Raw genomic sequence first — 121,896 nt, forward strand, 5'->3', positions numbered from 1 at the left:
TTAACCAGGGACTCCCAGAGGAACTTTTCTATCCTCACACTTTTTGCCATCTGCCTCACAGTCACATGAGCAATGTATTCTTCCCATTAACCAAAATCCCTCTTTGTGCTCATAGTCTTTATGAGGACCAGATGTTCTTGGGTCTCACTAGACCTAAGCCATACAGATACAGCTGGCAGTAATCTAATTAGGCATAAACAGGTCTCATCTCCCTTTAAACAGCCATTCATCTTATGACCAACTGGTATGTTCAGACACCTTAAAATTTTCAACTGGCTAGTTAACTTGCTTTAGTGTCAAGAAGGTGGTGTATATAGGTTTATATAAAGTTTACATAAAGTCCCTCCCTTCTGTAGATGTCTGGCCTTTAGGATACATGCCAAGACCACAAACATACTCCATAGACTCAGAGGCCTACTCTTTTCTCTGTTAAAACAACACACATGTACATCAGTTCCTCTAAATTCAACTCGGTGATCTAGGATTTAGATTACCTTGTTACAGTTTTATCTCAGCATTCTCTTACTATGAATGCTACAAACATACGGACTTACTTTCAGAAAGTTTATCTGTTGATTCAGTTTGGGTGGGAATTGTCTTTTTTTTCCATTACTCTGCTTCTTTCCTTTCCTTTGAGTCCTCCTTTCATTCTGCAGGCACTTACACCACAAACACACTTCTCTCCAGTCCACATGATGCCGTTTCCAACTGCCACGTTTCTGACATGGAGCTGACACCACCTGAACTGAAGGATGTAGGAGTGCTCCTTTGGTCAGGACAAGCTGCACTTCATCCTCTGAACATGCAGATAGGGATGGGGCATTGCTATGTATTGTAGTAGGCCTAGACAAACACAGACATGAGCTCTATGAACCAGAGCTAAGGAAAAAAATAAGTTGTTCTTTCAGAGCTCTGTGTTTCATACAGAGCAACACACTAAACGCTCCCAGTAGTGTGCTGGATCAGAGATATGACGTACCTTATCATTACTGCTGCATTTCTGGGTGCCAACTGTGGCATTGAATTATTTCTGCTACTTTAGGGTGACCTGGAGAGTGCACCCTTTCACTGAGCAGGGCAGTCCTTGCCACAGGTTATTCCAAAGCTGACTTGACATAACCCACTTGTGTTTCAAGAGGTCCCTGAACTCCACCAGAAGCCTTAGCTACTGCAGATTGCAGTCTTTCAGGTGAGGCAGGCTGTCAAGAATGCATAAAACATACACTGCAACCCTTCCACGTGGTTATCTTAACTGAAATACTTTCTTTGAAGCACTGTCTTTATTTAAAACATTAATTATATCACTTCAGCTGCACTGAGAATGTTAGAGATCCTGAGTGAGAAGCAGGTGCCCAGTCAACTCCCTGTCACAAATGAGCTTGTTTCAAGAGTATGCCAACTGCCTAAGCTCCCAGGACAAGCTCTGGAAATCCACCAGCAACCAGCTACGGGGAGCAATTCTCTAAATTGGAAGGATATGGATTTGATGGGTGGACTGTTCGGTGGATAGCTAACTCGTTGGATGGTCGCATCTAGAGGGTAGTGGTCAATGGCTCGATGTCCAGATGGAGAACAGGGATAAACTGGTGTCCTTCAGGGGTCCGTTCTGGGGCCAGTGCTGTTCAATATCTTCATCAATGACATAGCAGGATCGAGTGCACCCTCAGCAAGTTTGCAGATGACACCAAACTGAGCAGTGCAGTGGACACACCTGAGGGATGGGATGCCATCCAGAGGGACCTGGACAAGCTGGGGAATTGGGCCTGTATGAACCTCAAGAGGTTCAACAAGGCCAAATGCAAGGTCCTGCACCTGGGTCAGGGCAATCCCTGGTATCAGTACAGGCTGGGGTATGAAGGGATTGAGTCCAGCCCTGCCGAGAAGAACATGGGGGTACTGATAGATGAAAAGCTGGACATGAGCCAGCAATGTGCTCTCACAGCCCAGAAGGCCAACTGTATCCTGGGCTGCATCAAAAGAAGCGTGACCAGCAGGTCTAGGGAAGTGATTCTCCCCCTCTACTCTGCTCTGGTGAAACCCCACCTGGAGTACTGCATCCAGCTCTGCGGTCCTCAGCACATGAAGGATATGGACCTGTTGGAGCAGGTCCAGAGGAGGGCTACAAAGATGATCAGAGGGATGGAACACCTCCCCTATGAGGAAAGGCTGAGAGAGTTGGGGTTGCTCAGCCTGAAGAAGAAAAGGTTCTAAGGAAACCTTATTGCAGCAGTATTTCAGTACTTAAAGGGGGCTTCTGAGATGGGGACAGATGTTTTAGCAGGGCCTGTAGCAATAGGACAAAGGGTATTGGTTATAAACTAAAAGAGGGTAGATTCAAACTAGATGTAAGGAAGAAATTTTTTACAATGGGGGTGGTGAAACACTGGAACAGGTTGTCCAGAGAGGTGGTAGATGCCCTATCCCTGGAAACATTCAAGGTCAGGTTGGACAGGGCCCTGAGCAACCTGATCTAGTTGAAGATGTCCCTGCCAGCTGCAGGGGGGATGGACTAGATGACCTTTAATGGTCCCTTCCATCCCAAAGCATTCTGTGATTCTGATTCTATGATGGTCCAGCCAGATATCCTCCACGAACAGTTAGATCAAGAGCCACAAGGAGCTTCTAAGAAACGTCTACATTATTCTAACCTTACGGTGTTCTGCTCAATTTTTACGCTGTGGAGGATCAGAGCATGTGCTTCCCAAGATGACAGAAAACATTGCTTAAATTTCAGAGCATTTGTGGACCAAGAGTGGCAGATAACTCCTCTATTGCATTAGCCTAATGAGCTGAGTTCAGCTGATTGCAGAACTCAGGGTGTCTTACCGTTCCCTCCTGACGTCTCCATCTTTTGAATGAACTCAGCAAAACTCTTGGCACATGGCACAAACCATAGATATCTGCAAACCAAACCATCTGTCAGCAGATACAATCCTTGGTTTCCTTTGAGGGACTGATTTTCCAAAATTTTCCAATGATGTACCTTATTCCTTTATTGAGTGAACAGTACCTAGAAACCAGACAGGCAGTAGATTGAATTTATCTCACTTCTTTGAAAATAACACACCTTTGTTTCCTATTGCATCCCATCTCTCCTAGCCATTTATTCTGTTGTTTTTACTGTTCTAGTATTATTTATATTTGAAAAGTACAGAGAGAGGCGTAAAAGCAGAACACCAAAGCCTATTAAACCCACATCCGACAGGTGTAAACACCTGGATGAAATTAAAGGAACTGAAGAATTAGGACCGGAGTGCTCAAGCCCTGAATAAAACAGGAACCAGAGCTGGCTAGACAATGTTCCAGCACTACATTTTTCCACTGGGAAATGGCTCTCATTGAAATGTTCCACTGGAATGAATTTGTTCAGAGAGAGATCAGCTTGGAAGCTGACTCTTTCCTTACCCTTAATCCCAGAAGTCTTCCTCACCATATGACAGGGAGCCGAAAGCACCCACAGACCAGCCTTCAGCTTTTCCGTACGTTGGCTTCACCAGTGCCACCTCTCAAAGTGGTCTGGGATCCCAGGCTTCACAGTAGATCAACCTTGGCTCTGACAGCTTCTTGGCAGATGGCTGTAGGCCTGGGAGTCCTTAAGATAGGAGCCTCTCCACATAGCTAGCTCCTTTGCCTTTTTTTCCCCCAAAGATCATAGGATGGCTGCAGGCCTTCAAAAAAAAGACAGATAATCTTATCCACAATGCAGGTGCAGTTTCAAAACCTCTGAATTTTTATCAAAACATAAAATTTCATGACTGCTCGACTCCAGCAGAGAAAAACCCCAAGCCCCTCACTCTGTCGCAGACCTGGAAGTGTCAAAATTCCAGTGGATGAGGACACAGAAAATACCGTCTCCTGTGGAAGCACCATAACTGGGGAAACTTCTTACCTGTTGCAAGTCGTATTTTGACCATGGCAATAAGAGAGATGAAAAGTCTGAGCATGGGGTGTAGGACACGGGAAATTTGCCTGCTCATGACTTGATAGCTGCTGATTGCCAGCAGTGACCTTTCAGCCTACACAAATCCTCTCTGGTTGGGCAGTGTGAGTGCCAGTTCTGCTCATCCTTTTAGGAGGATGTGGTGTGAAAGCAGGACACAAAAAACCCAAAACAATCACCTTTCTGTAGGTGAGGCTGAGGAGTGACCCTGAACTCGAAAAATGCTTGTGAAGTGAGAAAGGCTTCTATTGTGTTAATTCAAACATTTGCAGGTAATTGCAGGCAATCTGAATTCCATTTCAAGGTTAGAGGAGTTTGCATAAATGATTCTCGTTTAAGAGAGATCCAAATAAACATCATTTAGAGAACTTAACAAGCCTGTTTGTTAATTGTTAACTGATGAACTGAATCCTGCCTAAGGTCATGTTTTGAAATAAGATACAGAAAAGCAGTAAAGCAGATTTAACAGCCCTAGGAAAGAAAAAAAAAACTCCTAAAAAATCAAAACAAAAAGGAAAAAAGAGGTGGAAGTCTCTTAGGTCTGTGTTAGTGCTGGATGAGGACAAGTGGAATACAAGAAAGTTTTTATAGTATGTTTTCCTTTCCTGTTAAAGTACTCACCTACTAATTAGCTCATGTGATGGGCTATTATCATCATGTATGCCCGCATCCCAAAATTATACCTGGCAAAGAATTCTTCCTTCTCTTGTAACATTTGGAAAGTTGCATAAACGTTGACTAATATGAATCCGGTATTGCAAGGGAGTCCTTGGTAATTAGAGGGGCTTGGACAAGGAAAAGTTCTTGCCTTGAATGGGTGTTTGGGAAGAGGAAAACACTCCCAAGCAAGCAGGAAATCCAAGCAATGATTCTGCTCAAGAGCCCCAAATATTCTTCTCTCTCCCTGGCACTGACTTGGTTAACAGAGACAACCGAGATTATGCTTCCCCTGCAGGACACAGAACAGATTATTCCACAATAAGAAATTGTACCAGCTGAGGACCTTGTGGAGAGAGATAAAACAAGAGGCCATCAGAGCTGAGATCTTAAAACCAAAAACCTAAGTCTCTGGCTGAGTTGATTCTAGTCCTCCCAAGGGGAGCCAAACACAAGACTTTTTCTAAAAGACCTCTGCAGTGATTGTTACCACTCCAAGTCAGGAGTGGAGGACTGAAACTGTGGTCCCATTCTGGATGTTAATAGAAAGGAAACAGAGAAGTGGACTCATGCTAATGTTACAGAGGAGGGATACATGCATTTTATTCTTTATTTTTGTATGGATTCAGTTTCTGGCTTTACCAAATACATTTTACCTTCCCCTGATAAAAACTGGTTTGTATCTGTGTGCACAAGAGGCCCCAGGGAGGATGCGCTTATTTATTTCAAGTTGCTGCGTGAGGGCTCAGCCTGATTTAGAACACACTTGGGAGGCAGCCTAAATATTTTGATTCTGACCATTTTTGCTGTCACTAACCACCTGAAAGCTTATAATTACAATGACAGACATCTGTCCAAATCAGATGCTATTTCTTTTTAGCAAGTTATCCTGTCATCACAGGGAATACATCTAAATCAAATAAAATCATCCCTGCACAGTTCTGCATCAGTAGGGACAAGACCCAACATCATCTTCCTATCCCATCCCTGTGGATCGCTGCAGTAGGAAAGAGGATCAGTGCATTGCTTTTGCATCTTTCCCAGTCTTGCTAGAGCCTTGCCTTCTCTCCGAGTCCAAGAGAACTGTAATCATGGATCATTCTTGCCTAGGAAGAGGAAAAAAATTTTTTGCAGCTAACCTAGTAGCAAGCTCTGTCTGGATCAGAGTTTCAATTTTCAGGATATTTTGGCATAAAGACATCTGTCTGACTCCCTGACAAACTGAGTCCAAAATGGGAAGACAACGCAATGCAGCGTAGACACCTAAGATGGCTGTCTATATGAGCTAACATGGGAACCAGAAGTAGGGCTGACTGCCAGCTTACATCTCTGCTTGGAAATGTAATGCTCTATGTAATACTCACTTGAGCTGGTGTTGCTAACTCAGTGTCTCTGTGCTGTACTCCCTTGCTCAGTATGAACATGGAAAAGGAGAAACAACCTTCTTTCAAATGCTGTATTACCAGAGAGAGTGTTCAAATGGCGTTCCCACCCTCCAGCTGGTCTTTGAGTCAAAACCTCTATGGAGGAGGATAGCATGTCCTTGAAGACGATATTCCCCCAGGGCATCAGCTGAAATCCTGACTTTCCTGCCCTTAGAAAGCCCTCTCTTAAGGTATCATCTCACAGGTCGGAAGCACTGGCAGACGGTGATGAATAAATCACACCCTATAATCTCTTGAATTCAAGTCTCGCTCCTACCTCCTAATAAATGAAAACATTATGTTTCCTTTAATAAGAAATGCATGAAAGTGTGCCATTCATAAAAAGATTCAATTAAACATATGAAGCATATCCTGCTGTGACCCACATTTCAGTAACAATGTGATCTTCTTTCTTGTGTAGCAGTGGGACTTGTTCAGGCAACTTTTTGTTTTGATTTTTTTTTTTTTTTTTTTTTAAAAAAAAACACACAAGTCGCCTCCTTCAGAAAACCTGGTCAAATCTTCAGGACTAATTCTACACATGCAAAATAATTCTCCAGTGCAAAAGTAGTAAATACAACTATTTATTTGAATAGAGGCTGCCAAATCATGTTTTTTCTCCTTGAATCAGAAAAAAAGAGTCCCTTTTCTTCCTCTTATTGGAAAATATAGAGGAGTTTTGCTTTAGGCCGATTAGATCAGAAGGAATAACGAGGAAATTGTTCACAAGAGAAAGATCCTGCTTCCCCAGGCTTTTGTCTTCTAAATGCTTGTATTCAGGTCTGAATGTAAAAAAATAAAATGTTATTTTAAGAGTTGTTTAAAATACTTCTGCAAAATCATCTTTTGCCATCTTTGATTTCAACAGTCTGAGACAGAAAAATGAGCAAATGAAGGAAACATTCACCACAACAAGGGAGTCCAATATCACTAACTAGAGAGAACAGACCACAAACATACTACCTCATCTTCAAATTAATCTCTTGCACAGTTGAAATCACAAAAGTAGTTATTTCACTGTCATGGAAAAGCTTTATGTTAAGCAAATAGATTTCACTGAAAATACTCAAAGCAATTACTGAACAGTTATCTTTCTAATACTTTTTCTGAAGAACAGGATCATTTAATTAGGGTATTAGATTGAGTTCTGGCTCACTGAAGTCAATGGGAGTCTGCTACTCACTCCACAGGTGCCAGGATTTAATCTTCAGATTTCAAAAGGACTTCCCATCTGCTTAAACTTAAGCAAATACTTAGGTATGCTGCTGCATTGGGTCATAAACCTCCAGTTTATTTACAAAGTTCTGGAGAAAATATGGGAGGAAAAAAGTATAAATGGATTTCTAGAAATAGGAAATTGCTTTCCTGTTTAACTTCCCATTCAATGCTAGTGTCCTGCTTTGAGTTGTGCAGAGAAGCAGTAAGTGTTGTCTTTTTGGTTGGTTCTTACCATCTCCAATCAGCGAAAGATTTACCCCATTTCTGTGGAAGATACCACATTCCTAACTGACACACACCTACTACAAGAGCAGAGCATGCCCAGACAGAAAGCCAACAGCTCCTAATAAACTCTGGATAAATGAAGATGCTGCAACACCTCTCCTCTGCAATTCAAAATATCATAAGCAGCTCTGACTTACTCTGCTCTCCCACCATGGCTTCCCACAGAAAAAAGCCTAATGCCAGGTCACAGTTATTACCTGCTCATCACACAGTTGCCTTCAGGTACTGCAGGTATATGTTTAAGACCTCTCCCAGAGCTGCAGAATGAAAATCACATTGCCAGCAGCGATGACACACTAGGACAATACAACTTTGTTTACGTAAAGGCGAAGCTCAGCTGCGCAGGATACTGAAATTTCCTGAAGGACAGTCCAAAAATTCTCACAGAAGCTAAGACAAGTCTTACCACATCCCAATCTGTACGCAAAGCACACTTCTTTAACCTTGCCCTTTTCTTTTTCTACCACAAGAATACAGCTGTGGATTGTTTTGAAACAAAACCCACACAAAATGGTACAAATAACAGCACGCACATTTGTCCTCCAGGGGAAAAGCTGAGAGACTAAACAACACGTAACAGACATTAGCTGCATCACTTTTTACAGACTGCAACATGCTTAGAGGCTGACAGTTGCAAAAGCCATGGAGGCAAGCAGCCCCCTGCTCCACGAACAGGCTCTTCAGCCCACATTAAAATTATCGACTTGGAACCGGCATGCATTGTCCATAATCAGGATTTAATACCGAAAATGCTCAGAAGTCAACATAACTGAGCATTATTACAGGAAGCCATATCACTTTTATATGTATGGAATTCCATTCCGCACGGCAATTACCTCACATCAGATATGTCCCAAAAGAAAAGCTCAAGGATACCCATATTTAAACCTCAACCTGATTATAGCATACAGGTGATCAGAGTACCTTCCAGGACCTTTCTGTCAGAGCCAAGGCATTCATTCACAGGGAGCTGAGTGATTGCTTGCACTGTCCGGACTAGGGTACAGCACAGCATGGTTGCCAGGTTTCAGTGAAATCACTCGTTTTACCATACCTCTTTGGCATGTTCCTTCAGCAAGAACCAAAGACTTTTAGCCTCGCACTGCAAATTCAACACAAATAAACTTCACTTGGGGAAAACAGTTTTTAAGCAGAACAAGGCCTTAATACCTGTGGCCATATGATTACTTAATATGCCTACTACAAATGTAAACATTTACAAAACCGAAGCACAGCTATTATGAAATATCTGTCAGCATAAAGCTAGGTACTAACAGCGTTAAAGTGTATAAGAAAAATGCATCCATTTATAAGAAAATCAAATCAACACCTTTGGAAAATATGTCATGATGTTATTAAAAATGCATTAAATAGTTTTTAAAACTCTAACAAAAGTCATTGAAGTGCCACTTCAGTGTACATAGCCTAAAACCCAACAATCACAGAAGGTGAATGATAATTCAGTCACAAATCATTCTTATAATGCCTTATTTTTGACATTGGGTGTAAGCAAATCTCAGCATTATCTCATAAGTTTTGTTCAGTGTTACTGTGAATTAAATGAAAAAAGGTTACTACAAAAGGCTAAGGCAAGGACCTATTACACATCTCAATTGAACTAAGACACATGAGAATGCTTGCTGGAGTTTATTTTTAAAAATGAGCATTTATAAACATAACAAGTGAGGTCTTGGGAAAAATATAGTTTATTGTCCTCAAAGTTCTGGGAGAACCTGCTCAAGGCAGACAGCGTTCCCCAGCATCAGCCCATGGCTAACAGTCTCCAAGAACAGGACACCAAAGAAATCATCTGCTGTTTATGGGAGCTCAGTGCAACACTAGGCACGCTGAGCAGGTTGAGGATTGCTCCCAGCAGAAGAACAAGTCCTGCCACATGGACACCCACCCCTGGTGCACAGTGGGGGTCCTGGAATGGAGAGAGATATAGTTTGCATGAGAATGGAAAGCCAACCTGAGAGACTGTCGAGCCTGCCCCAGGCAGTTAAAATGACCATAGCCAAACACTGTGAAATTTGCTTTAATGAATTTCTCTATCCAAAACTAGTCTGTTTACATTTTCACAGAATGGGAGGAATAATAGGGTTTATTTTTGTTTACTTCTCTGGTAAGCTAACATTCACATTAAACTGTATGAACACAAGCATTCAGTATTTGGGGCCTTTTATACCATTTTGATTGTCTTTTTTAAAAACTTACAGGCACTCACTATCAGCCAGTTACACTATGCATGTATGTATAATTGCCACTCTGCTCTTTCTTATTCAGTATTTTAAGGTCATCTACAGCATTAATCCTGTTTCATATTTTATTAAACTCTTCCACCAAAAATGTTATGTAGATCTCCTAAACCCCTTCTGGCTCCAGCTGTAATTCTCTCCCACCATGGATTTAGTCTGTTGCTCATCATTACGGCACCAAGTACACTTGGTTTAATAAAAATAGGAATGAATTAGTCTTTAGTTAGCAATTGTACCAAAGGGCAAGGTAATGAATAGCTAAACAGACATTGGTATATAACTATTCATGTAAAATTAATAGTGTGGGCTACCTGCTTGAAATCCTTATTAAACCTTTACGTGTTTTATCCTAATATCAACAGAACAAGGCAGAGTAGCCAAATAAGCTTTTGTAAGAGTGATTTCTACAACAGGCTTAATGCAGTCCCTTAGCATTTCAAGATAAAGCCACAACTCAAGCTTCAGAAACGTAAGCAATCGTATTTGACTTCTTTAGGTCAGAGCTTTACCTTCTGTCCAGATGAAGGATATTAGTACTGCAGTCTGAGACAATACGGTCCTTGGTCACGTACACAGCACTGTGCAACAGTTTGAAGACAGTGATAAGCAGAGGCTGTCCCCAACACATACACCAGTGCCAGAGGAGGCAGGCTGAATAAAGAGCTTACTACTCAACCTGCCATCCACATTGCTCTCTTTTAAACTCAAAGACACTACCTTTGACTCAGGAACTATATCTTTGCTTTATTCTTCTATCCTGCCTTATATTGCCACTACTGTCACTATCAGAGACAAGATACAGGACTAAATGGATCTGGCCCAGATATGCCATTCTTATTCAAAATGAAGTTTCACTGGCAAACTCATAATTTAGAAGAAACCATGAGCTTTACATACACTACTTTTCTATATAATTGTTAGCACGAGTCAACAGCAGGTCTCACCAGGTGTCTAGGCGTCTGCATCTTTACGCAGTAGCTCTGTCTCTAAGGCCCTCTACGGCTAAATCAAGAGTAATCATTTTGCCAATTCAGATTTGTTAGTCTTGTATTGGGATTTTTTACTGAGTCACATATTGTCTGTCCTCCCAGTGCTGACATGAAAACAGAAGGTCAATGTAAACACTGCATCATGAATTCTGGTTAATTAAGAGATAAGATTATTGCCTCACTATTCCTAGTTGAGGTCAAGGACGTAACAGTAAATGATCCCACACTGGAAAGACTAAGTATTCGTGATCAAGGAAGCACAACGTCACTTTAAAAGTCTGCGTTAGACAGACAGCAGCAAACCAAACCAGGAATAATACCCCTCAAACATCCAAGGCATTTATCCCCAGAAAGAAGAGCTGTGAACTTATTTGCATTCATATTACAAATAGCACAGCAACAGGTGATGCAAGTCTTCAAAAATGTGTTTGTACTGGATTAGAAATAGGAAGCCAGGCTTCTGGTAAAAAAAAGAAAGAGTGAGAAGTCATCACCGCTTATGACTGAAGGAAGATACCAAAGTTGGAGTAACTCCATGAAAATCACATCTTGAAGCTGGTACGTCTCCAAGTTAGGAATAATAGGGTGGAAAGACTCTGGCAAGAGCTTGCCAGCACAGAGTAGTCTGATGTTGAGCTATAAGCCTGTCTCTCCAGCTTTGTCTCAGAATCCAAGAGCAGCAATTCACTGAACTTTTTGAGGACTTTGAGCCCCCCCACCTCTAATAGCAAAAATATGTCTACAGTACCTTCAGAAAGAAAATTTACTGTTTAGATAACTACCCAGTTGCCGAGAGAGAACAGAATTACAACTGTTATTCATTTTTCACTAAGTGTTTCTGGTCTTTCAGCTAAAAGCTTGACCTTAAGTCTTACTTATTACCTCTCGTATGTTATTAAGCCTTCTCAGCATTGTGGGAAAAAGTTGAATTGGGTGCCCAGTCTTCACAGAAATTCTGATGACAACAAAAAGCCCCATACATGCTAGCACGTCTAAAGACCCGAGACTTGTCCAAGTCTATGAAGACCACAACCGGAGGAGTGTTTCCTGCAAAATTGATACGAAACCTGTTATTGTACAGTGCTGAGTTTTGGAAATAAGTGTTGCACAGCAGGAACGTAAGAATACAAGGATCAGATTACTTACATAAACATTTCACGAACGAACAGAGAAATGCCATGCCTGCTTTTTGTGAGATTATCCACATTACAGAAACTGAGGTAATCTTCCTAATCTAGTCAAATGCTATTATGTTCCCTAATTATGCCATTGTATATATTGATGGTTTGTTCATACCTTGAATAACGTATGTTGTTCTGGTCCCATCACCTCAAAAAGAATATGTTAGAACTGGGAAAGATTCAGACAACAGCAGCAAGGCTTGTCAAGGTACACAATGGCTCCTCTATATGGAAGAGGACTTTTCAGCCTGGGAAAGATGACATGGGGGGATATGGCTGAAGTCTATGAAATCTTGAATGACAAAGAAAGCAGAGATAGGGATTGACTGTTCCCTGTTTCTTCCAAGGTGAAGTAGAGTCCATCCTATGAAGTTGCCATGAGACTGGTACAAAACAAATTTAAGGAGGGTGGTTCTCAATGCAGCGAGTAGACCAGACCTATGGAACTCCTTGCCACTGTGCATGCAGATTCAAAAGCAAACAGGCGCTTGCAAAGATACATTGTAGATCACAAAGCAGACTAGGCATAAGCATGCTGAGGAAATTCTCTGAGGTGGGTATAGTCACAGCCTGAAAAGGACTAGGGTGGAAATAGCACATATGTTTGATCTGTTCTCACTCACCAGGCATCTGTCTGTGTATGTCCACTCCCTAGAGATAAAGTTCTGGGCTTTGTGGACAATTTCTATAAACTGTCATGAATGTTCTTACATCCCACTGGGCTTAGAACATTGTTCTAAGTTCTACTTGTCTTGCTGAACCATCTCAAATCTTTTCTGTAGAGCTATTTTTCTTATGAATCTGAAGAACACACAAAAATTTCAAGATCTGACTTGTGTTTCCCTATTTGAAGTCACTCTGTACTTCAGATTTCTCAAAGTGTATATTATAGGTATTTGAGAACATAGTGTGAGTTTTCTGTGTAGAACTGCCAGTTTTGTACATTCCAAAGATTATTGTAACACTTAAATATTTGAGTTGAAAGAGTTCGGTAAAGATAGAGAAAGTGAGATTTTAAAAAGTCTACCTAAATGACGCAGTCCTATTATCATCTAACACAATGTTTAGATAATTTAAAAATCTGAATTTTAAAAAAAACTGCCATGTAAATTCATATTTAGATACATACTACATATTTGCTAGGAATATTGAGTAACTGCTGAGTTACTTTTAGCAAGAAAAACTCAATAGAAGAGTATCTAAAATACAGGCTATAAACCCAGTCTTCCTTTCTTCTTCTTTCTTTCAGCTGCTGTTTTATTTCCTGACCAGCCAGACTTGTCAGATATTCTCTCAGTATTCCACATCATACCCATACATTTATTTTATATGCACATTTTTCCCTCTTGTGTTCAGTCAACAAGAATTAAACACATTTTATCAAAAACGAAAAAGCTTTAAACACACAAGAAGCCAATAAAATCCTCCTCTTAGTCTGTCTCTTTGGTTCTCAGCAATTTCACCTTCCAAAACTATTTTTTGTAATTAATCCAGCACAAATTACAATGTTCCTCTTTTGTGTATGTGTGTGAATCCACACATACGTTTATGAAAATTAAAAGCAGTCCTACCATCAGAACAGAGTAGAAAAAAATGTTTCAGAAACCTACAGATTCTTTTGCAAATAATTGTGGTCTCTGAATGAAAGCTTCTTTTTTCACCCCTATCTAGGTGTTAGTGGTTTCCATGACAACTTTCTGTCAGTTTTCTATTTCCAGTATGTTTTTGAATCAAAGCTTACATATGTTATTATTCAAAGATTAGCTTTAGTTTTTGCAGAACCCTAAAGCCTTCTTAACAAAGACCGTTATGCCAATAACATTGGAGAAGTGTTTAGAGTCAACTTTGACACAAATGTCATATCCCTTTTGATAAAAGCATAAAAAAAATAAATAGCAATGACTACTTTTGTAAACATACATTTGTTATCTTGCAGCCTTAGCAGCTTATTAAAAACATAGCATGCTATCATTCAAGCATATCAAGGGGAGAAATGCTTTGAAGGCAATCATACAAGAAAGAGAAGAGATGTCTCTGACAGCAACCTGAGCCATAGCAATCAAAACTAAAACTGCTGCAGTTTCTCTGGTTTGCAATCAAAAGCCCATAGATCCTTTAAGTTTCACAAGGTCTCCCCTCCAGCCATAAAATCAACTTTGATTCTCCCAAGCTCATAACGGGCTGGGTCATGGAAGTAGTTCAGTTTTCAAATCAAAGGAGAAAAAAAAAAATACACAGAAAAGTGCCTCTGTACAAAATAATGCTTGGATGCATCTCTTATCATGACAGACATGTCATTCTACAGTGGGACATCCCAGAAAATTAAGCCACGTGAGGCTGGGGCTTGGGGGGAGGTGGGGGGGTTGGCTTTGTTTTTTTGTGGCTTGTTTTCTTTTTTGTTGGTTTGTTGGGTTTTTTGGGTTTTTTTTTTTTTTTTTGAAGCAGAACATTTGATGTGATGTGTAATTCAGATTGGCTTGAATAAAAACATGACCTTGTAAACATTTAAAGTTGGCAAGCAGGCTGCGGTGAGCATTCAGGCAGCGCAGCTGGGTGCCTGAAAAGGGAGAACCCAACAAGCAGTGACTGCACATGTATAAATCCTGTGAAGATGGTGAAGAAAAAAAAAAAAAAAAAAAAAAAAAAAAAAAAACAATGCTGGCAATTTTCTACCCTGCTTAAAACAGGGAAAACCTTGTACTGACCCCAAGCAAGGGGATCAGTAACATTTAGTGATTCAAACTTGAAAGGGTAAAATACTTTCTCTTATGTTTGGTGCTAGACTTCTCTCAAGAAGCATCTGGACACATGAACTGGAGGAAGGAATGAAAGAACATTTGGGAAAGCCTCAGATAGTGCCCAACTGTGCACATCTGTGACTACACACACAGTTATGTAGTGCCTCATATAGCCAAACCTCTTTTTGAAACTGAACATGAGGATCAAGCAATACAAAGCCAGACCAGAGTTTCAAGTTTTCTAAAACTGAAAACAACAAGAGTTTCAAAACCCTTCTAACACCGCACTGCCAGGGGGCAATCCTGTTTGGTTGATGTGTATAAGATTACGTGCACAATTAGAGGTACACAGTTACCGCAAAGACCTCTTGTCACACAATGACAGCACAGCTCCTCCAGTCAGAAGCATCCAAACAGGTCTTAGGGGCATTCAAAGTGTGTTTTAACACTATTCAGTTCTTTAACTCCTCTACACTGGGAAATGAATAGGAAGACTGCATTGGCTAACTAAGCCAGTGTCTTAATACATCAGAGCTAAGTCAGTTCTTAGGGTCAAGATCTGAGGAGGGATTTTATTACCTGACTGGAGCTGCGCTTTTAAGATGTTTCCAGGAAAAGTCCCTAACTTTGAGTGCAGTACCACAAGGACGCAGTGCTTGCAGGAATTTCCCCATTCAGTCAGAAGACAGAACACAACTGTAGCAGCTCCGAGGGTATTTCCCGTTACCTTTGTCATAGATGTTTTTCCATCCTTATCAGATAGGCTATCCATTATGTTCTGCCTCTTCTGTTGCCCTTGTATCCAAGCCAAGTATTACACACTTCTTTCCAAAACCTCAGAACACCTCTGTGCTATTATTTGTATTTAGGAGGCTAAGCAGAGACTAAGCTACTCATTTTTAGTGTCTAAGGAGTGAGTCAGACCATTTGACTTTATAAGTCAAGGTAGTTATCCTGTTAAGCAGAAAGAACTCAACAATCTATCCTTGAGCGCTACAAGGGGGAAGGCAATTGAACTGAACTCACTCACTGAACCATCATTTCTCCTCCTTGCAATATCTAACTACAATTGCAGATAACAGGCAGGTGGTGACAAATTGCATCATTTGATTCCCTTCTCCTCTTAGGTGAGTCTGTTCATAGGTGAGCATTGCAATGAGGTTTTGTGGCTTCCTCTGGATGTCACCAAATTCTGCTCCTTCTCCCTTGGAGAAATTCACTGTCCAGAGAACAGCAAGAAAGGAAGACCCTCATCTTCTGCAGAGCTTCCTCTCAGTAAGATCCTGGCTATGAATATTTAAAATATTTCTGAAGCAAAGAAAAGGTCGCTGTTATAATCCATTGCTGATTTTGGTATCCTTATACTGATTTTAAATGCCATGCAGTGAACTACTAATTGGGTATTGAGTTCCCCTCTGCACTGTACGCACCATGGGAATTCTGTTCCTTTCTGTAACAGGAAAAACAATTTCTTTTAAAAGTCTGTTTCAGCTCATTATCCAATATGACACATATATTGCATTATATGAGGTCCTCAAAGAGGCAAGGTGTCTTGATCTGGACAAGCAAATGATTAAAGACAGTTGCAATGACAGGCTGTAATCCTACTAGCATAACACTAGGAAAAGATGCTACTCAGCTAGATTTTCACATGCATAGCAACTCTCTTTTCTCATTATTCTCCCCATTCTCACCTATGGATGGGCCTGTAGTAGGAGATGGACTTCAATTTGTAAGAATTTTTCATTTTCTCCACTGTATACAACGTCTATGCCAAGGTGTCATCTCTTGGCCCCTCTATTTATTCATACTGATAAAACTATAAAACACCCCTCCCAAAAGCATCTCTATTTTTTATAAGCAGCCAAAAAGGAAGTTAAAAAAAAGAAAACCATCAAGCCTTTCCCAGCCTGTCTCTTAAGAAACAAGAGACTGACCTCCCAAGAAGGCAAGGAATCAACTTCCAGCATCTTGAAACACATAGCTCCTGCACCAAAGCTGCAGGACTGTTAAAAGGACAGAAAGCTCTAAAACACTAAGGACATTATTTTCATAGAGTCAGTAAACCTCAACAAAGTGGTGCTGCAGATGAACTTATCTGGGTACTTGTAAACCAAAACAAGAGATTATTTTGTACCTCTTGGGAAACGGTTTGCAATTCCTGCTGAGCCGCTCTTAAAGACCTCTCTGGAAAAAACAGGCAGTGAAGAAATGTCCAGTGATACCTGAAAAGAAAATAATCTATCTAGTCACTACAACAATGCAGTAATAAAATGAAGGTAAATGGGTTTTACAACAATTCCTGCATTCATGCTCAGTAATATTGTCCAAAGTTATTTTCTATGCCTGTTTTTTTGTGGGCCTTACTGCTTACCAAAACTAAACCTAAAATAGTATCAGTTTTGTTGTTTTTTCTTGGACTCTGCAACATTATCTCTCTAATGCGGGAAGCTGAACTTTCACATAATAGTGCAATTCCCAGTTGTCACTGTTTTTCTAACAGCAGAAAGACATCTCTATGCCCTTTTAAAGTCAGCCCAAATGGTCTAGAGCAGACTTCCCAATAGAGGTTGCTTCAGCATTCTCCCAAGTGATTTTTCATTTTCCTTTTGCAGAGGATTTTATTACTAACACCTGGTGCAAAACCACCTACCTTAACTGAAAATCAAATATCCTTCACATCTATTCCAGTCAAGGCTGTTGCTCTACATTGTTTACATTGTCCCCTTCTGATTCCCATTTCACTTCCCCTATTACTAACGTAAATTTCTCCATTTGGTTACACAGCCCCCTGATGTTAGTATTCAGGCATTTCCACTGCTTCACACCAGCTACAACCACACCAAAGAGGACTATGAGGGCCAGTCAGCAAATACCTCCTTCTGCCTGACCAGTATAGGAAGAGCCCATTCCAGAGCATTTATGTGATCTGGTTTAGTAAAGCTATGGAAAAGTTTTTTACTACACCTTATTCACGGAGGAAAAAAAAAAAAGTCTCTTTTTCAAAACTACCAGAGCACAAAAATGTGAGATTGATGAAATTGGTTTCTTCCATTTTTTCATTAGTCAGCTCAGAAGAACAAACAGTCCCAATTCTTCCAATGACAGCAAGTGCTGCCATGGTGCTTTCCTTCACCATGGCAGTAAAATAAATCTTATATATTTAGAAATCTTCGATGAAAAGAAGGCAGCATTGGGTGAAATGTGAAGGTGCAGGTTCATATTTCAAACGCTAATGGTGGGACATTGCCACATCGGAATTCACTACAAAAATAACTTCAACAAAATATTCTGAGAAGCATTTGTACTCCTTCGGTGCACAGCCAGAGTGGTAGTTCAGTCCCACATACAGAAGCAGAAATTATTTGGGGGAGAAGAGATGCATAATCAAAAGACAAGGAAAAAGGGAAATTCTTTCCAAAGACATCTCTCATCCCTGACACCCAGTTGCCACATGACCTGGGCTAAATCACAGCTTCCCTGCATAACAAAGATTTGGTTTTAAACAGATTTGAGAAAACCATTTTTCTCAAACAGAAGGTTGTAAGTAGGTCAGTCAAATATTTTCTGTTAAAATACTTTTTCAACTGAAGTTTGGGCTTTCTAATAAATGATGGGGAGGAATGGGAAAGAGAGAAGTGTAGGCTTTCTACAGAAAATATCTATTTCATCTCAAATTTGAAGTCTCTTTTGATAAGAAGTTGTAGGAACTTAATGTTGTACACTCTGTTTGAACTGGGATCCTCGAACAGATTATATCTAACTATCCAACAATTTTTCAATTTTTATAACGAGATTTATCCAGACAAAGCATCACTTTGTAGATTGGGAACACAAGACAACTGATCTACAATTTCCAACAATTTCTTTCAGCAGCGTTTTTGAATCAAATTATTTGGTGCACAGGCAAAACTTTTCAGTCTTTTCTGAAAAGTAATTTTTTCACTATACTTTCTGTAAAAGACAATGACTTTCTATTAAGAAAAAGAAAAAGTTTTTGCAGGTTAGCTTGTCCCACAGATGCTCAGCCGAAATACGTGCATTACTGGTAGTAAAACAGATTAGGATTTTTAAAGGTAGAAGAAACGTTCTGTAGGTAGTCTGCCTTAGTCCCAGCTCAGCCTACGTTAATAATGTGCTTTTAACTAATTTAATTCTCCCTGTACTTGAGTTTAAGGGCCCAGGCTACTTACCTACACAAAGTTGCCATCAGGATGAACATTCATAATTTCAAGTATTTGGTATTATGCTTCTGAGATCACTGTAAAGATGGACAGAAGGACAGTAAGAGATCTCACACATAAAAAGTAAGGCTACAAGAGTTTTTTGGGTTCTGTTTTGTTGTTGTTTGGAGAGGGTGGTTTGTGGCTTTTTTTAATAGCTCATCCGTATATAGTAAGTAATTAAGATATTTCAGAGGCGATATTTTCAACATTGGCTAACAGATTCCACAGAGGTATTTGAGCCTCAAGACTTGTGTTACAATGTAATATATAAGAAATGTTTACTCCCTACTTTTCAACAAAACCACTACATTTGATAAAGGTGGACCAAATACCTTCATGTCCCAAAATATGAACTAAGCCTGAATACGTAAGTATGCAATTCTTGTATATACTAAAGACAACCAATTTGGATAATAAAAAAATAACTTTGGTTGTAGTATGTTACCTTTTTGCAGAACCATGCTGAAAGTTCATACAGAGAAAATATTTTCCCTACCTAGGCTTGCTTTGGTTTCAGAAGCTTCCTGTAGATATATATTGAAGTTTGCAGAATTAACATATGGAAGATCTCAGACCATATTACCACATATTCTAAATATAATCAGTAATTATGCATGATATCATCTGAAACTAATTCAGTCCCCTTCACAGCAAGCCTACATTTTGAGCTCACATCACACTGGCCATATGCGTTCCAATCCATTCGTATCTCCTACCTCCTTCTCCAAAGGCATACAGGTGCCTCAGTGTCACCTTCCATGCTTCCCCTTCTGCACAGGGCACGCTGTCCAAGTCCATCTGTCAAGCTACTTTCTCTGTCAATATTTGCTTTCCATACTGCCTGTAGGAATGAAAGCAGTTAAAATACAATGTCGAATCCACAAGAGACACATACACTTCCCTGAGTTGACCATATGATATGTCTTCTACTACCCTTGTTACCTTCCTATCTGTAACACACAATTCTTTTTTTTTTTTTTTATGTTATTTTACATCATACAGTGGGCTTATTTGGGCCAGAATCCACAGACTGAATACTTGGCTTGCTTCTGACCACATGCACAGATTACCTAGCACAAAACTGACTTAATGATTATGGCACCATTCTTAGTTATTTCCTTTGCTACTAATTCTGCTGGTATTAATAGCAGTTGATGAGTACTTGACACTTTTAAAAAGCAATCATCTTCTTTATTAAGTAAATAAACATTGAGTGAGGAGCATTGAGAGACGCATTTATTGTAAACCTTGGCCTTCCACTGGATGCTTTCATTTGTCAAGCCAAATGAATTGCAAGTATTATCCCACTGTTAATATCTACACTACTAAATGCCAGCATCAACAGATTCCATTAACAAACTGTGTTTGTGTTCCCCCCGTCCCCTATCAAATATGCCAGTGCTTTAAAAATGTCCTCAAGTAATTGGAATTATTCATTCAAAATAGAAGCACTATAAACTTCCCTCCATGTCGCAGATAATTAGTTCTGGGCATCTCATCCATTATGCCTTCGGGCATTTTCTGCAGATGCCACCTAGAATTCCAGAAAATGTGCTTTTCAGTCAAGAATCACAGCAAGCAGTCATGCTAGGAGCCGTAACAAGCTTGCTGACAGCTCCACAACTCTTACTTATCCAAAGCAGTCCTATGTTTTTTTCAGCAGCGTTTTTTCCTCTAAATGCATTTCTCTTCCCACAAATAAACGCTGTAGAGAATATAGCCTTAACAAACAAAAGCCATGCCCCATTTAACAACGTGTAAGAAATGCTACCCCATCTCTTAAGCTTTTCCCTCTCATTCTCAACAAATATTCTGCTGATACAAACCAACAGTAGTTTTATCCCAGCAGATGAATATCCCACCATCATTTTTTAGTTTTCTACCTCTTCCTGTTGAGGCAGGTAATAATAAATGGAGTGGAAGAGCAGCTTTTTGCCACTCATGCATGGAAGGATAGTAAGTTTTAAAGTTTTTTGGCACAACCAGACAAGGCTGAGCTTGACTTAAATTCCACGTTAACCAGTCCAAGTTAACTCTCTTATGATAGTGGCTATACAAAGTACTTAATTTTATGACATCACAATAATGTCTGAAAGCAAACTGTAGTGATACTTATGGCTTCTGTGATGTTGCATTCTGAAAATGCTCAGGTTAAAAACAACAACACATTTTCACTATTATATATAAAGTAACATGTTTAGAGATGCCAACAAAGGTTAGGGCTCCATCCTGTTAGGTGCCCTATATACACACCAAGAGACAGACTTTGTCTCACCCAAATTACACTCGGAAGTTAAATAAGAGAAAGTTTTTGAGAAAGAACACATAATCTTGATTTTATAGGTGAGAAAAGGGACATATGTGATCACCAATTAAGATTAGCAGCTTTAAACATGGATGATCAGGCCCAATAATCTGTATCTCAGCTCTAATACAGTCAATGGAAACAGCAGTTACCACTTGGGAAAATCCACCACCTTTTATCCACATGAAAATGGATCTAGGTGCCTCTCAAAGAAACTAAGTGACTTTCTCAGTGTGTCAGATTGTGTCTGTCTGATTTCTCAAATTGTGTCTGTGACTTGAACCAGGGATGTGACTGGAACTAGGGATGTGACTGGAACTTGACACAGATTGTGTCTGTGACTTGAACCAGGGATGTTGGCCAGATTTTGTGCTTGTGACACAAACACAACGTCATTTCTGCTCCCTGGAGTATGTTTATTAAGTCTATTTGTGCTCAGGCAAAAGCTCTTTAGTCTTCTACTAACAGTAGAACTAACAGTTCTTCAAACTCTACTGCCTCGCTGTTCACAACTTCTATTCAGCATGAGTGGATGGAAAAGGTATGGATTTAGGTTTTAAAGTGTTGTCAGAAAACAAATCCATATTTTGTTGCTCTAGTCCCTTCTAGAACACATTGGAAGCAACTTAATCTGTCTGCCACCCCTAAATCCTATCCTGGAGACTGCTGCAGTAGCCAGGAATGCTTACAAGAGGTCTTCTATCAAGACACTGTTTTTGTTAGACAGTGACTCATTACGATGAATGATACATGTATCATTATGATGCATTTCAAGTCTGATAAAAAAATTCATTATTTCAAATTATTAAAATCCGTAAAAGTTAGCACACATGCAACACATGTTGAGGAACAGCATTTGGCAGCTATGTTTAAGCCAAGGTGTTAACATCAAAGCATCGTACTACTATGAATGCAAATAACTGTAATTATTAAGTATTATTTTGTTAAGAATGAAAAGTGTGATTTGTAGAATACACATCTGTACAAGTTACACTGTAAGCTGAAACTGGCTTCAGTCATCAACAAGACTGTGAAGGCTCATGTCAACCCTAGTTGTCCTGATTGCTGAAAGCACAGGCAGACACAAAAGGTAGCCTTGTTACCCTTGCTAGGCCCTGGCGGAACAGATATTTGGCCAGTGGTTATTTTTCTGCTTCTTGTTGCTAGCTTTCTTCTCAAGAAGACAACAAACAGTCAGAATGATAATGGCTTGACTGCCTAAAAATGGCAAATTTGTGGAAAGGAATAGGAAAGCAAGATTTTAAAAAGAAAAAAAAAAAAAAAAAAGGCAGAGGTACGTGGGTTACCAAAGTGGTCGTGGTCATCTGTAATATCAATGCCATCAGATGTGGGAACATAGCTCCACATCTGGAGAGAATCCAGTTACCACAAATGTGAAAACATTTCAAAATGTTTGAAGATTGACAATACATTTGATAGAGCAGAATATGGCCAAGAGTCAGGAAGCATAGGAAGAAGGGAACGGTCATACATTTGCAGAATTCATTTCATGCAAAGGACTTACTGTTAGTTCACATCCCAAGAAAGCAGCAGAGAACATGAGACACAGTAGAATAGACACTGGGAACTGTTGAAAACGTTAATGAATTTACCTCAAATGAGCAGAAGTGACAGTGAAGATTGAAAATCTCCCTTTCACAACTTGCACATTAACAGACAAAGTCAATCACAGGTATGATGCCATGACTACTTATAGCAATACCTAAGAGAGTACTGGCCCGCCTCAGGAATAGACTTGTTAATAGAAAACCGGTGAAACATTCTTCTACCAGTCTGTGTGTGGACCCTAATTCCTCAAAAACAAGACAAATCGCTTCCCTGCCTCCCCCCAAAAAACCCAAACAGACAAACAAAAAAAACTACACACACACGTCAGTGTTAAAAAAACAAATTTCAGAGAAGTCTGGACTGAAAAAAAACCTTAGGAATAGAAATACAGACCAGGCAGAAGATACCACACTAAAGAGAAATCAAAATCAGATCCATAAAGACAGAGGTAATCCTTTACTACTAAGGAATTTTACAGAGTCTAAATATTGCCAGTCTCTAAAACAATTGAAATTATTAATGAAAAAGTAAAGAAGCCACAGAAAGCAAATTAGGAGACGCCTAAAATGATTGTCTAGATCAGTTATCTCTAATATGTCATTTCTTATGTTATGGGTAAGCATACTGGAGAGTAGAGTATTCTTATGGAAGACAATCAAGACTATTTTAGTAATAATGTTTATGGTGATATACAATTAGTCATGAAGTCAAGGATACACACAATATAAAGGCATAGAACACAGCACACTGTCTATGGAACAAAATGTCAGATGGAAAGATTGTTAAGATTTAGGACTTGCTTTAAAGACTCATCTTGGCAACCCTGAATACAATTGGCAAGAGGGAAACACAGAAGGAAGCCCACTATTGTACTAGTTTATTAGAGACTTTTAGCACTAATGCTTGATACGTCTCAGAAGAGGCTTACAAGAATAACAAGAGGAAAGGAAAAAGGTCCAGTTTATTGCAGCTGAAAGATTTTTCAGTAAAAGGCAGAAAGAGGAATAACAGAACGGGATGGTGTTACCGCCAATGAGTTGAAAAGGAGCTGACAAACATTTGAGCCAAAGTGGCAAAAATTTAGGGAGAGCTTGAGGAATAGTTGTTTAAATTTGATATTAAGCTTGGAAGGAAATTCTGCAGCTTGTGGAGGGACAGGGAGCTTGGCACAATCAAACTGGGATCAGTTTCCACAATTACTGAACCCACAAAAGTCTCCTGTACAGCTCTGTAATAGTACTCCCCTGCCTCAGCTTACCCCTACAGCTGTCCAGGCATACAACACTCATTGGAAATCTTGGCAGAGTGCTTTTTTGTGAGCCACAGAAAAGAACTTAGAACAGACCTAGAAGTTCCCTTTTTATATTTATTTATTTATTTATGTTGGTTTGGATTCAGGTTTAGTAAGAAGAGTAATAGGCAGAAAGCAAGTTTCAAGGAAACAGCCTGAACTGTGGAGTAAATACGGCACAGCTTCCAAAGAAACTATCAACAACCTTTCAGTTTCATATATTTGGATGAATTTCACTGAGAGCTGGAGCAGAAAGGCATTCTTCAAAAGCCTTTACCCAAATCTCTCCAAATTTGGTCAAAAGGGATCTTCAATCAAACCATGTTTAAAAAAAAAGGGGGAAAAAAGAAAAAAAGAAACAAACTCAATTACCACCACACATTTCAAAGTTAGATATCTAAGCTGCATGCTTAGTTTCTCATTTTTCAGCACAGTAGTATTTACACTAATAAAGCCAGAATCAACAGTTGTTGTGGTGGGTTGTTTTTCTTCTCTTCCTTCCTCCCATAGAAAAAGGGACTGGTCAAGGCTACACTGGCCAAAGTCTGAAATACATTGTAAATCAATTCTCCAAAGGCAGGAAGAAAGGGATGAGGGGCACTGGAGAAGACGAAGCAGTAATTTCAAAATAAAACCAACAAGATGACACTGAAGCGCAGCCAGAACGGCCACATGCCATTGTAAACGGAGACTGTGCAAACAGCTCCATCCCTGGAGTCACAAGCAGATGTTCGTGTCAGAGGAGCGCTCTGCATGGACAGGTCACAGGAGGCCATGCTGCTCCCCTGGGGGAGACCAGTCGATGGTGTAGATCTAAGCACAGCAGGATCATGTCACCATGGAACAAGGATTCGGAATACAGCTATGTAGTCTTCTCTAGCAAGTTTTATTTCTGGCTGACAGAGCTGGCCTTTAGGGTCTCCAAAGACGCAAGTCCCAGGCTTCTTTGATTTGCAAAACTGTAAACGCTTGCTCTAATATCATCTTGCTTAAAAAATAAGCATGTTTCTATCCTTGGTCTATCTTCTATCTTTCAAAATAATCTTGACAACATATACTGACTGATAGAGTTGAAAGCATCATAAATGTTTTTTTTACAATCAAGTTATTTTCGCAGTCAGGACAAACAACTACTCAGACCTGACCTCAGAGATCTCTCAAGTTTTTTAAAGGATCTCCGTTCACTTCAGCTGTGAAGAATAGCTCTGCCCTGGCTATCAGGGCCAACTGCAATTGCTTACAGCTGTAACAACTCTAGTGTGCAAGCAGTGTGATGGCAAACCACTAATTCCAGGCCAAGGCTGTGGCCTGAAAGCTGGGCATAGAGAGGACCTTGCAGGAGTCTCATTAGTCTGAAGAAAGTACTAAAAACTTAACTAGGCCCAGCTGGAGCCAAAGAAAAGAAAGTACTAATCACAACCCACCATCCTGTTGCTGCTGCTTCTTCCCCCGTCTCCAAATCATGGGCAAACTCTTCAAACTCTCTACAGACAACAGCACTCCTGTCCAGAGCCTGTGACCAGGGTATCCCCAAGGAGTCTGCATGGTCAGCTTTGCTGAAACTCAGAAACAACTTCTGTTTAAAACTGTGGATGATGGTAGAAGTGAAAAGAAAAATCATCTCTACCAAAAGCTCCTTTATCTCGTAGCTCTTCTGCTATTCAGCAAACACTGGCATTGCTGCTTCTCAGAGTTGCAGTCCTTTGCAGCCAGGACTACTGTGGGAAGCAATAGGTAAGAGGATTATTTCTGAGGCTGCTAATAATAAAAATAAAATAAAAACAACAACAACAACAAAAAAACAACCTACAAAAAAAACCCAAAAACCAAAAAACAGATCAAATGCTCTAATGAACTGAAGAGCAAAGCATACACAGAGGAGACCATAAAGTGAATGACTGAATGTCCAGCAAGTGCTTTGATTTTCCACTTTTCAAAGCTGAGCACACAGAGCATGAGCAGTTTAAAAATTCACCCTGATCCAGGTTTTCTGGATCTACCTAAATCAGACACAGTTTTTTGAAGGAAGTCATCAGAACATTAAACATTATTGCCTCCCCCTTGTTTCTGAATGTTAAAACCATTGTTGTGGTTTAACCCAGTGGGCAACTAAACACCACACAGCTGTTCGCTCACTCCCTCCACTGCAGTGGGATGGGAGAGAGAATCAGGAGGGGAAGTAAGATTTGTGGATTGAGATAAAGACAGTTTAATAGGACAGAAAATGAAATGAAAATAACAATAATGATGACAAAAGAATATACGAAAATAAGTGACGCACAATGCAATTGCTCACCACCCGCTGACTGATGCCCAGCCAGTTCCCAAGCAGCAGCCCCTCAGCCAGCTTTCCCCTAGTTTATATACTGAGCATGACATCATATGGTATGGAATAACCTTTTGGCCAGTTTGAGTCAGCTGTCCTGGCTGTGCCCCTCCCAGCTTCTTGTGAATCTCCAGCCTTCTCAGTCACCAGAGCATGAGAAGCTGAAAAGTCCCTGACTTAGTGCAAGCACTACTTAGCAACAACTAAAACATCAGTGTGTTACCAACATTATTCTCATGCTAAATCCAAAACAAGGCACTATACCAACTACTAGGAAGAAAATTAACTCTATCCCAGCTAAAACCAGAACAACCGTCTACATTAACAGATTTATGTGCAACACAGGGTTTTCTTTTTTAGGTGCAAAACCACCTTGCTTTTACAGGGGTGTGCCATATAGAGCAGTTATGCTTTTCAGCACCGGCGCTCATACTGAAGGGACTGGTCATGTATGAAGTGGCGCAAATTACTAGAAGATCTGAAAAAACACCTCAGACAGGTGTTTTTGTACAGGATGGTAGGTATATTTTCCTCCATGATATCTTGCAGCTATTGCAGCTGTAGGATTCTTCCAGACAATCATTTTACTAACACATCAAACTCCTTCAGTTTACTCCTGAACACTAGGACAGTGAAAACAACCGTCTGAATCAACCAGCCCACTCACATCCCACCAACACAGAGGACTTAACTCTGTCTTCAAGTAACAAATCATTTTTTCCGTAACTTAAATGCCATACTTGCATTGTTTACAGTAAATCAGTTTTAATATTTACCTATTTGGCATTTCCCCTGTCATTACATTACCCCTAGATTCTCTTATCTACACTGACAGTCTGCCACAGCTCTTTTCTTCTGTAGCTACTATTATTATTTCATTTGCACTATGGCAGCACTGAAGAGCTGCTGTAATAGGATCACATTATGCCAGGCCCAGTACAAAGAACAATAAAAACAGTCTCTGTCCCAAAGATCTTCCAGGTTCAAGTAACTTGCCCAGTCTTTTCTTTGGCTTAATTTCTGTCATTAATGAATCTCATTTACTTTATCCTTTTCAGATACTCACATTTTTGTCTGTCTTCTGCTATAGTTTTACTTTTCTCAAGAAGCATACCTTAGTGAATTGACCCTATATAGTCCCTGTGTTCCCTTTCTGCAAACCTCTTAGAAATACATAAAATTAAGTTGTCTAAACCATGTGGCTGAAGCAGATGAGACCGGAGGTCCCTTTAGCTCAGTAATCTGTAACAGCAATCAAAGTGAGTGCCTCAGAAGGATGGAAACCCTTCACCAAATAAACCCTGATTGCAGCTTCACTGAGCAAGTATTTCCAACATATTAAGCATCTAATAGCAACCTTCCAAACCTGTGCACCCATCTTACTGTAGTTGTTCTTTCTTGATACATAATATATTATATAATGCAATACTTCATCAAATGTCTTTCCAAGAACAGAAATACTCCTTTTTTCTTTGCATTCAACTAATCTTACACATACAAAAGATTGAAATCAAGTAACGATAGCATGAACACTCTTAACTCAGTCCACTATAATATTATTTGAATATTATCTTCCAGTCTGTACACATACTGTCTCCCTAATCAGTCAGAGATCCAATCAGGTATTCAACTAAAACTTTTACTGCTCTTTTACATATATTTCCCCAAGTTTCTCCTCTGGACAGCTAAAATTTATCTTGCCTCATCATTTTCAAATCTAACTGCTAATAGTTTTCATCTTTCCCCAGATATTGTCCTTAATTTTGTACTTCTCAGTGAATGCCAATTGATACTATATTTTGCATACTTTCACAGTATCCTCAAGAAGGAACAGAGGATCCAAATCTGTATTTTTTTTTTTTCAAATTTTAATTGATGTAAAAGAAAAGCAGTAGCTACCATTATTAAGTATTCATGCAACACAAATAGAAAATGAAATAATGGACTTTTCTGCATAACTCAAACACAAAGCTGCACATAAGAATTAGTTTCAGCATAGTCTTAAATGCATGCCACTGCTTTGGTACAGTTTCTTTTCACTGTTTCACATTCCTCATTATATTAAAAAAACTTCTTTCCTCTCTTCCTGCAGTCTACAAGTGATGTGCAGTCACTACTATATATTGTCTGCACCTAAAAGTGTTTAGAAATCTACTCTAGACCACTTTCAAAAACTTTAAGAGCTATCATCTATTCTGGAGAAGCTGTGATGCTTTGAGGTGTCTACATGCACCAGGTTCATTCCCATCAGGAATTTGAGACTGTGGGCTTCTGATGTCAGTACGCATTCTGCTACACGTACAATAAAATCAGCCTCACATCCTTCTAGAGGACAGCATACAGACTGGAATTAGCTTACATGGCTTAATGGGGTCAGTATGAAGTCCCAGCAGGAAAGATCCCATAATATCAGGAGGAAGAACAGATTATAGATTCAATCCAGAAAACATCTGAATATTACCAATTACTGTAAGGTAAATAAAATTTTCTTCTTTTTCCACTGACTACCTGCACAGATTCTACTCTTGATGAACAATTGATCAATCCTCTGTATGTTCCAGAACAGGCAGGAGGGGTGACACCTGAACAGAGACTGCTGGATAACACCACCCCTAAAACCACTATCAGGAAGCCCATGCCTGGGTACAGTTACTGTTAAATGTGAACATCAAGCTTCCTAGGTCACTCTAAAGGATTTTGGTCCGTCTGAAGCATTATATTCTCCACACAGAAAACGTGTCATAAAAAAATGCGTCATAGAAAAGAGTCTGGCCAATTCCTAACATGGCAGGATTTTTTTTCCCAGATACACAATAACAGTTTCTGATTGAATTTTTGAAGTACTTGGGCAACCTCTTTGTAAATATTTAATTGCTACCATCTACCCCTACCCCAGCATAGCTTGAAAAAATTCATCACATAATGTAAGAGTTTCTCTTCCTGCATTACTAAGAGGTTAAGGAAAGAAAACTAGGATTTCTTACCTTTACCCTGTGTTTTTTCTGTATGACGAGTTGCACGGCCATAGTAAGAAACTCTGGCAGAAGGCTAAGAATGCAGTAGGTTATTTTGCATAGTCCACTGCCTAGTGGACTTCAGTGAAGATGTTAAAAAGAAAAAAAAAAAAGCACATGTTGTTTCAGGAGGGGCAAAGAACTCTTTACTGTCAAGGTCTGCAGAGAAGACTAATCCTGACGTGCTCAGGTAGAAAGAAAAAGTTGGCTTTGTAAGTAAACTGCATTGAACCTCTGAAACAGAACAGGTCTCTTATTGGACCTTCAGTCAAGCAAAAACTAATTTGTTATAAGAATAGATCAAGGGACCAGGTACGGGGTTTTCTCATTGTTCTGAAAGACAATACCTAGTAAGGTATGTGAAGCCATCAATTAATTTGCCGTTGCCAGCAGAGCAAAATACCAGGACTATCTGTCTCATTATAGAGCAATCCCAGCCTTACTTCCTTAGGATTCTCAGAATTAAATACATACAACAGCCATGATGTCCAAAAGAAAAGGAAGCCATCTCCCACACAACGCATGGGGTCATAACTCCTCTAATTCAAGTGCTTCTGTTCCAGGGAATCCTCTTTGTTCAAGAGGCCCTTGATGACTAAGTCTTAAAGACTGTCTGAAGAATTCCTACTAATGAAAAGAAACCTGCATCGGTACTGAAATGTCTTGAGAAAGAATGAAGTAAGAGATCCTGACAAAGCAGGAGGTTGTCTTCTCACCTCTTGTTTATTAGTTAATTACATTATTATGGTATTATCCACCTGTATGACTAATTAATCCATGAGGAAGGGAGAAAAAAAAACTTTGTATACCAGCCGTGGGCTTCAGGGTTCTAAGATACTTATGCACAAACAAGCTTTCCAAGTGGTTCAGAGATCCTGAATTAGAGACGTCAGATGACTTTTCTGTCTAAAGTCCTGAGTCACTAAAGAAGGTTAACTGATTGTATCAATACAGTAAAGCATACATCTCACATCTTTCAGATCCATAAACTGTAACAAGAATGAAATGTAGGGAATATGGCTAAAGTCATCATTCAAAATTTAAAACCATAAATAGTGTAAAACACTAGAGATCAAGTACATGCCTCCAGTCCCTTTACTTCTTTGAAAGCATCAGGAATAAAAGACAAACCTCTGAACTTTAAAAGCACCTCCATCAGCAGGTCCAAACATAGATGATGACTAGCCTCCTCCTGTGAAAAGAATCTTAAAAACAAAGAAAAGAAAAAAAAAAAAAAAAAAAGAGAGAAAACAGCCAAAGGGATTACAAGGATACTAAGCTGTGTAGATTTATCTGACCTAATACATTTATGAAAGCAAAGATCAATAGATATGACAGAACTTCATGATGAAGTCTTCCTCAGGTCTCAAGGACAGTAGAACAGAAAAACAGTGCAAAATGTTCCTAGTGTCATCAGCAAACCTACTACCTGTGAGAAGCCTCATCCAAAGCATGGGGTGCCTTTTCCGGTTCTACCATGTTAAATCTGTGAATCTTAGTGGCTGGTGACAGAATAGCGTCATACTAAAATATGCTTCTTGTCACAAGTTTTCTGTTGTTTTGGTTTGGTTTTCTAAGGAATTATGACACAGAAGCCCTGCAGAATTTGCCTGAGAGCATGTTATGATGTTGAAAGCATCACATACACCACTGATGAAGACAATCTCAGACAGATGTCCTCAACTGTTACATGGATCGCTCAGAGGATTTCAGCAAGCTTAAATCATGATGGCATCCATACAAGTCATTGCATATGTTGGAGTGCTAGCTACATTTAGCATAACCTAGAGACATACAAGGCAGAGATATGACTTCTTTGAAACTGTAGCTAGTTTAGCAATCTTTAATGAGTTGCATAGCTAGATTTTCTAATAAAAATGACATCACATAATCTGTCATTACCGTTTAAAGAAATGCAGAATAAACACTTCTATACAAAATGCTTCAAGGATGTCTTTCCCCCACAAAACGTGTTAAGGGTGGATCTTCTACTCGATTCCCTCAAGCACTGCAGTCAGGCACAGGAGTGAAAAAAACATGTTAAAAAGCTTTTGCAGGAGCTTGATATCTTCCGTCTGCTTTTTTTGGACATAGCCAAGGTCTATACAGGTGTATGCCAGATGGGCATGGTTACACTGCTTGTGTTGACAAGTACAATATTTCCAAAATTTTTCCTGTTTTTCTTGGACAACCTTCTAGAGAATGCCTAAGACTTCTGCCATGTACTTCATTAAATCCTGGAAAATTTTAAACTTGTCTGTAGAAGCCAGGAGAAGATGAGAATATTGCAGCTGGAACTGGATGTTGTTCTGCTGAAGTTTGAGGTTTTTCCTCCATTCTGTCAGATTGCTGGTGTTGGAGCGACCGAGTTGTATGAGAAGATTTAATGCACCCTTTGAAACTGAAGAGCTGTTCTTTGAAAAGAGTGGGCAATGCTGGCTTTGTGGGCTAACAGTAAGCAGCGTAGCTGAGGAGTGAGAGGAGATGGCAGCTCAGCCAGGACCATTAACACTGTGAACTGCATGGGGGAATACACAATAGGTGGGGCAAGTTCCCGTGGAGTCCTTGCTGGGCCCTTTTCTGGAAGTTGAGCTGCAGGGAGAGAAGAATCTGGCAAAAGGAAAGCAGAAAGGTGTAGCCACAAGCAGAAGAGGAGGAATTCTTTTTGTGATGTGTTGGGACCATCAGCCTGAAGTCAGTTCTTCAGGAACTTACAACCAACATAGTACTATTCAAAAGCCCTTGTGTCCCAGTTCTGCACCGCCTTGCTGGTTTTTTTCTAGGCATCTCCTGACACTTAAATGAAGTGCAAGATATTAATTCAATATTCCTTATCCTTCTTGGTCTATGTTTGGTGACAGATTTCCTGAGTAACATCCAATCCAGCCTTCACAGCTGGCTGAGCTTCCCAAACATCTAGCACTGTTTGGGAGTTTTTTTCTCTATCATATTCTGTAATAAAGTTGTGGTTTCCCCTTTGCCAGCCTATCTACAGCTTCTACAAACATTTATTTCTTAAAAGAGGCCACACCTTGGCAAAGGATCATGTCCTGTCCATTGCCTCTGAAAAAAAGCAGTCATTTATGCTTTTCTAAGTTTCTCCAGAAATGTTAACTTGGATAGGCCACCACAAATCCAGTCATGAATTAATATATATTGTTTCAGCATTAAGGCAACTATTGGAGTTCAAAGTACTTTAGTTATATAAAAATAGACATAGAGGCAGACAATTTAAATAACAAATATAACCCCAGAGCACTGGCATTAAGATTGATTTACTGTAGAGGAAAGCACCATATGAAGGTAGGCACCACATGTGCTGTCTTGGACATCAACACAGGGAACCTAAAAAAGAGCTTATTCCTTTCAGCAAGAAACAAGCCTATACTTGTAATGAACCTTCTGTCTCTTCCCATACATGGGTGAAAACAATCCATGTCTATAATATATGATTCTTTACATCCCAAACTGGCATTGATGCAGATGTAAGAGGAGCCTCATTTACCTGTACTTATCAGTCATAACTAAAGAAACTGAGGCCTCATTGACACAAAGACTAACCTGCAAACTGAGGTTATTAAAGAAATTTCCCTTCAGAACACACTAAATTTTCTAGTAAAGTTTTATCCTTTTGTCTCTCAGACAAAGCACTGAGAGCGTTCACAGATGAGTGGCATTGTGTGCTACATGTGAAATGTATTTTTTTTTTTAAACCATGGAGAAAAAGCTTCTACTTACACATTTAATCTTCAGTTCCTAGAATATCAGAGATGTATGGAATAAAATTTAGTTCTCATTAGAGTTTTGTGTGTATTTTTTTAAAATATGCCAAGAATCACTGTAAATTTAGATAACTATGTGTTCACTGACTTTAAAATCCCGTATATTAGATATTACTATCCATAAAGGAGTATCCACCATGTTTATCCTTATTGAGCCTTTCTTCTAGGGTCCTGGAGAGTAGCAGTATTTTTCCCCCATTCTGAATAGTACCCCTGGAGAGATTCTTGGTTCCTTGGTCTCTTTTGCATAATTTGGCAATTATTCAATTGCTTAAGTGTTCAAGTAGACACTCTTTCTCTACACAGGGTCCAATGTTTTCCATCCTCATCTCTTAATAGCTTCTGCAAACCTAAGGGGTTGTTGACTGCTGCTGAATCCTTGTATTTCCTAGAAATTTATTGTAGTATTTCAAAGCATTTAGATCTCCTTCTGCACTTTTAGAAGACCTACAACTTTCAAATACATTTATTAAAATGGGACACTGAAGATTCAGTGATTCAATTTAAACTGCAGATTTCCCAAAACCAAATCTTAAACTGCCAAATACAACCCCGCCTTAGCCAGCTGCTGACGTTTTCATGAGGATATGGCTGCCAAGATACGTAAATTGAGTCACTTTTTTCTTTCTTTGTCTTCTAGAGTCCAGATTCCAATTTCTCATTAAATTTATTTGTAGAGCTTTTTTTTTTTTTTTTTACCTCCTCCAAAAATGATGACCAACTCCCTGTTTTTTGGATGGTTTTCTTGTGTTTACTTGTTCCTGACTGAACTGTCACATCAAAGAGCTAGATAATCTACATGCAATTATTGTAGTATATTGTTGCAATATATTCTAGTATATTGTTATCAAAGCACATAATGACTTTGTGTGCACATCTACAAGTTTTCTCACAATAAAGTCAATAATGATGCTATTTACCGGAGAGAAGCATTCAAGTTTGATGCTAACACCTACAACTGATCAATTGTTCAAGCTGATAATTAAGAACAGCATCAGACCTTTGTGCTATTTTTCTTGGCACTTCACACTATTAACAACATTCCTCAATAGATAGTGGTGGGAGCTTCTGAATAAAACCTGTGAGTGTATGACTGGCTTTCCTCTCCCTTCCATTTGATGGCCTCTTTGATGCTTGTACAGGGATTTTTACAGAGGAAATCTGGGCAATTTATGATCTTCCAGGCTGAGACTAACTTCACCTTCATAACTTTCATTGATAATGTCTTTTGCAGATTCTTCTCAGGAAAGTTGCATAACATTGCACCAGTATTTGCCATAGTCTTCTTCGGTATGTAGGTGTGGTGGGTTGACCCTGGCTGGATGCCAGGTGCCCGCCAAAGCCGCTCTATCACTCCCCTCCTCAAGTGGACAGGGGAGAGAAAATATAACAAGAAGTTCATGGCTTGAGATAAGGACAGGGAGAGATCATTCACCAATTACCATCACAGGCAAGACAAATTAAACCAATTTCCCCAAGTTGAGTCTATTACCAATCAAACCAGAGTAGGGTAATGAGAAAATAAAAACTAAATCTTCAAACACCTTCCTCCTACCCATCCCTTCTTCCTGAGCTTAACTTTACTCCTGAATTCTCTACCTCCCCCCCCACAGCGGCACAGGGTGATGGGGAATGGGGGTTGTGGTCAGTTCATCACACATTGTCTCTGCCACTCCTTCCTCCTCACACTCTTCCTCTGCTCCAGCGTGGGGTCCCTCCCATGGGAGGCAGTTCTCCATGAACTTCTCCAACGCAAATCCTTCTCATGGGCTGCAGTTCTTCACGAACTGCCCCAGTGTGGGTTCCTTCCATGGGGTGTAGTCCTTCAGGAACAGACTGCTCCAACATGGGTCCCTCACGGGGTCACAAGTCCTGCCAGCAAACCTGCTCCAGCATGGGCTCCTCTCTCCATGGGTCCATAGGTCCTGCTAGGAGCCTGATCCAGTGCAGGCTTCCCACAGGGTCACAGTCTCCTTCAGGCATCCACCTGCTCCAGCATGGGGTCCTCCATGGGCTGCAGGTGGATATCTGCTCCACTGTGGACCTCCATGGGATGCAGGGGGACAGCCTGCCTCACCACGGTCTTCACCACAGGCTGCAGAGGAAATCTCTGCTACAGCGGCTAGAGCACCTCCTCCCCCTCCTTCACTGACCTTGGTGTCTGCAGAGTTGTTTCATTCATATATTCTCACTCCTCTCTCCATCTGCAACTGATGTTGTGTAGAAACTTTTTCCCCTTCTTAAATATGTTATCACAGAGGCATTACCACCGTCCTGATGGGCTTGGCCTTGGCCAGCAGCGGGTCCATCTTGGAGCTGGCTGGCATTGGCTCTATTGGACACAGGGGAAGCTTCTAGCAACTTCTCACAGAAGTCACCCCTATAGCTGCCCCACTACCAAACCTTGCCATGCAAACCCAATACAGTAGGTGGTAATGTCTATTTATCCACTGACTTTTCCTGCTCCCTTGCTTCATTTAAGTCAGTAATTTTATCACTTACCTTGCCTTCATATACTTCTATCCCTCTTTATAATTACGTGGTCTTCAGCTGCAGTTTTCTTGCATTTTTAGCTGTTTTTTTTTTCTTTTCATGATATTAGACTCTACCACTTCCTTTGTCAGTGCCTTGGAGAAACAGTACACGTGTAGCACCAGCTGAATGCCTTGCTTCTCGTTGCTTGTCGCTCTTTCTCTGCATCTAAACCTTTTCTTGCTTACTTTTGGCAAATATTCTAACTCATGCAGACTTTGCAGGGAGGATTTTTCTGGAGGTATTTCAGCAGCTTCTTGTCACTATCTTGACCAGCAGCTTCAGGTTCAGTGCTGTTTTATTCATGTACTTCCTCCTAGCTCATCTTTCACAGTTAATTGTTATAACAGTACAAACTCATGTTATTGGAATGGCACAACACACTAGAAGCCCAACAAGTGACTTTGCTTCGCAGCAACAGCGTATAAGAACAAACTCAGGTGTAGTTGGACAGTTCTGCTCTTTATGCCCTCAGGCAGGGTAGACACCTGGAAGGCTTAGACAGCTCACACAAGGGAAGGTACCTGCGCTCCAGATCATTCCCTTAGAATCCATTTGACTAACTCAAAGAAAGCTCAACTTCTACCACTCCCTTTTGTAGTTTCCACCTCCTCTCCACAAGAAAGGCATTTTTTTCGCCTCCCCTCTCTTATCCACATTAAGATCCATACGCAATCAACATCAAGATTTTTCCTTTCTGTTAAGGGAAGAGATTTTTCTAACACTGTCTTTATTGAAGTTGACTGGGTAGAACTACTCTTACCTCTTCCACAGGTCATTTCCAAAGCAATGCTAACCAATATATTGATATACTATATACGTTGACCTTAGACAATATCCACTTGTAAAATTTTAAGATATCTGCATATAATGTGGTTGCACTTTTTAATTAACAAAATAGGTAAGCTATCAATTTTTTATCTTTATGGACATATTCATTTTACACCTTGTAACTCTCATGACAAATTAACACGTCTGGTATTTTTCTGGTTGTCTCAGGTAGAATACCCAACTTGAGATGACAGAGAACTTTTCGAGGTTTTGCATCTTCAGGTAGTTTGTACAACGTTCAAGTGTGACTTAGTGCCCCTTCCTCCTTTTCCAAAAGCTCTTTTCAGAAGCACATAACATTTTCAGAGCACAAAAGTGACATGGGAAGCTAAGCCCTGTTTTCAGAAGTGTCTGGAGCATTCAGAGGCTGCTAAAAGACAACAGCTTTTATTCAACTAAATAGCTTAGGCATACTTACAATGCTCATGTTTTAAATGCCTCATGCCAGGCAAGGGTTTTATCTGTGTCAAATTGTAATTGCCTGTTGCTTTATGAATGTCATCATAATTATAACTTTCACTCTGCATTTTAACCTCCACAGTGGATTGATATACCCAGTTTCTGTTGAAAACTGATCAATGTCTGACAACATCTGTCAATTCTGACACCATCGTTGTGCTAGGATTTCACATGCTTGGAAGAGAGATAACTATATCATATGAGAATCACTCAGGCCAACATTTAACAAGTCTCCTTCACTGGACCTACAGGCAATTAAAGTACTGTTGATTTGAATAACTTTCTACTGAGAAATTGGGTAAGGCTGGGTCAGGGAGAGGTGGGACATTGTCAGAGGTGAGAAAAAGCCTATATTCAAGAAATGACTGCTTTCCTGAGGACCAAGACAGACCACCAGCAAAGCCCACATGACAGGCCAGCTGCCAGGCACAAGAATGCTGAACCAAGCCTCTGGGCTCAGGAGGGATGAGGTCAGGCAGAGGCAGAGCATTCAGGTCCATTGGTTGTTTTCCAAAGGGCTATTAGGATCTCTAGAGGTTTCCAGGCTGCAGTTAAAAAATTCATTTTGCTAATCTACTGTCTTGCTCTCCAGCCGTATCTTCTCCTAAGGATTTATCTGGTCAGCTCCCATAAGTCAGGTATTTTTCTGTGGTGAAAAGATGGGAAGGTCATCGCACTTACTCCAGAACGTGTAGTTTTCAGACTCTGGAGCCCACAGCCCAAGAAAAGGACCAGACACATGGAGTATCTCTGCCGCTGAATCATGCTGTGCCTATTCAAACTGCTGGGGGAAGAGAAGGGGAGAGGGAGTGGAAGGTAGGTTCATTTTCAGCAGTTTGGTATAGTGACTAAACAGCTTCTGTAAACAGGGCCAGGTTAGAATAACTCCCAAACTCTACATAAGAGATACCTGCACTCCTCTTTGCTCTTAGGTGGCCCAGGAGAGAGAAATCAAAGAAATTAAGTGATTTATAAAAAATTAAGGTTTATCAGGGTCTTTGTGACTTAGCCTGGACCATCTAGGTTGACCTGTGTTCTGTTCTAATGTTGTGGTTCTACGTTCTGCTCTAATGTTGTGGTCACGTTTTTGATTCTTGGGCTGCCTGGATTTTTTTATTCTTGCTTATTACATGATCACACTATTGCTTATTGATGACCAAATGTTTTCCAGGTATCACTACACAGCAAAATTCTCAGTGCAGTTTGTCAGCTCCATTGCTGGTACAGTCTAACCCCAGCAAGCCAAGTGGTAGAGGGTCCCTCAAAGACTGCCTACTTTACACCTTTTTACAAAGACATCTGGCAGTTTGGCATTATCACTGCTCCTGCCTCATGCTTTGATTTAGAATTTTAGGGTGAATATTTATACTGATTCAGAAAGAGCAGAAATACTGGGTTTTTTTACCCAGAAGCGCACAACCTCATCTATCACTGTGATACTGGCTTCTATCCATTACTCATTCTGCATTCACATTTTACCGTCTGCCCACTGCTAACCTGGACTTGCTATGTTTAATCTGTACATCACCACCACTCTCTCACTTAAAAATCTAAAGGATTTGCTTGAATTCACTTAATTAGGAACTACACCATTCAGGAAGCTGTACCAAAAATAACTTGATTTATGAGTTGGCAGCTTAAGTAGCCCCTTAGCAGTGCTTAACAACTACTGCTGACGTCAGATGTCTCTGTTGATTCAGGACCATCCAGGTTTGAAGTGAGTCAGGTAGCTCCAGCTCACATGCGTCAGAGCTGGCAGTTTACATCTGGAGGAATAAATCGGAACACAGTTTTATGGGCAAAATCGAGTTGAGACACCTAGCAAAAATTTACTGTCAAATCACTCTCTGGAAAAAAATCCACCCCACATTCATAGTTCTATTAGCATTTTCACCTTAAATGCCAAGCAAATATGGCAAAGCAAGTATCTTATCTCTGTATACGGTTTACCTACTTTCCCTGTTGATATACTGAATTGTGGGAGAGATGGAATATATTGTCTCTACTTCATTGTTTTAAACACAGCTTAGTCAGCTGGTAGCTGTCTTCAGGACAGCCGCTGCAGTGTGCTTTAAGGTGCAAGAAAGTCAGGAACAACTTCTGCTTCCTCAGTTTCAGATCACACTCACTTAACGTGATCCTTTGTTATGATGGAAAACAAAAGGGACAGGTGAAAGTTCCCAGGTGACTCAAAGACCACAGGATCAAATCCCGCTTTCACTCTGGTGATCCCACGACCATAAGGCAGTCAGGGTAACGTTTACTAAAAGTACATCCGGAAAAGTCAAGCACTGTAATCCCATGTTCACACATTTTTCTTCTGCACACCCTCCCCAACACATGTTACTATTTTCCACTTTGAACTGAAGGCTTTGATTGTTGCAGGTACAGATCAAAACCTGAAATCAAAGTCTTACCACCCTCTTTGCAGAGGATGCAGCCTAGATGACAAGAGCTCACCAACAGTCCTCCGCTACCCTTTTCACATTTACCCTTGTGCTGCAGATACAGCTGAATGAGAAACTTGACCTACAACTGAATGAGAAATTCCAAATAACCAATGGACCACCCACCATATATGTACTCCTACCTGGGTTTTGAGCACTGGGTGTGAGCTGACTGTAAGACAGAAAGACACCTTTTTGCATACACAGCTCTCAGAGTGCTGAGCTTTCAGTACTCTCTGGTCTGGGAGCAGGGTCCGAAGCAGGGTCCCTGGAGAAGTGGGGTTGCTGACATGGGAAAGGAATGGGCACCTATGGAAAAGGTTCATACCTGCAGAGGCTCGAGGCTGGGGGAGAAAACTTGCCACCACCACCCCTCTAAGCAGTGGGGGGAAGAAGGCAGCAATAGCAAGTGCATTGTAACAGTTCACTCAGAAATAAGCAGAGATCCCAATAGCTCCAGCACAACCCTGGAGGAATGTGTCACTTTAAATGAATCAGATGCTCTTGAAAAGTCTAAAAAAAAAAAAAAAAAACTGGAAGGAAACATTTATAGGCAAGATATATCCTATACAATGTCTGAAGGCAGAAATAGACTTAACTAAATTTGGGGGTGGGGACTGTTATCCTTGTAAAAGCAGAAATAATATCACCCCCATGCCCGATGGGCAATAAAACACATTATACGGCAAGGCACTGAGAGGCTAGAGTGACTTGGGAGATCAGGGGATAAAAGCAATGAATGAAAAGGTCAATATGTATGAACAGATGCATCTGAGCCTTCTAAGGATTTTATAATCTGTTAACCAAACTGAGATTCTGGAAGAATGGATACTAGAGAAAACAGGGGCAGAGAAATAGAGAGGAATAGAAGAGAGAAGATAGGATATATTGACTAAGTCTCCTTATAAATAAAAAAATTTGGAGAGAGAGGAAGGGGGAGTTGTACAGCTTTAAACTCACATGGTGGTAGGCATCAGTTCTGTGCTTCTTGTAGCTAGTCCAACAATAAACACATCTGAGCGAGAACTAGCCCCTGTGACTGGGACATGCACGTGTGCTTCGCTAAAGGAGATGTCATGTTGATCACAGATAATTCATCTGATGTGGCATTTGCTTGGGTAACCATGCAATTTTCTGTGAATAGCAAACTAAGCAACTGCAAAATCCATAGTTCATTGCTCTCTTCTTCCCTGTGGCTGAATCAACTTTTGTATTTTTTTTTTTTAATGCAGTATTTAACTATTTGATCCATTCATATTTCTTCCTCTTTTTTCATTTGGTCTCCCGTTTCTGAATTTGTACCATATATGAGTGCTCATTGCAATTCATTCAGACATTCTGCATTCATATGGATGCAGAAAAGAGACACATTTATAGGCAACGTAGATCCAACAGCATGCCGGAGACAGAGATGGCCTTAAGTCTCGTCAAGGAATGCAGAGGCCATCTTTCAGAAAAGGCGGCCATTAGTGGGCTTCCATCCTATAATTCATCAAGGAGTGCATCATAGACAGAGTCATCCCTGCTCCAGTCTAATCAGTTCTCCAATCTCAGTCCCCTGTTTTGAGCATGAAACTCATCTCCCTGTCTGATACCTTGTGTCTCACGTATTGGCCATGCTGCATTGCGTGTGCTCTCCCCACTTCCCATTTTGGGATTCTCTCTGCTAGACATGGGTTGTCAGCTGTCCTTCAGGGAGTAGATGGGTTGGAGATTTATGATGGGTTGTTGTTTTGGTTTGTTTTCTTTTTTTTTTTTTTTTTTTTTTTCTCTCCTATGAACATTCTGTAATTCAGTCAGTGATTCAAATTAAGACAAAAAAATCATCATTGTTGGCTAGACAAATTTAAGGATTCATAACAGTGTGGTGCTATCTTTCAATTTATTTTCTTGTTATAACATACTCTTGATTATGGTTTCAAGTGCATAATCACTAAACATACAGTGTGGTATACAGATTAACACCACGGAAGGACTGATGAAGTTTTCCTGACTTGAATGTCACTTTGTTTCTTATTTAAATATATACATACAGACACCTCCGTAGCATTTAAAGGATATTATCTATGACCACACACATACAGAGTTGCTTGAATTTAATGTTTTTAAAAGCCTGCTTCCCAGGTGGCTTTATTTTCTCTCTCTCAAGAAACAAGGCACACATGCATACAAAATTGTCTCACAAAATTTATAGATAAAAAATACTTTACTAAGTAATTAGGTAATGTGCTCTCTGCTTATGCAAAAAATAAAGGTATGCACACGCCAAAGATTTTCAAGATTTTCCTATAGGAATACATTGCATCTGGGAAGCAGCAGGCAACAGAACAGAACAGACATCTGTCTGTTTTTTTCCAGTGCAGCAGTCATACATTTGGCTAAATTACTTTGACCCTCAAAATGAAAGTTCTGTTTCTTTACAATAATTCACTGAATTCTAACTTGTTATAAGGGAAGGACTGAATGTAATTGTGTTCATAAAACTAAACTATGATCTACACACACTATTTGGAATACATTTATAAGTGCAAGAATCTTAAGAGTGACCCACTGCTTTGAACCTTACCTGTGCATCAGGCACCATGCAGGCTCATCATGTTCAGGACTTGGAAGTTCCTTTTGATGCAAGAAAAGAAGCTCCACACATTGAGCCACATGAAACGGGAGCCCACTTCTTTGCCACCAAGTTGCGTGATGGATATAGTCTTATGCTATGGAGCTATACCACAAAGGAAGCCCATTCTATCCCACTGGTGCAGCATGCTGCATCTTACCTGCCATTCCCAGATCTCACACGTCAAGTACTGCAAGTTGGCACACTAATTGGGGGTGCACTGGCATGAGACTGGGAAAAAATAGTAAGGTGCCATTGCTTTAGTGAAAGAACAGGGTATAGATGCACAAGTCCTACACATGAAACATGACACTGTAGGTCTACGTGACGTTCAGAAGTGATGTCTCTGGGCAATTTGCCTCAAAGATGCTTTAGTGAGAAAACACTGATCAGGACCATTAATTGTGGAGCTGTTAAAAACAATGGTCAGTGATCACACCAAGCAATTCTGAACAAAGCTGCATTTAAAACCTTACACAAAAGCTACATAACCACGCGAACAGAATGCTGGCAGACTAGCCAGTATTTCATACACAGCAAAACTTGTGCTGAAATTCCACTCGCAGTGAAGTAACTTCACAGACTTCTACTCACCTTAGACCCTGTATGCCCTAAGAAGCATTTTAAAGTGTTTTCCCTGTGTTGCAGCAATGCCAAACCCTGATGGTGATTATTCTAGAAGGCCATCCATCCTGTGTAAAATCCCTATTGAATTCAAGCTGGTCAGAGCTAGACAAAGTCAGATCTCTCAAAGTTCCTCTGTTCTTATCTGCAAGAGCAAAGCCATTATTTGTAGAGGGGAGAAAAAATTTAGTTTGAAAACACAAATAGTTTGTGTGCCAATACGAGTTCGGAATTTTGCAGCAACACTGATGCAATGAAAAGCAAACTTGTGCTTTGGACAGGACAGATCCTCAACCGTAGATAGGCCTCCGCAGGCAAGAAAGCTTCCTGTCTCTCTTTAGAACTCGATTTTTTTGCTCTCATTTCCTCATTTCCACTGACTGGATGCCTTGACAACACAACAAAACTTTATTTCAATTTGAAAGTTTAGCTTGTCATATAGCAATAACCAGATCACTGCCCCTAACACACATGCATAAAAAAAACAGGAAAAAAAAATTACTTAGAAGGAAAGTCCCGTTTGTGCTTCTGTTGTTTGGCACCAATTATTCATCACGTGAATTACTTCTGGAAAGCCTTTAAACTCATAAACCAGAAAATCCATCAGTATCAGTGAAATTATTCCACAGGTATCAATTAGTTGTCTTGAGATACAAGTCAAACTAGTGATTTCCTTCCACAGCAAAGCCCAGAAACTTTTTGTCATGACATTCATGAAACATACCCTACACTTATAATGGAATGAGAGAGAGGAAAACAAAGCAGACAACATAAAATTAGGCCATCAAGTTCTTACCCTCCTGTTTCTACAACCTTAAAGACACTCTCTGCTAATCCTAACCCTCAGAGAAACTAGGGACTTTTGGGTGAACAGAGAACCAGCAACATTTAGTGCTAGCTAAGGTCAGCACTTAGTGTGGTATCCTGCTCCCAATGGCACAGCCAACTACAGAGCACCTGTGACATGTAAGGAGCCCAAGAAGAGGTTTTCCCATTCCCTGCCCTCTGTGTGGGAGTCATGCAGTTTATTCATGGGTAAATTCAGTGGAGACAGAAGAGGACCGTGGTGGCATGTAAGCAGCTTATTTACTGCAATCAGATGATGATCCTGAAATTATGGAGCTCCAACTGTGCGTCTTTCCTGGGAAACAGTAATTTCATCTAGATAATCCACTTATATGGGTTTTGACCAAACCCTCCCCTTCGTGATGCGCTTTTTGGTTTTTTATATCCTAAGTTATTCCTAGCTGTGCTTGGAAGGGGCACCCTGCTACTCCTGTATTTACTCATGGTCTCCCCACAGCCCTTCTTTTGCTAGGCTCAACAGAGTTTTAGGTGGGCTTCAAAAGTACCCTCCAAATCAGCCTGAAGATAGGGTTCCTCCTGCTCTTCAAAGCCTGCAGAATTACATTTTATTGAAAACTTCAAAAGATCTCATTAGCTGGAGAATAACAGCTGCTACAACTGTTTTAAACATGGAACGATCACCTTTCTGGTACACTAGTAATCCCTTCTTAAAAAAAAAAAAAAAAATCTAAGAGTTGAATTCAAGTTAACTACAATAATTTCTGTTGCTATTAGGCAATTCCACGCAAACTGAAGCTCATTATGTATTGCTTATTTTAGCATTTGAGAAAACGTAGACCTTGCTGGTTAACTGTTATTTTTCACTGCATATAGATGTGTGCACAAGAAAGGAATGAGACACCTAAGGCTCTACTTAGATTCATGCCAGCAGATCCCAGCTTCTGTTGGGACTTCTCTCTAGAAGCAATTGAGATGTATGAGTAGGGAAATGCATGAACATAAAAGCTCTGCCTGGGCAAAATTTATTAAAGGTCTGGGATCCTAAGTTGGCCACACATTATTGCTGTATCCATTAATATTCTATTTGCAATACATAGTATCAAATGATTCACAGCTGTTCTAATAACTGGCTTATGAGCCTATATAACAAACTATTTATGTTTTTATAAACATCTAGAATATACTAGATAGCCACCCTTAACTGTTTTATAAATGAAAGTTTAATAACAACTGTGACCTTTATTTTTTACATACAAATACTAAAACTGTGACAAATGCAGATGTCTTTACATCAGGCAAAATCTACAGAGCCTGTGATCCTGAATAAAATTGAAGACAGAACTCCAGGGTTTGGGCTTCTCTTTCCCAAATGCTAAGAATGAACTTTTTCCCCATGTTGTCTGAAACAAGCAGATTTTTCCTGCCTTCAAACAACGCCCCCAAGTCTGAGGGCTCAGAGGGAAAGAGATGGATTAAATGTTGACTGAAACACTTTATGGCCTTCAGGAGGAAATACAAATGCGAGGTGATGGCCTAAGGTTCCAGAGGCCTGTAACCAGTATACAATGAAACTGAAACATTGCAAATAGTCTCCTACTCTTTGACAGATATTGCAATGATGTTTTGCATTTTTCTGTTTTCAACACTCACATACTTGTCCTTTGTACATTCCTCATATTAAGCTCATGCTTATATCTGTTGTTTGCAACAAGTCTCTAAGGCAACCACGGGGTTGGGCAAATAGTTTCACTTTGTACAAGATAATAGGTAATTCAAAACATCTTTTTTTAAAGCAAACTTAAGTCATCTACACATCAAATATTGCAGTTGATTAAGAGTCCAAGAAAAACGAATCAATGTGTCCAACTAGACAATAACAACTTGATCCCAAAGTGCTGTAGCTCCCATTAATTTATAGGGTCAGGGCTGAACTTCAGGGGCGTGTAAAATACAGCCTGCCGCCAAACATCCACCCGTTGTAACCACAGGGTGAGGAAAAGACTGATTAACTGCAGGTTTTATTGCCAGAGAGTACACTTATCACGTATCACACAAGGCGAAATTCACTTCTGTCCAAAGAGTCTTACTAGCATCTACATAAACAGCAGGTGCACCTCATGCAGGCTCCAAGAGGGTCTGATCCAGAGCTCCAGCCAGCGGAGAGACCACTCAAAAAAAAAAAAAAAAAAAAAAAAAAAAAACAAACAAACAAACCACATGATAGTAAGCAACTATCATCTCCACTGGTCTAAAGTGAAGCTCTGTTTTTCCCTCAATACAAGTCAGAAAGCAAGGGCTTGATCCCGATAAGACATGAGCACTTGTGATTCCCTGAGCTTGACAGGATGAGACTAATTCATCAACATGCAAAATGAATCTGTCTGCTGTCCTTTCAGATGCATGGAAACAGAGTTAACAACACTGAAAACTAATCTTTCTGAGCACTGGTTTGTCATGAGAAAAGCAGCTCTTCTCCAAAATTTCCAGTTACTCTGCAATTCCCAAAAGATCAGAGGAGAATTAGGCTAAAGCTCTCAGGACCTTAAAAAATCAACCCTTAAAGGGTTTATGTATTTGGGACCCTGGAGACAGAGAGCGTAGAAACAAGCAATTTTGATCTGGATCAAACTCTGGTGGTTGAAAGCAAGAGTGTGCTATCAGGGCTGAGCTGTGGCCAGCAGGCATCTCCTCACTCCGCACCCTGAGGTCAGCAGAGGGGAGCTGCAGGCAGTGCTGATCGCACCACACAGCCCAGAGCATCTACCAGGTGATACCAGTGCTGTGGCAGGACCACCAGCCACCCACGGGGTTTCCAAAGTCTTAGCAGAGCTTTCTACTTACCACTTCCATTGCTCCCCAAACTGCAATGAACACATTGCTTTATGGTATGGCTTGTCCACTGTATAGTCATAATGCCTCCAGCCAATATTGCTGCTGTGAGCTCCTGTGTAGAAGATTATTTGAAGAAAAAGGATAGTTTATAAAAAAAAAGTTTAAATTGATTGACATGTTTTGCTTGGAAAAAGGGGATGTTTGTTCTGCCTCACACACTGTAGTCCTAGGTACTTGCCCTAAGTGCTGCTGGCAGTTTTTCCCTTGTAATATACACTTGCATCAGCGGCTGGAGTACAATCACACAACACGTTGCTACTCTGGAAGTGAACAGCTTAAAACAGTGCCTCTTCGAAGCTTTGCACATGTTCTTGGACAGCTTAGGACTTGATCCCGCAAGCACCTCACTCACCAAACAAGACCCCCATTGAAACTGGCTTACATCCTAGACTAAGAAGGATTGGGCCCTTGACATTTTCTTCCATTTCATCGTTTTCCTGCCTTCTGTGTATTCAGGTGTTAGTAATTTCTAACTCAGCTGGTGCCTATGCTTAATACTAAGACAGTGATCCCAGAAACATCTGAGAAATAGGATAACAGCGGCTTTGCAAGCCAGTTGCAACAATGTCAGTAAATCCTATAGACCCCATAAAAGATACTATTGTCTCTGAATTCCAATACTCTGAAATCAAAATACGCATGATGCCCAAAGTCTTTGCAGAGTAAAGAAAGGTCACTTGGCTTACCACTGATAACATTGAGCAACCAGTCAGCATACATCTCACCACTGATGTTTGTCTGTCTCATGGGGGAAGCCCAGAATCTGTTGAAAACTTTGGTCCATCATGTGGCAAACATATGTCCCACTCTGTCTCCTCCTCCCATGAGAGAGGTATCAAGGGTGCAACATGACTCTTCTAGAAGTCCTTTTTTTGAACTTCACAGTACCTGGAAGTCCAAGAGCAGAGGCAGGTTCTAGGTTACACAGCAGAAACATCTCAAACTGTTACAATTTACTACAAGGTAACTTAGGCCTTCTGCAGTGAGAAGTCAGCACAGATCCCACTGCAAGTCACAGCACGAGGGGAACCTTGCACAGATAAATGCAGATGGGAGGCACGACATTCTAGATGTATTATCTGATCTAGCAGTGCAGATTGCTTAATTCCACAGAGTTGCTCAGCATATCAGCCTACTCATCTGATACCAGTTCTTCACAGGACACCAAGAACACCATCCAAGTCTGATGGACTGAGTTTCACAAGTCACCAAGAACATTAAGTTTCTGAAATATTTGGACAGTGTCCAACGAGAGTAGACAGTATCAGGGGCTGCATACCAAAACTTGCTGAATAACTGTACTTTAGCTGAGTTAAACAAAAGACCAAAGTATTTTCATAAAAGTATTCAAGAGCTTCAGCAGTGAACAAGCTTTCCAGTTGGTACCCCATAACGTCCTGGATGACATTATGGTCACAAAAGCCAACTCCATTTTAGACATCAGCAGTGCTGATGTGCCACATTCAGTGGCATCGTCTAGCGCCACAAGGACCATCAGATTGTCCTTATACTATTTTATTAACGAGACACTTTGGAAAAGAACAACCAAACTAAGTTCAAGCTCTACTACTTATAAATCCTGAAGTCTGATAAGCAGATGGACTAGTAAGGTTAGAAAAGACCAGATCATTGCAGTCACATCTGATGGTACTACTTTAGATAATGGCTGTAATGGGAATAAACCATTCTCAGCTGATTTTTGTTGTTGTTGCCATTTTGAAGAAAAAAAAATTGTGCAATTCCCTTACAAAACAGAACAAGCATTAGCTTATTGTAGATTCCCAAGAATGTTTCTAAACCATGGGTTCAGCAGGGTGGTTCCTATTGCTCAGGTCTGGGCAAATTCAGAGAAGGAGCTGTAACAGGTGAGAAAAGTGTTGTCTTCTCAACTTAGACACCACCTGAGACACAAACAGGCTGAGAACACAAATTCAACAGAGGTGAGGCTTATTTAGTTTCATACTGTAATATGCTGTTAATTACCTACTATGTAGGTGCAGATAGACATGTATGTTGCAATTATTTTGCTCTCTGGTCTCAGCTGTGTCATTGTAAAAGTATATGCATTTCCTTCAAGCTCAGAGTTAAAAAACAGTCCTGAGGATACGTGACATGAAGTTTCCCCTTTACATATTTCTTCAGTCATATATACACATATATAAATTTATATACATACAAATATATATATAATCAGTCTTCTCCTGTGGAATATCTCTCTGAAATGAAGCAAAAGGAGGATAACCTCTTTAAAAAGCAGAGGGAAAGGAATCGGACTCCTCCAGAGCACAGAAGAAAGAAGGCAGTTGAGTACAACTGGCTACAACTTCCCACATGAAGGAGAACCGGTAATGTTTCCAGATCAGCTCTGGCATGACCTTGATGGGCTTCTCAAACATCCCACATTAAACCTATTGCCTTTGGAAAGAGACTAGTATACAGAGAGCAGACAGAAGAGAAAGAAAGGATGAGTGGCCTTTCCTCACTTAGGAAGTGATAAGTAAAATACATTAGTCTGTGCCCTCCTGAAAACCAATACCTGACAGCATAGAGGCAATGCTTTCAGTACTGCCCTCAAGTTATTCAATGAGGGAAGCATCTCATTCATCAGACTAATAAGAGCTCTGTCCCTAGAAGAGTGCTTCCTCAGCTTCAACTGTCTTCTTTCTTTTTAACATTAGATGTTATCAGGGGCGTATTTTGGGTGACAAAACTCACGTGTCTCATGAAATTCTAGACATCGTAGGGTGACCCACCTGATTTGCAGCTATTGCTACAGAGGGGGCAAGGTCTCCCATAGGATCTGCATCATCTCTGCCAGCTGTGTGCAAATATCCTATAGTTTAGAAAGCATGCCAAATGCCTATATTTAGGTAGGTGATTGCTCCCTAGATGACTGCTGTAGCCACAAGTTGGAGTCATTCTTCATTGTAGCATTTTTTTTTTTACAAGTATTTTCTTTAGACACTGTAGCAGCACAAACAGGAATATAAGACCCTTTCTTCCAGTAGAGAACTAGTGTACAAACTGCTGGTTAGCCTGGCAGGTGGTACATAGGAGAATGTAATGATTTGGTTGAGGTTCTCTGCTGATCTTGCATGAGTCTGGGAGGAATCTGATTGCTTGACATGTTATTTCAAGCCTTACAGCACAATTTTTGGGTGCAGTTTAGTAACTAACCAGATTGACTGCTTGTGACAGATGGTTCCTTTTCTGAGACAGAAGGGATGTCCTGTGACTAAGGTTATGACAACCTTTGCACAATGAATAAAGTTGGATGGATTTACATCCACCCTACCAGTCCCTAGTACATACAGTATCTCATCTCTGCTCCCGTCTCTTTTTTTGGAGCACCTGAAGTTTAGAAAAAAACAAAAGCCAAAAGAATTCATAAGAAGTTTGAGGATGAAACAAACAGCAGCAGATGAGAGACTCTCCAGCTTCCATCTTGTTGTCAAGAGTGCTAGGATAAAACTCAATAAAGGTCACAGATCCTGAACAGCAGCACAGGGAGATACGTGCGCTCCAAAGGATATCAGTATTCGGAAGACTACAATACCACTGCAGCTGGGGATTCTGCACACCTACCAGGACTTCTACTTGAATAACAATTTTTCTTGAAAAGCCTCTTTTGTGCATCTGTAAAATGGAATCATTGGCATGTCCTGTTAGAATGAAACAGAGGTACCATTGTCATAGAGCTGCTTTAAAAAAAATTCCTAGACTGAAAGAAAAACAACTGGAGTCACAGTTGGATCAAAAGCAACTGAAGCTTTTGGGCTTGCATCCATTAGCTGGAGGTGAATTGAAATAAACTCCCCATTCCACAGAGCTTTGGCAATCTCCTGGGAACTATACTCACCTCCAAAGCTATAAATAAATAAATAAAAGCCCAGACCTCCCGCACCATCCTATTTGACATAATAGTCCACACTTGGGTGGTCCAATTTGTAAACCAGCCTCTCTCTTATGACAGTAGAAAACACTAAATCATGCTTGTGAAAACTGAATATAGTTCCCAAAAAGACAGGAAAAAGAAACAGAATATAAGCAAGAGTAAAAGCAAGTTCAGTGCTCAAGAAGGAGGGAGCTGAATGAAAGAAGCCATTTAAAATTAAACTTGCTTTGGGCACTCCATACCCCAGTGCATTTTCATTCATTTTGGCACCTTCCCCACCCCACCCCCCATTTTTTTAAATGTCCAAGCCTACTAATAGTATTGGCTGGGACAGTCTCCTGCCCCCTACTACAGAACTTCAATGACTCCAGATTTGCCAAGTCTCAAACACCTGGCATCCTCTGGAAAAGAAAGATAAATTTCATGAGACCCCTTCTTTTGCTGACACACACTTTCCAGAAAAATGGCTGTTGCTGAGGGGAAGTGCCAAAAGCTGCAGTGATCCTGTTCTTTTACCTTACCCTCAGGCTGCAGGTAGTGCTTTCACATTTCCCCATCGTCATTACTTAAACAAGGGCTTGTAATTCTCCCTAGAATAACCTACACCTGCAATATGACAGCACAAAGTCAAAGCATCCCCAAGACACATACAGAACAAACATTCACACCTGAAAAGCTTGCCTATGATTGCATGCAATTCTTGTTGGAAACTATACCACAACACCCTGTTCCCAAAGCCTAGAACATAACCAGAGAGTCCTAAACACTCAGTTCTCCACTGATGTCTCACCTGTAACTGGGAATACATTAAAAAAAAATCATGCATCATTTTAGGAACAAAAATGGTAACATCCTTCTTTTTGTTCCAGTTCAGCTTTGTAATTAGAACTCATTTAATATCATAGGGCTATAGGCTCACCTCCCACTACCAGAGCGTACAGCTAAAAATTGTTTGTAACATTATAAAACAAAACTAAATCTCAGTGCATTGCACAAGAGGGATTAAGTTTATTCAGATAAAATAGGAGCAACAGATTTAATGTTTAGAGCTTGACTTTGCAAATTAAGTGGGATTTATAACAGCAGCCCTCGGGGTTACATACAACTTCTCTCTTATATGAACTCATGTGACTAAATACCATGAGACTGCCAATTACACATTTTCACCTGTACCACTGATCTGAAGGCAACCTTGTCTATTGATCATTATTATTAATATCTTATTATCTACCAGAGAGATAATGCTGATGGATCTCACTTCCATTTCCCCTTCTACATGTGCACTTCCTTGCCTTTCACGCTCCTACAAACCTCTGAAGGTCCTTGTGTTCAACAGATGCCAACCTTTTCAAAGGCCTCGTTTCAGATCAGGTCTACGAGAAAGCCTCTCCTCCACACAAATACACAAAAATACCTGGTTACAAGCATATCAGCTGCAATTAATAAAGTTACATCATTCAACAGCTTACATAAAAAGTCACCAATGAAGCTGCACAGAATTTGATTGCTGGAACTCCTGTTCACATAAATTTTACTGGAAAGACCAGGGTTTTCCCTTCATGCTCTTTGAGTTGGGATTCATCTGCCCTCAAAAAAAAAAAAAAAAAAAAAAAAAAAAAAGAGAACACCAAACCAAAATCAAACTTTTGGTACTCCACCAGAAAAAAATACACACTTCCTGTCCAAGACATCACACCATGCCATCTCCTCAATTTAAAAACATTAATCTTGCTCCTTCTCCTAGAACAGTGGCTTTACACTTTGGCACTGAAAATAGAGAAATCAGGGAAAACATGGACTCTAACCAGTAAGCGTTATACCTAGGATGGGGTTGAGCAGTCTGACACACAATTGCATCTTGTAGGTCTACTAAAGCAACTAAGCAGACAGATGAAGAAAGGAAAACTTAAGTAAATGAGGTTTTCATGCAAGAGGCTTCACAATAAATTAGGCTGCCATTGACTACCATTTCTGAAAACACCATGTTACACTGTTACCTTTAATCTTATCATACTTAGGAACAGACCTGTCCTAACAGCACCAGCAGTACATTAAGATGTTTACACTAAACTACAGTATTAAAATAAAAAAACACCTTTCACAAAACCCCAAACCCCTAATAAATAAATGAGGAATATAAAAGTCAAACATGCATGATTTGCTTTTCCTTTGTAGCACAGCTGACCCTCCTGCAGTGTGCAGGTTTAACTATAATTGTTTAATTTTGCATTGATTTCCCTAAAAATGTATCTATATTATGACATACATAGCATACTGTTATCAACCAAAATGCTGAAGAGACACTGATAAGCACAGTATATGTATTCTGTATATATAATACATATGTTTAGTATTATATGTAAATAAATGAAGAATATATAGAATATCCTGTTCTCTAGTCTATCAACTATCTTATGCTGCAAAATAAAGCTTAAGAGACACATAGGCAGCTTTATTTTTTAGCAGTTTCAAGGATTTATGGCTGTTTTGGAAATCCCAGTAGCATACTAAAGCACACCTGACATTCAATTTCAATAATGTATGATGTCATTTCATTGGGGGATGATGAAACACATCCACCTGAAAACACTCTCCTCAGTTTAGCTCTTGACTTCAAAGGCATTGAAGTGACATCTAACTAGAGCCAATCTCATATTTTATCTGTTTCATGTAATAACCTGTACATAGGTCTTCATATTTGGTCTACAATAAAATGACCAGTTACAGAGCTTGATTTTTATCATAAGGTCAGGTGCACAAAAATATGAATCAGCTGTATGAATTGTATGTAGGCATGGTTATTGTGACTACATGTTCAAAACCCACTTACCCTTACTGCAGAAATTTCCTCAGACTAAACAAGGGAGAGAAGCAGCTGAAAGGGGACAATAATAATTTTTGTTGAATCCTCAGTCTTTTAAACATATGCATTGGACAAGATACCATATTTGAAGGAGAGGGTATAGGGAAATAAATTGCAGGGCAAGTTAAGTTGTTTGATGATATTCTGTAAGGAATTTCCATTAAGGACATGCAGTCTAACAGACACTGTGTACCAACCCTCTGATCGGGTAGATATGCCACGAATACAACTACACCATCTGGCGTGCAGACAAGGTAAGCAGAAGAACATGTTACTAATTAGGTTCAGCTAAGCACCAAACTCTTAGTTACAGTGAAGACTGAAGCTATATTTTGGAAACCAGTGAATCTTAAAGGGGGGGGGGGGGGGGGACGGGGCGGGGCGGGGCGGGGGGGGGATTGTACCCAACAGAACTTAGCGTCCAACACCAACAAAGACACCAGACCTCTGGTAACAGCTGAGATCTCAGAAGCGGTTCTTAGCACCACTGACCCATCAGAACAAGAATCAGAAAGCAGTAGCCAGCACAGCCGATCAGCTAGGCTGATTTTGGTACTCAGACTAATTCACATAAAGACAGGAAACGAAGCCTAGGGCCTCATGATCTGCAGCCTGGGCACTAAGCATTTGGATTACCTTTTAACAACCTAGACCCAAAGAAAAGTTGTGTGCTCTGCTTGCATATATGCTTTCAGCGCAATCAAGATGACAAGCATCATTCAGAGGGAGTGACAGACATTTATCACAGAACTAACAGCGTGTTAAATGTAGTTTCTGTACTAGCTCTTTTGCAACCTGCTTTCAAACCTTATTTGACCTTGTGGTTTGGTCTTATACTACAGGCGGATGCAATTTCTAATGCCTCATATTTTATTGCTACATTACAACCAAGAGCAGTCTGCTCATCATTGCTAAATGTACTCTTACTCATGCTTTAGAGCCTGCTGTCTTTCATTCACACACACATACACACCCTTCAGACTAAGACTAGTTAATCTATCACTATCTCAGCACTGGAAAACAAAGCCTGCAATGAAGAAAACTTTAAAAGTTTTTCCTTTCACGTAATCATCTCAAAGGCAGCTGCCTGATAAAACAGTATTAACACAGTGAATACTTTGTTAATTTAGAAATACTAGTACAGTTAACTCAAGCATCAGTCCTAGACACACTGTACTCTCTGCTGCTAAAACAGGACTTTCTGATAACTTGTGTTTACTGAAAGACTCGCTTAATGCATCAGCCCCTGTATTTCTCATGGAACCTTGCTAATAACAGTGAACAGGTCCAGAAGACTGGAGTCATTTGGGGTCATTTATCTAACAGTATTAAACAGACCAGGAATGTAGCAAAACGACCAATCAAGTCAGAATCCAAAAGTTCATATAAGGGTAACTAAGAGTCCCCTGACTAGTAGGGCAAACAAGAGGTGGATTGAGGCATTAATAGGAAAATAGGTTGCCATTTTAATATGGTTTGTGGGCGCTTTTTACCTGAGTGATGACCGAGAGACTTCTTCAGGCTCTGGCCCTTTTCTGTTTCCCCCCTTAACTCTGAAACAGTCCTTTTTTTTTTTGAAAAATTTACAGCATCTGGACTCACAGACGTCAAATACGATATAGTTTAATACCTTTGAACTATAAGCTGCCTTTATACTGAGAAAACAAGAGTCTGTCTGCACAAAAGTTTTACCAGTACAACACACCAATAGAAGTTAAACTCACCTACCAATGTAAGCACAAAGGCTTATTTATCCCAGTCACTTTTCGGTCTGGCCTGATGTCCTTTCTCACATACACCTAGCTGAAGAAAACCCCCGGTGTCACTGCAGAGAAGTGACTACAAGGAATTCATGTCTTACATCAGTGTAAGATTTTGGGCAAATTCACTCTTCCAGATCCAGATGCACTAGCAAAAGAGGACCATCTTTAGAGATTAGCATTCCAGCAATTTATCACAAAACATTCAGGTGACTACACATTAATTCTCTTCAGGTAGGATTAGGTTAACCTGAACAGTTAAGACAATTGATTTCATGCAACACAGAAGATATATTTTATACCTCTGTCTTTGAATAACACAGAACTTTCTCTAGTCACTCCTTGATAAAAGTGGTTTGAAACAGTAAGTAAAAACTACCCTCTTCTTTGTGGGAGACTTAGACTAAATGGGTTTTCCTTCGTCAAAACATTTTAGAAACTTAGGGGGAAAAAAGCTGTGTATGCTAATCAGTAAAAATATAAATTATCAGATGTAGACCATCTGAACAATATCAAAGTGCTGGGTCTCGATTTATTTTTGAGATAGATTTCTGAAGACAATTGTGCATCAATGAACAAGTTTCTCACACAAAAATCCACTATATCACACTTCTGTTGTATTTCAACACATGCAAGTGTGGCTCCTTTTTGGTAACACTTTTTAAAAGAAGCTGGAACCCTTTCTGATTTTTATAGTGTAAGACTTGTGCTGGAATGGAACAAGAGCAAAATAATTTTGGATGCTTGAAAGCACATTTTTATATCCACTGTTAATCAGCAGAATTAATGTTTCAAGCAGCTTTGGATATAAAGAAGGTTGTAAGAAGCATATTCCTTCACTCTTCCCTTCCCCTAATTTTTACTTTGCGATGTTGATCTCGGGACCAAATCTTCACACTTCTGCTCAGTCATGATTTGGACAGAAGTCCTATCAACTTTGGCAAACGCGCCATGCTTAGGTGACGTGCCCCTATGATTGCCAAAAAGGAAAGCATTAAGCAACCATTGGTAGTAAGTTCACTAAACCAAGCAGGAACAGCACTCAGCTCTTCTGCCTCCAAATCCTTCGGTGTCACTGGTGTCTTGGGAAGTCGCAGCACAGCTGGGCCAAAGAGAAAGGGAGACTGAGGGAGCGTTGAGGACTGCAGCAGCAGTGAAACACATGGAAGAATTAGTAGTAGTGATGTGAGTTACGACATCCTGTGAAGAAGAAAGTGCTGGACACTAATGGAGGGTGCATATTAATTATTTTTACTCTATTCCCCTTCCCCACCCCCCAGATTTGTCCTGAAAAGCCTCCACATAGGGATGATGCTTTAGCACTGGAAATCTAATGAAGGCCAGCTTGGAAGGTCAGAATAGAAGTAAACTGGCAATGTCAGGCTGCCTTTTATGCTTTTTACCTGCAAACCATTTGTTCCTTTCCTGTGGGTGCCCCTTTTCTGTGAAAAAACAGCACAGCTTCTTTTGTGGCAAGATAGCAAAAAAGCCCCCAAACCGAAGCCCACTGTTCTTCAAAGGGGAAAAGAGGAAGAAAGCGCACGCAGGAAGAGAAGGACATGTTGATTTTGGGATTTTTACTTTTAAAATATACAGTCACTCAAAACACACATCATCTGTACAACTGACAACTAAAACTTTGTTGATTGTTATAAAGGAAACTGATGAAGTGCAGATGGCAGCTTGTGTATTATGCTGGCTGCTTCATAAACTGTCATTATTGTGGGTGCAAAATGGATCACCTCATCCATCTGGAATAAAAATGGGGTTATCACTCAGCAATTTTGTTCTCTATAGGACTGCAAAATATCTTGCCCATCTCTACTTTTTAGCATGGCAGGGCTTTAACAGTGAAGTACAAAAGAATGCAGAGCCCAGATTATCTTTTATTTACAGAAGTGATAAATTAACCACTGGAAAGATAAAACCTGCCCAAGCAATCATTTCTCCTCATTGACCTCATGCTTAGGCACTGCTTGGAATGAAATCAGCTTTGGAAAAAGTCATCCATAATCAAAAACAAATGGTGACAATGCACAAAAAAGATACACCAATAACTTACTTGTAGCTTCAAGACAGTTTCCTAAGCTCCATGAAAGCCTGAACCTTTCCTAAACAGGCAGCTAGTATCTAGTGACATACTCGCCACCACTTGCCAGACTACTGTCGTGTACATCACATATCAACCAGTGGATTTGTTTGTTAAAAGAAAAAAAAATAATAGGAATACTGTCCTCCTTTTAGCTGTGCAAACTACAACAAAATAGATGTCACTATAAAGTCCACAGTACATGAAACAAAACACAGAGTTAAGGACCATGGAAACACACATAATTACGACTCAAATCACCACTTACATGACATGACATTAGGCTTTGTGATACACGTGCAAGTAATGACTTAGTTACTCAGCGCTTGCTTGTGTACTTACATTCAGGGATAAACAATAAATAGCTACCTGATTCATAAAACTAGTGTTTTAAAACCTAAAGATTATTTAGTGATGCCACTACTGTTGGCAGCAGGGAGGGGAACCACTCAGAGAGTAAATGCACCTTATGCTTGGGCAAGGATGCTGACCAGTTAGTTTGTAGAAACAGAAAAAACAACTTGCATCATGGATTCCAACCAAAAGACAATCTGATTTCTTCTGTAACTTCTGATAAGCACCTTGCTAACACAAATAAGAACTCAAAACCACCTGGATCATTAGAAAACAACTTCCTTTGCACAAACAGATGTGGCGAAGAAAAAAAAAATTAGCTTTAAATCACTGGAAAAAAATCCCCAAAAGTATCCAAATCCAATTTTCGACTGTGACTCATTTACCGCTTTCCCATTATTATTTCTAGTTTCATTCAGTTAATCATCCATTGCCTTTCACATCATGGCAGAACAAGTACAGAAATCCTATACTTCTGCTTTGCCAGTATTTTGTACCCATTTTGGATGATTACTGAGTTGAACAGCAGCATTGAATTTGGCTCAACAAATTCTTACATAGCTGAGATGTTTGCCAAAAAAAACGCAAACTCATGTTTACTCACCATCAAATAAAGAACTGGGTCTGCAGAAACAGAGAAAAGAGGTTCTGTAAGAAACTGCCATCCTACCACCTTCTCCTTGTAAGTCCTTGCCATAGCAATAGTGAGATTTAAGTCTAGGTCAAGGGATCACCTTTGCATCAGACTTATCTGCTATTAATCTACTTCCGTATTTTTAGCCTTCACTGTTGCGACTAGAAACTGGAAAGTATGACCCAAGCGTACACAGTGTACTGATCTCTACCTGAGACTGCAAAGAGCCTAAGACTATAACCATGAGTATAGCACACCAGAAACTTGGCCGTTACATTACTGGAATCCCTAGAAAGCTACAGAGAGGGTGATGAGAAGCTGGTCACTTTCCAGACAACTGCTGAACGAAGGAGAGGGCTGCAAGCGAGATTTGGTATGCGGTAAGGTTCAGGTTCTACAATTCCTGGGCTGGATGTGAAGCACAGCCCATCTGCTGCTGTGTTCTTCCACATCTGGCCATGCAAGATGGTTTCTGAGACGCCAGCTTAAAATTTCAGGCTTTAAGCATGAGCAAGAAAAGACACTGTATGTCAACAGCTCTGTTTACTGCATTATGTGGCCCCACTCTTGGATAGATGCAAAGTAATGCCCGGTCTTACTGGGAAGAGAACTACGTTGCAACATCTTTCATTTACTAGAGGATAAAGGTTATGTAGGTGATTACTGCAGAACAGCAGATGCATAGCAAAGTTTTGGGGCATCAAAAGCCATTAGAGACCTCACATCGTTAAAGAAATACAACAGAAAGCAAACCGACTAACACTGCTTTTCAGAAAAAGGGTTTTCTTCAGAGAAGTTCTATAAATACCAGCAGAGAGGAAGGGTTGGTACATCTTGCTGCCATCATTTCAATGCTGCTGTTGGACAATTCTGAGGGCAACTGCAGCTCCGAGTTTAGGAAGTTTGCTTTAATCCTACCTTGCACGTGGCTACTCATTTTACGGACAAAATTTCCATTTTCCCTCTGAAAGGGCTACTCAGACACAAAAGAAACTATGATCCTAATTCCAGCAGCATTTTTATCTAATTTCCTAAACTGAATACTAATCTGAAAGGTTTTGCAATTGTCAGGAACTTAAAATTGGGGTTTGTTTTGTTTTTTTAATATCCATGCTGAAGTTGCCAGATTTTTTACTCAGGGGAGGAGGGAAAAGAAGAAAAAACCTGATCTGATTACCTAAATAAATGTTTGACATGCAGCTTACTTAGACAATAAATCCAGAATTCCATAAACATGCTTCCTGTTGTGCTCCGTTAGGAAAATAAATCAGGTAATCAAAACTGCAATCTCAGGCATCACTGGCAAAGAAAAGGTAATTAGAGAAGAAAGCGACCAAGCACCATAATTACCCAGCCACATTTTACAGAATTTGATAATCTTATCAGTACTTGGATAATAAAACAAAACTTCTCTTTAAAGTATTTTCACTTTTATTAGTCAGTTTTATTAAAAGAGAAGGCAGTTTCTCCTCTGCAATATCTGAGAGATATAGACCAACCAGTAAGACAGTTAGGAGAGCTGTTAAAACAATAATATATAATTCCATCCTATATCAGCAAAGGCAACAAATTGCACGTAAGGAAACTGGTTTAGAAAAGCAACTAAACACCTTAAGTAAGATCACTACCAAGTGATATATTTATGCACAGTCATAGTGTGGTAGATTACTGCCACCTTTTGGTTACAGATTGCTATGAAATTAAATTTGTACGGAGCGCACATACAATGGAAATGCATACTGTGATGTGGGGGATCCTAGCGTCTTGGAGAACAGTGGGCTGGGAGAGGAACATCATTTATACTTTCTGTAAACTGCATGCTGTGTGGCTGCAGGTCTTGACATCTACTTAACCATCTTCCATCTTAAAATATCTTCATGTCTTCTTCTATTGCTGAAATCAGCTCCCACTGGAATGCATGTAATGGTTACTAAATAATGAAATACCTTCTAAGATTAAAATTAACAAATATATTAGCCAAGAAAAAAAAAAAAAAAAAAAAAAGAAGAGAGGACTCCAAGGAGATAAATACATCAGAAACTACAATGTGTGGTTTGTACAGCTTGTAGTAGGTTACCCAGATGAGGCATTAGCCAAGATAAAGCTTTTGTTTTGCACTTCTCTGCAGTAATTCATTTCTGAACAACAATATAAAGGAACTACGCAGTTTATTTTAAGAGAGAGGCCACCTTTCACCCTAAAACCAGCTCTTGGAAATTTTTACAGCATACATTCAACTTTTATCCTCATCTGTTCATTTTAAAAGCTATTACTAACTAGTCAATGAGAAGTAAAACATGCAAAAAAATTACTGCCACCGTAGATTTGACCTACACAGCATATGTTATGACTTGAGAGTCTATGCATGTAATGAGTGAGCAAGTAAATCCAGACTGTTTCACCCATGAAGAATGTGAATATTCCCAGACTCTGAGATCTGACTGTAACATAAATTCTCAGCCTTCAAATCAATGGCAAACCCTCAACAACTGTAGAGGAAACAGTGACAATGAAACTAACGGATGAGCACAAGATTATTTAAAAAAAAAAAAAATCTTCTCCTTCTCCTATTATTCTCCTTTTAAAAAAGACTATACAATCCAATCAAATGTTGTTTGAATGAGGCAGCACATGTATCTGGTCAGTGAGGACATGAAATTCATAGATGACTGCACAGCACAATGAAAAGGCAGCAACACCACACGATGGCTCTTTGAGTATGGAGGCAGAGCAAAATTTTTAATAAGTAATTACACATGAACTTGCTCACTGTCAGCAGAACATCTCTTGACATCCTTTTATGTTTCCCCACCTCCCCACTTGTTTAAAAAGAAAGAATCCAGCTGCAGGCAACTGCTAATTAAATACTTTGGCTTTCAGCTACAGTTGCTGCATGCACGCATCTGCTGTGCAATAAACACTGTTTTAAGTGTAATTGACATATTTTCCATGCTCTAGGAGAGAATATTTATGACATGAAGAAAGAAAAAAAGCAAGCAGGGTCCAAGCCCCTGCCTCATATTCACTAGAAAGTAAAAGCTGCAAAGCGTTTAAAGTTAAAACTGTTTAAAATGCCTTTATTGCTCAAGGGCAGTCTTTAATCTCACATTCCAATGCTTTGCTCCCAAAACAACACATTTACTATTTTTTGGGCTTGAAATTATGTAAATTCAAACATATTTCAGTGCCTAGACACATTTAAGTGGCTCATGTTGAGGATTTTGGCTTAAATGAATCATAAGCAACATCATGTTCCATTCCTCCTGATTTCACAATCTGGGTTTCAGACAAAGAATTGGAACCGAGGTAGACAAGGCAAGTATCCGTAATGAAGTCCTTCTAAAGTCAACAACGCGCTGGTCAGACTCCATACGCCTGTACAAATCTCTAAGCTACGTGAGCTTAGACATAACATGGATGGAACAAGTCAAAAAAGACAACTCAGGAATGACATTCAGACAAAGGAGATCTCCGAGTTTGGGCAGAGGCATTAAATGTCTAGTACTATACAGAATTAGCTTTTGACTGTCAAGTTGTTGTGTGTTACTAGTATTCAAGTATTTCATAAGTCCCTTTAGAACTTCTGGTGAAACATCCTTCACACCTTTTGCTGGATATTGTTGAAAGCACCTGTTCTCACCAGCAAGTATTACAGAAGGAGGAACACTTCCACTTAGATTCACCTGTCTCCCCAATACAATAAACATTCTCCTTAAATACAATGCAACTATACACTTTAAAGTAGAACAAACAAAACAAAAGACAGGGAAAAAACCCAAACAAACCATCACTGACTCTACATTTTCTTTCTTCCCTTTGTCAGTCAGAAGGGCTACTGACTATCTAAAATCAGAGGCAGTTCTTCAGAGTAAATGTATGCAGGGATCTTATATCCTCCACTGAGACTACCAACACAGGCAAAGTACTAAGATGAAAGGATATTAAAATTTGACAAAACCCTTGAACAGCATCCAGTAGACAGTACTCAAATCTTCTGTAAGCAAGCCAACCCAAGGGTATGCTGATCAGCAATTATCTCTCATCTGGGACAAAGTAAACAGATTTATCATATTACTTATTATTTGTTGCTCTGCTACCAAGGAGGATTCACACAAGTGAAAAGGGCCATTTTTAGAATTAGTAAAAACAAATAATGTAGCATAAACCACAGCATATTAATCTTCACAAACAACTGCAAGAGTTGAATTTACCCGTAACTGGCTGTCAACAAACAGCCCACTTTTAGTATGCAATCAACACAATTTTATTCTCTTTACACTTAGAACTACATTTCTTTATTCTGCTCTAAGTTACATTGTGACATCAAACACATCTTGATTTTAACTCTTCTCCAGAAAAGAATTAGAGACGGAAGTGCAAGTATGCATGTGGGAGAGAAGGGGAAATAAATACAAGAAACTTCATGTACAGCTGACAGCAAAATGGCACTGGACCAGAACAACAGGCTAGACCAGAACATTGCTTTTCTTTTTGCCTTAAAATATTGGAAAACAGAAAAGAAAAAAAATTAAACTTGGAACCTTAGAAGACATATCTAGATCACAGTTCCTTCCAGCCTAGAACCGAGCACAGTATTACTAACTCTCAATCTTCAACAGCTACCAAACTCACAAGCAGCATCTCCTTCTTCCCCTCTTGTTCCAAGTCTGGATGAAAGACGACATCCGCTACTGGTACGAGTTACTCCATTAGCGCCAACAGGACTGCTCGGCACAGCGAGCCTTGTGGATATCAACAGATAACTCCCAATTCTGCTATCACCCCTGAAAATGACAGCAAGATGCTATATACTGGAACCGGTACATATTTTTAAATCATTTAAGAAATTACAGAGAAAAGTACTTTAAGATGAGGTGGCTAGACAACTTTTCAAAAATTAGGGCACGCAAGAATTATGGGTATGTGTGGAACTTTACTTTGGTCCACCTCTGTACTTTTACTACTGTGTGCTATAATACAGCGTAAATGGATTAGCATGGAAAGCACTGGACAGAAAACAAAAGCAAGTTGGTTAGATTTTAAGGATTACAAAGCATTAAGAGGCAGACAGCTGTACTCCAACTATATATTTCATTAAAATGAAGAAAATACAAAGCAGTGATTACAGAGGATTTTGATAAAACTACATCAAAACCCACACATACATACTCTGTAGATTACGGTACACAGTACTATATACTGTAGTATAAAAAATAAGACATCTGGATATATAGTCTGGGGAGAATTTTTCACTCTAAGGACAGCTGCTGCAATACAGTAAGAAAGGAAATTCTCAGTATTGCCATTTCCAGTCAAAATCCAAAAATACAGTTTGCAACATTGGTCTATGCTCATCACCAGTTTCTTACCTGGAAAGAGTAAATTCACAGCTTCTGTCTCCTGGAACCAATGTTCTGCTTTAACACAATTCATCTCTGTCCCCCCGCCCCACCCTTCCAGGAGATAACCTGAGATTTGACAGTGTACCTAAATCTATTTGTTTTTTCTAGTTTGTCAACTATATTCAGGGAGACATAAGAGAAGAGATGGTTAAAAAAAATCTTAATCTTTCAGGAGTATGAGGTTTTTATTGTTGGTCAGATTTTAGATCATCCTACATTAGGAAAAAATATTATAATGGAGATTACAATAAGGAAGCCCTTCAGCACTGTAATAATTCTTCTCATAAGTATACTTTGAGAGATTCACCTCTAGTATTTATACCTGATTTTTCTCATTATAAGCACTAGGAGACTACAGTTGTATTAATATAGGCATTCATTCTTTTAGTCTCAGTTTGGTTTCTATAATTTTAAGCACACAGAATTTTAGAAAAAGGGGTCTTATTGAAAAGGCATGAACAAACAGATATTCTTGATTTTAAAATATTTCTTCCATCGTATTGCTCAAAACAGTAGTGCAAGTGGGGTTTTTCCCCCTAAAATAGACAATTCAGAAATTTTTATTAGAAGTTGAAGCAACATAGTTTACCAGAGAGTATTCTTTGCTTGGAATAAACAACCACCAAGATAACTAACAGATCTAAGGGCAACTTTACCTGACTGCGAAAATCCATGTGATGTCAGAGACCATCTCCTGTTGCTGGAATGTTTTGATCTTGTTTTAGGATCAAACTGTTTATTTTACTTTCAGAGCAATATGCATACAGGAGCCATTTACAGAATGTCTACTTAACAACTTACAGAAAATGACTGAAAGAAACCATAGATTCAGCTGCTTTTTTAAAAGCCAACTTTCCTGATAAGATGATTTTTTTTCCTGTTGAACTTGTCACACATTAATGTAACAAGAGAAATACTTATGATAGGTTCATAAAGTTTAAAATGTCAAGGCAAGAAAGCATTAGGTGAGGATATAGCATCAATTTCAGACTGAAGTATTAAATAAGACTGGTTTTCTACGATGATCAATTCACAGGCTGCACTGAAAAGCTGAAAGGAACACAAATCAACCACTTAAATGCCTATTATTAAAAACAATGCAGATTTAAACATAATTCACCTATTTGTTCCCAAATGAAGCTAGTCCAGATTTAATATGTAATTTAAATCAGAAACTACTGATATAATTACTTAATAGAATACAGAAGTCAAGAAAAAAAAAATAGTGTTGCATATTACGTAATTTGGCCAAAATTTGAAAAATCACAGGACCTTCAGAGAAACTTATACGCAATAAAAGTATTAGAAAAGAACTGATGCGTTTCTGCTCAGTCTATTCAAGTGCTTTAGTACAGATGGAATGATATCTATTATCAAACAATCAGCTGTATGCTATGCCCAAATGCTAAGAAGTCTTCCCAGAGCAGACTTTTCATCCACTTAAGCAAAAGGCAAAGGTGTTCTTCATTCCCAAAACAGCACTCCTCACTAAAAAATCCTTTTATTCAGCTTTAGAAAACTGTAAAATACAAGCCAACACATTCCAAAAGGACTGGTGATTTTGGGCACAGATATTTGGGTGCACTGCAACTCCTGAGAAGCATAACTTTCCAAGAGCTTGATTCAGTGCTTCCTCTTTAAAGGTGTTGCAGAAGTAAGATAACCCAAGACATCCACAAACACATTTGAGATTTCCAGACACCCTTGCTGGTGTCACCCGGCAGTGGGGGAGTAAACATTCCATCCCATGCCCTTTTCTGACCCACATCCTCAAGCATCAGCATCTACCTTAAGACAACAGTGCCAGTGTAGTTCCAAGCATACAGTAGGCCAAAACGATGTAGACTAAAGCCCCAGATCCAAGTTACTGCCACAGCTGATCGGTTTTCAGTTCAAACAGCTCCAGCTCTAACCATGACCTATGAACACATGAACGGCTTGCTAACATGATCTAAACACAGCTGATGTCTTCCTGAGCATGTGGGCTGGAAAAGAAAGCCTACTTAGTTCTGAATCACAGAAACAGAATAATTCACGCTGGGAGGGACCTCCAAGAGAGCATCTGGTCCTATCTCCTGCTCAGTGCAACACTAACAACACTGAATCCAGATCAGGTTGCTCAGGCCTCTGCCTGGATATTGAAAACAGTCAAGGACAGAGTTGTGGGATCTCTGAGAGTAATCTGTTCTAACACTTGACCGTCCTCATAGGTTAAAAAAAAAAAAAAAAAAAAAAAATTCTCCCATTTCAATTTACGACCTCTAATCCTCCTGCTGTGCAGTTTTAAGTGAGCATGGCTCCACCTTCTTGGTAACTTCTTAGGTACTGGAAGGCTGCTGTTAGGTTCCCCCAAAGCCTTCTCTTTTCCAGGCTGAACTTATCCAGCTCCCTCAGCATCTTCCCATGGCGTACACACTCCAGTGTATTTTGCCACAATTTAACTTTAACTGTAAAATTAGTCATTTTCTTTTGCTCACCTTCTGTAATGTGTAAAAGATAACACAGAACCCCTAAGCAAAAGAGTATAAATTTAGGATATTTATATAGCTACTCATTTAAAGCAGTCTGGAAACAGACTGTAACGAAGGGTAAAATAACTACAGGTTTGTCTTGGTGACGTTTCTCTACAAAAGAAAATAAACACTCCAGCTGGGAGGGAATGTGTTCTGTAGGTATTTGGAAAAATCTATTTCAAAAAAATATTCTTGAGAAAGACAGAAGGAAACCTCTATATGCTACATCCTGAAAGAAAGCACATGGAACTACTCCAAGCCAATTATTTCATTAACACTTTCCAAGAACAACAGTAAGAGCAATAAGATCTTTTTTCAGAACAAGGTGATCAATGCCTCCCAGCACGAAGTGCCAGTTCCATGTATCTGGCACTCTAACAAAACTAAAATGCATCTGGGGACACACACAAAAGCTTTAGAGAAACATGACTGTCACTTGAAACATAAACCACCACCAAGTAATTACATAATTTGTAGAATATAAACAACTTTCAAGCATAAATACCTTTAGCAATTCACTTTGATAACTTCAAGGTAAAACACTGCCAAAAAACAAACCACTTACCTTTTGACTACTATGGAAAGTTTAATTCCAATGTATCCATTTCTTCCTAGATGTTTTGAACTTCAAATGATTTTTCCTTCCAAGGCAGAAGCTGTACCATGAGAACACCAGATAATACTTTCTCAAACCCAAGAAAAGAAAGTCACAGTTTACATGAACGTGACTTGAATCCATGAATTCCCAATTGTGTAAAGGTATGCATGTTACTATTTACAGAGGAAATAAAGAGATAGTGACATTTTTATATTTATCTTTGAAAACTTCATTGAAATCTTACAATTTTGAAGCTAATAAGGTTTGTTTGCTTTGTTTTATTAGAAAAAATACTCAGGCAAGGTCTACAATCATCTGTCAATTATAAATGACTTACAAGAAACTCATGAAGCAATAAAATTAAAAAAATACAAATACAAACTATATCTGAAACACTTCTATTTGGCAATTTTATAACAAATTCAAAAAAGGAAACAAAGATTACGGATTACTTTATAGGTACAGAAAAAGCAGTAGGTGAAGTGCTCAAGCAAAAAAAAAAAAAAAAAAACAAACCCAAAACACTGCATTTTTTCAAAAATAAAGTCACATCACTACAGATTTTATGCATAATACCCTTATTAAACAACCATTCCAGAACATCTTATATTAGTGGTGCTTTTAATCTGCACTTCATTTTGTTTGATAAGATTTTTTTTTTGTGTATATAAGTAACATTTTTAACCCATTGGAGCTAAGCAAGACTCTCGTGTCAGTACCAATGCAGAATGCATTTGTATTATAGTAGGATATGCTCACTTCAGCAACCAAAGGGTTACTTTAAGTTTTATTCTATTTAATAAAAATTTAGTGTAAAAACTGCTGGTTATTAGTTTCACTGTAGTAAATTCCTCCCCAATAAGGAGGACTAACTTTGCAGTTTGACTGCATATATCCATACAAATTTTACATATTAGTTCCTTCCAACAGTAAGGAAAAAACTAATTTCATGTTCACTATTAGAAAGAAGCGCCATGAATTAATTATGGGTACTATTCATCCCCCTAAGATTTCTGGGAAGGATGTTCAATGTATTTTTTGTTCTTACAACAGATATTAACAGTAGTATATAGTCCCTTAGGTATGTAAAAGAAGGTTTTTTATTGTTAAGGAAGGTGCTTTTTTTAAACAATTCTTCTGGCAGCACTAGTGAATTACAATATCCTTCAATATTATTTCTACCGTAATATATACATTTTAACTTTCATGCCTCTAGAAAAACATCTACAGTACATTTCATAATATAAAAATATATTACAAATCTGCTGAAATATTTACAAGCAATGTCCTATTATCTATATGCAACATTTTTGTCTCCATACAAAGACTAACAGGTTAGACACATCTCTATTTGTCAGTTAAAAAAATCCATGGCTTCTTGCTTATTAAGCAAGAAAATGATTTTACTTTCCTTTTCAAAGCCAACTTTGGTGCATAAAGGATTGGTTTTCTAGATTTTTTTTTTTAAAAAATACCATTTTCTTTACATCTAGAAAACATTAGGCCAAATAAAAAAGTATACTTTACAAGTAAATGGGGATCCTAAAGGGTCAAAAAAGTAAAATAAAACACCAATAACACTAACTGCTTAAGTAGAGGTTTTTCAAAAACCATCCATTGATACGGATCACATAAAAGCAGATCTCATTAACATACTACACTACTCCTGAAAAGGGGGTCAGACATACTGCAACACTCTTAACATCTTTAAACCGTACTATATGTATTCATAGTTGATTGGAAAAGACAAGCATTCCATCAACATTTGTTTAAACATTATAATCCAACATATTTTAGGGATCTGCAAAAGGACACAAGATTACAAATGACGAATTATTACTATCCACCATACTCAAAGGGCAACAGGATAATCCCTTGGTAGCTGTTTTATTGTCTGGCATGTGTTATATTTAGTTAACATTGACAAGAAGCTTAATAGCTTGTTAACAGTTCTCCTGGGAATTGTGAGTAAATGGTGATGGTTACTTTTTCTTTTCATCAAATATAAACTACTGTATTCACTAAAGAAAAAAGCAGCTTAAAGAAGCAAGCATGCAAAGCCTTTTAGTTGTTCCACTAAGTTGCCAGAAGAGTGTTTGCTCAGTCTCCCACTGTACCATTCCATGAAAATGTGGATATACAGTAATATATTAATATATTCCACGGAAGCATCAACTTCATTCACAGAATGTTTACACTAAGCATAAATATTTATCTAAGAAAAAAAAAAAAAAAAAAAGGATGGGATTTGACTAATGTGCAACTTTGTTTCTAAATCCATTGTCAGTGACTAAGACTGCAGGTGTCCCCACTTCCTTGGTTTTTACCTCTTCAACCTCTTCTGGGGCATTGTTCTGTAAAAGAAGACAGTAGAGTTTTACATAAAGACCTTGAGATGTAAATTCGAGTCAGCTAGAGTATACTATGAAATGATGACTATAGAAAATCTACTTTCATCTAATTTGATTAAAACTGAAAGCCATTTTAGATGACCCCATATTAGCGTACATTTCAGATAATTATTTCAAACTTTCTATTGGAGTCATCATTTTAGCATGACATTAATAGCTGTCACTGAATTCCCTTAACCACTTTTTTCCCTTGCAAAGTTTTGGTCTTCAACTTTATTTCTTTGATCTCCCACAGTTGGTCATAAAGCTCTTTTTAATCACACACTGATCTATACTACTAAAAATCTAGTACAGCATTATGTGAGGGGACATTAAGTTTATTTGGGAGAGGTAGAAAGGGTTGTTCATTTTTCTCCAAAGACTTAATCCCAAAGATCATTACATTTTTGTATTAAAAGGTTATTTTTTCCTTTTCAAATCAATCTATCAAGTTCCACAAAGGTAATCAATATAAAGATGATTAACACCTAAATTAGACTATAAAACAGTCACTGTGTTAAGCAGTTTTAAAACACACAATCCAATCTCCTCATAACATTTTTATGATTTACTGTTAACATCAGTAATTCATATACTAAAGTAAGTATTTTAAATACTTACATTTACAAAGATAGCACATATAGTATGATGATTTATTTTCATATTGTAAACCAATTTTTCATTAATTTGATTAGTGAAATACACTGAATATTAAAGGTGACCTGAAAGGCTTATCGCATATCAAGACCTCAGATTAGTGTTCTAGTTACTCCTTTAGACACTAGGTCACTGGAAGTTAAGGAAGAAACGTTGCAACACTGAACTTTGGTTATTGCAGAAAAAACTTTTTTTTTTTCCTTCCTGACTCATTTTCATGAATTTTTAATATAAGCCCATAAATATGTATCTTTGGACATTCAAAAACTTAAGAGTGAATTAAGCATTTCAGATTACCTTTAAAAACTGTACACACAGAACTGTGGGTACTGACAATTACGTGAGCACACTAATGGGAGGGGGGAAATCAGGAAATTATTAGAAACAAGATGGATTAGAAGCCAATCTGAAGTCCTAAAAACACAAATGTGAATGCAGCTTAAAGACAAGTAACATGTACTGTCCCCTTCTGTCCCCCTCTAAAGAATTTTGTACTAAAAAATAACAGTACTTGTATACAAGTACAGATTTCAAGGTAATACTGCATGTATTACAGTTGAATATAAAATATGTAAAGATAAATTTGGACTTTAAAAAAATTGGTATACAAACCAGTATGTGATCTTAACAGAAGTGATCTTTCAGGATTCCAGTGTATGTACCTCCTTTACTAGAATTTCTGTACACCAAGCACAAAAAAGTAAAATACACTTGGTAAATACACATATTCCCCGTTTCTCAGTAACTAGAGTTCAGTTCAAGAAGTTAAGTAATTCTGAAACAACTTAAGACCTCAGAACTTAACTCCTGGACGCTGACAGGATCAAGACTCCCTGGTCTGGTGTATAATGCAATAGCAATCCTGATTTTCCAACGTCTAAAAGTTAAGTGAGGCTTAAGACTATATTTAAGTAAAGAAAGTTTCAAAATTAGGACGTTACCTGTATATGTTTGGGTCCAGAAGCAAGGCAGTATCTTTTGGTAGCTTTGATAAATGAACTACTTTAGTTTTTAACTGATGTCGCTCACTTTCATTTACCCACACATCAGGCAGACTATGAATAAATAAATAAAATAAAAATATTCAAAAAAGATCAACTGTTTTTCTTACCATAAAATTATGCGGTAAACTAGTACATATGAAGTTTTTTAAAGTAATCTTCACATTTCACTGGTTAAAAAGCATCTTCACTGGAGTGAGGAAAAAACAGCCAATCTTTACACATTATACTTCAAGGTTTTTCAAGTTCTCAGTGTGAAAAAGATACTAAACAGAATTTAGATTATTAGGAATACTAAACCAAACATACAATGACAATGGAACTACGTTCTCCATTTTAACAATTTAATGTGAAAATGAGTAGCAGGAAAAAAAACAGATCTTTAAAAATACTTTATTTTACTAGGCATAAAATTCTTTGATGCTATCAAAAAAGTAATGGACAGAATATACTGCAAGCACTGAGCTCTAAGTTATACTAATTTGCCTGCTCCAAGTTCAAAGATTTCAATGTCAAAATGCTCCAACCTTGCTGAAGTTAATTGATTATCTTCTGAGGAAATCCAGGCAGTCACCACAAAATATTTTGGCTACATAATGGTTCTCATTGTGAGATGGAATAAAACTTGGTCTTTATACATTAAAGGGAATTGTTGCTTCAGTGCCACTTGCAGTGAAACTTGGGGAAGATGGCTGGAGATAACATACACAATTGATCTACGACTTTTACTTAAATTCTTTGAAACCAAACACACCTACTTTGGAGTGGCTTATTGCATTATTGCTTCTTTTACTGAAAGCACATTGGGTTTTTAAGGCCCTGCTGAGGTTTTCATGTAACACATTATTATTAAGAGACACACTAAGCTTGCAGAGGTCATCAGTGTCTTAACTGAAAACTCGCTTCCCTGCCTCCTTCCAAAAGTTAGCATTGACCAAGGCTGTGCAGAACAAACAAGCGATCCACTTCACTTCCACTACTGGAAAAAAAGGAAAGGGGAAAAAAAACCAAACAAACCAACCTCTCAAAAAGGAAAAAAAAAAAAAAAAAAAATCAAAACCCAATAACCCCCTGAGATTATTTTCAGCCCATATAAAGTGATTGATTTTTATTTTTTTTTTTAACATGACCTAGGAGCCAAAAATTAATTTCAGATTGGGCAAAAAAGTTTAACTTCGTAATTAAGAATTCTAACATTTTGAAACAAGTTTCAAATTGAGAAACCCAACACTTAAGACTACCTAAATGAAACAGTTCTTTCTCTGACCAACGCAGTCTGACAGACTTTTACAAATTATTAAACTGAATCTCTGTTTTTCAGCAATGAAAGTTAGCTGTAACTCAAATTCAATTTTTTGGGTAAGCCATTCAAAAAATGAAATGAAACAGAGAACTTTTACGCCAGTAGGAAAAAGTTTCTCCAATGATACTCTTCCCTTCTCAGATGAAGGTGGAAGAAAAAAAGAGAAAAAAGGAGGGCGGGGAGGAACCACCTAGGAGGCACTCCATGTATCTACTAAGGTTTAATACAGATCATGAAAGGTGAAAAAACATCTTAAGGCTTTTTTTTAAATAAAGCCAAAATCAGTTTTTTTGACAAGCAACATTTTGAAGACATTTTTAGTAGAAGCTATATACTGAAGATGGAAAACAATACAAACAGCAAATAAGAAAACTTTCCACTTGCAAAGACTATTTGATACATACATAAAGACAACCACTCAGTAAGCTAAGTAGTACTGGCACAAAGAATGAATTCCTGCTCTTAAAAAAATTTCTAAAGGTTATTTCCCTCTTGTATAGGAAATGGGTTAAAGACTAGTATTTACTTTTCCTGAAAAAATACTTAATGTACAGAGAACGTGAAGCTGTTTAACAGTTTCTCAAGATGACTCAGAGTAGAAAAAGTTAAATCATTATTACTAGCTCCATCTGAAAGGCTGATGAACAGCTCAGCACAATGGAAAGTAATCATCATGACTGCATTCAACTTTACTAAAGCGTGAGTACATTCACTGTGCAAGACAGATGACATGAGCCATGATACCTTGCATTTGCTCTTCTTAACTGTAATAATAAAGATGAAATTATATCTACTGAATGCTCAATAATTCTAAACTACATCATTCAGGGCAGGAAATACACCCTCTACCTAACCCAACCAAGAAGCAAGAAATATCAATATAAAACACATTCCTTTGACCTGACGAACCAAATCTACATTCTATCAGGGATGTCTTAACATTACTGAATAACTTGTCTTCTCCAATGCAGAGATTTTAATATTGTATTCATCTGCATGAGCAAAAAACTCATTTGACTCTGTATTACGAAAAAAGTACTGATTTTTTTTTTTATTTACTTTTTGTGTTCCCAGGGTGTTATATGCTTTTTAAATGCTTTTCATCTTAAAACACAATTAACTGTCTTTAGCTGTAATATTTTAATAAGCATAATCTCAGAATGCTGTTACATATAGTATTACCAGCTGTCCTAAGAGGAAGCAAAAAACTAGTTTTTACTAGAATATTTTAGTTACTCTCTCCCAAGCTGAATTGAAACTTGCAGTCAACAAGTGCTGCAATGAGCAGCAAAAGCTACAGACAGCTTAAAATTGCACCAAAACACCAAACATTGCTGCAGGTAACTTATCAGCAACCCCAGTCCTCTGCAAATAAAAGTTATAATAGATTCACGCTGCCAAGTTCACACTACTGCACATGACTAATTTAGGACACTACACAACTAAGTAATTTAAACCACCTCACCAAAGCAAAGGTGAATTTCTGTTATGCTGAGGCTTTGCATCACCATTGCACTCTATTACTTAAAAGCAGCACTGAATCTAAACGACCCCCTTGTTCTAAAAGTTAATTGCATGAACTATGACTATTTTATCTGAAACTTAGATATCCTTACCTAATGAATTCTACCAACTTAGAGATATTTTCCTGGTAAAACTGGACTTCCTTATAAGAAAAGGCCTCTAAACCTGCATGTCTTACCTAATTATGCAGCTATTCATCTTAGTGTGAACTAAATGTCTCAGTAACTTTCATCTTAATGTGAACTATAAACGTCCCAGTAACTTCATGTGTATCCAGGACTATGGATCTAGGAATCAGTATGCAGGAGTATGGATCCAAGAAATAAATTCTATTGTAATTATTCTTACCTTTAAAAGGAAAAGTAGCTAGTTGCCTTAAAACTTGTGGAAAACATGGAGCATACAGCTACTGCCTCTCCTAAAACTACTCTGACTACTGCTTTCCTACAGCATAGCGGAAACCAAACATTTATTCTACTTTTCTATAGAATTAAGATCAAAATATTTACATATAAATTATTTTTTGTGTCAGCAGAGATGATATCTCAGCTATTTCAAAGTAGTAGATAAATTATTTCTAAAGTACACTGACTACTTCATATGTGCCAAGCCTATCTGAGGTCAGTACCTTTGTCCTGCATTACACACAAGGCTACTCATTTGGAACAAATGAGGCAGAACTTTCAAAAAAGACAAGAGAAAAAAGCTGCCAAACATGTCGGAAGATTATTCCAAGCTTCAGTGGCAGAACCCAAAGAAGCAGCAATATGAGATGGATACCTTAAAGGACCAACTGCGGTTATTATATTGTTAAATTGTGGCACCTAGACAAAGATTCTTGTAGTTCTACCATTACACTGATGATAGAATCATAGAATCGTCTAGGTTGGAAAAGACCCTTAAGATCATCGAGTCCAACCATTAACCTATCACTGCCAAGTCCACCACTAAACCATGTCCTCAAGCACCACGTCTACCTAAAAGTATTTTAGGATCATGATGAATCAGTGGGTAAAACGAAATTGTCTCAGTGATACATTTCCTTATGTGTATGGCTGGCAAAACCAACGTGAACTCCCCATTCAATAATTAGAGGACCTCGTTATTAATACCCGTAGTGACAAAATGCATCAAAAATACAGCTTCAAATTTACCTAAACTGGTATCAGAGTCTAAAGACTTGAAAACTAAAGTAAAAATCAATTAAAGCATTGCTTATTATTTTTTAAACTTCTGAATTACTTTTTAAAAAGCATTTTTTAAAACATGAACTTTAAATATTCAAAGGCATAACATAATTCAGTGACAGACAGTTCATTCACCCCACCGTAAATCCTTCCCCATTTAAATCCTATATTATATCACTAGCAATATACTCACATGTCCTCTGGTGTCCAATGAAGCAAGAGTTTTATTTTTCCAGAATCTTCTTTTCTTTTAGCTATTACCTAATAATAATTACATAAATCATAATTAAAACCAAATCTGCAGATTTTTTGCTCAAAAACCGTTGTTCATGTTCAACTGGACATTCATAAAAGGTAAACTGTTTTACTCTTCAAAAGTTGTATTAATTCTATATACAGGTAGAATGTACATATCACTACTCAAGCCATCTTGGCAAGGTTTAATATTTTCCTTTAACATTTGTCTACTGAGTGGTCCCTGGAAAAAAAAAAAACAACACCCTAATAAAATGCATCCTGTAAGTAGTCTTCTTTCTTTTAAAATAGTTCAAATTTTTAAGCAGCCACTCCAAATGCTTTGAAGAAAATACATTCCTCTACAAATACGCTCACATTCTGCAAGATGTCTATAGAAGATGCGAGAAACTGATGCAGGTTATAGTTTAATTTTATCACAGCATAAGAACAAAAATCTCTCACAAACGCTTTGACATCTGGACACATCGTATCTATAACTTCCCAGTTAACATTTACTCATTTCTTTTCAATACCTAAACCAAGCACTGAATGAGGCAATAGCAAAGGCTACTTGGAAGAACTCATAGGCTTACAGGAATTGTTTAATGCATACATAATGGGGATCCTTAACACTGTAGAGAGTACACTTGTTACTACTGTTATATGAATGATAAATCAAATGACGTGTCAAAGACCTGTCGACAACTGATAGAGTTTAAGCAGAACATATGAACTCCACTGGTAAGGTCCTAGACAAGAAGTAAGAACTCTCCTCATAGTTTCTCATACTAGCTCAGAGTAGAGCAGCACATAAGATACTCTCACAGAGAAGAAAGTTTTGAGGTGCAGGACCATGAAGCTAGCTAGACTCCCACCTTTAGCCAAGATAAAGTTAGAAATACACACACAGAAAATAGAAAAAAGAAACCTGTTCATTCAGGTACAAATATATTCTTCGATGCTGGCATTCAAAAGGTATCCCAAAAATTTACAGTATCCAGAAAAACAGGGAAAAGCCATTTGCTTCCTCTTCTACCAGTTTACCCTCAGCTTCTCCTTTACTACACATCACAATACTTCATACAGGTTTTCCTGTTTGCTTCAAACTCCAATTCTCCCACCTTCTGCACCTCTGAGCATAAAATGCTTATTAAATCTCTGAAAGATTCTATACATAGACACTGCAGATACTGTAAACTCCAAAAAGTTTACTAGAGAACCTTTAAAGCCCAGAAATACAGAAGGGTGACAAGCAATCTTTATGAAAAAAGTTGAAGTAAAATGTAGTATACAGAACTTAAATACTGAAGTCCATAATCTGCATCAACCAAAGCAACTTCCCACAACTGAATACCATGGTAAATTAAACTTAATCATGACATTTCAAGTAATTCACAAGTTTGTTTACAGTTTTATTTTTACAACTATGCTGTGATCTTCTAAACAAAAGTGATGCAGAGAGAAGTGTCCATGATTTAATATCCAGATTACTAATACAGAAATATTTGAGATATCTGAAGGTATCAATATGCTTGTAGATGAGAACTGGAATATTGCGTTTGCATGGCAAGGTTTTGGTAGCAGGAGGGCTACAGGGGTGGCTTCTGTGAAAAGCTGCTAGAAGCTTCCCCTATGTCCAATAGAGCCAATGCCAGCTGGCTCCAAGATGGACTCGCCGCTGGCCAAGGCCAAGCCCATCAGCAACAGTGGTAGTGTCTCTGTGATGATGTATTTAAGTAGGGGAAAAATTGCTGTGCAACAGCAGCTGGAAGAGAGGAGCGAGAATACGCGAGAGGAACAGCTCTGCAGACACCAAGGTCAGTGAAGAAGGAGCGGGAGGAGGTCCTCCAGGTGCCAAAGCAAAGATTCCCCTGCAGTGTGTGGTGAAGACCATGGAGAGGCAGGCTGTCCCCCTGCAGCCCATGGAGGTCCACGGTGGAGCAGATATCCACCTGCAGCCTGTGCAGGACCCCACACCGGAGCAGGTGGATGTGCCCAAAGGAGGCTGTGACCCCGTAGGAAGCCCATGCTGGAGCGGGCTCTGGCAGGACCTGGAGACCCATGGAGAGAGGACCCCACACTGGAGCAGGGGAAGAGTGTGAGGAAGAAGGAGTGGCAGAGACAATGTGCGATGATACAACCCCCATTCCCCATCCCCCTGCACTGCTCAGAGGGGAGGAGGTAGACAAATGGAGAGGGAAGTTGAGCCCAGGAAGAAGAGACGGGTAGGGGGGAAGGTGGTTTAAGATTTGGTTTGATTTCTCATTACCCTGCCCTGATTTGATTGGCAATAAATTAAACTAATTTCCCCAAGTCGAGTCCATCCTTATCTCAACCCATGAGCCTTTTGTTATATTTTCTCTCCCCTGTCCAGCTGAGGAGGGGAGTGATAGAGCAGCTTTGGTGGGCACCTGGCATCCAGCCAAGATCAACCCACCACAGTGTTTGAGATACTGAGTTTCTAAAAAAAATATTGAAGACTCACACTAAAATTTTTAAGCCAAGTTGTCATGAGATAAGGAAAAGGCCATCCAATGGCCTAAGGTTAGACAAGCAAAGTACAATAGTGCACAGTTCTTCCAAAAGGAAAAGCTTCTCATTAGTTAGCCCCAGTTTTAGGATCTCTCATTTAATATATATTCACGATTCATCTGAAAATGGGATTGGAAGGCAGAGTGAGAAAATCCGCTTTTGATATCAGACAATTCAAGATAAATTGAAGGAATGCTCCCTGCAAGAACTGCAATAGGATGTCATAGTGGGATACTGTAGGTAAATGACAGTAAAAACCCTTTTCCTACTAATCTTTGCCAATTAGACAAAGTTTAATTGACTTTTGTATCAAAGAATATGATATGGTTCTTTAATTTCGGCAAGCAAAACATTGCTAAGGCTTTTCATCATAAGTCTCAAGCCATACTGTCCTGGTTTCAGCTGGGACAGAGTTAATTTTCGTCTTGGTAGCCGGTATGGGGCTGTGTTTTGGGTTTAGGATGAGAACAATGTCGAGGATACACTGACGTTTTGTTCTTGCTAAGTAGTTGCTAAGTGGCGCTCACAGTGGTAAAGGACTTTTCAACTGCCCATGCTCTGCCGGGTGCACAAGAAGCTGGGAGGGGGCACAGCCGGGGGGAGGGCTGACCCAGACTGGCCCAAGGGCTATTCCATACCATATGACGTCATGCTCAGTATATAAGCTGGGGGAAGAAGAAGGAAGGGGGGACATTGGGCGTGATGGCGTTTGTCTTCCCAAGTAACCATTACGCGTGATGGAGCCCTGCTTTCCTGGGGATGGCTGCACACCTGCCTGCCGATGGGAAGTAGTGAATGAATCCCTTGTTTTGTTTTGTTTGCGTGCACGGTTTTTGCTTTGCCTGTTTAACTGTTCTAATTTATTTTACTTCAATTATTAAACTGTTCTTATCTCAACCCACGAGTTTTCTCCCTTTTACCCTTCTGATTCTCTCCCCCATCCCACTGGTGGGGAGTGAGCGAGCGGCTGCGTGGTGCTTAGTTGCTGGCTGGGGTTAAACCACGACAGTCCTTTTTGGCGCCCAACGTGGGGCTCGAAGGGTTCGAGATAACAACAGATTTAATTGGAATGTGCTAGATCGAATTTATAGCTGTTATTGCTGTTTAGCTGTTAATCGGCAGGCTTCTGTGCTTGCCATGGGGCTTGCTTGCCTTACTGTATGTTAGAGTCATCTTACTGTGTTGTGCCTGGGAACATTTTGATAACAGCAATGGCCACGTACCCGGGCTGGCAGATGGCCAGGGCATCGCTGTTTTTCTGTGCTGCTGTACTGGACAGGCTGGAACTCCAGTGTCAACTCGAGTCGAAGGGACTGTGACCTGTGGACGAGTTCCTGCGGGAGCATGACACCCCAAAGCGTCTGTGGACGTGGATAATCCCATGTCAGAGCAGCCCATGGAAGTTAAGAGTGGAGCAGAGATCCACCTGCAGCCCATGGAGGACCCCATGCTGGAGCAGGTGGATGCCCGAAGGAGGCTGTGACCCCGTGGGAAGCCTGTGCTGGAGCAGGCTCCTGGAAGGACCTGTGGACCCGTGGAGAGAAGAGCCCACGCTGGAGCAGGTTTGCTGGCAGGACTTGTGACCCTGTGGGGGACCCACGCTGGAGCAGTTAGTGAAGAACTGCAGCCCGTGGGAAGGACTCACATTAGAGAAGTTCATGGACTGTGCTGTTGGAGGGACCCCATGCCGGAGCAGGGGCAAGGGGAGGACTCCATTGCAGTGTTAAACCCTATAACCTGGCCCAAAGGGGCCAGGGGTGGAGACTGTAATGGAAATACCTTTAAATTGTTGTGACCCGGGATTTGAGTTGCATGTTATGGGAATTACTATAGCAGGAACCCCTTGTTGCTAGCCAGGCTAGGAGTAAGGGGAGGAGTTCATTGCAATGTTAAACCTGGCCCAAAGGGGCCAGGGGTGGAGATTGTGATGGAAATACCTTTAAATTGTTGTAACCCATGATCTGAGTTGCATGTTATAGGAACTACCATAGCAGGAACCACCTGAACCAATGGAGGAGAAGCCTTACAAGAAGCAGTGCAAGTGCAGCAGTGACCTGACCTGAGCTGGCTTTGGTGCCCAGTAACTCCACACAGCACACCACCTCTCCTGTCCTGAGTGACCACTATCACAGATGGAGCCCAAAGTCATGGACTAAATGAGCTCAATGGACATTTTTGGGACAACAGGGGTGGTGGTTAAAAAGGATGTATTGGATAATGTGGGACCTGAGCATGATGTAAATGGTATGGAATAAGGGGTGGATACTGTCCTGGTTTCAGCTGGGACAGAGTTAATTTTCGTCTTGGTAGCCGGTATGGGGCTGTGTTTTGGGTTTAGGATGAGAACAATGTCGAGGATACACTGACGTTTTGTTCTTGCTAAGTAGTTGCTAAGTGGCGCTCACAGTGGTAAAGGACTTTTCAACTGCCCATGCTCTGCCGGGTGCACAAGAAGCTGGGAGGGGGCACAGCCGGGGGGAGGGCTGACCCAGACTGGCCCAAGGGCTATTCCATACCATATGACGTCATGCTCAGTATATAAGCTGGGGGAAGAAGAAGGAAGGGGGGACATTGGGCGTGATGGCGTTTGTCTTCCCAAGTAACCATTACGCGTGATGGAGCCCTGCTTTCCTGGGGATGGCTGCACACCTGCCTGCCGATGGGAAGTAGTGAATGAATCCCTTGTTTTGTTTTGTTTGCGTGCACGGTTTTTGCTTTGCCTGTTTAACTGTTCTAATTTATTTTACTTCAATTATTAAACTGTTCTTATCTCAACCCACGAGTTTTCTCCCTTTTACCCTTCTGATTCTCTCCCCCATCCCACTGGTGGGGAGTGAGCGAGCGGCTGCGTGGTGCTTAGTTGCTGGCTGGGGTTAAACCACGACACATACCCACAACAGGATACATTCTTTTGGTAAATTTGGAGGAGGGATGAAAACCCTGACTTCTTTTTAAATAAAGATTTAGAAAGCACCCCTACAATCCCTTCCAACTTTAAGTTTTAGCCTTTGCCCAGAACCCAGCGGCTTCTTCTGCAAACTTAGTTTCTTTGCTGTAGACTGGAGCACCTGAGCCTGGAACCAAATAAAGATAAGTCAAAGCTCACTTTACAGGGCAAATAAAACTCAGTTCTCATCAGCTTTCCCATTCAAAACCATACATTTTCTTGTACAGTCCATTTCATTCTCAAATTAACCTTCAAGTTTTAAGGAGACACATAAGTTCTCTCATGTAACACAAGCATCATGGATATCACATACTGAAAAGTTTAGAGGTGACATTTTAAAGTATCAGCATTTGGACACAGCAAACTAGCTACACCCGAGTTAGAAGGAAGAAGTTATTCTCCACAAGCTGCTCTTCATCCTATCTAAAATTTCAAGAATGTGAACTAGGAACCCATACAGAACACACAAGCCACAGATACCCATCACATCTAAGTACTAGTTAAAGCTGAGGATGCTGTCCCCTCTATCAGATGATCAATAGCACTGCTTCGACCAGGATTTACAGTATAATACACGGTGATTCCAGAACCTCATAGATCTCTGTGAGAACCACCCAGTATCATCACCTGCATTCTCCAACAGGAAAACAAAAATACAAACTCTGACATTAACAATTTCTTGTTTTCAGGAATATGCAGTACAAAATTTAGGACCCTGCTGTCTCACCATCACCACATTGAAGCGAGAGATATTTGTAAAAACCTCAAAAATTGAAACACTGATGTGTAAAAGAGATTCAGACCACAAAATTTAGGGCCATTAAAGTACTGCCTGAATTATACCACTGCAAGTACTATTCCTCATTCTAGAGCCCTAGTAACATCTTCAAGCAATCGGCGCTAAACTAAGGGCTTGAACCAGCTTTCACATACACAGAAAAGTTTAATAGGAGCAGAAAGTAACCTTCAGCAGTAGAAAATTAAAGAAAAAAAAATTTCATATTAGAAGAGCTAATCATATATAATACATGAAAGCTATGAAAGTTATAGCCAGGATGCTTTCACACAGCGAAATATACTTGTATCCAGTGTGAATTTTGCAGACTTTTCCCCCATATCATTGGCTTAACTTGTCCCTGCTAAATAATCAATACTCAAAATCTGAGCAATTCACGTCATTTTGACTGGGATGAAAGATTCTCTCTCTGCATATGTAACAAGCTTATTTTTGTTTAATATTAAAGTAGTATGTTAGCTTTCCGTTAGAAGACAACAGAAAACTGGCATCTATGGCTGCCACTACTTCTTTCCCACATATATTTTGAAGTTGTCAAATTTAAAGAAGTTTTTATGGAAGTTATAAAAAGTATCCACTTTTATCACAATTAGCACAATGAAAATTTTACCATACCCTAGGCAGGCTAGAGTCAAACACAGCTATGATGCAGACAAATGCAAAACTGAAAAAAGTTTGCAAAAGAGCAATTGAAGAAAATTATTTGCTATTTTGACACTAGTAGTAAGAGCTTTACGGTCAAGTCTGCAAAAGTTACAAGTGAAATGGAAGAAATCTAGCATGTCTGCAATAATGGTGCTCTGAAGACTTAAAATTGCTTTGTAAAGAACTTAAGTCCATTTAAGTTTTTCATTTAAAAATATCATTCAGCTAGTAGATGTATGCTCAATACAGCTTTATTTGAAAAAACTCTTACTATATTCTCTAAATTTCATGCACTGTCCCAGAAACAAAAGGGAAATTTAATTTGAATTTATCTCTGTGAAGGAAATGTGCATCAAAGTTGTCTCAAATCAGAAGTGGAGTTCTGCTGACCTCTTCTGGAAAAATAAAAAAATTTCACCCTATAAATTGGTATGCATCTTACTTTATTCACTTACTGTGTTTCAAAGCTTTAAGATTTCAAAACACATGTAACTAGTATCAATACATGTGATCACCGAACTGAAATATCTAAAAAAGCTAAAACCAGTGAAAAACAGTTTAGTATTCAAATATTTTGGAGAACTAATTCTAGCCATTTCAAAAATCTGGTGGGGGGGGAAGGGGAGCAGAGGACAGGGTAACCTATAAGCTGCATTTTATTTTTTTTTTTTTTTTTAAAATCGGTGTAAAATCTGCTCTTTAGGTTAAATGAAAATGCTTGACTTTTTCCATCTGATAATTCAGAGAATCAAAGTACCAAGAATGTGACTCCCAACAAAAAAACCTAAGCAGAAAAAAAAATTCATAGTGACGTCAAAGGGGAACTCTCGATGGCAAAAACATTCTTCAAAAAGGCTTTATTGATAACTGCATTCTACTGTTTTCCATATCCATAAAGGTCTTTTTAAAAAAATATGTATATAAAAATAAAAGGAGTGCCTTTTCATAGAAGATGAAAGGTATCTACAGTGACTGCTTAGAAATTCTTCACATTAGTAATTTTTCACTAGGATATCCATCCTGTGAAATACTGCATTGTGCTGACATTATTCTTATGCTGCATAAAAAAATAAACCTACATCATTTATGTCAGTTTTCAGACAGCAAGACAATTTTATCTTCATATTTTTCACCTTTCAAATTAATGCTCCTGTTAATTACACATTTTTTCTTCATCTGAAGGTGGACCGCACAAACCGTATTATGCTATTTAGCCAGTCACCATTCAAATTCAGTGTCCTAATGCTTATAAGTTATGCAAAATGTGTTGGCATCTGAGGTGACCATTAGCTCAGTATACCAGTGTACATCCACAAGACTGCTTCTGTTCTACCTTTTCTTTCTAAAGCAGATTTTAGGCTAAGTCTCGTCAATATAGCTGATGTCCAGCACAAGCCCACACCAACTGTAGCAGCCCACTAGAATAGAGTAGCAAAGTGCAGCATAGGGCTGGAATCTTAGAACAGTTCTGCCACTGGTACAACCTCTCCCACAACTGAAGTATAGGCAATTTCAGATCTAATCAACCGCCTACCATCTCGAGTGACACATGCACGGATAAGCTAAAAGGATTTTCACCACTTCCTCCAAGTTAATTCAAAGCAATTTTAGAGCACATTCCTCCCTCTAATTCCATCTCCTTATGAATTATTCCAGTAGCCAAAGGTGAGCTTCCACAACCGAGTAGTCTGTCTGGATAATGTTTCCAATTAAAGCAGGTTGTGAATTGGAAAAGAATCTGCTTTTCTCACAGCGCTGTAAAATCCATGTTGGCTAGGAGAACTAGAATGAGATTTAAATACAGTAACAGCTAAGCCACCTGCAAATCTCCACTTGCAGCTGGTGCTCAGTGCACATAAAGTTCAGGAGTAACCACCTGGGAAAAATTTCTAATAGAGGCCACAGATATTTATAACAATCATCAGTCTTGTAGAACAGGACAAAATAAGTTTCATGCATATAAAATCATCTTTTATTACGGAAAGAGACCGAGAGTTTAATAGTTTGAATCATATGTGAAGGTTAAGCCATAGCTGAAGACAGAGCAGTCAGCATTCCTTCCTTGGGCTGCAGTTCATCTTGCACTAGTCTGCCACTTTACAAAGCACTCCCTCTCATTTTGTCCCATCTCCTAATTCTTTTCTTCAGCTGAGTCTCTACCTTTTATGTGCCCGTATCTCCCAATTTGGTTAAGAAAACCTAAGGTTATATGGCTTTTTGAACTTCTGATCCCTACACCTCAATTCAGTACTTTTTTCACCATTTTGAACTTTTTTTTCTAAATTAATATTGATGTCTATCCTACCCCCACACAAGTGAAATTAACAAAACAGGATATGGACAGGACTAAAGGCCAGTTCCCCACCTGGTACTTGCCTCCTCCTAGCAATTCACTGACATTTTGGTGGTAAGTTTATTAAAAGTAAAAGAAAAAAGGGAGACAATAATACATTTGTTCAGGATTATATTTTTTTAAACAACAACAACAACAAAAAAGAAATAAACACAAATTTCAGACCAGCATCTTTAAATATTCAATTATACAATTACCCTCAAAATATTCCTTGTGATAAAGTAGCAGTCACTCACGACTATGGAAATGCCATTTGAATTGCACTCCTATTTAGAAGACATAACCAAATTTTTTCTGCAACACATACTTACTGTTAGATATTTCCCCAAGTCTATCAGACAGGAAATGTTGCAAGCTATTCAATTTGTGAGCTAGAACAACTACTAACACTACTTTAAAGAAGTTAATTTACTAATAGAAATGGACAAATCAACAATGTAAAATACCCACTATTACTTATTTCTGATTAAAAGCCTACAGCAGTACGAGGAAAACAGAAATCTTATGAAATATTGGATTTTTCAGATACATAAGTGAACAAACAGAATGCATAATATATATACTTACAGTACTATGAAATACAACACTGTGGCCTTTTCCTAAACTTTCTATATGTGCTGAGAGGTTAAAGCAGATGGCTCGATGTCTTATAGCATCCAGTGTTTGCGCATCAAAGAAGTCATGAGGTCTTGCTAGTGAAAAAGGAAAGAGAGATCTTTAGTGTTCAGCACATTGAAAGCATTCAAACACATTCAACCATGTAAGTAAGTCTGAAGTCTCATTAGTAAATCATTTATCATTATGGCAGTAGCACTACCTTGTCAATGAGTTGTAAACATTAATTTAGCTGAGAGGAAGGAATGACTGCAAGAGGGGCAGAATCTATTGAAGTTCGGTCAAAACATACTCCTTGTAGATGAAATGGCTATTTTGACAAACTGAATTACGCTCACTCGTTTTTTAAAGTTTCAAGTAAATTCTATTCTTTCTTAATCTTCAAAATTAAGAATTCATTAATTTTGCTGAGTACCTCTGGGAACATCCATTGCTATCATCTCATAAAAAAAAAAGTCCCAGTACAAAGAAACTAAACCCAGAACTCATTAATAAATATGAGTTCTCATTTAATGCAAAGACAGCCCAGTTAGGTTGTGATGTTTATGGGAACCTAACTGGCCAAGTCACCCATAGAGCACAGTCAATAGTTCCAATATTACTGCTGTGACTTTTTAAAAAATAGTATTAAACTACTTCAAAACATGATAGTCCATAGAATCAACATCTTAAGAGCAAAATTGTACCTATACCTTATTTCTTAACTTTATTAAAGACAATCTGCTCTGATCTAATTTATAAACATTAAAAGCCCCAGCTATTTCCAGTGAATACTGGGATGCTGCAAAGAAATCAATAATGGCACTGAAAACAAAACTGCTTCATACTGTAATGGAACACAAAGCAAAGGATTAAGTAAGAATTATCGTGAGCGTACAGAAAATACTAGCTCGTCAAGAAATTTTTCATCTCCAAGGAGTAATAATACTGAACAGCCACACGAAAAACTCCACACTGCTAGACATGTTTCTTTCCATGTAAAGTTGTCATTCCATGTTCTTTGATTATTAGCAAACAGATTATTTTCTAGCCAAGAAGCACCAACTGCATCACATACTACACTTCAATTTATAATGAGTAAAGTGCAATTAACATCCATCTGATATTTTACAAGTAGTCTAAAACCAGCTTGCACTAATAAAGCCCTTTTCCTTTTAGAAAAGGACTTTTATAGTTAAGTGTTTCCTGAACAGTAAAAAATTGTTGAATTCTGATTTGGAGTGTAAAAAGGTGGTCTATCAATTCTACACTAAAAGTACTTCAAAAAATAACCGCTACTAGGCATGTATTTGCATACCATTAGAAATACTTCACAAAATTTTTAAAAACATCCCATATAGTAGAGCAGTAAAATTACATAAGCAAATACAGTATGAAAGTATTCACATTTTTTAAGCCTTGTTTGAGAGCAGTAATTCTCTATATAACACACTGAAATTAAAACTAAGAATAGGAGTTGATATTGTATTTTCAACTATATATCATCCTGTAATCTGCAAAAACAGTGATTCAAAGTTCTGTTGTCTTCATTTAAAACAACTTCTCTATTCCTTTTCACCAAGATTATCTATCCATTATTTCAAAACAAACTACAAATTCCACTTAAAACTAGTATTTGCTACACTCCTGGGACTAATTGTTGTTAAGCATTCAACTGTACATTATGTTCTGTCCTTACTCTATCTCGGTTGGATACTGCCAATTAGGCAATCATCTCACTGAAATGTTTTCTCGCTCTAAGTGGTAACGTAGAACCACAGCTCATGCTGCAGGTGGTCAGTGATGCAAGCATATAAATATTTTATAAATAAATATGAAGGAGGAAGGGAGGGTGGAAAGGAAAAGACAACCCCGAATTTTTGCTTCTGGTTTCGTACAGCAAATTTCTTCAGGATTTACCATTGGATAACATTCAACAGATGCAGAAGAAAGGGTACAATTTGTCAAAGGCACATGAATAGTTTCGTTTATTCCTTATTCAGTGTTAACGCTGTATCTTATATGTATCTTAAATCTGTTCCTCAAAATTATTTTCAGAGCAAGGTGTCTCCCTTCCTGCTTAATACAAGTTCCAAGAACACATCAATTACTTAAGTCAAATAAATTAAAATCTTCATACCAGTAGCCTACTAAATGAAATTCCCAGTCTTATGTAACTAACATTCTTACTGTAAATTCCATGAACAGTAAGCTTCCTTATTTCACTTATATTTCTCCAGTGAACTCAATTATCAGGCTTGTTAATAACTACAGTGTCATCTTTGCTATTGGAAAAGCAAGTGACAATATCATAAATATAATCTTAGCTTCTGCAAAATTCTTTGAGGTAGCTTCAGAATAGTAATACTACGACCTATTTTAGAGATACACACTTTCAATATATTTGGCTCGATACCTCTAAATGACAGACTACCTGGAGCAGTGAATGTGTTTAAGGCTATCCAGAAGAGAAAGCAAGCTACTGACTGTAATACTGAATTATTCTGCAACATCAAAATTTATATAACAAATCGGATTGTCTCTATAGCACCACTAATGTAACCAGCTATAAGGATGTCTATAGTAAAACATGCTTTCATCATAAAAGTCTTAATTTCCAAACTTAAACGAACACATACTGTTTACAGACAGGAAAAAAGAAATGCAAAACAGTTTAAGAACCACGAGATGTTAAGAAAGAAAAAAAAAAGTCAAGTAACAGTAAGAATTCTCTTTATAGTCTAAGTTGGAAGATCATGTTCTTGTCACATATAAAGCCACAGTAAAGTCTCCTTTTTTATTTATGCATTAATGTCTCTCAGAAGGGTGTTAACCTTCAGATATAAACCACAGGTCTATAAACATGAAGCACATTTATTGATTTGCTGTATTTAAACTGTTAAGAATTTATACACAAGGATGCTTCAATAGCAGCATGTATTAGCAATCAATTGCCAATAAATACTTAGTAAGCCACTTACAGCTTGCAAAAAAAGCCAGGGTCTATTCAAACCATGAGGAGCCATAAAGAACATGTTGACAATATTTTTTCAGGAGAAAAATTGTTTTGTGATGCAAAACTAGTTTCTTCATCAAATGATTATTTTGAGTGATTTAAACAGATTGTACACTATCAAACAGCACCTTGCTTTACACCCATTTGTCATAACTTCTTGTAACCCAACTAGCAGAGAATCTGTTACCTATGTTCAACACCTCTCCTTTTGGACACTTAAAATATCTAAATATAACTTTATGTTCCTAGCTTTATATACTCTAGACTGAAAATAGTTAATGCTGTTATTTTGTTACTTTGGCTTCTTAGATAAGGGTCCTTGCCCCCCCGCCCCTTTCTTGTAAAGACAAATTAATACTTTAACTAAAATTAAGCCAAGAAACAGAAAGACAAGCAAAATTGTATCGGCCCTTTGTCAAGTTCACCTAATCAACAATAATCCACACAAAGTTTTAAAGAAAAGCTACCGCTACTTAGCATTTTCAGAAAATGCCATCAACTTTGGATACATTTCTGGGTCACAGACCCTCTGGAGAAATACATTACAGTAGTCAGTTCCCAGCTCAGTTGGAGATGATTTTTGCCTTAAGGCAAAACTGTACAGCCAGCACTGCATTTATCTCAAGAGACAAGAAGATAAAAAATTGCTCAAGCAGCTGTCATTTTTCTTCCTGAGCAACACTTGATCAAGACAGCAGACCACTGAAGTACCACAATTTGGTCTTTAACATACCCATAATATTTACAACTTACATTTTTTGCCACAGATTCATTCAAGAATTCTGCAGTAAATTCTTATTACAACTAAAACATCTTAACAGATAATTTGAAGTTTTAACTATGAAGCTCTGATTTGAAACTTGTAAGTCAATAATGTTCATCAATTACTAATAAAATGCCAATCTGGAAAACTACTTCTGCGTATATTGGGGGGAAAACCGAATTAAGATGCACTAAAACTGCCACCTAACAAAATCAACATGGAGAAGCAAGCAAAGATGCAACTCAGGAATCTCTGAAAGTGAAAATTTTGAAGAGACAAGTCTTAGACATCTATAATTTGTTTGAGTAACACAGGCAATAGATCAAGGTAAGCCTTTAGGAACCTGCAACTATTTCAAGTCAGTCTTTCATTACATCTAAGAAGAACTAAAAGGATACTGCAAAGTGACCACATAACCCTTCATTGATCAGCTTTCCCTTCTTGAACCTTCTCATTTACATAACTGCTAGAGTGAAAGGGAAAGCTCTTTGAAAGACAAATTCTGAAAAGAACAAAAATAGCTTTCTACCTTCTTTGCATGTTGAATCAGTGTTAAAATTAGAGGAATTCTTCAAGTTTACACTTTTAAGGTATGTTTAATGATATAATTTTCTCGCATATATTTTAAGAATACCCAAGCATTTAAAAAAAAAAGTGAAAGAAAAAAAAAAATCACCATAACTAAAGTTAGCAGTGGCTCTTCCAGCACTGAACTGCCTAGTCGTCATACAGTGTGGAAGAAAGACACAGGAAATACACTTTTCAGAATTCTAGGTGATACTATAACTTTCCAGGACAGACTTCTTTGCATTCAAGGCAGAAACATGACCACTTGCTTCACAAATTTCAGTTGCTAAAAACACAGGTGAAAGTTAAATTTTTTAACAATTGCCTAGTCTTTCCTAACCATTTCTATACACTAGAATCTCTAAATAAATTTGACATGGTTACTAGTCTGATGCTGGATCAAAATGGACTAGAAAAGGTACCGGGAAAGTGATTATTACTTGCTAAAGGAAACAATTCTCACTTCAAATGATAAATCACACTTCTCAGGACATTGGTATGTATAAATTTAATGAACGTGAACTGTGCAGAGAAAGATTAAAAAAACGTAGCAAGTCAAATCTTCCCCAAATTAGATCTTAGTTATGCTCACAAAACTGTCATTAGGCTAATGAAATGTTGCACTCGAAAAAAAGCTTATTAATATGCATTTATCTCTAATTTATAGGAATCTGCCATCCCTGTCTGCAGTACTGAACTTCATCACTAAACAGAACATTTTCCAACAGTATTATAGCCAGTAAACAAAAGACGACTCTAAAGTGAAAAGCATCTTTAAATTGTAAACTCAAAACTGTTGCTCACAGAAAATTGGTCTTTTCTACTGAACACATAGATCCTTTACCCTAAAAAGGAACACAGAGTCTGGAATTATTTTACGCTCATGACAATCGATACCAACACTCTAATGCTAAAGATCACCAACCCTACCAGACTCACATCTGCAGAGAAACATCCACATTGAAGAGAAACTTCCTATCTAAAACAAAACTTTCAAGAACTTCTACTTCTAGAAATACTTACGTAATGATCGTCGTCTCTTGTTCTTTAATTTTCTTCTTTTATTCATTCCAGCTTTAGATGGAGATTCCTCTTTGGCCTTTGGCTGGCTGGCAACTTTTGAAGAGTTCTGCTGGCTGAAGTGTGTGGGCACATGACGGGCAAGTCCTCCCTGAGATGCAAAGCTGGCATTGCACCCACCAACTACACACTAATGAGAAAAAAAAACAGAACAACTGTATCAGCGTGCTATAGGGCACTCATTCACAGGAGTTTGATAGATCTTTTGGTTTGACTTTTCTGGCTCAACCTCCAACACGCTAAAAAGAAGACAAATTCTTAATGATCATGAATTCTTAAAAAGAAAAACAGAAACATAATCTGAAAGATATTTCTATCTGAACTTTATAACTCTCAATTATTCCATGGTATAATCATATTTGTCTATGCTATATTATATTCTATAAACCATAAAACCAACTTTCCCCTTTACAGACCAACATCCCCTCATCTTTCAAAATACTGCACTGTTATTCTCTATTTCTCAACAGCTCTCCAATCTTCTGCATTTGATAACAGTAACGTTCTCTAAACATCCTCCTTTCTTGTGACAAGGCAAGTAAAAAAATATATCCTTACCCACATTAAATTTGAAACAGCTTAACGCTTTTTGTAAATGCTATACAAAGTCAATAAATAGTTATCTTACATTTCTGTCTAAAACTTTAACTTCAGTAACTTGAAAGTCATATTGACAATTATTTATACATTTGTTTTGGGATGCTACTATTATTTCAGAAGTATCTAAGAAAGTTCTTATTTAAAGAAAATGACCTCTCTTTCTCAAACAGAAAAATAAGAAAAGATCCAACAATAATTAAGCAGAAACACAGAAATCACAAGATACATGCGACTAAGCTAATACTGGCTACAATAATTATTGGTATTTTTAGAAGCATTTGGTTTATATTTACAACTATTTCATTTGCAAAATGAGTGTTTAAATTATACTGTTGGGGAGGGAGGCACAAACTTTTTCTCTTGTGCTCTGAGCTTACAAGGGTAATAGAAAAGCGATTTTAAGATATGCATTCCATCATTGGCTGCAACAAATTGCGTATCCACATGATCAATTTTTCTTATGATCCAAATAATAGTATCAGGGCAAATGAGTTTATCAGTCAGTAGCCAGAAACCACTGTAAACCATTGGAAAGTTGTTCTTCCACATCTGTTCTGCTCCTCCCCCTCCTTCCCCTCTTTCTCAGCTCTTTCACGTGTACTTCTCTTCTCTAGCACTTCCCTTCACAGCAAACTGATGAGGCAGCTCCAACAGGAGTTCAGGAATAAGTAACACTGCAACTAGGTACATAGTGCTAAGTTTTCTCTGAAGACTAAGGATGAATTTGCAAGCTCTTACAGTAATCTGCCCCAAGCTTGCACATTTGATTGAAAGACAAGAAAACAGCAGTAGAACACCACTCAGCATGTTTTGTTCCTAAAACCCAACTGTGTTGTTTTCCAACTATGGCTGCAAAATTGAAAAGTCTATTTCTGCCTCAGACCTAGCAAATGGTTTTCCATGATCATCATAAAACAATATAGCGTCCATGAAGAGAAAACCCTGTGTTATCCCCAAGGACTCAATACTTGCTATAGGACTAAAAGTATGTATATATATATTTCAAGATAGTAAAAGACAGAAAATATCCTCCTATTTTTCACATTTTTTTTTACCTCTTGTGTTTTTGGGTTTTTTTTAGGAGAAAAAAAAAAAATTAGAAAACTTTCCCTAACTTCCTCAAAGTACTGAGCTAACTACAAACATATAATTCCTTGACAAAAAGCTTTAGCATCCTTCACACTGTATTTGTTCTTCCTGTCTCCCCCACTAATAAGTATCTTAAGAATTGTGAAGATTTTTACCAAAACTCTACCTACACCTTTTTACCTTGCCCTATAATTTCTCATGTTCAAACAATAGTAATATTGTATACTTATATTGTAGTGACTTACAATGTAAGAAATCCCAGCACATCTATGAAATTCAAACCACTCAAGATCCTGATCTCATTTACATTATGGTACACTTATAGAACCATGGAATGGTTTCAGTTGGAACGGACCTTTAAAAATCATCCAGTTCCAACCCCCCTACCATAGGTAGGGACATCATCTATTAATTAGGTTGCTCAAAGCCCCATCCAACCTGACCTTGAACCTAACCCACTTAGTTGTATTAAAGATGATCAAACTCACAATCAACAGATACAGGTAAAATACATGCATGCGTTACTTCAAACAATTCTTTATTCTCCAGCTTTTAAGTCCTTTAAATAGCTGTCTCCCCCATAAAAGCAGTTTCATGAAACTAAACTAAGCAACTAAATCTAAACTCAGGTTTAACTTTCATTAACTTTTCATTTAACTTTTATGCTCCTGACTTCAGCTTCTAGCTCTTTCTGATCCTACAAACATTGACAGAAAAAGAAATGAGTGTAAAAAAAACCCCACACCCTGAAGTTCAATCGCACTGAAAAATTAAAACTTCAGTCTTGCCATTGCCTGCTAGAGGTCAAAAATAATCTAAAGTCTTGGTACAGTGCATGCATTACCATATTCCAAGTTTATTAAAGTATAATATCAAAAGTCAATACCTTCTGAAAATAACACATAAACTTTGTGTCAAGCACATTTCTAAAACTTTTTAAAACACACCTTCGTAAGACTTGATTGTCAGATGGGAAACATTGTTTTATGACAAACTGCAGTTTGACTCACAATGTCATAACTTAACTTTTGTCTAGTTGTGTACAAAGAAAACAATCACAGATATTCTATACACATTATCTACAGAAGCTACCACTTACTTTTCTTACTCTACCCAAGTTTTACTTTCAAAAACCCCAAACCAGCATCCTTAAATCTTCAACATATGCAACTTGCAAGTAGAAATTATCTTTTTCCAGAAAGCCTATTTATAGCCTGCAGCCACAGTATGAAATATTTGCAGAAATCATTACATTCAGATATTGTGTAGTTTGAGACTACCTGATCATGTCATCAAATAATCAACAGCTGATATATCAAAGATGACACAGAATGCCTTTGTAGTAGACAGGAAATAGTAGAAGAGGAGAAAAATCTTACCTGTTTTTTTTCTTTTTTTTCTCTAAAATAATATATCCAGCAATCCGTTACTAATGGGTAAAGTCTCTTCTCTCCAAAGATAAAGGAGCAGTTCAGGCTGTCACTTCAGGATCTCTGGACGGTAAGTCACACCAAATCAGCTTCCCACCAGATAATTATACAGATCTAGAGGGCTTCTAGTAAATCAAACTCAACTATTATGCATAACTTTAAACCAATCTCTTCATTTTTCCCCCAAAACCTAAATCTCAAAATTTTGCATTCCATTTTTAATATGATAGATTGGGTCCGGATTGGTGGATATGTTACTTCAAGAGAAAATAAGTCAACACGTAACAAGTTTAATTTCTCCAGTGTACCCATACCCACCATTATTAATGGGCAGTAATGAGCAGTGACTTTAACGAACAGGATAAAAATATCTAGCAATACAGGGTTTTTTCCTATTCAATTCAAGATAACCAAATCTCCTTTTTAGAATATTCAATGTGTAATTTTTCCGATAAATCTAACAGCAAGATTTTAGACATCCGGATAAACCTTCTTATTGTCTCATCACCTAAGTGTTCAGGCAGAATGCCTTTACATTTTCTATCTGCATCTGCAGTGCTCTAAGGGATAGAAGATATTCTGCCAAGAGAGTAACAGACATGAATTCCGAATGAGGACTGAAGCTGCTTGGCTGTATTTTCTAGATTTCAACAAGTGTTATTCTACTGGGAGTCATACCAAATGCAGTCACCCCTTAATGAATTCTGGAAGGTACAGGTGGTAGAATAAGCATCAAATTTAATTTTTATTATTACTTTCTCCCCCCTTTTAAACCAAGGATGAAAGCCTCCAATGAACCTGTGTACTGTCATTTGTTGTTATTGAAAGCATTTACCCCACATGAGCAAACCTTTCATGACTGATCTTAAACATTAAGAGCATATGCACTGGAATTAGTATGTGAAAGCAGTTGATAGCATACCCACCATGCAGTCTCATATTTACAGAAAATTGCTATCTGCAATTATTTTGCATAAAATCTCCTACTGTTTTGTGCTCACTCTACCATTTGTCCTTTCATTGTGCCTAACATCTTGTATTTGGTCACCTAGACTACATTTTAAGAGTTCATTTGATACGTCTTCAAGTAACTTTCAATGCCTTGTACAGCAACAAGGCATGGCAAGTAGCACTTCAATTAATTCGAGTACCAGAAACCATGCTGGAAAATGCAAGTTGTCAAAGCATATTAACTATCCAAATACTTATTATTTGTAACAGCCAAGTTTAGGACAAGAGAGATAAAGTGAATGAAGAAATTATTTCTCAGCTTGCCAAAGACAGTTACCAGCATCGGTTTTCTAACTCAGCAGATTATTCCTCTAGATCCACCTGTCTACATGTTCTGAAAGCTTGAAAATTTTTAAGTTGCTGAACCCTCAACAGGATCACCACTACATGTTGATGATACTCCACAATACTCCACCAGTTTCTAAAAAGCTGCAAAAATTATGTAATAACAGAACTGAAAAAGAATAACATTTATTTTTTTCTCTCTCAACTCTGGATGTAAAATCATACACAAACATGAACATACTAAATGTCTTCAGAGAAACAATTACATGCTCTGAGAATACCTATATTAAGTTAATGTCTACAATGACCAAAAAAAAAAAAAAAAAAAAAAGATGAAAGGATGGCTAGAATCAGACTGCAATAAGCAAAGAGAAAACTTCCAGCAGCACAAGAGCAATGAACTTCAGGTATTAAGAGCAGCAGCATAACTTCAGAAATACCAAACAGTGGGCTGAGGAAGGCTGGCAAGTTCTCAACCAGAAACATGTTCTGGAAGGCCAGTTTGTTTGTTTATTCTTCTTGACATGAAAAACAAATCTAGGAAATGGTGCTTACCAAAAGTAGGATTGGAAAAGCATGCTGCTTTGCAGAAATAGTATTTGACTACAGACTGAGAACTAGCTGCAATGAATGGTAACTATGTCTCATTTAATGGACACTTTTTCTTTGGTGAAGGGATTGGTGGGTGCCCTAGGAAAAGATACTCTATCAATAACAGAACTTAGTGATGATGGCCTCAAAAAACCAAGCAAAAAAATCCATCCATGTGTTCCCCATGAAACCCAAGGCCAACAGTATTAAAAACTTAGAAAAAAGGGGAGGGAATAAACAGAAAAGCAATTTGATGACTAAAGGGGAACTGGGTATCTAGGGTATCTTCTTTTTTTCCCCCCCTTAGTTCAGCAGATGACTCAGATATAAAATGTCTCCTTCTTATGAGCTGGACATACACTACCAGGAAATTGCCCCATATAAAAACACAGCTAGCATAACAACGGTTTCAAAAATACGTATTCATAAGGAAATTTACCTTTTCTGTGACAGAGGTATTGCAATATTAATGCCAAAGGCGACACACTAAACTACACAAACAGAAAAAACAGGAGAAACTTATGAAAATATGAAACATTTTGCCTTTGTAATTTAGAATTGGGTTCATTTCTGTGACAAATGAACTACACAGTCACAAAGTTTATATGAATGCATGGAAAGGGCAGGTAAACCCACAAAGACCTTTTAATATGAAAGCACAGCAGCTTATTTACAGCCAAATACAGCTCTTAATCAAAGGACGTCACCACGTGTATCTCAAAAATAGAAAATTAAACCCAAACTGGGCAACTACATAAAATGAGTCCACTTGCAAGCACAAGGGTGCCAGGACAGGGACATGTCCTTCATATCCTTCAACAGAGTAGTTCTAATGCAAAAAAAGAGCTTTATACCTGAGACAGTCACCAACTGCCTTTCAATTTAAGAAAATACTTGTCTCTTATTTTAACTAGAGGCATAGGAATATAGCAACCTGCCATACGTTTATTACTCTCCTCTGTTCATTAAATGATTATAGTGTTCTTTTACCTTTACAAAAGTAAATTTTCCATGCTTTTAATTGTCACTTTCCTAGCTACCGTTCTTTGCTTTTCTTAAAAACCTCCTGAAAAGCAGTTCTTCAGACAACAGCATACGGCTATATTATTTCCATTACTGCCTTTTACAGCTTTCCTCAAAAATCCTGATTTTTTTTTTTTCTTTTTTTAAATAAAACACTGAATGACTAGGTATTTTCAGCAAGTTCTCTAAAATGACAGATTCCTTCTGTTATGCTAGAACTCAAGTGTATTCTCATGAGGCAACAGAAGTTTCATTTGTAATTTAGGTTTTGGGAGATATTTTGTCCGCAGTAATCATCAAGAACAAGAGGTCCTTAATCCAACTCTGACTTGAAAAAATTTGGCTTTTCCTAAAAGGTGAGCAATTAAGATTTGTAAGAACAGCTAAATGCAAACAGAAACATTTGCTCTGTTTTTGAATGACTGCCATAAAACAATTAGTAATGGCTGTTCTTCGACCAATCAAGACTAATATCCAACACTTTAAGTGTTTTTGTATCACAGTAGATTTCAAAGGCTTGTAAAAGAAAAGAAGCAAGGAAAGGGGTCTAGTTAATTAATAGGTTGCTATCACAGACACTTACATACTTGGCTACCTCATGTGAGCCCTGAAGCCTATAGTCAGCATAAATGACAAGGGAACAAAAGATGTTGCAAAATTCTACTCAGACCACAATTATCCGCCATTCAAAGCCCGCAGGAACAGATTGAGAAACACAGAGATAAAAAACAAACAGAGGGACTGAAGACAACAGTAGGAAAAAAAATGCTCAAGTGACACACATTGAGCCATGATGATTAACTACTGCAATCCTAGCCTGTGTTTTGTTGTTTCCCTTAGTATGACCAGAAAGTACAGAAAATCAGCTGGTGAAACAACACATTTAACACAAGATGATTATTATCAGAACTAATTGTTTTACATTTTAGGGCTCTAGCTGTTGTAACCAGCCTAGGCAAAAAACTAGGATACCGCCTTTTACTGACTGCTAGGTAACTCTGACAGACTCCAAAGTACTACTGGTATTTCTGAGCTATGCCCACCTCTTTTAAACCCAATGTCTCTAAAATGGAGTTTCTTTGATCTAGACCAAATAAGTATACAAATTACCCTACTGAAAGACTTTCCTTCAAGATCAAAGCTTGCAATTATACTTTAAGATATATAGAATATTTAATTCCAAAATGAGACGACCTAAGGTACAAGTTTCCTAATGACTAGGTTTTGTTTTGTTTTATTTTATTCAGGGATTAACACTTAAGATTAGATCAGCTGCTGGAACAATCATCTCTGCAAGCTTTGAGGGATCTATGATCCTTTTGCTACACTTCCAAGAGCATTCTAACCTTATTCCTTTGAACAAAGGCTATCGCAACCTCAAGAGCAAGTTTCCTGTTGTTATTCACCTCTCAGTCAGAAATTTTTAGACTAACCTACACAGTTCAGTATGGAAAAAAAGTCTAACCTTTACTAAAAAACTTTTTCACCTGCAACACAGTTTTTACTCTCTAGGTTTTGAGTTTAGTTTTGTTTTCTGTCACAACTACTGTTATAAGCTGTGAGGAGAAGTAACTTCTGGAAGACATCACTGTAACAGAAAAGTATTTTTTAGTAATAAAACTGCCTGAAAAATAAAAATTAAAAAAAAAAAAAAAAAAAAAAAAGCCAGAAGATATTACCTGAGAAGAAAGAGAGGAGAAGGAAGTAGAGAAACAGTGACTAAAACTTGGTGGGGCTGGGGGAGAGGAAGACATAAAACTCTACCTAAACTTAATAAACCCTAATTCATTTTCATATCCTACACGGAAGGAGAACTTCAGTCTGAAGTAGTGTGGGTGGGACTTACCATCAAGTGATCCAGGACTGACAGCTATGAACTGCCCCAACTGTATCCATAAGAGGATGAAGCAACTCATTAATAACGGATTGGTGGATATGGGAATGATAAACACTACTATACCTAGAATTGCAGGTACAGATTAGGGGGAGAAAGAAAGAGAAAGTTAGAAAATACTATGTAGGAAATACAGTCAGCTCAATGGTCCTGCATTCCTGACTTCCTTATTATTCTCAGAGAGGTTAACCATAAATAGTCACTGACTGTGTTTCAACTGAATTTTGTTAACAAAACCAGCTCTTACTCAAACACAGAACATGCACCATCAGGCACGATCCAAAAGTTTAACATGGAAGTGTAAAGCATGAGGCAAAATATCTCACTGTTACAGTGCAAGCAGCTCAACTGGAAAACGCACAAAAAATTGAACTTCAGCACTATTTAGTTTTAGACTCCCCTACCATTTACAGATTAAAAGAAACAGGGATAGAGAAGCAATAATAGTATCTTCACCTGTTTTCATAAGAGAACAGGACCTTTGGGCACAATTATTGCAAAGACGAAGGCTCAGCTCACTGGATACTTTTTAAGAAATCCTCCTGTGATGGCATTTTTCAATTAAATATAACGTATTAGGAAAAATAAATAGGATTGCTCTTAAAATAAGGGATGATATATCTTACGATGAACCTTACCTTGAAAGGTTTGTCCCCACTGTGTGTCAGCATATGCCTCTGCAACCAACTTTGACTTGTTGAAGGTGTATTATACACTTTGCAACCTTTCCACAAGCAAACAAACACCTAATAGAGTAAAAATGTGGTAAGTTTACACAAGTCAAAGAAAACAGTAAAAAAAAAAAAATCAGATTAGCAAAGAAGTCTGTTTTCACAATATAAAGTACTTCAAAGAATTTTGAACAACAACCATTTATTTTGCAACACAATTCTCTCATCTCACCAAGGAAAAAATAATTACAACCACAAGTATTCAAAAAAGCAGGTCACTGGAATAAAATATCAAAAAACGGATGCTCCTGCAGATAAACACAATCAAGAGCCACAGGATCCACTGTAAAGAGTTTGTTTGCACTCAGTATCTGTACTCACCAGATATTACGATAGAACAATTTAAATGACAAATTTATGTTTTCCTGGTAGCAGATAGAGAAATAAAATCATTTACTCTCATAACCAAATAATAATTTTATTCTTTGAGCATGAAAAAGTGAAAACTCTTAATTACAACATAGTTGTTTAAATACCAGAGTTCTATATTATGGAATACTGGATACCTCTAGTGAGGGCCTTATACTCAATTCCTGATGAAGAAAGTTACAATTTCTCATAGGATTCAAAGTCTATGAGTGTTTTGTGATTCCAGTGTACAGATCAGTCACATGCACAATAGTGCACTAAGGGGAGTAGAACTTAATCATGCTGCTTTTCTCTCTCCTCTCACTGTGTCTATAACTGAGAGACTAAAAAAAGCTCAATGAACTTGTCTTTCCTTAGAATTTCCTCAACAGGTCAGTGTGTGAAAGGAGGTATAGCCCTGATTTGTAGCAGCAAAATACAGCCCATAGGAATAGCATTGACCGTAATACAGGTTTTCAGAACTGCAGGAAACTAATTGGATTTGAGTTTCTTGTTCTCTTTTGCAGATTAAAAAACTCAATCTCAAAAGACTGTATTTTCAAAACAAAAGAGCAGCCAAAGGAGTGCTATGTAGTTGCTGTATAATATATAGATGACCCAGCTTACTAATACAAAGCTGGAAAACCCTGCATGTCTGTATGACTGATCCAGATCTACTGACACGTAAGGCCCAACCCCCTAAACCTTTGATGTCTGCTCCTCCTCAGTTTTGAGATCCCCCTGAAGCTGCAGAATTGGAATTTGAGATTCCTGACTCTGCAACAACTCTGTAACTGTCCCAATATTTTCGTCAGCAACTGCAGACTACGGGGCATTCAGCAAAGGAGTGCTACCATGAAGTCACCGATTGTAGAAATGCAATCCCTCCAAAAAACAAGCACTTGGTTTTACAACAACCCACCAGAAGTCCAGGAAAGGCTTCTTGGGAACCATTATCAAAAGGCTGAATCCAAAATATTTCTGAAAAAAATTTTGGGGAAGTAAAACTATTCTGTCAAAACTTTCCCGGGCTCTCCATGGATCTATCTGGTTTGGTTTGGAGCCATTATCTCAGTATTAGCTTGAAAATACACATTTTACCATACAAGGATGCTTATCACATTGCTGTTAAGTTCTCGATAAGCAGTTACTACTCCCGCTTTTCTTCAAATGTATAGTCATTGTAGTTGAGTAATATCCAAAATCCAATTAAAACCACAGGAATATAATTTCTAACACCACTTAAACACCTCGCCAGCAGGTGGCAGACAAATCCTTGAAACAAAACAGTCAGGATCAGTCCCCTTCCACAGCATCAAGTTGAAGAACTTTTCAAAAAATAAACCAACTCCAGTAGGGGGATAAAAAGTGTGAACTGAATGCAACAGTTATTAGATGCCTGGTGCTTCCAACAAGTTCCTCTTTCAGAAAGACAAATGCAGTCTAACATTTTCTAAATAAAAATATCCACAAATCATGTCACATGGAATGTAAGTGAACAGAAATACAATAAAAAACTGAAAAAACTTCCAGTCCCTTTCTAAGAAATGAAAAGGGGTCATGAATGGGATAACAAAGATCCCTAGAGATGCAGTTACGTGAAAGCCCACAGGATACCAACACACCTCATCCATTTCATTGTTTCATCCAGGATTCATATAACACTTTTATGAACCTATGAAGTGAACTACAGAAATCATCTCATGGGTGGCTAAAAAGCCAGCTCACTGGACGGATGATTCTGCTTAGACATTGGAATGAAAAAAGTCACCAAATACAGACCTGAAAGTTCAATCATGCCAAAAAAAAACATTAGCTAAATACAACCAGAGTCACAGCTGTCTCAGTGACACTATTCCATAATAAATTATTTAAGGTAATGCAAATTAGCATTTTAAGTCTCTTACTCAAGATAAAGTGTAATGGTCTAATATTTTACTTCTGGAGAAGTGACAGGAAAAAAGTCAAAAGATAATGATGATTCTAGGTTAAGATTTGATATTAGCTCTCCAAGAAATTAAAGAGCTGCAACATACAGTGCCTAAGGCAGGCAGATTGTTTGTGTTTGATGTAAAGGTAGTTTACATGACATATTCCAGACATCAAAGGTAATTTGGAAGGTTGGGGAGGGGCAGGTAGTTAAGTACAGAGTTGAAATTACACTACTGGAAAATGTTTTGAAACATTAAAGTTGTGAGACCAACAGAAATTGCATCATTTGACCAGGTATTAGACTGAAATATACATGATTATGTATATGCCTCAATTTAAAAAAAAAAAAAAAAATTATATGCAGTTATATTGAAGGTATCCTTGCCATCAGTACTATAGACAGAGCTGTTTTGGTATGACACTGTACTCTCAAGTCAATGAGTCTTACATCTTCCCTATTATACATTCTGTATATATTTTACCTCTAGCAAGACTCCGTTTGTAAAAATAATCAAGATACAACTTCACCTGAGTTCACATGCAGTAACATGTACACTAATAGTTCTCAGAAAATTAATTCCAAGTATAAGCATTTAAAGATATACCAACAGCTTCAGGATGTTGAGAAGTTAGCAAATCTATCAAAAACCTGATAGCTTCAAATCATTTACTAAAACGAACTTACTACATTCTTAAAGTTAGGCATTCAATTAAAAACACAGAATACCAAATCAAGTGAACTATGCAAAAGACACAGCTGAATGCCTAATACCAGACTGCTGAAGGCCCAACCTCAGTTGCCACTAGCTACAGAACTGATACTTTAAAACATAAAATTTGCTACAGTCATTAAAGAGTAAAATATTGGCAACTAAGAAAAAGGGAGAAAACAAAAAGTAACACCAACCCCTCCTCGTTGACCATCCACATGTATGGAGCGAATGTGATCTGCCAAATCTGGGCTGGAGCTGAAGCAAGCGTGGCAATGGTCCCAACAACAGTTATACGCAATGCTTTTTGCAGAGGAGGCAGGAACTCCTTGTCCATTCATCATAACCGGAGTTGAACGCCCACTGGAAATTGTGCTGTCTACGTCCATAATAGTGCTGCTTATGCTGTAAGACAAAAAAAAAAAAAAAAAAAAAAGAGAGAGAAAGTTCGTATTTGTTGCACATTAACAGAACAAATAAAAACCGTAGCACTCTGGGGTTTTGTTTCAGATATATTTAGACAGGTTGAAAAGAAAATCTTACACAAACTTACTATTTATTGTGGTTCATCACCTTAACTGTAACAAATGTACAGTCAGGAAATAGCTACTATTACTCAACAGTGTAACTTCTTCTGGACACTGGCAATAAAAGGGAGGGATGGAAAATTCTCCCATTCACTTACTTGTCAGAAAATTAACTCTCATGCAATTAACACAGTCATTTTTAAGCTACATTAAACAGCCATTCATTATTTTTATTTCCCAGGAGACAAAAAAAGGAAAAAAAAAAAAAACAAAGGCAAACCAGAAAAGGCATGCTGGGTCAGACCAGAAGTGTATCCTTGTACCTAGCCCAGCATCCACCACTAACACTAGATCCTTAAAAAGAATACAGCAGTGAAGTTCTACAGAATGTTTCAGGTACTCCCATACCTGCCCCAGCATGGCGTCCATTACATGCATGGTCTAAACTAATGCTTTTTGTTTCATTTTTTGTTGGGTTTTTTTGTTTGTTTTTGGGGGGTTTTTTTTGTTCTTTTGGGGGGGGGGTGTTTGTGGGGTTTTGTTTGTTTGTTTGTTTGTTGTTTTTTTTTTTTTAAACTTTCAAGAGAAGCCAGCAGCAGCAGTGGGAATACATGGCCAGCAGGCATCATTTTCATCAGCTGTTCTGCTCTGTGTCTTGGCAGATACAGAGCCAAGTATCAAACTGGACCAGAAGAAAATTGCAGAGTGTGCTCTTTCCATATATAAGCAAAAAGTATATAGATGGATGTTCTTCCTGGATAAACATTAAATAGCTACTGATGTACTTTTTTTTTTTTTACCTTGTGAACCTGTTCACTGCCTTTTAGGACCTTTATGTTTTTGTCTTCCACAAAGCCACAGCATTACAGAACAGCTCATCTTTGAAAGGACCTCAGAAGACCAGGTGGTCAGATCTCCTGCTCAAACAGGAGCAAGTGAGATCAGATTGCTTGTGGTCTTGTCCAGCTGAGCTGTTAATGGGTGTTTTCAAAGGCTGGAGTTTACGCTGCCTTTCTGAACAATTTTCCCAATGTCTGATTAATCTCTTTGTGGGGGAGGGGGAAAATTTCCCAACATCTCATCAGAATTTCCAGCGTTGCAACTTCTGTCTGCTGCCTCTCATCCTTGGCAGCTGTAGGACTGAGATGACTCTGGCTCCTCCTTCGCGAAACCTCCCTATCAGGTCACTGAAAACAGCAATAACCCTGCCCTTCTTGTCCTAAAACTGACGAAACCCAGTATCTCAGCCTCTCCATGTATAGCATTTGCTTCAGCCTTCTAACCACCTTGGAGACCCTCCCTCAGATCCTCTCCAGTATGAGAGTATCTGGGATGAGTCCCAAACTGGACACAGTAATCCAGACAGTCTTAATGGTGCCAAGCAGAGGTGAAGAATCACTTCTATTGATTGCATAGATATACTTTTGCTAATACAGCCCAGTATGCAGCAGTAATTTTTACACAGGTGTCTTTACATATTCTTCTGATCAAAATGCAAGGAAAAAAATCTAATTACATTACTTTAAAAAAAAGAAAATAATCATTTCCTATTCAGCTCTATATAACATTTATAATTTTCTAACTTTTATCATATCCCTTTTCTCCCCCACCTCTTGCACATAATTACTATGCTAAAGCAGTCTGCTTTTAAAGGTATAGGTGCTGTTCCATATTTTTCACCATCACTGTTTACATACCCATTATTGTTCTATTACATACTTTGAGAAGGATGAAACAAAAACTACACCATTATTCAAAATTTGAAGATATCATTAGCACGTTCGCTCTTTTGCTCTAAAAGCCTTTACTGTCAATTTCTCATGTTATCTGTATCTTTTTTAATCACTACTGTGCTAGCAGTTTTTTCCTGTGATAGATTTTGAAATCATCATAGATATTTGCCTTGTTTAGATTTCCACCCCTCACTCATCATGTGGATTCCACTACATTTATCAATATAAAATGTCTTGCCTTAGTCAAAGTAACAGGTTTCCTTTAGCAACACTTTCCAGTTAAGCTTTAGTTTTAACTACCCCAAGTTATTTGGTTTCATGAGCAAATTCCGATCTGAGAGATATCAGCAAGATAACATTTATGAAAATGCTGACTACCATATCCCAAGCACAGATCCCTTAAAAATCTTCTTCCAACCTGTTAGTCTCCTCCTATAATTAAAACTGACCCATTATTCTTAGGTCTTTGTTTTCCAAGTTAAAAAGAAAGTTTTAGAGACCTTCTCAACAATTTTTTTTCTTTAATAAAAGTATATCAAATTCATACTTCCTAAAAACTATACAAATGCCATATGCTTCCCCCCAATTTCAAAAAAAATCTAACAATTTACAAGGCGTGGCTTCTACCCATGAAAGTGATACAAGCTCTTTGCTGCTACACAGCATTTTTCCATGTGCCCACTCTTTTTATTTTCTTCCCTTTTCTATACCCTGAATATACATGGCTTTCCATGATCCCTCCTCCCCCTCCCCCCCCGCAAAGTAGTCTCAGTTCCTTTCATGACATACAAGGTCACAATCCATGACTAGCAAATAAAGAAGCCTATAGATATGGTTTTGAATCTGTTCCGTATTGCTGCCATTCCCAAAAAGCTTATTTTATATTCACCAGAAACTTCCAAGAAAACGCGACTAGTGCTGAGCTGAAGCTACCAGTCCCAACAGCGTTAACGGCCACTAACAACAACTACGGGTAACAGTAATTTAGGATCCCTCTAGGAAATTGGCAGAAGCTTTAAGTGCAAAGCATGTTGCAAGCAATCCTTATTTTTTCACCATGCCAGGCCCACAATAGATGCAACTAGGGGACTGACATCCCCTCCTTCCTCAGCTAATGCCTAAGCCAAAAATTATCCCCAAAAGTAAAATCTGTAAAACTGTGTTATGACAGCAAAGTTTACCAACAGGATTATAGGAAAATTGAATACAGAATTAAATGTGACCCCCACACACACCTGAGTGAGTTATCCAAATACAATTTCCTCAAAATCAGTACTTAGAAGTAGGTTTGAATGCATACAAGACGGCACACGGCCTGACCACTTCTGTCGCATACAGTAATGTTACACAGATCAGTGGTTCCAACAGGAAGTTGCTTAACCAAGGATGGCAAAGCAGTGCACATATAGCACTCATGCAACAGCTGCTTCAGACCACTTCGTGTGGATAAGTAACCCTAACTTTGTCACAGTTGAAAGGTACCAAAGTACAGTACTTACTTTAAGTAGGAGCTCAAACTTCCAAGCTACTTACAGTCAGTCCAAGTTTCTACATCCACTGACAGCATTAGTACCACTCTCAAAAACCCCACATATAGGCATAAACAAACTTCCAACTAAGAGGAGGTATGGTGCTGAGGACCACAAGGACAGACTATGAAGGGGTATTTAGCATAGTTCTCTCAAGGGCTCCCTGGTTTTCCAGGCTGGTCTTAAGCAGGAAAGCAACAAGAAAACATAACCCAGAACAAGTTCTGTGAAAGAACTGGTGGGGGAGGGGGCGGTGAGCAGAAGCGTGCACTCATGCACATGTGTGTGGTTTCTCTGGTTCACAGACACAATCTGCTTAATTTCTCTAACCAGAGATAAAAAACCTCAAATTGATGAACCTGTAGCACGAGAGTTTATTTCATATTGCAGTTGCAATGCAACACAACATACCTTGATCACCTTATGATACAAAATCACAGGTCTCTAATTTTATAGCCTGAGAAGTGCAAATACTTATGCTTTTTCTTAATATCTTATCCTACCTGTAGAAAATTACTTTTATTTTTGGAGAAAAATATGTAAAAGTCAACTAGTAATACTGATCAAGCAAAAGATATTCTGATAAGTAGGGTTATTAATGACTTGAGAAACCAATAACACTTAGAAAGCTGATTCAGTTACAGTTTAAATGTTTGCTTGGTTTGGTTCTAATAGCCTAAGTGTTTGCTAAGGGCTAACAGATTAGAGTTGCATACACAGTATCAAAATTTAGTATCAGAGGAACTGGAATAAAAAAAGGTTGCCTGTAGAACTTAAACCAAGTAGTAGCATATAGAATTTCTTGGAAATTGAGGATGAACTGCTACACTGGACTATGATTCTATAATCTATTCAAGATATAGTCTAGAAATGGAAAAAAAAAAGTAACTCAAACCCAGGTGAGTGGTAACAGATCAGTATTTCACTTAACAGGGAATGCCTTCCTTCCTTCTAGTCTGAAGAACTTCATGTAAGACATTAATCAGTACAAACAAATATTGCTGTAACAGGACCTACTAGAGAAATAGCTAAACTGCCTATAAAACAAAATGGCCGGTAGTCACACAACAAGAGATCACCATTTTCTGACGGTTCTCTTGATAGGCTCCGCCAAAATGCAAGAAACTCGCTGCCCTGACACATTCCTTCTCTAAAAATAACCCATTAAATAAAAATGTAAAATGATTATTTTTGTTGTTTTCGGTGCCTCCAGAACCAATATATTTCAGGTGATCAGGTGCCTCACAGTACTGAGAATGTAGAATTAGTTTCTGTCTTTCTCACTCATTGAGTTCTGGGTCACCCAGGAAAGAGGTAAAGGCTGTGAAGAGAATCTGTGAAAGACCAGCAACATCTTTCCTCTCTGTCATAGCATCCCATACAGCTCAAGCATGTGTATGTTTTCTCTAGTCTTCCACACACTGAGAAAATACCAGGAAGCATTTCAGAGAAAAGTTTGTAGTATATATAGCATCAGAGCAGACACTGACTTGGGAGGTCTCTTACCCTTGACCTGCCATTTCAAGATGAAGCAGAAAGATGATGGTAAGTGTTATACAGTCAGAGCTGTGGCTGCTGCTAAGTCTGCATAGACCTAACTGCAACACTGGTTTCGTTAGACCTGCCGATTCACCCACTTTTTTGTTTGTTGGGATTTCAGAAAGGGTGCGAGGGCAGGACATACAAGTGAGTAAGATGTGCGCACACACTCCACCATCTTATCTAGTCCACTTGAGTCTTTTCCTGACCAAAGGAGTGGAAGCACATCAATTCTGCCCAAAAAGGGCTGGACTACTAAAATAGTGTCTGTACATCTTTCAATCTATGAATGGGGCTTTTCAATCCAATCTGACTCTATCTGCTTGGGACGATCCCAACAGAGGGAAAAGTTCCTTAACAAAGGGAAGGTAGTAATGGAAATTACATCCTTCTGCTTTCTCATTTGAAATCCACAAAGCCTGTAACTGGGAAAGCAATAATGTGTATCAAAGAGGAGAAAACAGAACAAAGTAAGGAAAACATAGACATTCTGGCAAACTATTGGGAACAAAACAAAGACATTGAAACAAATTTTTACCCTAAATAAGTTAAAGCAAGTTTTTCTGTCTTTTTCTAAGCCCTTTTTCCCCAGCTGGGAGATCTGTTTAAATCCTGACTGCCACTATCAAAGCAGAATGACACGAGTAGAACTTAAGCGCTTGTGGCATTCCCCTATTGCTAGTGACAGACAGGTCTGGGTTTGCTCCCAAGCTGTAAGCAGGCTCCAGCTCCATTGTAATGGATCTATAGACCATAGCCTGATGAAGAACATTAGACATTTGAGTTTCAGAGAGTTCAACTCAGGGGTCATCCCAAACAATAGAGCATCAAAAACAGTCACTGCTGGAAAGAGCCTGCATACACAATAGCTGTTTTTAAGAAGCACCATTCAAAAGACGGACTAATTACTAAAATTTAAAACTGTTACAGCAAGCACAACATAGTCTTCGAGCTTATGTTATCCCTACTTTCATCCTAATCCGAGCACCAGAATCAACTTGAAGTAAAAATCACAGCTCCAGAGGCAAGAACTGAATGCCTTTCTAAACACCTTACTAAACCCACACCTCATTTTACCAAGTCTGCAAACACTGGCAAACAGCGCCTTCCAAGCGCAGCAAGGTAGAACTGAGAACACTGAATCTTCCCAGAAGAGTCAGGCCATTTTCCCCTCCTACAATTTTTCCCTCTACCAAGAGATCAACAGCTTTGAAATGATACTGACATTTAAAGTGGCTCATTAAGCAACAACATTAATGCAAGCTTAAATAGAGGAATCATTACCTCAAAGGCACTGTTTCAGGACTTATTTTTACCTGTAGCTAGAAATAATACATCTTCATAATCAAGATGATTAAGATTTTTTTAGCATCACTTTCATGTTAAAAGGTTAGTACCCGCACAATCTATATATGCATGTGAACCAAATGCGTCTAGCTGGCTAAATCCAGTCCAAACTGTATTTAAAAACAATCCTGAAACTGAAACAAAAATGAATAGCTAATAACTTCTAAGAAGTTGCAAGTCATTTTCACTTTATAGAGAACAAAAAAAGTTCTTCAAGCATTTTAAGTCCTGGATTATTCTTTTCCTTTAAGGATCTGAGCAAAATTAAGCCATTGTTGGAGTCACATAAATATGAATATTTTCTATAAAGAAAAAAAAACTCCAAATTACTCCCAATTTAAAATGCACAAATTTCAAACCACATAATTTACCACATGCGCATTTGGGCACTAATTGTTGCGTACAGCTAAATGCAAATGAAAATATAACGAGCCTGTGATTTAATGCACTAACGAAAACGGTGTATCGTACGTCATTCCTGACACACGCTTGGCTCTCCAAGGAGATCAATTTCCTCACTACTGCAAGTAATCCCCTCCATTGAATTTAATGAATGGAATGCCCAAAATTTTTTCTTTCCCTTTTTTTGTTAATCTTTCAGAACAACAGACAGTAGGAGTCTAGAAGGAATATCAACAAAACAAAAGAACAGTATAATTTCATTTTTACTTTCCATGAACCCCCATTAGCAACTGTCCACTTCAAGTAATAGTAGAGCCAGACATGGAACACATGCACAAAAGCCCAATCAATTTGCTATTATACTTTTAATGTCTGCTAAACGTACTCCCTCTAGACCTTAACTGAAGTAACCTTCCCTCAGGCAAAATTCAGACCTAACAGATGGGCCTTACACCATGCCCTTGAGGGTCAACAAGCACTACTTCAGTCTGATCAACAGGAGCTCATTTCAGAGTTACAGTACCTCCACCGAGAATGCTTAGCTTCCAGTCCCCAGATGTTCAGTAGGTAGAGCAAAGGACCCAGCTGATTTCAGCTAGCACCAAGGGAAACGACTGTGACAGATCCTATAATAAATAACCTCATCTTGTAATGCATCAAATTAAAAACGAGCAGAGATTTCAGTGAACACACATTGCAGGGTTGCTAAAACCAACACTACTGAGTGGCCATCAAGCTGCACACTACACTAATGCAAGTGAGGAATCTTCAGAAACAGTTTCTTCTAAAGTACACAGTGATAATCCAGCCATAAAGCATCAAATCCACAGAAGATTGCCTCCGACTAGATGAAAAGCATAATTAACATTCAAGAATCCAACTACAACGAACCTCACTGGAAGTAGGTGAATATTTTAAGGATAAAAAAAATAGCCTGCTAGTTTCTTTAGCTTTTACTAGTCAGTGAAATACCCTGTCATTTCTGCACGAAGTTTCAGCTACATTGTTCCAAACCATGAGGGAAAATTAAGAAAAAAAGCTGAACTGTAACACTCAGATAAAACAAACTCAGAATAATGGAAACACTGTGAATGACAGTCATTTCTTACAGCAACTTCAAGGGTTAAAACCTAGAATACAAGCGAAAAGCCTTTATAACATGGAAGACCAAATCACAACTAAGTACTAATCCCAAAAGAAAACAAACAGCATCAACTGCAATCATTCAATTACAAATGCCAAGTCAAAACAGAACAAAAATTGAAAGGAAAAAAAAATTACATGCCTAGTGACATACCCCAGTACCTCATTATTTTCATTTCACTAGGAAAAGTCAAGAGTGAAAACAAAAACTTCACAAGTTTCCCCATTACTCTGTTCTCTCTTCCTTTCCAAGACAAGGGGTGGAAAACTGGTGTACAGCTCTGGCCAAAGGACTAGCTACACAGGAACAGCAGACTACCTAACAGTTTTACAGTTTTTTGAGGCCAACAAATTCAAAGTGATTTACACTCACTACTTCCTAGTGCAATCAATGGTCAAGCAAAGATAAATCCTCACAAAGCTTGAAAATGATCAAATTATCAACCCTAACCTCCCATCATTGACAGGAAGCTCCTCCATCTCTCCTAGGAATTTTATTTATCTTTTTTTGTAAAATTTCCATCACTTCCAAACATGGGAGCTGCCATATCTTCTCCAAGAAGCATCACATCATTAAACTTTTACTTTTTTACATTCCAGCCAGCAATATGAACTGCAAACCAAGGCTGTTAAAAACTGAAGTAGGACAAATGTCATTTCTAAGAGCTAAAAATTTCAATGTATCAAGTTCAATTGTATCAACTGATTAATAACAGAAATTGCTGCATTGGCTCCTAACTGAAAGCAGAAGAATAAATTCATATGTTTTTGTATTAAGATTTAACTTTTGCTGACCTTCAATGAATATTAAGCAAAATCTAATGCCAACCTCTTTATGAAGTTACTATCAGAACATCTGCATCAGGGTACCAGCATGCAATAAAATGCAGTGCTCAAGGCAACTATACACAGGTGTCCAAGCAGATTTAAATTAATCTTTGCTTTATGCTCCCCAAATGATCATGCCAATTTAAAAGTGAGATTAAAACAGATCCAAAGAAAAATGAAGAGTTCACAAAACATGAGCAACCACTATGAGCCAGCAACAGAGTAGAAAAGCTTAACATTTGCCTGATCTTTTTTGTTCCTCTCCACATCTTTGGCGAATTTGGTATTTTATGATGCATCCACATTAGTAACAGATATACTTCTACTACTAAATTTCCATAATTTATCAATTTAATTCCCCAAATCAAACGTTTATGTTCCACAAGCAAAATAGTTTGCCTTATTTTAATTGATGTAGTTTGACTGTGACATGGAAATGCCATAATGCTTTAGAGCTCCTAGAGTTCCTTTTCATCTAACCAGGAAGTAATCCAGAGAGAATCTTCAAAGTAGACAGAAAACAGCTTCAGCTACCCACATTTCTAAGGGTTATTTTTGATTATTTTCCTGAGAAAACCATTTGTCTTTGATTTAAATAGAAAGCATCCAAGATAATTTAATGATCAGTTTCTGAATTCAAGAAAAATCTACCACGAGTAAGAAAAAAAATAGTGTATGCGGATGAACCACCATCAAAACAAAAAACAGAACAAAAACAGATTGCAGAACACTAAACGGCTGCCAAAGAGAAAGATAATTCACATAGCAACAAGAAATTAGAATACCTGGATCAAAACAATAAGCCAGAACTACATGAACTGAAAGTCCACCACTGTGTTTTAAAGGCAGTGCCTTCTGTTCACATCTGCTCTTGCAGCTCCTATCCACAAAGACCCCTGATATCAGACAACACGACTGACTCCATGGCTCTTCAGAGGCAAGGGAGGAAAATTAGGATAGGCAAAAATTGCATATGTCAGGAAAGTTACTTTGTGAAATTGAGGGAGAATTAACCTAGCAAGTAAGGGAGATAACACTAAAAAGTTAAGAGGAATAGAAAAGGGAAATAGTAGTGTTTGGCTGTCTAGCATTTTCCAGAAGCACCTTCAGGTTCTTGATACTTCTAAATAAATAAAAGCAACATAAGGCAACTTCTAGATAAAGGAAAAAGACCATGATTTCCAGGACTGCGTGATTTAAGAGAGCACCCACTCACTTGGAAGCACTTGTGCTTCTGAATCACTCAGGCATTTTTTTGGGAAATCAAACCTACGCTTTACACGGGTTAAGTTATTCTAACAAAAACTTCTCAAAATGAACAAGACTCAAAAAGTATTCATAAATCAATCTTAAAAACAAGTCTTCAAAACTATTGAATATATATATAGTTATATGACTACTAAGAAATCAACGTAGTGGAAAATAAAACAGTCAAGGGAGATAATTTTATACAGCGTGACAAGCGATAACGTTAAACTTGTTTTGAAATTCTTTTTGAAGCAGCAGCTTATTTTAGAGTAAAGCTAGGTCTAGATTAGGTATAAATACCTACAAAAAGGAGCAACACTGCAAACACCTCAGATTGATAATATAAAACCAGGGGAAGATAGAAAAATTCTTCAAGATAGAGAAATCAAAGGAACTTAAAATAACAAACATGCACAGGAAATAAAACAAGACTGAGAAAGTGTGTTATGAATCACCACCTCTCTAGATCTGTTTCCACTCTCCTGGATCACTTACTTTGATTATTTAGACTGTTAGCCCTAGAATATTTGGGCTTCTAATATTTATATAACACAAACCCAAGTTATCCAAGGATTTGTAGCATACCGAGAACAGGTAACACAATAAAGAAACCTGGAATGCCAAAACATCAGAAGAGCAGTGAGAGCAGAGCATGTTAAACATCCATGCCTTGTGATATGACAGCACAAAGACTACATATGCAAAAGGATTACACAAATCAAGAAACTGTAAGTGGTTCTGCCTTAAAAATACAAATAAACCCGATTTTCATTTCTGGGAACCACATTATCTTCAACTTGATAATCCCCTTGGAAAGTTAGGGATCAGCAACAAGTGATTCATGATTTTCAATCTTTACTGATAAAACAGTATGTTTACTAGCACAGCATAAGAAAAGCACAGAAGAAACACATTCAGTCATTAAAGAACCACAAGAATTAATTTTTTTCAACTTAATAGAGAATAAAAATACATAGATAGGATAGCATTCTATGAAGTAGCACAATACAGCACAATAAACTATAATGATCAAAATACGGACTTTACTGCAATTTTACAGGGGGACTGGTAATTCATTCAAGATACTGCATGGAACAATATTAAGATTAAAATAAATGGAGATTCTTTATGCTATATTCTTATTTAGGCAAAGTATATTTAATAAATTGTACTACCACTATATGTGCCAATAATCTTGTCTTTTACAAGTCTCTCAACTCAAACAACTTAGGTTCATTTTACTGCCTCTGACACTACACAAGCTATTTGAATTACAGCACTCTTCTACGGTGCATTAGGATGACAACAGCACTTCCAAGATCATAATAAATCTTTTGCTTCTCTATCATTATCAAATAACTTTGCATATACCTTAAGTAACCCTCTATTAAAGAAAGTATCCATTAAACGTTAGCAACTGAAGTTTAGCAAAAAATATTTAAGGATCTTAAATTCTATTACAGAGAAGAAAATTAGATATGGGAAAAGAAGTCCCAGGGTCTGTTTGGTTTTTGTTTTGGTTTTTGTGGGGTTTTTTTGTGTGTGGGTTGTTTTTTTTTTTTGCATTTTACCACCATGAAGGGAAAAAAGTACACCAGTATCTCAAGTGAGAGACTTCAAATTTTTTCCCCAATTATTTGTTGTTTTTTAGCTTTGCAAAATCACTATCTGAGAATTGTAAACACTATCTTAACACATCACAAACTCCATGATAAATAGCAGGCATAACATGGAATATTTATATTTCATTTTCTAAAACAAATTTATTTGAACACGCTCATATTCTAAACATGAACAACTCCGGACAGAATGCATATAAATTTATAAAAAGGAACCAGTTATATAGATAGATAACAAAACAAAGAAACCTCTACCTCAAAGAATTTTCCAAAACTACCACTTGTTTTTCTGCAAGTCACGCCACCATATTTTTTTAATGGCAACCGGGAGAGTAGATAAAACTCAAAGGAGTTCCTTACTCTCTTCTGTTCCCTTCTCCTGCAAAAGTTAACTAGAGATTACATTCCCACCTGTTTCAAGGATTCCCCGCAATTACTTGGCTCCTTTGTGGCAGGGACCAATTTTTCACTTCCTTTGGATTAAGCTCTCGCTTTTTCCTCAGGCTATTAGGCATATCTCATTCCCTATCATACCAAAAGTTTTCTGTGTGTATCTCACGTCTCCCCCTTGCCAGAAACCCCTATTCCCATCTCAAATGCTCCATCTGCTCCCTTCGATGCCATGTCCCTGCTTTCCTACCCAATAACAGTCTGCTCTACAACTGCACCAACACAATGGGTTCTACATGCACTTCCATAGTGCCATCTTCCATGCTAGCTCTGCATACAGCTCGTTCCCCCACCATTATTCTCTAATTGGATAGTGTTTTTCAAAAAAGATGTAAATATATTAAAGCCGTGCAGTTTTCAGTAAGAGTGGCTATAGTCAAACATTTCCACCACATCATCCAAAAAAGTTAGTTCGATCTACAACCAACTCCAGAAATTAATGATGTCACATCTTTGCCAAATGGATGTTCAGGCTGCACGTAACACTCAGTTTAACTTAACTGGAAAGTGGAAAAGGAAAAAAGCAAAAGAAAGAACGAAAGAAGAAAAAAAAAAAAAAAAGACAAGATCAACACTGTTCTTTCCACTACAGCCTAGGAAATTCCCCAGAACAACCCACCAATCAAACCTCATATTCAGAAGTTACCAGACTTAATGATGTCACAAACTTAAACAAAATGCACGTAGACCTGCGTGGATGTACAAATCCGACATAAAAGCAATACCATTTATCTTTTACACTGAATAGGAAAATATTTTTCTCAAATTCTACAAAGTATATTTACATCTTACTACAATAACTATAACAGCTCATTATATCAAGCTCGTTCATCCAGTTCACAAAAAGACTTCATGTTCACCACTCAATTATACCAACCAACAGCTTTAGTAATAAAGATACTCATCGTACAAAATATCTGGGCTGTTTTGTCTTCCCATCAAAAGCTATTTTCTTCAGTGCCACGAAGGCCTGAACATAACCATTACAGAAACAAGGGTTTTATTTTGCAATTTGAAAGCAAATAACAGCAACAATAAATGCAGTCAGAAACACTGCAAATATAATTTTCAGCAGAATTTTGGAACCTCAGGTAATCTTCTATACAGCCCACTCTGACACGTCGATATTACACACAGTCTAAAAAAAAAATTTAACGACTTAACCACCTTGCCATAAGTGCTAATGAATGATTCTTCACTTCCTGGATAGGAACAAGTGAGACTATGCAGCAAAGAGAGGCCTGAAGCACTTTTAAATCTGGTCACATGGATACACGAAGCATACCTATTAGTACCATACGCATTCCTGATTATATTTCAAATGTACTATTCTGCCTTCATAAACATCACTTGTACAATTCACATGTCACTGCCTAGTCAGTCTTGAAAATTCTTCATTTTTAAGAGTTTAAAAACTAGATAAAGACTATATTTAAACCTTTAAATAACTAATATAATTAAATCAGCATACATACTAAAGGTTGAGAATGCCTTAATTTTAAACAAGATTAAAAAACTCAGCCTAGATCCTGGATTTTTCATGTCTAAATCTCTTATCTTCCAACTTGTTAGTTTCACACTGACTCACTTCACTCAATAAAATGAACAAACCTGACAATCTGAAGCACAAAAAGGTTTGTTATTGAAAAACTTTTCTGAAACGTCCATTTTCAGAACTGCTTGCCTATTACACAGGAAGAGAATAACAACATTTCTGGAAGTATTCTACAAGTATAACACGGCTAAGATGGCTGAAAGTTTCCTTGAGCATACATTACCGAGTATTCCTTGAGTCGGTCCCTCCCAATAACTGATTCTGTTGGTGAATAACAGTAAATGTGAAAAGGCTCAAACGAAAAAAAAAAAAAGCAAGCCTTACAAGTTACATGAAAATTGCCCGCTCTGTGAAAAAGGTGGACATTAATTAGCGTTGTGCCTGAGGGAAAGCTTACTACATAGGTCCAACGACAACCTGTTACATTTGGCCTACCAGCAAGTCAATCAGCATTTATATACCAGTCAGCAAAACAGCCCCGATACCTCCAGCTGAAACATTTTTTCAGTACTTCTTGCCTAGTCAGTAAGAGGAGGGAGCAAAGGATAAACTGCTAAAGAAGGGAAAGAGGATGTAAGAACAGAAGACTAGGGGCAACTTCTAGGTGAGAGTGCAAAGACAAATTCACAAGGGTGAACAAAAAAGCCCTTCACATAGCTTTACTACGTATATTTCTGCTAAACATCTTACTACAATTGTGATATCTGCTGTTCTCTAAATCAAACAAAATCTGATAATGAAACTATTTCAGATTTAAATGTACTTCCATAATAAACTTTCCAGTAAACAATATTTAAATGATTTCAGTAATCTACCCCTGTTTGTAAGTAAATCTTGTAGTTCAGCAGTAACACATCAGTGAGCTGCAGATGCATCTTCATTGCATTCAGATCAGCTGATTTATACCCAAATCCACGCATCTGCTTAGGTCTTGCTTCAGTACCTGTGGCCCAATGCTAAACTCCATTACTGTGTTTATAGTTAACCGAATCGTTATTTTTTCTTTTAAAGTCATATCAAATGTTTCTCAGCATTGTAACAAGACTAGCTGCTCCAGAGAACTCTGGAGAAACACATCCATCCTTTCAGCACATGTCTGAAGTTAGGGAAAGGCAATAGAAAATTAGCAGCATTCACATGCTGATAATAGTCTTTGTTCTAACTGTAAATCTGGAGGATAACTAGACTTGAATACAGCCTATTATTATTGAGCCAGCTGATTCAAGCTTGCTCAAAAGTCATAGACAAACTTTAGCACAGTACTGGGAACTTAACACAATTCCCAGGAAAAACCTGGAATGATTACAGGTCAATGAGATACCTACTAGTGCTAGAGTTATTGCACTCAATTCTCATTACTAATACCACTGAGCTGAAAATGCCACCTGGTTATCCTAGGTATCAGTTTGGGTTTTGCTTTTTGGTTTCTGGGTTTTTTTGGGGGGAAGATAAGTATGTTTTAACGAAGTACAAAGTCTGTCTATGTGCATGGGAATAGCTGGTTAAAATTCACCCTAAGTTTCAAGGCATCGATATTCAACATTATATTTGTTTCTTGTGTTGTTATAAATACTTACAAATTTCCTACAGTATATGCCCCAATTTTTTTATTCTGTTAACAGATACTCTCAAAACACAATCAAAATGTTAGATATTGCTGAACAGTAATTATATGTTGATCATATGCAAGATTTTCCTGTTCAGCTGTTTTATTTGTAGTTTATTTTATATTTGATACCACTAAAACAAAAATCAAAGAGATAACACATCGATAATTGTGGAGAATGATAGACCATACACAGGGAAAGAGGAATTTGATCACTCATGGAATTCAGGTGCTTTTACCACACCCTCTTATTTATTCAAATTTTCTAAAGAGGAAACAAGAAAAAAAAATCCCAAGCCTAGGGGCATGATCTGAATGTTACCAAACCTGCCTACAGCAGGAGAATCTTTACCAAATACACCCCTCTACCAGCTTCCTCTCACTTAACCCAGGGACTGTAAATTCAAGCATGTTAGTTCAATCTCTCTCCTTCCTTTTCTCTCTCTTCCATCGCCCAGGTAATCTTAGCCTATAACACTTTGTGAGACAAGACACCAAGTTCTTAGGACTCCAGAGACACAGGTAGCCAGCAAAGGTCATAAAGTATGATACAACATACTATTTTATATAAAACATCACTTAATAGGTAGAATATCATTCTCTAATAGTTACAGAACTTACATTTTAATGCAGAGGTGACCAAATCAATGAATGATTAAGTCTTTACAGATTTTAATATATTATCATAAACCTATACCTCCACCTATAAGTCTAACCTGTTCCCAGCTCTCGCTGGTATTTCACCATCCCACCTCACATACTCTTTAGCTCTTCAGCACATCCTCTACCTTTTGCAACACTCTGCTTGTCTGTCTGATCATCTAAAAGGCAAAAGATTACGTTGTGACTGGCTTCCAAGCAGCAGCAATCATTTGGATCACTAGGTCAAGCAAGTGACTTGCTGGACTACATGTAGCAAAAATAATAAAGCACTCTCCCATGTTGCAGCAAGGAGTGCACACAAAATGAAATTTTCAATCACCAGGAATAACAAATGGCACTCTTGGCAACATTGCTCTTCTCCTACCCAACTCAACAAGCAGGCTTTGAAATTACAGCACAAAATTCCCTCTCAGCACCCCAAGTTTTCAGCCTGGAAGTTCGAGATAAAACTTTGCAAAGACTAAAAACAAGGCACAGTCATTATTTAAACCACTAAACGCAGAGCCCCACTCCTGCAACTGAGTCTGTACCAATGGTACTGGAAAGGAGCAACGATGAGTACGCACATAGATTTAACTGTGTGACTACAGCAAGAGAACCATGAGAACAATGACGGAGAAAGAAAGTAGCACACTAGCTCTGGAGTGCACAAGCAAGACATAATGACACTGTACTTCCAGAAAACCCCTGCAAGTTATTTCTGTTATTTCCTCAACCCACAAATTGACATGCACTCAGATAAGATCAGGATTAGATGTAGATTTTAATTCAATGAAAAACAAGAAACTATTATCTTAAAACTCCATTATGTACTTGCTGTTTTTCCAGAAGTCTACTCTCATCCTTATGTGATTTCATGTAAAATCTCAGCTTTTGAAAAAACAAAATAAACCAACCAAACAAAACCCAAACACCTACCCCCTCCTTTCCATCTTGCACAAGTTTGGAAGAAAGAAAATGTCACTCCTCTGAGTCTCAAAAGTCAGATGGAAACCAAAGAACTGAATCTTTTTTCTCTTTTTTAGGCCAATTACATGTTTTTGGGGAACTGACTCACAAGGGTTTTGTTTGTTTGTTTTTAACACTTGAGGTTAGATCTAGCTAGTGATGCCCCACTTCTGAAATATGGGTATTTGTATAGCTACACAGAATTTGATCTAACATACATTCAAAGTACATTTCTGGACCAAACCACGTAATTCTTGACACTTAACAATGAAACTATCTTAAGAAAATACAAACAAAATTGTAATTGTTACTTAACCGTAATTCTAACAGGGGAGTCTGACACTTTTAAATGCTAAACTGAAATAAAAAATAGCACAAGTTTCTTAAACTATTTGAAAGGACTAATTAGTAAAGGGACCTACAGCATTTTAAGACTGCTCTTACGTCCATTTTTCATCCTATTTTCCATTTGTCAATTAAACTGTTGCACACAGCATCCAAGAAAGCTACTCCATAAGCCATGTTCTTTGAAATGCTAGACTCAGTAGGCTAAACCAGACCTGAAAGGTAGAATGCAGCCACGTGTGAGAATTTGGTTGTGCCTTTCCACAAGAATCAAGCTAAAGTCTTGGTAAAACCAGATGCATACCTTTAACCTACAAAAAACTAAGAAATAATCTTTACATTTACTATTACAGACCTCACCCAAAGACGACTTTGAGCCTCAAATTACTGAGCCTTGCTTAATACTGTGCATGCTTATTACTTGTGCACACCTAGTACAAAAAGGCTGGTCTCCTTTTTATTTTAGTAAACTAAATTTTTTTTTCCCTTATGCTTTAAGAGGTTACCACTCAGCTTTCTGCTTCTAGCGCAGAGACCCTGGTGCGGGTGCAGCTAAAACCACATCCACAGTTCATTACCCATCCTGAAGCTTTGGTACACCCGCCTGTGCATTACCGCAAGACACAACCCTAAAGAACCCCAAAAGCACCATCTGAAAAAAAATCAGCAGCTTCCGAGGAAAACGGCAACCAAATATCGCCACCTGAACAGGCAGCGCCCCGTGCTCGGATCGCAGCAGGGGCCACTCCGGGGCTCTCCGTAAAACGCCTAACGGCGATGGCCGCGGCTCCCGCAGCCCCCACGCTGCTGCCGCCCGCCGCCGGGCCGGGGGGAGCACCCCTCCTCCCCAGAGCAGCGGGCAGGCTTTCGGAGGGGGCCGGGAGGAGCAGAGGCCGCGGCGGGGGCGGAGGTCCCGGCGCGCCGCCACAGGCCGCCCCCCGCCCCGCCCGGCACAAGTTGGCCGGAGAAACCTGTGGCTGCCCCCCGCCGCCGCCCTGACAGCCCCCGCGGCCGGGAGCGGGGGGGGGGGCGAGGGCCGGTCGGCGCCCGGGGAAGAGGGGCCCCTTCGCCGCTGCGGCGGGGCGGGCGGGCTGGCGAGCCCCCCAGCCCTGCGAGGCGGGGAGCCGACCGGACATGGCGGCGGCCGGCCTGCGGCCCCGGGACCCGAGGGACCCCCCGCTCTCCGGGGAGGGGCCGGGGAAGGGCGCAGGCGGCGGCCGCCGGCGGGGCGCAGGGAGGGGACGGGACGCGCAGCGCAGCGTACTGACCTGTCCTCCGAGTCCATGCGGCTGAGGGGCTCCCCGTCCGAGGACATCTCCAGGCTGCCCCGCCGGCCCCCCGACGTGGCGCTGCAGCTGCTGCTGCCGCTGCTGCCGCCGCCGCCGCCGCCGGTGCCGTAGCCCTCGTCGCCACCGCTGGACACGCTGCTGGAGCTGCTCCCCCCGCCGCCGCCTCCGCCGCCGCCGCCGCGGCCCAGCCCGTCCTCCTGGCTGCCCCGGGGGCCCTTGGGCTCCTCCTTGGCGTCGGCCTCGCTGCTGCCGCCCGGGCTCAGCGAGCGGGTCTCGTCGCTGCAGCAGCCGCTGCTCGTGCTGCTGCTCCCCACCAGGCTGCTCTCCTCCTCCTCGCCGCCCTCCTCTTCCTCCTCCTCCTCCTCTTCCTCCTCCTCCTCCTCCTCGTCCTCGTCCTCCCCGTCCCCGGCCTGGCTGGCGCTCTCCGGGCTCGGCTCCGACATGCTCTCCGCCTCGCCGTTCAGCAGCAGCAGCGACTCCGTCTCCGCCGCGGCCGCCGCCGCCGAGGACGAAGGCGACGACGAGGACCCAGCCCCAGCCTCCTCCTCCTCGGCCGCGGCGGCGCCGGCCGCCGCCTCGCCGGGAAGCAGCCCCTCCGGCTCCGCCATGTCGCTGCGAGCGGCCGCCATGGCGCCTGCGAGTCGCTGCGAGCGGAGCGGAGCCGAGCGGGGCCGGGCGCGCGCGGCGGCGGCAACGGCGGGGGCGTGCGCGTGGCCCGTGCGCGCGGCCGCGCTCCCCCCTCCCGCCCCGCGCTCCCGCCCCCTTGCCCTCCTCACCCGCACAATCGCGCGGCGGCGCGAGCCGCAGAGAGGAGGGGCTGGGGTCGCCGCCGCCGCCGCACGCGCTACGGAACGCGCCCGGGGACAAAAACGTGGGAAGGGCGGAACGGCGGCCCCTGGCGCGGAGCGCCGAGGGAGGCGGCGCGCGGGAGGGGCGTTAACGGTCGGGCGGGGCGGGGCGGCGGCCCGGCGGTTGGGCGGCGCGCGTCCTGGCTCGCTCCTGACGCCTCGCTTGAATCGCGTCATCGTCGCTCACCGCGTCGGAACGCTGATGTGCGGAGGGGAGTCCCGCAGGACGGGCCGGGGCGGGAGAAGGAGGCGCCCCCGGCCAGCCGCACCGCCTTCCCCCGCCCCCCCCCCCCCCCCCCCCCCGCCCCGCCGGGAGAAACCCCGGCGGCGCAAGCGTCCCACAGCTCTCAGCCTCAGCAGCCTCCTGGCTGGTTCAGTCAGAAGCCGGGTTAGGCCTACGGGGCTGCCGGAGGGAGGGGGCAAAGAGAGCGGGAGTCACGGCTGAGGAAAACTTAGTGACATTTGTAGCCGTGAGAGGATAAACGGGGGTGGGACTCCAGAGCTGAGTGGGCTCGTCCTAACTA

General features: G+C 39.0%; 1 protein-coding gene across 4 annotated transcripts; it reads right to left on the reverse strand.

Moving 5' to 3' along the window:
* Window positions 1-66,819: 66,819 nt before the first annotated feature.
* On the reverse strand, window positions 66,820-121,190 carry AEBP2 (AE binding protein 2). 4 transcript variants are annotated; one of them, XM_082309753.1, is made up of 9 exons: window positions 120,504-121,190; window positions 101,951-102,158; window positions 98,671-98,778; window positions 90,053-90,239; window positions 84,657-84,781; window positions 74,773-74,840; window positions 70,506-70,619; window positions 70,177-70,243; window positions 66,820-68,871 (listed from the first exon to the last, which is right to left on the reverse strand). In XM_082309753.1, the coding sequence occupies exons 1-8, from the start codon at window positions 121,151-121,153 to the stop codon at window positions 70,189-70,191; spliced, it is 1,515 nt and encodes a 504-aa protein (XP_082165879.1). In that variant the 5' UTR covers window positions 121,154-121,190; the 3' UTR covers window positions 66,820-68,871; window positions 70,177-70,188. The 4 variants fall into 4 exon arrangements, with proteins under 4 accessions (XP_082165879.1, XP_082165881.1, XP_082165880.1 ...); XM_082309755.1 differs by lacking the exon at window positions 70,506-70,619; XM_082309754.1 differs by lacking the exon at window positions 70,177-70,243.
* Between the last annotated feature and the right edge of the window lie 706 nt (window positions 121,191-121,896).

Source organism: Platalea leucorodia (genome assembly GCF_965183815.1).
Source record: "Platalea leucorodia genome assembly, chromosome: 4".
In the NCBI taxonomy this organism is placed as follows: Eukaryota; Metazoa; Chordata; class Aves; order Pelecaniformes; family Threskiornithidae; genus Platalea; species Platalea leucorodia.

What these genes read in the sequence shown, in the direction of transcription:
- AEBP2 (XM_082309753.1), bottom strand. Translation starts at nt 121,153, where the DNA reads ATGGCGGCCGCTCGCAGCGACATGGCGGAGCCGGAGGGGCTGCTTCCC. An exon ending in TGGATGGTCAACGAGGAGGG is followed by an intron (nt 98,779 to 101,950) that starts GTTGGTGTTACT and finishes TTACTCTATTAG; the next exon opens with GTGTTTGTTTGCTTGTGGAA. An exon ending in CTGGACCCAAACATATACAG is followed by an intron (nt 70,244 to 70,505) that starts GTAACGTCCTAA and finishes CTTGGTGTACAG; the next exon opens with AAATTCTAGTAAAGGAGGTA.